The sequence below is a fragment of the Quercus robur genome, chromosome 10, assembly GCF_932294415.1.
Source record: "Quercus robur chromosome 10, dhQueRobu3.1, whole genome shotgun sequence".
NCBI classification, from domain to species: Eukaryota; Viridiplantae; Streptophyta; class Magnoliopsida; order Fagales; family Fagaceae; genus Quercus; species Quercus robur.
The window spans coordinates 53,997,815-54,132,495 of NC_065543.1; the positions used below are offsets into that span (position 1 = coordinate 53,997,815).

Genomic DNA, 134,681 nt, shown 5'->3' on the forward strand with positions numbered 1-134,681 from the left:
AATCCACGGACTACTTCTTTCTTTGATTTGCAACAACCACAAGTTCTTCTACTTGTGACTTTGAGACTCCACTCAAAGGTATCAGATATTTTTTAAAGTTCTTTATGTAGCAAATGAAGAGATCATCAAGTTCTTGACATGAATCTTGATCTTGATAACTCTATGTGTATGTATGAAGGTAAACACCTCTTAGATCTCACAAAAAATTCAACACACAACTCAATAAAGACTTCTAAACCATAGTTAGGGTTTTTCTTTTTATACTTGGAGTGAAACACAAAACCCTACACATCATATGGGCTTGGACTGAATTGAAAATTTTATAGAAAATTACATCTGCATGACTTTTGATCGATTGAGTCTTGTAGATTTTGAATATTAATTCTTGCAATCACTCGATTCCAAGTTTACATTAAACCACACTTTGAGTAAGCTTAAACCTAAACTCTATATTTTGATCATGATTTGCCAACATAATACACATTGAAGTTCTAATACATTAGTTCCTAAAGTCTTAGAACCTAACACATTTAATAATCATTTAAAAGTTACTAAAATCTAAAAAAACTTATTTATTAAATAAGTTGACACAATACAATCATGTAGCACACTTAATAAATAAGTTGTGTGTGGGTTCTTATTTTGGATAGTACCTAGGCTCAAGTGGAAATAAGGATCTTGAGCCCCCAAGGAGTTTTATACTTGTTGTTTGGTGGGTTGGGCTTGGTTCACTGCAGATATATTGGGCTGATTACGAACCAAGTTGCGCACAAAACATGGGTTCTACAACACATACACATTCATACATGCAAATACATACATATTGTAAAATAAATGGCTGAGGAACAGTAATGAAATAAAGAAAAAACAAGTAAGGATGTCAAGGATCCTCAGAAAGTAAAGTGGTATGTCATTATATCAAGTTTTTAATACACTGGTCCCTATTTTTTACTGGGATATGCCACAAAGTTCAAATAAGTTCAAAATTCATAGACTTGGATAGCTTCTTGTAGGCTTCCAAGACTTGTGAGGTTTGAAACCCTTTGAATCCAAGTGTATCCTCCAATACTTATCATAGGATCCCTCACAATGTCTCTCTCCTTTCTCTATTTTTTTGAGGTTCAATCATTTTTTCTAATGCTTCTTTTGCTTTTATTAATTGATGTTGAATGAATTTTCCTGAGGGCTTGATCCCCCTTTTATATTACATTCCTAGGGTTTTTTGGTTTGCCATTAATTCCCTCAATTTGTTGCCCTGTATTCTAGAACTAATGTTGTGCCAACAACATTGGTGGCTGGTCCTTTCCTCATTTTCTCACTACATTCTTCTTTTGAGGTCTCCCTCCCAAAAGTCCCCAATTGACCTTCCTCTTTTGGGGGGTCCTAGGGGTTGACTTTTAATATCTTTTTTCAAAACTTCTTGAGAAACTTTTTCAGAACCCCTTTTGGCTACCTTAGCCTTTGTCTTTTTTCTCTAAATAGGCAGATTCCCCTCTGTCAGGCTGAAAGATCCTCAACCACCTTCCTTCACGATTCACCTTGTTGCTCTTCTCGAGATACCAGGCTTCCCTTCATCAAGTGCTGGTTCCTAAGTCATCATCTATTTCCAAAGCCTTTTCTTCTGAGTTGCAGGCGGCTGATGGGACATGTCTTTCTTTGTTCCTTATGTCCATGAGCATACTTCCTTGAGCTATCCATTTCCCAACTGATTCTTTCTAGCACTTCTCGGGGATCCCCTCGCTGGTTCTGGCAGCTCCTAAGTATCCTAGTCCAGTCTCTTTTTGGGCTCCTTGGGGATTCTTCTCATAGAGGTTGGGCCAAGCTTCCTCTCCCTTTTCTTCCTTCTTTAAGGCCCAAGGTTTACCCATTTATGAGCTTCAGCTTCCTTTTACTCAATTTAAATAGGCCTTGGTTCACAGATTGAGTCTTTCCTATCCTTGAGAGCCAATTATTTTTGGATTTCAACACTCATAATATTTTGCACCTCAACATTGTGTTAGGTTGATATAGGCACAACCAATTTCAACCCATTTAAAATAAATGACCCAAAATGATTAACATATTTTTATATATATTATAAACACATAAATTATAATAATTATAAACAAATAAATTTTATACAGAAATTTATCACATAATAAAATCAAATAAAATAGTAATAGCATACAATCTAAAAATTCATATTTTTCAACCCAATGAAATACCTTCCATATTAAAAAAAAAAGGCAATTTTAGAAAAATAATAATGAAATGAGAGTATTTTATTTTATTTTTATTATTTTGAAAAAATGATTAAGGACTTTAGAGCTTCAATATAGATTTTTTCAATATAACCATAAAATTATTTTAATTACTCAATTCTATATTTAAAATTCAAAATGTTAAATAAAATGACTTATATTATATGGATTAATCAAACTTATGTCAAGGCGGATTGCCCCATTTATGACTATGTCAGGGAAAAATGCTCATACACCTCCTAAACTTTCAACCACTGGCCAAAAGACCCTCTCAACTTTTATAATGGCCAATTTACTCCTTAAACTATTCATACTTGCTAAATTAATACATTTGTTACTTTGGTGTTAAAAAACAAACATTCAAATCACGTGAGAAGCACACAAAAATTACAAAGGTGAATCAACTCAGTTGAGAGGGAAAGAAAAAGCTAGGTTCAGAGAGAGAAAGATGACAGACTGTGGAACCAGAATCTTGAACTGTCGTGATAGCCTTCTATCCAATGCCGAAGTTTTTGCCCTGCAATCGCCTTGCCACTGGTGCTCTCTCTTTTTTTTTTCCCCTACTCTCTGTTTTTCTAATCACAATCTACACGTGCGAATTTTTGCAATTTTTTTTTGTTTGGTTTAATTTTCGGGTTGACCCTTTACACTTATCCAAGTGTTTCAAGACTTGTGGTGGATTGCGTAGAGTTGGTTGTGGTGAAATTTTCATTTGATTAAAACTGGTTTTGAGTATGCTATACAACTGTTTGGTAGGATTTTAGATGGGTTTGCAATTACTTGAAAATAATGTTCATGGCCTGGTTTATGTGTGCTTGATTGTTTCACATAAACCAATTGAAATTACAAATTGCATAAGAAAATTTTGAAAAGCTGTGATTATATTACTTTTAGTTTTCAAGCTTGGGGTTTGATTGCCCTGTTGGGCTTGTATTTGTGAAGTGTGGTTGCAAATGTAGCTGTCTGTACTTCGGTGACATAGAGAGGGGGGGGGGGTTGTTTTAAGTGTTGTTGCTGGGCTATTGGTTGTGTGTCCAACTTTGTTTGAAGTTTTTCCTACGAGTTTTTTACTTTATTTTATTTTTTATCTATATTGTTTTATTTGAATAAGTAGACCAGTAAAACTATCTAGCTTTGAGGGAACAATTCCAAGGTGTTCTTTATATTGTTCTTTTTTTTTTTCTTTTTTTCTTTTTCATTAAGCTCTTTCTATTGTTCTTCTTGTTAATTTTATGTTGTAGTCATGAATGAATGTCCACTGTCACTCCCTCAAAATAATGCATTGATATTGTGGTTGTATTCTTATTTAGGGTACTTGGCAATCATGTATGGATACTAAGGGTCATCAAATAGCCCATGACCCATGGGCTGGCCCAGTAGCCCGCTAGCCCACCAGGCTAATGGGTAGCCCAGCCTGGTAATATTGAAGCCCGTGGGCAGCCCAATTGCCCAATGGGACAGGCTATGGGTTGGTTTCTTTACCCATGGGCGCCCGGTGGGCCGGCCCGTTAGCCCAACCCAGTAGCCCGACCTGTTAGCCTGACTCATTGCCCAAAATTTATAACAAAATAATTTGGGGGTTGGGTGGTTGAGGGATTGAACTTTAGACATTATAAAAACTTTAAGACCACACACCTAACCACTAAATACTTGGAATGATTGTGATACAATATGCATAATAAATATATATTTTGGTATTAGTCTAGTAGCTTTGATTTTTAAAACAAAGTTACTAAGATGACTGTTGCCCTACCTCTGTGCCTCTGGAAAGAAAGTCATTCTTTCCTTTGATAAATTCCAATTCTTTCCTTACAAGTTACAATTATAGAAGAAATTCCTTAAAAAAAAGAAAAAAAAAAAGCTTACCATTGGTTGGAAGAAATTCTTTCCTTAATGAGTTGATATTTGATTCTTCATATATTTCCTTTAAGAATTGATATTTTATTTTTCAAATATTTCCTTTAAGAGTTGATATTTAATTCAATGTACTTATTTATTCTTATTAATAAAAGTTAATTAATCTTATTTTAGTACCTTTTTAAGAGGTATGTCTTAGTATTTTTTTTTTAATAGAATATTTTTAGTAGATTTAATTGTTCAATTTGATAGTTTGTAATAATATATAATTATAATTTTTTTGGTTAAATTTTTATAACCCCATTGAAGACCTGTTAAAAATGCCCATGTGTAGCCCATTAAACCCACCTCACTAGCCCAGCCCGCTAAAGCCTAAATGGGCATTGCCCATGGGTAGGGCCATGGGCTAGGGTTTTTCCATCCAGCCCGGCCCGACCCAGCCCATTGACTAGTCAACAGCCCGTTAAGCTCAGCCCATTAAACCCATGGGCCAAGTAAAAATGAGTCGGGTCGGCCCGGCCCGGCCCGGCCCATTGACGAGGCCTAATGGATACTCAACAATCAAGTCAAATTCATGTAGAGAAGAACAGTGCTAGTGGAAGCAAGAAGGACAAGGGAAAGGCCAAAGCCTAGAGGTAGCAAAAAGAACAAAATTGCAAAGCATAAGAGGATTTTGTTTAAGTCCGAGTGTTAATGTTGGATGCCACTTGAAGTGACTATTTATGTAGAGTACTGAAAAAATGGTTTGTGACATAATAAGAATGGAACTAGTATTCTGCTTCCACACCTTTGTACCCAATTTGATTAATTTTTTTGATAGGATTTAGTGATTAACAAGATATTGTTGTAACTATGACAAAGTAGTTCTCAATTTGGCTTAATTTTTGACTTAAATGAGATTATTCTTAGATGCACCTTTTGTTTTTGCATTGGAATGAGGGATAACGAAGTCTTTGTTTGAATTGAACTTTATACAATAACTTTAAGCCTCTTCAATTTCTTTATTAAAAATAAATAAATAAATAAATATTGTCATCAGAGTAATTCAAATTTGTAATGTACTAATACCATACCCTAAACACCAAAAAATGAGTGTCTTAATTTGCCATGAATTGAAATATCAATGAGTGCTTACAAATGGTACATTGTTTGCCAAAAAATAGTACTCAATGAATCAATAATTACACTTTTCCAGCAATATTGAAAAACAAAAGTATATTGGCTCCATTAGTATTCTTAAAAGGATCTTAATCTGCCATGAATTTAAATATCAAATGAGTGACTCCTTGAAGACTACATGTGATGCAAATTTGAGATCCTTTATTAGCTATACATTTTTCATGCCAGTAACTCAAGGAACCTAGGCCTCGAATTCCCTTCATCATCAAATGACCCTTCTACACTCCTCGACTCATCATTGTCCCTATGGTCTGAGCCTTCTTTACCATTCCAAACTCCCTCAAGCTACTTGCCCCCAATTGCTCTATTTATTCCATCATCCTTCATACCAAAATCTTCATTTATATCATCATCAGATTCAAAAAAATCCCTTAAATTGTAATCTTCATCATCCTCGTCATCCTCCAATTCAATTGGAACATGAACAATTTCAAATTGGCCATCAGCCTCAATAGAATCGTATTGGGATTGAGGAGCTTGAGCATTTGGCATAGAATGTGAATTTCCAGGGAGTGACAGTGGACATTCATCCATGACTACAACACAAAATTAACAAGAACATTAATATAAGAGCCGGAGAGAAAGGAAAAAAAATAAAAGCAATATAGAGAATAGTGGGAGAAAAAAAAAAAAAAAATACTTGAATGCAATAAAAGGACAAGTCAATTAAGCTCACCAAAGCACACATGAATACGGCAGTGAGATATATAAATGTCACATGAAAGCGGACAAAGAACATCAACAAATAGGAATGTTAGTATGACAAAAATTGTCACTAGTCACTACCTGATTAGGTGAACATTGAATATGCATTCAGTAGCTATAAGATAAGGTGTAAGCCACAATCAGTAAAAAAAAAAAAAGGTTCATAGCTAACGTGCAAAAAAGGTGGGCAGCAGTTGATATCAAAAGCCTCAAAGAAACAGAGCAAAGCATATTGAACTAATTCTCAAGTACGAGCAGCAACTGGTGCTCTAGTTGGGTGTGGTAATTCTAAGCATTTATCATCCACCTAATAGAGCTTTAATCAAAATATATTCCACTCAGTGCCCCACAACAAGCCTCTAAAAATAAATTTCAATTAAAATTAGCTCATTGTAAAAGTATTTCATCTAACACAGTAAGTCATATCTCTCTCAAGCATTTAATCAAATAGCTCTATGGCATACTCAAAAGCAATAGCTCTATGGCATACTCAGAAAATCGAACAAACAAGAATTAAACCAAACCAAAAAATTACAGAGAATAATGATGTTAAGAAACAACAGAAAAGCCGGGCTAAATCCTACTCCTGGGCAATGCCTACACAAGTGAATCCAATGAGAATAGTAATGCCACGTTCAAATTTGTAATTTCAATTAGTTTATATGAAACAATTTTCTTATGCAATTTGTAATTTCAATTAGTTTATATGAAACAATCAAGCACACATAAACCCGGCCATGAACATTATTTTCAAGTAATTGCAAACCCATCTAAAATCCTACCAAACAATGAAAACCCATTAGAACACCAGTCATATCTCTCTTAGGCATTTTATCAAACAGTTGTATCACATACTCAAAACCAATTTTAAACAAATGAAAATTTCACCACAGCCAACTCTACGCAATCCACCACAGATCTTGAAACACTTGGATAAGTGTATAGTGTAAAGAGTAAGACCGAAAATTAAACCAAACAAAAAAATTGCAAAAATTCACACATGGAGATTGAGATTAGAAAAACAGAGAGTAGGAAAAAAAAAAAAGCGTACCAGTGGCAAGGCAATTGCAGGACAAAAACTCCGGCACCGGAGAGAAGGCTGTCACGGTGGTTCAAGATTCTGGTTCCACAGTCTATCATCTTCCTCTCTCTGAACCTGGCTTTTTCTTTCCCTCCCAACTATGCTGATTCACCTTTGTAATTTTTGCGTGCTTCTCACGTGATTTAAACGTTAGTTTTTTAACACCAAACTAACAGATGTATTAATTTGGCAAGTGTGAATAGTTTAAGGAGTAAATTGGCCATTATAAAAGTTGAGGGAGGTCTTTTGGCCAGTGGTTGAAAGTTTAGGGGGTGTATGAGCATTTTTCCCACTATGTCATTTTCAAGTTGTTATGAGTTAAGCAGACCAATACATAATTGACCCATTCATTTAACTTGCTTTGATTCACGTTGATAGCCTGGGTTAAGTATATGATGTTAGAATATCCAAGATAATGTTTTCAAGCAAATACATTTAAATGTTCTAACATATACATACAATTACAGTTTGTGACTACGTACCTAGAAGCCCAAAAGCTAAAGTCAAAGTTTGGTGAGGGGCCATTTTTCAAACACAATCTAAAAATCCTCCTTAACTACAAGCCTAAAGACCTTTGAGACTCTCTCTATCTCTCAATAGCCGAAGAATTCAAGAGAATGCTTAGCTGCTATCTAATAACTCTATATTGACAATGGTACGAGTTTACAAGGTGTGGGCGAGAGTCCATTTATAGTGTGTAGGGAATGGCCAAGTTGCAACTTGAGTGGATCAGTCAAGTTGCATGTGTGAAGCATCATGTAACTTTCGGCTTTTTGTCTATTTGTTAAGTCCAAATTGTAGCCCATTGAACCTCACTTAGTTTCCTTCTATCTAACAAAACTATACAGTAGCTAAATTAAGTCATAATCTCTCCAATTCTTAGTACGCAAACATATGCCATTGGTCCCACCTAAGTCCTTTACGATGTGTCAATTAAGTGGTTTTGGAGGTTTCCAGTGGAGTTCTAACTAGGAGCTTATTAAGCTCTTGAAGCTTCCATGAAATGTATCATGGGGCAGCTTACTTCATCTAAGAATAGTTATATGGTGACGAGGTAAAAAAGACTCCATTTAACAACCCAAATGACAGTAATAATTTTGCAATGACCAATAGGATTCACGCATGTTTCTATCAATCCTACGATGGAATGTAAAAGGCACCAAACAAGAAAACCCATTTAGGAAACCAAGGATAAATGCGCCATATGAATGAATGACTTTTGCTCATATGTTATCTAATGTTTCAATAAAATTCTCATATTAATTCTATGACAATGACTAGAAGAGAGATTAGATTATAGTATTATACTCTAAATGGGTAAGCACTACGAACTTATTACATACATCTATAGCTTGTAGTTATTAACAATTTTTTTTGGAGTTGGTTATATCTGTGTGAAATGATGTTAGGCTTACAGCTACTACAAACTTATTATCTGTCTTACAATTTGATTTGAGGGAATTCCTTAAAGATGAAAAACCAAATACATTTGAGCTACTTTTTATGGACAATTGCACCATTTTCAATTAAAAGTTCACATTTTAATTAACTTTTGTCCTTTATGCTAACTCTTTCTTAACTAATGTCTAATGGCCCCATTAACAAAAATTTAATACTAAAGATATAAAAAATTTCACAACAGTTGAGTTGACAAGTTTTTACTGGTTTTTATCTGAACTTACCATTGACATTATTTTTTTACTTACCACTAATAATCTGTCATATCGATCAACCGGGTGTAGAATTTTTTATGTCCATATATTTTCTCTTAACAAAAGCCCTAGTATTTTCTTTTCGATAGGTTTAGAGGCACAACAAATTTCTAATTGTTAAAGTAGCAAGTTATTATTGGTAGATAAAAATATAATATCAATTTTTTTTGACAAGTAATGTAAGAAATTTTATTAAAAAAAAACCAACCAAGTACACTGGAAATGTATTACAGAGGCACAAATTAAAAACCCAGATTACAACGATCTATAAGATCAGGGAGAGAAAGACAAGAATAGGAAGGCAAAACTAAACTCCACTCAAGGAGAGTACGGAAAAAGAAATACTTAATGTCAAGAATAGACCGTTCACAATTCTCAAAGCATCTAGCATTCGGCTCCCGCCATAAGCACCAAAACAAACAATGCGGCACAAACCTCCATAAACCTATATTTTAATGTCTACCAAACTTCCCCTGCCAAGAAGCTAATACCTCACTAACTTTATACAGCATAACCCAATGTATACCAAACAAACAAAAAACCATAGACCACAACTCATATTCTATAGGACAATGAAGAAGAAGATGATCCACCGATTCTCCACACCTTTTACACATAAAGCACCACTCTAACACTGCAATATGCCTCTTCCAAAAATTATTTGTAGTTAAGATCTTACCTAAGGCAGCAGTCCAAGAAAAGAACCTTACTCTAGGAGGAACCTTGGATTGCCACACCATTTTCCAAGGAAAATCAATGACAGAAGGAGATAAAGAGTGATAGAAGCCTCGAACCTCAAAACCTTTCCTCATTGCTGGCTTCTAGCAAAGTTTGTCATCACCAACACCCTGCACATTCATGGAATAAAGCACAACCCAAAAACAATCAAATGATTCTGACTCCCAATCTTGTGGTGGACGACGGAAACGAATGTCCCAATGAAGCCACCCATTGGAGAAACACATCACTTTTGACAGAAAAAACTCCCTTGCCCGACTAATACTATACAATTCTGGAAATGCTTCCTTAAGGGAACAATCCCTACACTATACATCCTCCCAAAACTTTATCCGACATCAAACTGAAGAAATTTAGAAAAGTCCAGCCAGCCACTAACACCATAGGTCCCTAACACCGGTTTGGTACACCAACCACCCCCTTCATCCCCATATTTAGTCTCAATGACCTTCCTCCAAAGGGCATCTCTCTCCATTCCATGTCTCCACAACCATTTGCCTAACAAAGCAGAATTAAATCTTCTCAGCCGTCGAATCCCTAAACCACCCTTCTGCACCGGCATACAAACCTTAGTCCATTCCACTAAAGGAACCTTAGGAGCATTAATACCACTCTAAAGAAAGAAAAAATAATAATATCAATGATAAGACTATATGAGAATTAGTATAAAAAACTTGTTAAGTTTAACTGTTGTAGAAAATGTTATGAAAGTATTGTATCCGTGGCATTACCCTTTTCCTTTTCATGTGTGGTATGTTAGTAACTGCAATTGTAATGTTTCTTAAGAGTTAAGATGATGAATAAGCATTTTGGGTTCAATTTTTTTTTAATACAATGGTTAAATGAGGTCATGCCAATAAAAAAAGGAAAAAGGAAACTCTATAAAGGTTCCCTTACACTGAAATTATTACATTTGAAACAGGAAATCATTTTTTTTAATGGTAGAGTTGCATTTTAGAATCAATATGTTCCTATACCATTCAAAATACAAAACTTGATCAGAATAATTAATAGATAAAGGTTACTGTAAAAGGGAGAATCATTCTCTAGCTAAAGTACTGTCTTAGTGCACTAAGGAATAATTTATGATTATTCTATTTTTTTTATATTACTTTGTTTCCTTAAAACAAATAAGGAATAATTAACATTGCGTCAAGTTTTGTCCCTTGGTTTGAAGGGAGAATCAGATGGAGGAGTGCTTTATGGTGTAATTTTTGGTTAATATTACACTAACCAATTCTTTTTTAGTAACCCTAGTAGTTCCTCAATTCCACTATTTGATCATATACGTTACTTAATTTTTACCGGTTAAATATCAAGAGATCATAGTAAAATGCAATTACTAAATTTAATATCGTTTTATTGGATATATATTTCCTTTAATTAATCCTCTGTGTTGGATATATGTTTTCTTCATATATACTTGTCAAATATCAAAGATAATCAAAAGACTGTCTTATATGTGCAATAATAATTAGTTGATATTAGGATACGTTTTATAATTGTTTAGGATAAATTACAATTTTCATCTTAGTGATTTGGTCTTATCCACAATTTAGTTCATAAATTTTTAATTGTTACGTTTAACATACCAAAAACTAAAAACTTATGTTATTAGAAAATGATTAATTTTATCATTTAGCCATAATTTAACACTGTTCCTCATGTGTTGAGCTAAATTCCTCTTAATAAGTGAAACTATACTCTGTTACTATGATAACTAGCTTTTTTTTTTTTTTTTTTTTGGGATAAGTTGTTACTATGATAACTAGCTTTTTTTTTTTTTTTTTTTGGATAAGTTGTTACTATGGTAACTAGCTTATAACCCGCACAATGTGCGGGATACTTTTATTTATGACAAAAGACAAATTGTAAGTGAAAATTTAAAAATTTCATAATTAGATAATACAATTGTTTTTTTTTTTTTAAATTGAAAGAAAGAAACCTAAATTCAAGGCGTCTTACATAGAGACTATGAAATCTAATCTTGAAATTTCTTGCTCATTCAACAAAATTTGAAATAGACCCAAAAAAAATTGTTTTCCTTCATCACATATGCACCCAAGCAAATGAAAGAAAGTGATTTTTTCTTTCTTTCTTTTGACTCCAAGAGTTAATTATTTTGTTTCACAAAAAAAAAAAAAAGAGTTAATTATTTAAAGCATGTTCCAAAGTTCCAAAAGATAAACAAAATAAATTCAGGGTGGTCCAAGAGAGATAATAGTTGTCTTTGTTTTTGCTAGAAGCAAGTACCAATGTCTTCAACTAACAATAATTGATACTTAAAATATCATGAAATTCAAATCCTATAGTAGTAACCTATGAATTACATCAACTACAGTAGTAAATAGTCTCACAGAATTCACTTAGCCAAAAAAAAAAAAAAAAAAAAATCACATTCTCACTATAAGAGTGATTCCAAAAATGTAGTGCCACTAATTTATACCAAATTATCAATTTCACTATTTTTTTTTTTTTATGACAATACCTACTACACCAAAGGAAAATGCAGACAATGTTTATAATGTAAAAATATGAAAATGTTACAAACCATGGGTGAAGCCTACCGATTGTATTAAAGCAATAAACTATTGAATAGAACCCAAATGAAGGCCAATTTAACTATGAGAAATCTCAACCATGTATAAAAATCAAACTGAATATTACAATTTTTTGTATATAATTGTGAGAAATCTCAACCTTGTATAAAACTGAAAATGTTATTCATTTAACTATTGATATAGATTGTCTATTTAAGGTAGCAAGATCATAAGCTCTACCAGCAACCTCCTCATCATAATATTCACTTGTATACAAAACGTAAATAGATGAATACACAATTTATATGAGATAACACATCTATTACCGAGTTTATCCCCCATAAATCTATGGAGATCCATTTGGGTTCTAAAGTCATCTTACTTTCTGAACATTCACAAATTTCATCAATAGTATCCAAAAAATATTAGATATCAAGGTCTCATTTTGGCCACAAACAATATAATATTCATATAGTGTTACCAAGTAAAAAGAGTAAGTATTTGCTTTGTAGACACCCGTAGTTCAATACAACTAATATGAGAGGCCAGCTTGTATTTTCTAGGGTTTTTGCTTTATGTTTTGTTTTTTGAATTTCTGCCGTGTGATGCAATCAAAGCATAAATGCAATAGTTGTATTTTGCTTTCAGTTGTAGTGTATATTAATAGTTTAAAAAAAATAAATCAATTTTAGTAGGAAGAATAGAAGCCTTTTAGAGGCAGAGCTATAGATTTGAGTAAAAAACTATACCAATAAGGGCATAAGTTGAGAATGATTTCTGCAGTATTTTAGAATGTCACTTTCTCCCTGCATCTCTAATTGGTGAAATTCACTTGCTGCATCATTGCAGTATGTTTACTTTCTTCCTTTAATTGCAAATATATCAAATTATCACCTTTTTAAAAAACATGAGAACAGAATTTGTATCACTTCTAAAATATGATTTTAGAGAATCAACATGGGGACATGAATATACATGTTTGTATGATCTAGAGGACAAATGATAGGAGACTCATTACAAAATCATTCCCTATTGCCATATATGCAAGAAGAGGCACTCATAAAAATAAAATAAAATAAAAGCCCAATGGAGCTCAAAATCAAGGAACAAAAAATTCTCATATCATTTTGTAATTGGATACATATGCTTTAAAGTAAAAAAGTGGGAATTGTCAAAACCCACTACATCTCCAACTCCATCAATCTATGAATTCAATTTCTAATTCACCCATCATCCAAGCTTATGCATAATGAATTAAAATAAACAATGGCCAATACAGCAGAATTAGAAGAAGACAAAAATTATTAAATGATCACCCAACAACGTTGTCAAGACATTAAAACATGCAAATCAGAGCCAATTGAAAGACAAATACGCAAATGGACAAAATCTAATACGAAGCATGAGATAAGTAGAAGGGAAATCAGACTATCCTAACCTATCAATTTGTTCCAGCAACGTTTCTTGCAAAAATGTCTGCTGTAAGGAAGTTGATAACGTCTAAAAATCTGTTGCAAAGTGTATAACATACGTTAGTTAACAATCTGTTTATTTGTTATTTTAAAATGCAGTAATTAACCCAAAAAATCCCATAATCCCACTTACAAAAAAATTAAAATTACTATACATTCTAAAGCATCCATGTTGAAATCTAGTTATTAAAATCAAGGGTGAAAATCCCTAATGTTACCAAAACTTAAGGCCAGGAAAATAATAATTTCAAACCAAAGTAAAAGATTTTTCTCATTTAAAAGGTAATTCAACAATTCAACAATTACTCTCTTTTTTTAGCACAATTCAACAACATTTAGATCCATGGAAACTAAACAATTGTATCTATTATTGCAAAAAATATCTAGATGAAGAAAAAAATCTAGAAGACCAGATGATATTCATATTATACATGAGCACAACAAAGTTACAATATATGAGTCGAAGGAGGAAAAATATCAAGAGAATACATTTTTCCCAAAAAAATATAAAGGAAGAAACACATATTAAACTTTAGGGATAATAATTTAACGATTTAATTAGTTTTTGAGATAATTTTATTACTAAATTCATACAAAATAAGTTATAAACACTACCTCCCTTGCAAACTTTAAAAACTAGTATTCAAGTAAAAGTAAATAAAGATACGATGACAACCAAAATAGCTTTGATGAAAATATTTAGAAATTCCCAAGGTCTTTATACACAAAGGCAAAACAGATCTCCAATGTACAACTCCTAATTTCCATTTGAAAATATTATATGCAAAATAAGAGAATTCATTCCTAAAAAATAATTCATTTAGAAAGAAATTAAAAGAATCAATATATATTTTCTCCTGTTAATGGAGACTTACAATTAGTATGCACATTGTTCCCTATACTACCCATCTGAAACAATGAGAAGAAAGATTTGACTTTTATATATATATATATATATATATTAGTAAGTGTACTTTGCATAAATCCATGAACTGCTTATACTGAGGAGATAAAACAATTATGAAAGGTACTATTTATTTCAACATGAAATAATAAAAATAAAAAGAACAATCATAATCATAATGAATTGAAAAGCAATCAATATGGACAGGTTGAGGATGATGATCCAATATGTTTTTCATAATATTGAACATCAATGCAAGAACCTTTAAGTAATTTTCATTAAACATTACATTTATCAAGAATTCTACCCAACACATGCTAGAATCTTTCAATTCAAACACTTTTCACAAATAAAGAAAATCAAATATGACTACAAATGATGTAAAAAAAATTTAAAACTTTGTTAGCAAATTATATTAAAAAACAAACATAGACCAAGTACAATATAAATTGATAATTAGCACAACTTTCCAATTAAAGCACAGAAGCGTACCAAAAAAAAAATGCTAATTGTACTACTAACTTCACAACAAAACACTCAGACAACATACTTCAATGTAAAAATTAAAGGGGTGACATTTCAGAAAATTTCCACAAATGAGTCATTCTATCCACTACAAAGACAACTTCAAATTCTAAAGTATAATCTAAGATGTCGGATTTGTGAACGTAGTATTATACAAAATATGAATGATTCCAATTCATGGGCAACTAAACAGGCCTAATAGATGCGCCTAATGAGGGAGAAATGAAAAGAAAAAACCATTGTCAATTCGAATTTTATTTGCCCTAGCCAAATGAGTTCGATGTTAATAAATCATAATTTCTCTACAACTAAAAGTAATGGCTAATAGGGATTTATCATGACCAACTCTAGAACGTGACAGAGAGACTTTCAAAGGATGTTATAGACCCTAAGAAATTGTATGTTGGAGATGGTGAATTTAACCTGTACTTACGCACGAGAATGGTCAATTGTAGTGATGTTCTTAATGTTAAGCTTGGGTTATTAAACAATTTTTATGATATTGTTCTAGACTACACTTAAAAGATAATTTGGGTTTAATTTGAATTCTGATTGTACTTCTACTTGATAAAATATATATGATTATATTTTTGTCCACTTTTAACAAATTAACAAAATGCTAAATTGAACAAACTGAAAACTATTGAAAATGAGATTTAAAGAAATATTAGGTTTATTTTTCTTATTTTGTTGAATATTTGAAAGAGTTGTTTTACATCAAATTAAGTTATCATTCAAACTATAGAAATAGCTAGAGATGACAACAAATCTAGACGCCAAAGAAAATATAAAATAAAATTGTACAAAAGAAACACAACTTGACATTTCGAGATACACTTTCAAAACTACAACTATACATAAAAATAGTCCCTTAGAGGATCTAAACGACATGACACTAAACACGAAAAACAAAATACACCCCACTTATTCTCTTGAAAATTGAATTTGTTCCACTCTTAAAACAGCATTAGAGATTCCCAGTAGACTGCAAACTATCTAGATCAATAGTGTTTTTCTTTTTTGCTAAGATAGTTTAATAGAATTAGAATTTATCATTAAATTAAATTTTATTCTAGATTTCCCACCTAATCAATTTCATAATGTCTTCCTTTATTTTAACCTTGCTTTGATCATTGGTAACATTTCTTTGCTTCTAAATATGGTAGAAAATAAACTTCAATAAGAAACTTTGAAAGTGTACTATCCAAAATATATTGTAATTATGGTAGAGAGTACTTTAAAAGAGCACAATGTTTAACAAATTTGTTTTTTTAACAAGTATATGAATGTTTCATTATATATATTCATTTTACAAAACCATTATTGCAAGTGCATTATTCTTCTTCATTTGCTTCTTCTTCAACGAATAATTCCTTTTATTCCTTTTATTCTCATACAATCATTTGAAGCAAAGCTCACATGTTAAAAACATATCATGACTATGCCAATGCGACTGAAACAAATCAGTTCAGAATCTCAGATTGGTAGATTGGTAAGACTAAAACAACTTATATTGAAAAGATTGCAACATGAGCTATCTAATGATCTATATTGTTAATTTTGTGCCTACTTGCTGGGAAAATGATAGCACCTAATGCTAACCCAAAATAACATCAATTATGCCAAATTCGACATTAACATTAACAATATTAGAGATATTCTATTCTTTTACCTTCTTGAACTTCCAGCCAACCAAGGAGAAAGAAAAAAAGGTACCTGAAATTTGCGGAGGACGGACTAAATCTAGCCAAATGAAGTGTAAATGCATAAATGATTGACTCACGAATAACCTTAAAAAACCCAAAAGCCCAATCTTCTCCTTTTCTTTTTTCACAATTTCCCATTTACCAAACAGAGAAAATAGTAGAGTAACATACTATCTAAAAAAGCACCTGAAATTTGGGGAATATATGAGACTCCAATCTAACAAACCATGTAATCCTCAATTAAACAAAACAAAAGAACATGTCAGATCATTTTATTAAATAGCCATAAAATCATCAAATGATTGTAGAAATATTACTTGGTAAGCCCCCAAAAAAAAAAAAAAACAGCTAGCTAGATAGGTTAGTTTTGAACTTAACTTTCATCCAATGAAATCAAGACATTTCCCAATTTTCATACACTATTACATTGACAACCCTGCTTTTACGCTTGAACTCAACATGGTTTCATTTGATTTAAGTGCTGCATAGGATTAAATGCGTTTTTTTTTTTTTTCCTAGTGTTGAGGCTTCTATATAACTGTGTTTTTTTCATATTGTTAATACAAAATAGTATACAATCCGTGAGGAAGACATATGATTAATTGGAGAAAAAAAAAAAAAAGGACTATAATCAAATTATTTCAGCAAAATAAAATTATTGACTCACCTAAAACCAATTCGAAAACCTTTTCATGTTTTGCTGGTTTACTCTGCAACAACAAACAATTTTTATAATTTTTTTTGACTACTTAAATATTGAGAATTTGATTTTAGAGAGAGAGAGACAGAGAGAGATATTATAAATAAAACTCCACATAGGCAACATGCATAGTAAGTCAATGACCATCCATCATTTTAGAAGCAAGCAATACAACATATTAAATCAAAGGCTTCTTCATCCTCTGCAATTGAGAGAATACAATTCATGATGCACAAATTATTCAGGATAGAATATTATTTTGTCCAAATGGTTGTGTTATGCAAGCCTAGATTGATAGTTAAACCAATCTTATGCAGCAGTGGCAGCCACTGTTGTTGTCTGGTATAAATCCTTTTTGTTTGGACAGAACCTGAGACCAAACTCTAATATTCAAACCCATAGCTTAGTTTCCCCCTAAAATTTCAAATACACAATCTCAATGTCCATTGTGATTCCATCTTGGCTCAAATTAAAACCTATAATCCCAAATGGAATCAAATAAGAATTGGGATTTAAAATTCCTAATGAATTTCGAAATTATATCCAAAATTTAAAGGCACACAAATCAATGCCTACAGAGAAACTATACTAAAATCAAGTTTCTAAGTGGTAGCCACATGAACCCAGATAAGAATTCACAAAATCATATCCAAAAAAAAAAAAAACATAACATTTGATTTAAACCATATATGTGCTTAAGATAGAGATCGGTTATTAAATTACCCCTTAAATGAATAGGAGCAGCACATAACTACCTGCAAAAGAGACCAGAAGATTGATTATAAAGCAATAACATTTGCTCTCTGCTTTCTATAAATCTAACAAAAATCTACCAAACAGAGAGAAAAAAATTCTAACCAAAAAACAATAATCAACAAAACAAAACCCAAGAAATTAAAATTAAGAACAGAAATTCCAATGATTTTTACTAATTACTACACAGATAGGAATTAAAATCAATCAATGACAAATGAAATCTACAGCTGAATCCAAGAGAGAGTTAAAAACAAAAACGTAAATTTGTGCTTGATAAACGCGGAGTGTAAAGAAATCGAAGAGACCAAAAATACTCTCTGCTTTCTATACCTTGATTGAAAAATTAATGAAAACCAAACGAACAACACAAATACCCCAACCATAAACCAAATCTAATTTAATAGCCTTATTAATCAAAATCGAATGTAAAATCGTGCCTTCTCTGTTTACCGTTCTGCCTAGGTTTAGGGTCTGCAAAATCGTGTTTTGAAACTCTTTGATTTCTTATTATGCCCAATCGATTCTGCCTCTTTCTCTGTTTCTTTCTCCTTGTCCCACGCCTCATCCTCTCTCTCTCTCTCTCTCTCTCTCTCTCTCTCTCTCTCTCTGTTTCTTTCTCCGTTTACGTTTACATGTGTTTAATATTTGACACTTTTTTATCCTTATACGTATTTTTAATAAAGAGAAATGATATATTACTGGAACAATATTACCTAACAACCTATAATTTATCGCTTTTTAACTTATTCGTGGTTGAAAATTAGATAAGTCTTTTTTCTTATGTGGCAACACAGTCTTAATTGTAAGGAAATGCTATTGCTTTTATATATAGTAAGTTAGTTATTATTTTTTTTTTCTGTCAAAAGTACTCCTAAATTAATTAACCAACAACTTAAAAATGAAGTTAAAATAGTAAATTGGCAAAAAGAAAATTAGTTATTATTTTTTTTACTGTCAAAAATACCTATACCTAAAACTTAAAAATAAGGTTAAAATAGTAAATTGACAAAAATAATAAATTCCTACTTCTACGTTGAAATGTCTTCCTGCTTCTAATAAACTCCTACTTTTACGTTAATTTAAATTTCTACTTCTATTCTCTAACTCCCTACAAAATAAGATTACTCTTTTGTTAGTTTTAAAACTCCTCAAATCTACAAAACTCACTCCACGTATTCATATATATATATATATATATATATATATTGGTGATTGGAAAAAGTAGAAATCCTAAATTATAATAAATACAAATTATTAATCTTTATCGAAAAAATAGAAAAGTCTCTGAGCACGCACGTGAGCGCGTGCTCAGAGGCTAGTATATAGTATTAGATTAGATTAGATTATAATTTATCTCCAAAGTTTGAATTGTTAGGAAGATAAATTTAATCATTTAACCATTATATTCAAATTTATTGTGTATTTCAATTTACAGAATGTAATTAAATAATGCGTTAGTCTTTGATGGAAAATACCATAGGATAATGTTAATTTGTTACAAAGCTAAAATGTATGGGTTAATTGTTCAAATTAAAATTTCAAGAATGAAATTGTTACTTACATTAATGGCTGACCTATGTAAAAACCCTCAATTATTTTTTACAAACAATTAATATTTTTTAGTACTTTTAATAAAGACATTCAGAGTTTAAATCCTTTAACCTCTATCGTATTATCAAAAAAATAGAAAAAAATTGTTATCGTTGTTTGATCATCTTGACTCATTACCATTCTTAATTAAGATTAAATCTTGGCCCTAAAACTACGAAGTTCTAAGGACTATTCTTTCTACTGCATGCACTCAAGTGGTTCTCCAACTATTTTGTTTTTGGTCTATAAATAAACAACACAATTCATGGAGGCCATGATATGGGTCATTATATGCGAATATCATGGAATTTAATAGTACATTCGAAATTTTCTATTATTATTTTGTCGTAAGATTGGTTTCATTCCAGTTTCCTACAGTAGTCATGTACTGAGATTATTGTCTGCTAGTATAGAAACTTTGTGCAAGACTGATGGAATTTAAAATTTATATCCATAACATGATATATATTTAAATTTATTAGGTTTATTATGATCTATTCAAGGAAAATTAATAACAATGAAAGAAGCACATAGTTGGAGATGATAAACAATATGGTCGAATTGAGAACACGTGCATAATTAGGATGAATATGCCTTTTCTTCTTTAAAAAAAGGATGAATATGGTTTTCAGGCTTTTTATTTTTTATGAGAGCTTTTCAGGCTTTTATCATTAGTATTTGCCCTTGATGGAGTCATTATGTTGGTTCTATATGGCTCTAGCTAACTAGCTACTTAATTTGTAAACTTAATTGATTCTCAAAAAAATAAAAAATAAAAAATAAAAAATAAAAAATAAAAAATTGTAAACTTAATTGTGTTCTTTTACTTCACTTAACTAACTTGACTAATACGGTTTATTGGTTCTCAAAAAAAGAAAAGAAAAAAAAATACTAATAAATTTTTTTTGAGCAACTAATAAAGTTTTCTATTATCAAATAAGCAAGTTGAAATCAAATATTGTCTATATAAAAAATAAATCTATTAATGTCTTGATTTGATTATAAAGAATAATAATTATGGAGATTATAAGTTCTTATTGTACTTATGATTTTTTTAATATAATGAAGTGATGTCCTAACATTTGGCTAGATTATTCTACTCTATGTCCATAAGATATCTCAAAAATCCTATAGATTGATTTTATGGTGGATTAAATATAAAATTTTCAAATCTACATCATGTCTTAAACTAATGAATCCACCTTTCGAGTTCCAGTGGAAGTATCATACTTATAAAGGTTAAGCACAAGTATTGATGTATAATCATTAATCCACCCTTCTATAATATATACTACCTTCATCCCAATTTGTTGATCTATTTAGAAAATTCAACTTTTTAAAGAGCATCATTTAATATGTTATTTTTTAGTTAAAAATATTCATGTTACCAAAACTACTCATATTAATTTAAACTTTAGTGAAATAATAGTATTGACTTTTTAAATGAAGTAAAGTGCAAATTAGAAATTCTACTTGATGGTGTAAAAAATCGTTAGTGAGTCGAACGATCCTCACGTGCTCTTTATGGAACCTGCAAAACAGAGAAGACCTTACAGAGAGTACCAGTGTGGTACCGACCAAATACCCTCCGAAAGTTAAGTTAGAGAGAGAATTTCTACAATTCTAGAGTACCAAATCTGGGGAATCATGCGTACCTTAATTTATGAGGGCTTTGGGGGTTTTTATAGTAGTGTAGAGCTGACTTCTTGGCAGAGAAAGTATTTCCTTGTATAAAAGATTCTTATTAATATTTGTATTTTATGAGATCATTTCCTTGTAGGGATTCCTCTGATTATGGTTAGACGTATAATGCAAGATATTTCCATACTAGGATTTTTGGAGACCACTCATGCCACGTAGGCACCACATGGCTTTAACAAACCGTCTCCTTTGGATCCGTCTACTTTAAGGAGTCCATCCATCGCCTTGCCTCTCCATCTAGGTCATGAGCCCGTCTACTAGTTCTTTGGTTGGTAGAGTATCTAGGCCGTCTCTTTTGATAACTCCGTCGCTTATGATTGCCTCCATTAATTGGATCCATCTGTTTTGGGATTTATCCCTATCACTATTTATTGATTTTTCAAAGATAATTACATTTTAGAATATTCTAAAATAAAATAGAAGACTCACAATTTAGGACGATAGAAGTAGTATTATAAGCTGTCACCTTTTTTGAACATTACATGGTCCAATGGATTACACAAACATAGAGAAACACCTGAAGATTAAATAACACCAACCATTATTATGTACACCGTCTTCTCTAGTACACATTCTTTTACAATACTTGAGAGAGAGAGAGAGAGAGAGGTACTAGCAAATCAAACACAGCATGGAGATGGGTTTGGTACAAGTCGAGTAATTAAACTTCACACTTTAACAGATAACTGGCCTTGGTTGGAGGCTTCCATGGTTCTCACATCTTGATCTTTTTGTTCAAGCTCATTTTGAGTGTCACTGATCCCTTTTTCATCTGAATTGGGCTGAGAGCACACATTTGTCTCAGACATGCTCAGGTTTACAATATCAGCTTTGCTTCCAGATAGCTTTTCATCGTCTATAACTGTCTTGTAATTCTTGTAGATCATATAAAGTACCATCTGAAGCACCCCAAAGACGAAACCCAATATGTTTGGAAGCTGTAAAGAAAAGAGACAGAATATTATTAAGGACTTGCCTTGGTGTATTGGATTTTACTTAAAATATTATAGTTTATTTTCAAGATCTCTATCTTATGTGCGTTTTCTCCTTCAAATTATAAAACATTCCTCTAGTCTCTTCTACTTTGGATTTTCTCTCTCTCTCTCCGTTCCCTCTGTAACTCTCTCTTCTAGTTTCTTTTTTTTTTTTTTTCATACCATCAAATCCATTGCTTTCCTTCTCTTGTGGTACTTATCTTCCCTGCTGATCTATGCATCAACACAGTGGGCATTAAATCTGAAAGTTTCAGAGACAGAAACAATGCTTCAAGTTGAAGGAAAAGAAAAGTAACACCAAAATGCAAGCTTCGGCCTAATCCAACAATATTCAACTTGGGTCTTTTGCAAGTCTTTCACAATATTCCTTAAACTAATCCAACAATGACAGAAACCCATATCTCAAATTTGCAACTTTGTACATAAACATGTCACATTTGACATCATAATCAAAAGAAAATTTACATCTAAAAGAGAAATCACAAATTCTACAAAGACTATCTTTTCCAAACTAAAATTTCACAATAAAAAAAAAAATGGGAAAAGGGGTTTTGTAACACATTACAGGGCTGTGACGATGCACTGAACCACCGGCCTCCTTTTGAACCCAATTGGCTTCGGTGCTCTCAGCTCTGTCATGGCCAGGTCCATGACGCATGTTTGGTTTTGGTGGGGTTGAGAAGCAGGGGATAAATGTGGCGGGAAAGATGCGATTATTTGCTTCAATTGAGCACAGAATGGAGGTGGGTGAATCAATGAAAGGGAAAGTTTGAGACTTTTTGAGTGTTTGATGATCTTTGATTATGATTATTATGAACACAAACTCTGTTTTGGTTTGGCTGACATTTTGTATGTGAAAGAGAGAGTCAGTCACAGACTCACAGATACTCAAATAGTAAAAGTTTTGTCTTTGAAAATTTAAAGAGTAAAGTAGAGAGAGTTACAAAGGGAACGGAGAGAGAACGAATATCCAAAGATAAAAAGAGTAAAGTAGAGGAATGTTATATATGTCTTGAAGGATAATTAGGTGGATGATTTCATTGGCTGGCGTAAAAGCCGTGTAAAAGCCGTGTTTTACGCCCGTTTCGGATCAAATTTAATCTCTTTTTTCTTTAACCAAAACAGGCCAATAAAAATAATTTTATTGTCCCCCCGCACTTTAAGAAAAGTATCTTTTGGAATAGTCATTGCTATAAGATTCTTAGGTTTCCAAATTAATTTCATTTTAGAAAAACATTTACAGTATGAGAATTTGATCACAACTCAAATAAGAAGTTGATGAGACATCACTTTCTATTACCTTTTCGATGTGGTAAAATTTTTTGATAAAACAAAGGAATTGTCACAGTTGTTTTGAATCATTGATTGCTTTTATTAACATAGAAAGCAAAACAATTTGTATGTATGTTTTATATACAAATTAAAATACAGAAATATATATATATATAAACACATATACACCACACACGCACAAATATAAAACACTATATCAGCAGCCAACTAGTATTAGTGGATTCGCTCTAAAGTTAGGAGCAAAAGAGGTATAGAGTTTTCTTTTTGCTTAAACTACTTTTGTTAACGGCGGAAAATTTCATTAATATTTTATAGTATTTAGCAGGAATTCAGGAATCCCAGAAAGATGTTTCTCCTGTTAACCCTGTGTGTGTGTGTGTGTGTGTGGGGCTGTGAGGCTGAGATCGAGAACTTACCGCAACATACAAATCCTTCTGTAGTACACCATATAAAAGCCACATGATTGCGCTGAGTGTGAGAAAAAGTGATAAATAAAATGGCATGAACTCTACGCTTTTCGTGCGTATGACCAGCCTCTACAAAAGTAGTAAAATCATGCATGGATAGTTAGTTAAACATAAATAAAAAATATAAGCAATAAATTAAACAATACAACATTTTTTTTTATAACTGTTAATATGACCTAGTGTGATCAGTGTATAATAGAAGTATTGTCGGTGATAAAAAAATATGTTACACCAATTATAACGGGTCATAAAGTTGTATCATTTGTATTGTTCAAATATAAATTAAAGAAGAAAAAGTAGGATTAGGTCTGTACCATGATGCTTAGAGGTGCTGCAAAGACGGACACGGAAAAAGCTACACAAACCCAACCAAGAACTCGGACACGGGTTTCTCCTTGAGCTAAGAAGTGTGAGAGAAGAAGAATCGAGCCAAATCCCCCAAAGTTCATCAGAATAAGAATCCTCAATGTGAAAGTCTATAATCCCAAGTCCAAAATTTTTTGTTAGTGCATTATTTGAGAAATAGGTCACTTCAGCATGAAACGGAAATATATGGTTCTAATTGTAACAAATGTACGTACCAAAAAACAATAACAATAAATACAAAGAGAGAGAGAGAGAGAGAGAGAGAGAGAGTTTTATTAAGTACCCTGGCTTGCTTTGGTGCAAAAACGATGTAAATGGCAATGTAAATGGTTTCCACAACACAACCGACTGTGTTTGCAGTAATAAGAAGGATTTCATCAGATTTAAGTGATGCATAGTATAACCAAAGCATGGCGCTGAATAGTGCAACCACATATGGAACTGACTGAAACCCTTCTGTTGATTTCTTCTTATAAACCCTAATAAAGGTTGGTCTGCAATGGATTTGGAAGATTTTATTATAATTAAGCAAGACTTAGGTACAGTACTTAGGTGCTGTTCTTTCGGTTCTTCTTTTAAAATTCTGTCATGTGGATTTTTTCTCATTGGATGAAAGTGTATTTTTTAATTAAGTAACCACATGGCTGAATCTTAAGAAGGAAACCTAAGTAACAGCACCTAAGATACAGTACCTAAGTTTTGTCCTATTGTAATTAGTACTTCATTACAGTAAAGCTAAAAACTTGTTAAAATAGAAAAAAGAAAAAAAAAAGAAGAGAGCAAGAAACTTACACTGGGGCTAGAAAAACCACGAAGGATATAATGTTACCTGTAAAATTTACATTAAAGAGAGAAATTTAGCTCTTCTAGCTTCTTGCATCAAGAAAATGTAGGCTTTTAAAATATACATGCAATTGTAAGGAATAATTTTAATTATTTAACCATTATTCTAATATAGAATTATGTTATATAATAGAAGTTAGAACTCTCTAAGTTTACGTATATGTTTTCATACTTGAAATATTTTTGCTTTTGTTACTTGAGACCAGGGACGGAACTAGGATTTGTACTTTGGGATGGGGGGGGGGGGGGGGGCAAAGCTTAAAACCAAAATAAAAAAAATGAAAATAAAAACTAACATCTATTTCATATTCAACAAAATATTACATACAAAATAAGTATTTCTTAAACATTTCATATTATAAAACACATCAACAAAGTATAACATACAAAATAAGTGTTTCTTATTTTGTGCATGATTTTTGTTTAGTCTATATTTATTTTTTTATTTTGTTTTTGTAGTTAAAGGGGCATGAATTTTATTTATTTTCTTTTAGGTCAATATCTAAATATTTTAGAGAATGAGAGACGATATATATATATATATATTTAGAGCATTCTCATCAAGAATTCTAAATTTTTTAGCATTTAACACTTCAAAAATCTACTTTATTTATTATACCATCCCACTTTAAGATACATCAAACATCAAAACTTCTATATTTTTTATCATTTCATTTAAATAATATAAACTACTCATTAAAATAATAATAAAACAACTCCACACAAACCACCTGCCAACCCCCTCAGCCAACTTGAGAATGAAAAACTATTTCTTTTTTACAATTCAGGCTACAGTGAGCTTGTATTAATACAAGCTCACTGTAGTAGTATGCCAAAACTTTTACAATTTGAAAGCTTTGATGGAGTTGATTTTTTGGTATTTTGATACTAAAATTTAGCATATATCCCTTTTAGCATCCTTAATGGGAATGCTCTAAAGGGCAAATCTTAAAATTTTTTTTTTTATACCAATTTGTATGCATATATTGGCTTATATGCATATATTAGTTTTTTTTTTTTTTTTTGGGGGGGGGGGGGAAGGGGGGCGCGTGGCCCCCCTCTGCCCTGGTGCAGGTCGGCCCCTGCGTGAGACAGCTTGAAAACGAAAAAGCAGAGGAAGAAGAGAGAGAATATTGATAAAATTTAAGCATAGCTATATACCAAGAATGCCAAACGCAAATACCAAGGGACTGTGAGTGGAAACCATCTCTATCTCTTTGGTTAATTCTTTCTCTTTCTTTGTGTCAAACACAAAATTGAAAACGAGCACGGTTTGAAGGTGAAGCCCTAGCCTTAGCTCTCTTTGACTCCAACTTTGCTATATACCTATAGACAGTTGTTCATATTTATAGAGGTAGTAATCCATGACGTTGCATGAAGAGTAGTGATCAATGAATCATCACTTAGGTGGCCATAGTAGCAAAAAGCCATGCACTCAACAATCAACATGTGCCAACTCAACATGATAAATTAGTTTGCCCCAAGAGGGGTAGCCTAGTTGGTGTGGGATCCTGCAGGCAAGCTTATGGTCCCTTGTTCGAGTTGTGGTGGGTACCATGTGGGGGGGGGTTTTCCTGGCTTGTATTGCGTCTCATCCACTGGCTCTCTTGGGGTGCTAGGGTGAGGTCTGTGGCATCTCGGTCACAGTAGCTATGGCTCAATCCAACATTCTTTAGTGGGGGGTGCCCTTATTAGGTTACGCCTTGGGGGGTAAGTCACATATGGTCGCCCCTGTCCCCCCCCCCCCTCTTTTTATTCAGCAAAAAAAAAAAAAAAGTTTGTACGTACATACCTAAAAACGTTTTTCCTACCCTTAATTAATGCCCTTCTTTTATGTCACTTACATATTCATAATATTTTATAGGGTAGCGATTCATGTTCGCGGGTCGAATTTGTGTCGTGTCGAGTCATGAGTATTCGGTTATATAGGTTGACCCGAGCCCGACCTGTTTAGTAAACGTGTCAGAAATTTTCAACCCAAACATGACTTGTTTATTAAACAGGTTAACCCGACCTGACACATTTAACTCGTTTAATTAACAAGTCATGTAAAGGTCAATATAAATGACCCAATTAATAATCTATTTGATGAATAGGTCATACCAAACCTATATAATTTTTCTCAATTCTCATATATCTAAAATTAAAATACAATTGCAACTATAAATATAGTAATAAACATATAAAAAATCCATTAATTAAGCAATAATATCAAAATAATTAATAATTTTATAAGCTAAACGGATCAGACAGGTTCATATGTTGAACACGAACACGACCCGTTTATTAAATGGATTAGCCATGTCAACCTGAATATGACCCGAATCTGTTTAGCCTCAACCCATGACCTGTTTATAAATAGGTTAGTTATATTGGGTTTGCGGGTTGTGTCAGATTTTGCCACCCCCTAATATTTTATCATTTTTTTCACAATTATTGAAATGGTAAGTTATAATTACATCACGTTTTTATAGACCAAATAATTGATAATTAAATCTAATATCATTTTTCATTAGTTCTATTCCATAGTGAGAAAGATTGTGAAAACTTGTTGTCCCTATACTAATTATTCTCCTCACAAACCATTTAGCAATACTTTCATCATGTACAACTACCAAAAACAAACCCAACATCGCCGCTTAATGACCTATAATTGCACAAATATTTGATACATTGGCAATGTTCAGCTTATGACATGTCACATGTGTACGTAACATGAGGTAGTCATGCACTATTGCAAAAATAACCTTATTTTTTTTTTCTAGTTAAGCTTGTTTATTTGGCTGATATATTATCAATGTTATTGCGCTCTGTCTCATATAGCTTTTGACTCGCGTGAACAGGGGATTCAAAGTCTTGTTCTTGTTGTTCCAAGTGGATCCAGTCGATGCAGTGACAATTATGTGTATATATCTACCTGTTTCGTTAAGAATATTGGCAAACCCTATCCCACTCAATTGTTTTTTTAATTCTTTTTTTGATGGAATGTAGAAAAATTGTAATAGAAAAAGTGAGAAATATTCTATTGAGTTTGCGAATGCATTTCGTTAATTATTAATTAGTAAGTACAGATGAAGGTGTGAACTTTGAATTGGTAGGTGGAAGGGTTAAAATTTAAATAAATTCTAAATAAATACACTTATGATTCGAAATAATTAAGATTAGCCAAGCCGATCCTAAATCATTAGTATAATTATAATGCATTAAATTTAACAATAGATAATGTGAGATATGTTCATCACAATATCTTAGAAGATTGACAATGATCTCTGCACCTGTCTTATATGCATAAGTTTGGAGATTCACGATGGTATTAGCACTTAAAAGGCATTTTGATTAACTTTTAGTGAGTCCAATTAATTGGCCAAGTTTAACTAATTTGCCACTTAACCCATATTTATGTTTTGATTTAAATGCATTATGATTAATTATTAATGAGTCCGATTGACCAAATTTAACTTTGCTACGTATTTAACCTATGTTTAGGTTGTGGTAACCATAAAATAACGAAACTTTTCATTATGATTAATTATTAATGAGCCTAATATAGACCAAACTTAACTTTGCTACTTAACTTATGTTTAGGTTGTGGTAAGTGGTAACTACAGTAACGAAACTATTCATATAGTATAATAATTTTAGGTTGTGGCAACTACAAAAAGGAAACTTTTCATTTATAATTGATCAACTAGTTCAGATTTGTGGAGGCTAGAGGCTCAACGTTTTGTACCTCACCTTTCTAAGTTCTTCGCCAAATTGAATTTGAAAACTCTGTATCAACAACTAAATGTACGTGGCCTAGTTTGCAAATCAATGCAGCTTCATAATGCTAATTCGATTGCATATGGTAGGTGTGAATGATTAACGAGAACAGTCGTATGAGGATCCTATCTTTTTCTTGGTGGTGTATGACCTGATGATTTAAAGTTATTGTCCCTAATTAATAATCTTTTGAGATTGATACGCAACTATCTCTACATTTTGATGTTCACAATGCTGCCTCACCTAGATACGCCAAGGGGGATCAGTACTTTATTGGGAAGAAAAATCGTAGAAAATCATGTGATAGTTAAACAATAAGCATTTGTGGCATGGAATAAAAAAATACCATTGTTATTAGGACATGCAGCTAGCTAGGATTGGTCGATGTAAAAGTGATATTCTCCGGATCATAACTTATATATTCTACACAACTTGTAAAAATATTTTGTGTCTCTAACTAAGACCAAAGAAAGTGTTAAAGGTATATTAGCCCATTAGTATAGGTTCAAGCCTAATTCTATTTTGTGTGCAAGCCAAGTAACACAGGATTTGTATTAGACTAAACCCTAGACTAATAGACTTCTAGTACAAGTAGGAGACTTGACTTGTACACAAAGTAGAATTAGGCTTGGGCCTATACTAATGGGCTAATATATCTTTAACAGAAAGAAAGAATAATGCACCAAAATGCAGATGCTACACCAAAACATTGGTGGTTGTTTCTTTTTACTTTTTTTAATCAAGAAATTTATTGATGAGAACAAGCTGAAACCCAACAACAAACAAATAAGGCTCCTAGAAAGGCATGTGATGCCCCAATATGATTGATTGTGTGATATGTGTGGGTGTGTGATGAGTCCCATATAAGGTATTTACTAGGTTGAACTGGGTTTTATTAATAACTGCAAGGAGTTTCAATTGCGACTATTTCTTTTGAGGTATAGCGCAGATGTGGCTAGCATTTTTCCTTAGGTCGTTACAAAGTTGATCACAACCAACATTGGTGATTGTTTCTTGTAGAAAGTGAATACAAAAGATCCAGAAATATCGAATAATAAAACAATTCATATATATATATATATATATAACGAATGCCCTAAAGGCATCTATTAATAAATTATTTTAAAAAAGATTTACGTGAAAATGAAAAAAAAAAACCAATCTTTTGATAACCTTTTCATTTTTTCATAATTTTTTTTTTCAATGGATGATAATAGATACACTAAGAGAGCGTATGGATTGTGTCTGCGTTTTCATTTATTTTTTTACTATTTTTAGTTTTCAATTTTCAGTAAAATAAGCGGTATTTAAATTCATACTAAGAGCACCCATTAACAGAACTCATATTTATATATACATCGACATTTTGTTCTCATAATAAAATTAGAAGTTTCCAGCATGTATGAATTATGAGCCTTGTCATTCCAGAAAGATGGCTTGCATGCGTGATGAATTATTGCGAAACTTGTACCTACTGGGGTTCCAAGTTATCTTAAAAGGAGTGGGTTGCAAAATTTATTATGTGATTAAGGACAAAAAAACTAGTAAGGCCAGGTAGAGATTCTAGAGAAATTGCACCGAAATTAATAGAGGATTTTTGACAATTGGAAGACTGTACATACACAACTTTTTCCAGAAATTGACCCCTTAGCTTATAGCTATACACCACTCTCAGTTGTGATAAGCGATGACCCTTGTGTCAAATTATCAATTGCGAATTTCGGACAAGATAGGATGAGCGAAAAAAAGAAAAAAAGAAGGTTGGACAAGAGTAAAAGATGAATTATCCCGAAATATTGGTCTTTTATGTTCACTTTGTAATCTAGATTACCGATTAAAGTTTGACAAGACAGATTTTGGAATTAAATTTTCTCTTTTTCTTTTTTTTGATAGGGAAATTTGCTCTTTTTCAAACAATTAAGAATGAATGATGTCACATGAAACTAATCATGATCATTAGCTTTTTTATTTTTGTAGTCTTTCACGTTCATTTCGTAATCTGTATCAAAATATCAATTGCGAATTTCAGACAAGATAGGATCAGCCAAAAAAAAAAGGTTGGACATGTGTAAAAGATTTGTAAATAATTTTCTCTTTTCAAAACAATTAATGATGTACAAGTGACATGAAGCTGATCATGATCATTAGCTTTTCCATTTTTGCTGTCTTTCACGTTTAAAGTTGGATAAGGCAGATTATCACATATGTTTATTAATTTTCTCTTTCCCGAGCAATAAATGATGTAAAACTTCCCATCAAAAAAATTTTAAAAAAATATAAAAAAATAAAAATGATGTAAGACTTCACATAATGAAGCTAATCATGACCATTAGCTTTTCTATTTATGTTGTCTTTTATGTTCACTTTGTAATCTAGATTACCAATTAAAGTTTGACAAGACAGATATTATCCCAAGCGTTTTGAAATTAAATTTTCTCTTTTTCAAACAATTAATAATGTAAGATGACTGGTCAAAAAAATGATGTAAGATGTCACATGAAGCTAATCATGATCGTTAGCTTTTCTATTTTGGTAGTCTTTCACGTTCACACTGTAATCTGTATTACGAAAGCTGGACAAGATAGATTATTCCAAACATTTGGAATTAATTTTCTCCTCAAAATTGCCAAATGCATTGTATCTAAATTGGCATCTCTCTATATACAAAGTGTTTGAGGGTTTAGGAAAGAAATGATTCGAACTGCGGAGTTAATAGCATGTTATAATTATCTTTAAAAAAAAATTTTCTCCTAAAAAAATTAAAGATTATGACTTGACATGAAGCTAATCATGATCGTTATCTATTCTTTTTTTTTTTCTTTTTTCTTTTTGTATCTATTCTATTTTTGTTATTATTTTTATAAACAGATAGTACGAAGTATGAGATTTAATAAATTTGTTAAAAATATATACTAAGATGTGCTAGTTGAATTACAAAACTTTTAGCTTATTCTTGTTATTTTTATGGTAAATTACGTCTTCTTTGTTAATTTTGTCATATTAGGTTAGTCTGATTAGTTTAGAGATGTGGTAGGACTTAGGTTTTGAATTTTTTAAAGATAATTTTTTTTTTTTTTTGCATATTGATTTTCTCTAATTTTTTATAGATTAGGAGTTTTTTTTTTTTAAATATTTATAATTTTCTGGATGAAATGTAAAAACATTTTAAAACTAAATTTCCTAATGAGAGAGAGAGAGAGAGAGAGAGAGAGAGAGAGAGAGAGAGAGAGAGAGAGGTTATGGGTTTCGCCAGTATTATTGTTTTCACCGGTGACTGAGCTTATGGGTTTTGCTAGTGACTAGGATTTGGTGAGAGAGAAGGGAATAAATAACAGCATTTAGCCATTTAGGGACCAAGTTAGTTAGTTTTGAAATGTCTTGAACTTGATTAACATTAACTTAAACCTCAGCGATAGTTAATATATTTTAAGAATTTGATGATTTGCATTTAGTTTAGCTATATAGGTCTTTTGTTTTGTATTAATTAACAATTTATATGTTGAATTAATTTAGATTTGTCAAACAACAATGGTGAATGGACTCTAGTCTAATATTGTATGAGAAATGCTTAAGCTGGTTAACGAAAGTTATGAGCAATAATTAAGGAGCTCACATCAACTTAGAGGACGGGTAATACTAATTTACAGTCGTTTCATTATAAGAATCAACATCCTGATCATTTTGAATAAACTAAATAAAAAAAAATATCAAACTAAAGGTAGTCCACTAAGGAAGGAGGCCTGCAATTTCGTGGTCTGAATTAAGTTCTTGTTCATAGGTTGGCTCCGAGCTAGAAAGCTTTTTTCCACTGTTTAGGTCTGATCGAAATTTTGGCAAGGGTGTTATCTTTTAGCTACTTTGTTTTTTTTTTTAATCTATATATAGTCGCATTCGCAATAGTGAAATTTGAACTTTTTGATTCTTTTTATAAAGAGAGCAAATAATGACTAAGTCGGCAGTCTTTGCTTTCTCAAAAAAAAAAAAAAAAAAAGTCGGCAGTCTTTGACGTGTTATATATCTTTTAAATTCTTATTTTCAATAGGAAAACTTGGCATTCTTTGTCTTACAACCTTTACTCTTTTTTTTTTTAATGATACGCTTTTGAGTTTAAAAACAATATATTGTATTTACATTTTGTGGTTCTTGCAATTTTTTTAAGAAACTGAAGCAAAGTGCAATATGTTAACACACTTTCACACTTATATATTGAATATTCTGCTGTATGTACAACTAATAGTAGAAATTTTTTTTGATGTTTTCAATAAATACATTTAGAATTCAAATTCACTATAAGTACTGAAGATGGTAAGATATAGATCCTGACGGGCCTGACGGGAATACCTGACGGGCCTACCTGACAGGCCTACCTGACGGGCATACCTTAACGGCCTGACGGACCTACCTTAATGGGCCCGACGGATCGGGACTGGTGGGCCTGTGCAAAAATTATCCCACTCGCTTTGAAGGCCCATCGCTGACAGACACAGTAAGGGCCCATGATCCAAAATCTCTATCGCCTAGAAAAGCCCTATGATCCGAAAATGGAAATCCTTGCTCACCACGCTCAGAGGAATTTGTATGAGAGTCCCACATGGAAAAGATTTGGAAACCAAGGAGAAAAGTCAACCATTTATCACTATAAAAGACCTAATACCCTGGGAGATCAAGGTACGCTTTAATTGACCCCCTCTAAAGCTCTAAGTAAAACAGAAGAATTCTAACTTGACCGTCGGAGAGTGTTTGGCCGGCACCACACCGGTGCTCTCTGAAAGACTTCTTTCGATTGCTTCTGTTGTGCAGGTTCGCGTCGAGTCGCGAGTATGGTGTGACCCATTGGTGACAATTTTCGACGTCATCAGTTGGCGCCGTCTGTGGGAAAGGCGTAGCACATTATCGCTTCCTAGACAAAAGAGTTACATGGTACTCACACGCTCGATGGCAACCACTAACGACGCTCAGGAAGAGGAAGCCCCTACGACTGCCCTTGAGAGACAGGCCAGGACGCTCGCCGCAGCCGTGGAGCGCCTTACCAAACGAAATCACGACCTAGAAGAACAGCTGAACCAAAAGAGTGCGGCGGTCAATAACCAAGGAGCAGATCAAGAAGGGACCAGTGCTGAAAGGAGAAATCATGACGGACCACAGGAGAGTAACGCCCCGAGCAGGCCAGTGCGACGGGACACTAGCGTCCCTTCAGTGACGAATACGGCTCCACAACCCATCATCGCGGAGATGCAGGCGATGAAGGAACAGATGGAAGTGCTGATGAACGCTTTCAAGGGGCGAGTGTCCAGTGATCTTGACGACCTTGTCAACCGGACTGACTCGCCATTTACGGCAACCGTCAATTCATTCCCCCTGCCGAGTAAGTTCCGCATGCCAAGTATGGATAGTTATGACGGAATCAAGGACCCTCTCGATCACCTAGAGACCTTCAAGACCCTGATGCACCTTCAGGGAGTGGCAGATGCAATTATGTGCAGGGCATTCCCTACAACCCTAAAGGGCGCAGCAAGGATTTGGTTCAGCCGGCTAGCACCAAACTCCATCGGCACCTTCAAGGAGCTGAGCGCTCAATTCACTACGCACTTCATCGGAGGACATCGGTATAAGAAATCCACGGCTTGTTTAATGAATATCAAGCAGAGAGAGGAGGAGACGTTACGGGCCTACATATCACGCTTCAATAAAGAAGCGCTCTCGATCGACGAAGCCGACGACAAGATATTGGTGGCAGCGTTCACGAACGGGCTGAAGGGGGGTAAGTTTTTGTTCTCCCTATACAAAAACGACCCAAAGACTATGTCAGAGGTGCTTTACAGGGCCACCAAGTATATGAACGCTGAAGACGCACTATTAGCCCGAGAAGATAGACCCAAGAAAAGAGACAGACAAGAGGATCCCCGATAGGACCAGGGGCGGAAGAAAGGAAGGATGGGAGATCGGAGGGAGGAGAGACGTCCAAAACCCATGGGCGCAAGGTTCACAAGTTTCACCTCGTTGACCGCTCCGATAGACCAAGTCCTAATGCAGATTAAGGACGAAGGATCCCTGATGTTTCCGGGAAAGCTGAAGAGTGATCCCAACAAAAGGTCCAGAGACAAATATTGCCGCTTCCACCGTGACCATGGTCACGACATGGCCGATTGCTACGACTTGAAGCAACAAATCGAAGCCCTTATCTGATAAGGGAAGCTGAAGAAGTTCGTCAGCAAGGAGAGGACGGATCAACCCCCACAAGAACAACACCCCCGTCGAGAAAACGAGCGACCAAGGCCCCCATTAGGGGACATAAGGATGATAATCGGAGGAACGGCTGCGGCCGGATCGTCAAAAAAGGCTCGCAAAACATACCTTCGGATGGTACAGAATGTCCAGTTGGCGGGTACGGTGCCAAAGATGGCAAGAAGGGAAGGCCCCATTATCGGGTTCTCGGAAGAGGATGCAAGGCGCCTACACCATCCACACGACGATGCCCTCGTCGTCAGCTTGCGGGCAGGCGACTACAATATGCACCGAGTGCTGGTCGACAACGGTAGTTCGGCCGATATCTTGTACTATCCGGCGTTCCAGCAAATGAGGATTGACAGGGAGCAGCTAATACCGACAAACGCCCCGCTCGTTGGTTTCGGAGGGAGCAGGATATTCCCTTTGGACGCGGTCACGTTATCGGTGACGGTAGGAGATTACCCCCAACAAATCACCAAGGACGTAACATTCTTGGTGGTCGATTGCTCGTCCGCCTACAATGCTATTATTGGACGACCCACGCTCAACTTGTGGAAGGCGGCAACATCAACTTACCACCTAATGATCAAGTTCCCAACGGAGTATGGGGTAGGAGAGCTACGCTAAAGTCAAATTGCCGCACGAGAATGCTACGTAGCTATGATGGAGGTGGAAGACCAAATCCAGGCCTTGAACATAGAAGAACACCGAACGACGGCAGAACCTACAGAAAAGCTAGAGGAGATAACTCTCGACAGTTCCAATCCAGACCGAACAACCAAGATCGGAACGCTTGCCAAACCCGCAATCCATCAAGAGCTCGTAGCTTTCTTGAGGAGCAATAAGGATGTGTTCGCCTGGAGCCGTGACGATATGCCGGGAATCGATCCCTCGGTCATGGTACATAAGTTGAATGTGTTGCCCTCGTTTCCACCCGTCCGACAAAAGAAGAGAGTATTCGCCCCGGAACGAGACCAAGCAATAGCGGAAGAGGTCCGCAAACTCCAAGAGGCAAGCTTCATCAGGGAAGTCTACTATCCCGATTGGCTGGCGAATGTGGTAATGGTGAAGAAAGCGAGCGGCAAATGGCGGATGTGCGTGGACTTCACCGATCTTAACAAAGCATGCCCCAAAGATAGCTATCCCCTTCCAAGGGTCGACGTCCTCGTAGACTCGACGGCTCAACACCAATTGCTAAGCTTCATGGACGCTTTCTCGGGTTATAACCAGATCCGCATGCACGAGGCCGATCAGGAGAAGACTTCGTTTGTAACCAGTCAAGGACTCTTCTGTTACAAAGTAATGCCATTCGGCCTGAAGAATGCGGGAGCAACATACCAAAGACTAATGAACAAGATGTTCGCACAGCAAATCGGGAGGAATGTATAAGTCTATGTCGACGACATGCTGGTGAAGAGCCGGAAGGAGGAAGACCACTTGGAAGATCTCAAGGAAACATTCGGCACGCTTCGATCCTACAACATGAAACTCAATCCGGGAAAGTGCGCATTCGGCGTAACGGCAGGTAAATTCCTAGGATTCATGGTATCTCAAAGGGGGATTGAGGCTAACCCAGACAAAATCCGAGCAATAATGGAGATGGCCCCCCCGCGAAATGTGAAGGAGATACAAAGCCTTAACGGCAAGATAGCGGCATTAAATAGATTCGTGTCGAGAGCCACGGACAAGTGTTTGCCGTTCTTTCGCACATTAAAGAAGTCTTTCGAGTGGACGGACGAGTGTCAGCGGGCATTCGAGGAATTAAAAGCATACTTATCGTCACCACCCCTATTGAGTCCTTCGCAACCTGGTGAAGAACTTTTTCTCTACTTGGCTGTCTCCTCTGTTGCAGTAAGCGCGGCCTTAATTAGAGAAGAGGATAATGCACAAAAGCCCGTATACTACGCCAGCCGAGCGCTCCGCGGTGCCGAAGAAAGATACCAGCCTATGGAGAAACTCGCTTTTGCATTGGTCACGGCGGCTCGCAAGCTCAAGCCCTACTTTCAAGCCCATACCGTAAACGTAATGACCGACAAGCCCTTGCGAAGGGCACTGAGTAACCTTGAAGCCGCAGGACGACTGACGCTGTGGGCAATAAAATTGAGTGAGTTTGATATCAAGTACCGTCCACGTGTGGCCATTAAAGGACAAGCTGTAGCCGACTTCATAGCGGAGTTTACGCGTGACGAGGACAAGGGGGCAGAAGAATCCCCCCAGTGGAGCATATATACCGACGGATCATCCAATCGGCGAGCAGGAGGGGCCGGCATAGTATTGCTGTCACCTGAAGGAGACAAAATTGAATGTATGGTCCGTCTCGACTTCCCCACTACCAACAATGAAGCGGAATACGAAGCAGTGGCGGCAGGACTTGACCTAGCCAAAGCCGCTGGAGCTGAAAGTGTGGTCGTTTACTGCGATTCTCAAGTCGTGACCAATCAAGTAAACGGAGATTATGAATGCAAGGGGGAAAGGTTGAGGAGATATCTTGATCAAGTAAGGGCGAGAGTCGACGGATTAAAAACAATGATCGTCCAAATCCCCAGGGGAGAAAATGAGCTCGCCGATCGGCTAGCCAAAACCGCTTCAGCAGAACATGTGGTGACACCGGGTAATGTACTTTCTTTTGTTCAACTTTTTCCACTAATAGACCCCGACAACATGCAGGAGATACGCTCCGAAAGAAACTGGACTACATAGATAACTTCATACTTGAAGGACGGGTTACTGCCAGAAGAAAAGGAGGCAGCAAGAAAGCTAAATGTCCAAGCGGCGAGGTTCGTCTTAATAAAAGACGTTCTTTACAAGAGAGGTTTCTCCCGTCCTTATCTAAGATGCCTGGGGGCTGAAGAAGCAGACTACGTCATGAGGGAAGTACACGAAGGGATATGCAGGAACCATTCTAGATCGCGGTCGTTAGTGCACAAACTGGTACGAGCTGGGTATTACTGGCCAACCATGCAGAAGGATGCCGAGTCCTACGTTAAAAGCTGCGACAAATGCCAGAGGTTCAGCAATTTTATCGGACAGCCAGCTGAAGAGCTAACCCCTATAACGGCTCCATGGCCGTTCGCTCAGTGGGGACTAGACATCATGGGACCTTTCCCAATGGCGATAAGGCAGCTAAAGTTCTTGGTAGTGGGTATTGACTACTTCACAAAATGGGTAGAAGCGGAAGCCTTGGCCACCATTACAGAAAAGAACATTAGAAGTTTTGTCTGGCGGAGCATCGTATGTAGGTTTGGTATTCCTAGAGTTCTTGTCTCAGATAACGGGAGGCAGTTCGACAACGGCCACTTCCGGGATTTCTGCACACAGCTAGGAATAAAAAACCACTACTCATCACCCGCCCATCCTCAGGCTAACGGCCAGGTTGAAGTCACGAACCGATCCCTGTTAAAGATTATCAAGACTCGGCTCGAGGGGGCAAAGGGCATATGGCCCGAAGAATTGCCAAGCATACTGTGGGCATACAGGACAACGGCGAGGACTCCGACAGGAGAGACACCATTTCGACTGACATACGGGAGCGAGGCGGTCATCCCAGCAGAAGTTGGGCTCACAAGTTACAGGGTTCACAACCATGACGAGAGCAGGAATGACGAATCCATGAGACTACAGTTGGACCTGATAGACGAGGTTAGGTCGGCGGCGGAGCAAAGGATCGCTAGATACCAGGATCGTATGTCCAGACATTACAACTCCCGGGTCCGACACAGAAACTTCCAAGTAGGAGACCTCGTACTCCGGAAGGTCATGGGTGCAACTAGAGACTCTACACAGGGAAAACTCGGCCCCAACTGGGAAGGACCTTATAGAGTTACGTCATGGAAAAGGAAAGGAACATACCACCTGGAGACGACAGATGGAGAGAAGCTACCGCATCCATGGAATGCTGAGCATTTGAGGAAATACTACCAGTAATAGAAACACGGTGAACAACAACCAATTTTCTTTTGGTTTAAGCTTTTTATAAGTTTTTCTTTTAACTGTTTTTCTTTTGCTACAATCTTGTCGTGCCTTTTTTAAGCCCAAGGGGGCAGGCACTTTTCCTTTACGCATTTCTATAATCAGATGCAATTTTGATCTTCTACTTGGATGTATGTCATTACAATTGCCCACAAAGTTAACGGAAACAAAATAAAGTCCACAAGATGGACGGATACAATATGAAGTCCACAAGATGGACGGATACAATATGAAGTCCACAAGATGGACGGATCATCCTACAGGGATGATAACCTTAAGTCCACAAGATGGACAGACACAAAATAAAGTCCACAAGATGGACGGATACAATATGAAGTCCACAAGATGGACGGATCATCCTACATGGATGATAACCTTAAGTCCACAAGATGGACGGACACAAAATAAAGTCCACAAGATGGACGGATACAATACAAAGTCCACAAGATGAACGGATCATCCTACAAGGACGATCACTTTAAGTCAACAAGATGGACGGATCATCCTACAGGGATGATAACCTTAAGTCCACAAGATGGACGGATACAAAATAAAGTCCACAAGATGGACGGATACAATATAAAGTCCACAAGATGGACGGATACAATATGAAGTCCACAAGATGGACGGATCATCCTACATGGACGATCACTTTAAGTCCACAAGATGGACGGATCATCCTACAGGGATGATAACCTTAAGTCCACAAGATGGACGGATCATCCTGCATGGACGATCACTTTAAGTCCACAAGGTGGACGGACTATCCTAAAGGGTGATAACTTAGTCCATAAGATGGACGGATACAAAATAAAGTCCACAAGATGGACGGATCATCCTAAAGGGATGATAACATCCTACATGGATGATAACTTAAAGTTCACAAGATGGACGGATCATCCTAAAGGGATGATAACATCCTACATGGATGATAACTTAGAGTCCACAGGATGGACGGATGCGAAATGAAATCCGCAAGGTGGACGGATCATCCCAGGAAGATGACCACTTAAGGTTCTCAAGTTGGACGGATCATCCACGACGGATATAAAATAAAGCAAACAAGACGGACTGATCATTTTACACAATAAAATAGTATCCACAAGGTGGACGGAACATTCCACAGGTTTCCAAAGAATAAATTTTTAAGATCAAAAACATACCTATACATGAACGGATATAAATAGGTCAAGCAATGGCAAAATTCAAAACATATAAAATGAAGTGCACGGATTCATTTAACAAAATAGGCCATTAAAAGGCAATGTTTACATATCATCAACAACGGATGAGAATTGTTCCAAAAAGTAAAAAAAAAAAAAAAAAATATATATATATATATATAAATAAATATCCCTCTACTGAGCCTTGTCCGCATTATCGACGGGCTGAGGAACCGTCTCCGTGTCGGGCTCAGCTTGATCAACTTTCACTGGAGCAGACGACCCGTCACCAACGGCATCGTCAACATCAAAGAGGTCGTCCGTATCCTCTGAGGCAACAGGCACGACGGATGACTGAACCGGGTCTTCAACTTTGAACTTGGAAGCGTCCACGTCTGGATAAGCTTGCTTGACTTGACGGAGGGCATCCATGAAGCCCTGATGGAAAGAATCGCCCAGCTCAGTGATTAGGGCGTCGGAGTCACGGTATTCACGAACCGCCACGTCCTTAGCCTGACGGACTTCATTTTTCAGCTCTGCTATCTCTTTGTCCTTGCTTTCTAGAGCCTTCTTTGCCTCCTCCGTCACCTGTTCAAGGCTCTTCCTTGCCTTCTCCGAAAGCTCAAGTTTCTTCTCTATCTTGGGTTTCCAGTTTCGCAACTGGAGGAGTTCTTCCTCCGTCTGCTCCGCCTTGACCCGTACACGATCCAACGCCGTCTCATGGCTGAGGCACCGTCCCATCAGCCCCTTCATCATGACCATTGCCTAAAAAATAACAACATAGTTATAAAACGAACTTTGGCAGATGATTTAAGTTGTATTTGAATAGTAGACGGACTATCTTACCTGTGTAATTGCAAACAGGCCCGTCTCACCCATGGCCTCCGTCGAGTGATTGCCTAAATCTTCATAATCTTCCGCCGAAATGATGGAGGAAATCTGTTCTAAGGCATGCTTAGAATCCTCTCGAAGAAGGACGGGCGGCTTCTCGTCATCCTTCGACGGGCCCTTCATCAGGCCCTTGCCAACCCCGTGCTTGGTTGGAGTGACCGTCTTCGGAGGCTCCGCCATGAGTCCCACGACGGGATCTAAAGACACTTTCGCCTTCTTGGCCTGACGATCCGCTTTGGGCTGAGTTTTCCGCTTCACAGACGGATTGCTTGGGCCCGTCGCAGGGGGAGCGTCGTCAGCAGTCTTCTTTGCAGCCTTTGCCCGGATCATGGCTCTTCTCTTAGCGTCGTCCATCTCTGAAACATTGACGGGGGAGTTAATTAACAAAAAATAAGATACATAATTTTTTCAAGTAAAGGGTGACGAACTTACGCCTCCTTATCTGTGCTTCGTACTTGACGGCTGCCGCTGTAGGTTCCGGTCCGTCGCAATACCAGTGAATGGTATTTAGTGTTACCAGCTTCGCCCAAGTCCTTTCCTCCGGCTTGGTCTTTGAGAGAATTTTATCAAGGAAAGCAAATTCCTTAAGGTCAATTTGGGGTCGTCGTCTAACTACAAAAGAAGAAAGAGGACGGTTAGATTATATTCAAAAAACTTAGTAATGTTAAAGTTTGAAGGATAGTCCATACTAGACGGGTCCAATATGCCCCAAGTAGTGTCGACGGGCATGAAATCGGTTTCCCCCGGACGATCCATCCACCCGTCGCCTTCTAGGAAGAAGAACCGACTCTTCCAATCCCTATTTGAGTCCGGCGTGTCATAGATGACTTTCAGCAACGGACTCCTGGGGACGAAGCTATATATTCCCCTGGATTTGTCAATTTCGTCCGGACGGTAGTAGTGGAAAAACTCCCTAACCGTTAGCCTTTTTTCTCCGTTGGACATGGCACCGTACAAGACCTCCATCGCTATAAAAACCCTCCAAGCATTAGGGGAAATCTGGTTCACGGATAACCCCAGTTGACGGAGGAGCAAATGGTGAAGCGAACTCAATGGGAATCTAAGTCCGGCCTTCAACATTTGCTCATATACCCCGACTCCCTCTACCCCGTCATAGTAACACTTCTCCGATTTGTAGGGTAGACGGATCGTAACATTTTCTGGAATCTGATAATGATCCCTAAATGTCTTAAAGTGCTTTTCTTTGATAACAGACGTGAAGAAATTCACCGTCCACTCCGGTAGCATGACGAACTTCCTGAGCCCATCAGCACCAATGACGGATCTGACAATTTGATCCTCACCAACACCAGGTCCCTCGTCTGGATCAACCACCTCCAGATCCTCATATGTTGAGGACGAGGAGGAGGTGGACGGACTACTATCATCTGGACTACCTTGTTCTCGATGACCGGACGGATATACTTCCTCGTAATCCAACCCGTCACGAATAACCGACTGATTACTCGACGCACTAGACATTTCCTACATGAAACGACAAGAGCCTAAGACTCTGACGGTCTATGTGTCTATAACGGGTGTGGATTGTAAGGGAAATTAAAACAAGTATTAGCTTTAAGAAGAGCACTTACCAGTTTTACCAACGAAGTGATGAAGGATGGCGTTGACGATTAAGGTAAATGAACGGATCAGCAGATTATGACGGGTGCGCTTTGACAAGAGTGACGGGTACGCTCTGACAGCCTGATTTCTACTGAAACTGAAGAAATGAGAGGAATCACTCCCTTATTTATAAGAGAGATGCACGGAAGTCAAAGCGTCGCTTCGATCCGAGACAAGATCCAATCAACTTGTAACACGTGTCATCAGCATTAATTACTTTCGTACAGCCTGTCTGTAGTTGGTGTGATCGACGGACTCCTCATTTGCACCGTCATCCTATCTTGCATAGATCCGTCAACCCGTTATGACAACTTAAAACTCTCCTTCTGTCTCATGGGCCTCCTTCCGTCATAAAAATACCCGTCATACCCTCACGTTTGAATCGTCACCCCATCGATCCTTTATCCTAAAAGCTGACGGACCATTGGGGTGAAGGGGGCAACTGAAGATGGTAAGATATAGATCCTGACGGGCCTGACGGGCATACCTGACGGGCCTGACGGGAATACCTGACAGGCCTACCTGACGGGCATACCTTAACGGCCTGACGGACCTACCTTAATGGGCCCGACGGATCGGGACTGGTGGGCCTGTGCAAAAATTATCCCACTCGCTTTGAAGGCCCATCGCTGACAGACACAGTAAGGGCCCATGATCCAAAATCTCTATCGCCTAGAAAAGCCCTATGATCCGAAAATGGAAATCCTTACTCACCACGCTCAGAGGAATTTGTATGAGAGTCCCACATGGAAAAGATTTGGAAACCAAGGAGAAAAGTCAACCATTTATCACTATAAAAGACCTAATACCCTGGGAGATCAAGGTACGCTTTAATTGACCCCCTCTAACGCTCTAAGTAAAACAGAAGAATTCTAACTTGACCGTTGGAGAGTGTTTGGCCGGCACCACACCGGTGCTCTCTGAAGGACTTCTTTCGATTGCTTCTGTTGTGCAGGTTCGCGTCGAGTCGCGAGTATGGTGTGACCCATTGGTGACAATTTTCGACGTCATCAAGTACACAAATAAATGACGTACTATATATATATATATATATATTTGATGAACTGAGTCATTTATCTTTGTTGCTAATTGAAAATGGAGGGGATTTAAGTTGCCTCATTCAACCCCTAAATTTCAACTTACAGATGAGAGAGACGTGCCACAAGACTATATGGTCATTAACAATATTATTGAATTATATCTATTTCATTACTCATTAGTCCCATGTTATGATTCAAGAGACATTACAAAATTGATATTTTTAGGAAAAATAAGATATAGGAACACTATTTGACCCAAAAACTTAAATCTATAGATTTGAGTCTAATATTATGTTATATTAATTATTCACTTTCGTAATTATTATTTTATGCGAGACTTTTTTTATATATAGAATTCCAATTTGTAACTTTAACACTTAAGTAACTACGTCATTTATATATAAAAAAAAAAGAAAAAAAAAAAAAAAAGCAACATATTTCTCTGTGTCTGAACCTTACAGCTGCTTAGACATTATAAATATTAGGAGTAGTTGTTGTGAACTTTTAAATTATTATTTAAAAGACAAAGAAAAAAGCTACAGAAGAAAAAGAGAGCAACTTATTAATTTATATTGAATTGTTTGGACCTCGTTAATCAATAGGCTTCCATGCATTTTTGTTGGTTATTTTGGTCAAGCATATTTTGATTTCTAAATACGTCATTATCATCACTTTCAGGTGGGAGTCAGGACCAATTTGCATGTTCCTAATGGCCTGTTCGGAAGTTTATAGCCTGTTTGGAAGTTTAGAGAGGGAGGAGAGTAGAGGGGAATAGTTATCCTCCACCTTGTTTGGATATTTTTAAAATTAGTAAGGGGGAAGGGAGTAATTAGTCCTTCCTCTTGTTTGGATGTTTTAAAAATTAGGATGAAAAGGAGAGGAAATGATTTAAATAGACAAATTTACCCCTATTTGAATTATTTATTTTCTCATGAAACAAACAAAGATTATATGTTTGTAATTTTGTTAATTAAGAAAGGGTAAATTAGGGAATTCATTTGGTTAATAATTTATCTACTTTACTCTCCCTCCAAATCTCTCCAATTTTGGGAAATTAAAAATAAGGGGTTAGAGGTGGTTGAAACCCCTCCCCCTCTTTCCTTAAAAAACTTCCAAACAAAGTAATTGAACTACTCTCCCTCCCTTTACTCTACTCCCCTCCTTTTTTTAACTTCCAAACAGGCCATAAACATTCTAAACCGAATGAAGCTTAACCACATATATAGGCAGGCAGCTTCAATATTCTCTAAAACTTTCTTACTATCATTCTACACCTTTCATCTTACATTATATCATTATTGAACTGGTCGTTAGAGCATTACAGGCTCTTATTGGTACATCTTTCACTTTCTTATATACATGACAATTATTTTCTACATAAATTCAGTGGTCATCACAACCATTACAGCTCCCTCAAGTCCTATTATATATTGAGAAAAATGTTTTGCTTCAACCATCCTAGAAAGATGACATGTATTCTATCATGTGCAATACAAATAACTTATTTGGCTGATTGGGTTAAGTGAGTTATGTGCAATATATATGACAAAAACAAATGTCGTCTCCCTATTATTAGTGGTTGGAGTCTAAAGTTTCAAATATGTTTAGCGCCAAACTTTGTCCATATATCAATAATTTTAAGAACACAAACTTCTTTTACAATTTTTGACATTATTTTGCGGTATAGATCATGGTTAATTAGTATATAAAAGATTTGGTGTCAGTGGTGGACTCAGGTAAAGGTGATGTTGCTTTAATCATAACAAGTTATATTAATATTTACAAAAAAAAAAAATAGAAAAAAGAAAATCTTTAACATTAATATATTTATCTTCTTTTGAAGTGCTTCTACAAGAACATCTGCTATTTTGTCATTTTGTCATTTTCATGTTGGAAGTAATATATAGTGGTAGGTGGGATAATATATGGAAATGCAAGATTCGAACCAGGAAGGTTTTATATATGCTTATGGTTATGGTTAGTTTAAGTTTAGACGATTAGGGTCCAAGAGATGAGATTGAGCAATCTAGGTAGTTCTTTTGGTTTAGAACAGTTTTTGTCCATGACTGACTCACCTAGTAATCAAATTCTTAATTGTGCATTATGATGTGTTGTCAACTAAAAATTTTAGGGTCCATGCCATAAATTTCATAGGCTTAAGAAATAAGAATAGTCCAGGGCAGATTTAGTTTGAGGACTATAGTACCACCAAATCAAATGATTGAAAGAGTTCTAGATCGAGACGCTGCATCCATGAACCTTTTTTTTTTTTTTTTTTTTGGAGAGATAAGCATCCATGAACTTTTATTTGGTGTTTATGGCAGACAGGCCAGACCTGTACGATGAAATTAGTTTTTTCTTTATTATTATTATTATTTTTTGGGATAAAAGATTAGAATACGATGAAATTAGTTACGCACCATTAATTTGCTTTTATTTGGTCCATACCTTGTTTGATAGTAGCTCGGATTTGGAACCATCTTTTAGGATAACACTTGATGAAAATTTTTGAAAATTCTTGCTTTAATATTCTGGCCTGTCCGTACCTTTTTTTTTTTTTTTTTTTTTTTTTGGAGAGATAAGCATCCATGAACTTTTATTGGGTGTTTATGGCAGACAGGCCAGACCTGTAAGATGAAATTAGTTTTTTCTTTATTATTATTATTATTTTTTGGGATAAAAGATTAGAATACGATGAAATTAATTACGCACCATTAATTTGCTTTTATTTGGTCCGTACCTTGTTTGATAGTAGCTCGGATTTGGAACCATCTTTTAGGATAACACTTGATGAAAATTTTTGAAAATTCTTGCTTTAATATTCTAATTATGGATTGGATATGATCCTCATCTATTAGAGGTGACAATTCATATTGCTATTACTTTTGCTTTATTATCCTACCTATGGATATGATCCTCATCTACTCAGAGGTGACAATTTTGTCTTGCTAGATTGTATTTGTGTATATAAAGATATTTAGCCATACATTGATCAACCTAAATACGATTCATTTAATAATTATTTAAAGTTTCTAAAATCTAAAACAACTTGTTTATTTTGGATACAAGATAGAAAGTTTACACTTAATAAATAGATTGTGTTGGGTTGATATAGGCATGACCAATTTCAACCCATCTAAAATAAATGACCCAAAATGTTTAACATATTTTTAAATATTGTAAACACATAAATTATAATAATTATAAACAAATAAATTTTATACAAAAATTTATCGCATAATAAAATCAAATAAAATAGTAATAGCATATGTAAGGACGCAATTTGAGTCCCAATTCAAAGGATAAATGAACTTAGGCCCAAAAAGTCCAATACAATGAATTTGTAGAGAGTGGGTTGGAAAACTGAGTTTTAATGAATCGGACAACAAGTAAAGTGGATTCAAATGACAAGAAAATGAAGATAGATTGATTTATTCTAAATAAAATTGTTCTCGGCACAATTCGAAGAGATCAGTTCTTATATATTTCTCTCAAGTTAGATTACAAGTTTAATTCTTGATTGTTACAGTGTTTTTCTCTTAATTTCTCGACCCCTTTCTTTCAGGGTCTCTCTTCCATTTTATACTATCTTCCCCTTTCATCTCCACCTTCGACGTCCAGATCAGATTGTTGGTGTTGATTCTTGTCCCATTAGCACATTCCTAAAATCTTTGGGTAGCAGCTGTAAGGCTGAAAGTTACTGTTCAAGTATCACTTTCTTATCAATGCGGCCAGAGAGTTAGCTATAGAACATTTAATGCGGTGGTAGCAACTTCCCCTTTAGATATTTCGTAACTTTTTTCTGTACTGTTCCTTTTTGATACTTATCCTCATCCATGGAATGATTCGGAACGTTACTCTTAATGGCAATTCACACCCTCTGACCTCGGCTTTGCTCAGCCGAGGAGGCACTCCTTCTCGGACCACCCTCCTACACGGTTTTGATCGGACTTCACTTCTTCACCTACTAACATGGATCCTTATGAAAGTGTTTTACTCGTCCTCTGATTACCTAACATCCTCGAATTGGGCCCTTGACCCAATATATACATAGATATGGGCTCTTGGGCCTATCACCCCTACAACATACAATCTAAAAATTCATATTTTTCAACCCGATGAAATTCCATCTAAATTAAAAAAATATTCAATTTAAGAAAAGAAAATAATGAAATGAGAGTATTTTATTTATTTATTTATTTTTTGAAAATAGGATTAAGCACTTCAAAGCTTCAATATAGATTTTTTCAATATAACCACAATATTAATTTAATTACTCAATTCTATATTTAAAATTCAAAATGTTAAATAAAATGACTTATATTATATGGATTAATCAAATTCTATATTTAAAATTCAAAATGTTAAATAAAACTAGCCTCTGAGCACGCGCTCACGCATATGCTCAGAGGCTCTTCTATTTTTTGGGTAAGAGTTAATTTTGAGCATTTATTATAATTTGAGATTACTTTATTTTCCAATCACAAAAAAAATCTAAGGGTATGATGAAAAAATTATTTCACCTGCTAGATTTTGTGATGAGTATTATGCGTTAGCAAGTGAAATAATTTTTTCATCACACTCCTAGATTTTTTTGTGATTGGAAAATAAAGTAATTTCAAATTATAATAAATGCTCAAAATTAACTCTTACCCAAAAAATAGAAGAGCCTCTGAGCGCGTGCTTAGAGGCTAGTATTATTAAAATACCTAAAACATCATAATTTTTTTTTTCTTGAAGTTGTAAAAAAAATAGGAAACCAACGTTGAAGGACTCACCACCCTCAAAAAAGTAAAAAGAAAAAAAGAACCGTTGATGCAAATTTATTAACTGAGAACACGTAACACTTGATGCAAATTCAAAAGGTTTGGTTTGTTTGGAGTCTTTTTGTCTTTTGGTAAGTTATTTTGGATCAGATTAAATTTTACCAATTTTTAAAATTTTAAAATTTAAAATGAAGTAACATTTTAAACTATCAAATATAAGATATATTTAAAGGTGTAGGTTTTTATCCCTAAAAGTTTGTCTATTATTCAGAAGCAATTTTCACCACAATTTTAAAATTTTATCTTTAAAGATAAGTTCTCCATTATCATTCTTGCTTTAGCAAATTTGCGTATATAACAATTGCTTACAAAATCATCAAATGTGCAATGGAAGGCACAAAAAAGGACAATATTAAATTTCATAACGTAGGATATTTACAAAAAATGTTTTTTAACAACTATTTGATAGGTTGACTACCACTTTGCTCACCCGAATTCATCCAATGTGTCTACTATGCAATCTAACCAAATTGTTGATATGTCAACCTAAAAAAATTACAAAAAATAGAAAGTAAGGCTTAAATGTAAGAAAAACAACAAACAAAAATAATAAGAGGAAGAGATGGCACCACTTAGAACACATACAATAAAATAATGGGTCAAACTTGATAACCTCAAAAAAAAGAAAGAAGGAAAAATCAATATATATCATTCCTATTCTTTTTTCTTTAAAAAATAGTCATTAATTAGAGAAAATACTTAAATACCCATGAAACTGACCAAATAAAAGAAAAGAAAAATAAAAAAAGATAATGATAAGATAATGATATGGAAAGGATAATGATAAGAAAGTTTAGTCCTTTTAGAATGTAAATCATGATAAAATAATAAGTTTTTGTTGGAGATAAAACATCCCTTTTTAAAAAAAATTAAGCAATAATTATCCTAGCATTTGAGATTGAGAACCTCATATGACTTTATTCCCGAAACAAAACCCAGAAACAAAAGCTCAAAACTATCAAGAAAAACTCAAGCTTTCACAGCTGTCATGCCCAAAATCAGACTTGCAAACCACAACAATTAAAGCTAAGGTGAAAAATGCTAGCTCTAGAGTTAAAAATGAACCAAAACTATCAAAAAAAAAAAAAAAAAAACTCAAGCTTTCACAGCTGTCGCCCAAAATCAGACTTGCAAACCATAACAATTTAAGATAAGGTGAAAAATGCTAGCTTTAGAGTTAAAAATGAACTTGTTTCGATGTGGCCTTGAGGGAAATAGAAGACACGTTCGTTTTGATCTTTAAAAAAAAAAAAAATATGGTAGCATTATCGTGATCTTTCTTCCCTCTGCACCAAACATATATATGACGATCACTATGAAGGTTAGGTTATGCATCAACAATTTGGCAGCCAAACTCAAACAACAACAAAAAGGAGGAAAAAAGAAGTGCACAAAACTAAGTCAAAAATGCATAATAAGGGAAATAAAATATAAAAAAACCACCGTCCCAACACAATCGCAAGAATTATAGTCTCAATTAATTTGGCAACATAGAAACCCGTGGTTGAAAGCCTTATGAACACACAACCTACAATTTTCCAACTTTAAATTGCGGCCCCTCCTAAACCAAAAGGCCTGTAAAAAAATAGATCGGAAAATATCCAGTAAGTTTCGAAATAACAATAAGCAAAACATGGCCAAATAGAGATTAGAGAGAGAGAGCGAGGGCTGAAATTTGATCTAAGAAAGAGGTTACCTCAAATTTATCTGCTGCGGTTGTTGTTGTTTGTAATGAAATCTGAAGCAAAGAGGTGGGTGAAAGGAGTTTGAAAACACAGAATTGAGAGAATTGGAGAACTGAAGAAGAAGCAATTTGAGTTTGAAAACCAACGTGAGTGTACTGGGAGTGTGTTCCTATTTTGTAGATAGTGTTTTACGTGAAAGTTAAAGAAGCATTTTTACCAAGTTTTGTCCTTACTTAAATGTAGGCTATAGGGGTATTTTGGAACAAAAAAAAAAAAAAATCGGATCAAACAAGGACAGCCCCTTAAATAGTAGTATAGATAACTTATATTATATGGATTAACCAAACTTATGTTAAAGCGGAATGCCCCGTTTAGGACTGTCATTTTCAAGTTATTATGAGTTAAGCAGACCAATACATAATTGACCCATTCATTAAACTTGCTTTGATTTACATTGATATCCTGGGTTTAGTTCAAGTTGTTGCAAAAGAATTTGTCAAAGTGTGGAACAAGCTAACCTTTTAGAGAAAGGGGAAAATGAATTATTATTATTGTTTGGAGTGGGGGGGGGGGGGGGAGGAAAAAACCAATATTGAGTCAGGCGTTGAGCCGTACGGGCTTAACAGGCGAAGTATCAGGTTGATCGAGGGAGATCCCCTTGCACTCCAAGAAAGGTGAGACAAGCTACCACCGTACCAAGGGACATAGGCCGAAGCTGACAGCCATGAGTAGGCCTAAAAGGAGAAAAGGGGGGAGGCGTGTTGGGGAAGCACCCATCACCTCCACATTAAATGTCCTGCATGAACCAGGACAGTCACATTAATGGAGGAAGTGATGCCTAAACAGTACTTGGATAGCTTGTAACTCACCTGGCACTTCCCCCAAATGGGGGATGTGACCAGTATCTAATGAACAATTACCACCCTATAGCTGAAGGGTCAGGATTAAGGATAGATTACTATAAAAAGAAGGGAAAATCCCATTAATGGGGAGGAGATGAGAGAGAGAGAGAGAGAGAGAGAGAGCTACTAGGACTCGTGTTGTTGTTAAACTTGGAATACCTTCCTTAGTCAAGTCAAGGGACAAGACTATTTTCTCTTCGACTAATCCTGTTGCTTTTTTTTTTTTGGCTTCCCTTTTTCTTCTTCTTTATTTTTTATTTTTTTAATCTTTACATTGGGTCCGTTTTTCCTGACTTAGACTCTAGGTCCAGGAATCCATGAGTTGGTTTGCCATTCCCATCTCTAAATCCACTTAAAAATAATAATTGTTGTGGGCCCGTACCCAAGGTCCAAGTTCCTAGCCTTTGGGTCCTTGGGTAGGCAAACACTCCCCCACATAATTATTATTTTTAATCTAAGTGGATCCATTAATCCAATTTGAGAAAGAAATGAAGTCTTTCATCTTTTTAGGGTAGTCAATCTTTCATCCTAGTTTTGAAATATGCTATGTCAATATAACAATTACTGCTTTCGGGTTCTTTCCCCATCCATTCCCATCTTAAATCAAGCTCAATTACAAATGAAAAGGCTCCAAGATTACGAGTCATGATATAAAAAGTGATTGCCCCAACCATTGACTCTTCAATTTTGTATAAGCCAAGAAGCAACTTTCCCTCATTCAATTGAACTAGCAGCTTCCCCATCACCTCCTCTAGGTTAGGATGGCATAATCAAAGTAGGGGACCTGTCTCTACCACTTTTGTCTATTTCTTGTAAAGTATGCCTCTAGGATTGGATTCCTTAGTTAAGAAAAGAGAAGACAAACCTAAGTGGACATGGATAGGGAACGAGACATGAAACCATTTATACTAAACTTTTACCCATAACAAATTGTGTCATGTCAAACAAGGCCATCTTTTTTTTTTTTTTTTTTTGAGTTAAGGTGTCAAACTAAAATCAATTGTATCACTAATTTACCTCTTTAGTAGGGTTGTAAATGAACTAAGTTGTGTATTAAAAGTTTAAAATTATGTTTTTTTTTTTTGAACATGAGCCATGTACACTCATTAACAAACTAAATTATATATTCAGCTTTGGTTCATTTTATGGTTGAACAAGCTCAAATTTTTGTTACAAATTATTTAATTAACTTATTCTTTTCTCATATATAACAAAGGCGGTGTTAATGAAGTATATATAAGTATTTAAATCTAGCCTTATGTTAATGAACACATTATTATATTTCGGTTTAACTTATTAATGGTTAAGTTGAAACTTAAAGTTGAATTTGGCGTTAAATAAATGAGTATTAAAGGCAAATTATCGAACTGGATTATTTGCTGAATGAATTTATGTTTGCCTTCTTATTGTAGACTTTAAAATTCGGTATCGGGCAGACCAGGAAAAAAAAATTAAAAATCCATATTGAGAATATCATTGCTAGCTGTTAAATAATAACATTCCTTATCTCATTTCAACAAGGGTTCTATGGTGTAGTGGTTAGCACTCTGGACTTTGAATCCAGCGACCTGGGTTCGACTCCCGGTAGGACCTCCTTTTTTTCCTTTCACTTTTTGTGTCTTCTTCAAAATTTTTTTTTTTTTTTTCATTTTGCTTTTTGGGCCATCAAATAGATTTTGGTCTAAAAAATGGGCTTCTTTTTAACACACTGGTTCAGTCTCAAACAAATAACAAAGCAAGGCCCATGTTCTGTTCCTGTCTGTGTTCTTCTTCACCCCAAAACCGACTTCTTTTTTCAAAATTTTTTTTTTGTTCCTTTGTTCTAAAGCTTGTGAGGTTGTTTCATATTTGATAGAATTTACTGGGTCTTATATATGAAATTATTAATATGGGTAAGTGTTTTTATTTTTTATTTTTTATTTTTTTAATGCTTTGGATGATTCCCTGTAATCTTATACAAGTTAGTTCCTTTTGTATGTGAAAGAGTTTTATTTAACATGCATTTACATGGGTAAGCATCCATTTATTCAGAAATGCCATAATGCCAATGTTAAAATTTACTATGTGTTTGAAACTACAAGGGTTTGAGGCTTTTGTGAATAAAGTCGGCATTTTTATATGTTTAGAGCAAGTGGGTCTTCGAGATCCAGCTCAATGATTGAATTAAATGCTTGTATTAAAACATTTTAGTTTTTTTCTTAGTGGGTTGAGACTGAAATTTTCCTTTGCTGCTTCTATTTTCTGCAAGTCTAAATCACCCATGAGAAAATATCTTATTAGATAGAGTTGGAATGGGTTCTTTTTTGGTAGACAAAGTTTTGAATTTTTCTGGTTTTCATGGGTGTTTTACAGAAATGAAAGCTTTGTTGGAGGTATTTTAATGAGGGTCATTAGTAGTGCTTAATGCTTTTTGGCTCGGGAAAAAGCTTCTTTATGTTTGTTTATTTATCAAATGAGGCAAACTCAAGCTTGGTTTTAGGCTTGGCCATTAAAAAATTCAAGCTCGGGACTTGAAGCTTTCTCTCTTCCTGATTTTGTTTGAGTGGAAAAATGCTTTGTAAGTTTTTATTTTTCCTTTTTTGCCTGAGTTGCTAGATAGTTGTACTTTCCATGCTTTATAGTTTGTCTTTTTGATGGGTCCTTAGGACCTTAGCACACTGCCTATGTGCTCTGGTTTTTTGTATTCTTTCAAGTTTTTTTGAATGGAACATTATTTACTTATAAAAAAACAAAAAAAATCCAAGCCCAAATATTATAATATGTTCATGAAACAACTCATGAGTATGAGACTTGATTTGAGTATATGGAAAGTTATATTTTATATGTATAAATGTGTAGAAATATACTTATATATATACTTGAGATTGGATTGTGCAAATTTGTAAATAAGTTAATAAGATATAAAATTAACATGTTGTAAAAATTCCGTACTTGTTTTTTACTATACAATGTTGGTGAATCTTATTTCATAAGTTCTTAAGTGAAAGTTAGTTTATCTTATCTCAAATGATAAATTTTCAGCTATAATTTAGTTATTAATTATTAGCACATATTTTCATATCCCATGAGGCCATGACTGTATTCATAGGATGCGGATCTTGTCTCATGAAGTGGAAGTCACTAGTACGAATCTCACATTCCCTCTCCCACTGGGGCCAAAATTCACCGATACAAACATCACTATTGTTATAAGAACAAGCAAATCACTGGCATCATCCACATGGCAGTGCCTCACTGGAACAAAATTACAAAGCCACACTTTATTTATGACCATAGATGTTATTTCTTATCAATTCTGCTGTACCACTTGTTTACTGCTCCACCTCATTCACATCACCACCACCACCATGTTGCCCTGTTTAAGCTGTTGTATGCTTCTGTCTATACAAAGCTGAAAAACTCAAATAATTGATAACATGCTAGATGATTTTTTTTTAATTGGTTTAAAACATGTTATATGATACATGTTGGCAAGTCCTGTATTTTTAATTAGTTTTACTGATCTTTCTCACGGTTGTGGAAACAGCTGCTTGGTAAATGTTGCAGCTTTTCTGTTCTCTGTAAAATCCACTGTTTTTACTTCAATGGATAAAAATAAATATTTTAAAAAAAAATTGTTATATGACACATGAGGTCCTCAAATATTTGCAGAATTTTGTTTTTACTATTGTTTGTTTGCTTATGATCTTTTGGTGATTTCCCATATAATCTTGTGAATTTTTAATACAATGGTTTCTTTCAGCTATTGCATATTTATATGGTCCATCCTTGCAACTGTTTATTTTCTTTTGATGACTGCCTTCTCAGAGATTGGGACACTTTGCAAAATTTAAATCGAGTTTGCGCACTCATGGTTATTGTATTATTCTTTTGGTTTATGAAAGTTGTAAGAAAAAAAAAAGGTTCTCAAAGTAGAGTTGCCCTAAAATGTGATAATCCTTACTGAAAATCTGGATGCAAAAGGATTGCTGCTTTGGCGGTCAATTACTGTACCCCTGATGGAAAACCTTGTACAAGGAAGGCCACTAAGGAGCTTGGATATTTTCTTGCTGTCACTGCTCTGGAGAGCATAGGAGAGGGTAGAGACAGCACACTAGAGATGTACTGTTTCCGGTTGTTTTTTAGCTGCATCACCTTCAAGCTTTTCCAAGGAGATATTTTAGAGGGCGTTGTACACAAGGTGCTGAAGCATGGGGTCTTCTTGAGTTGTGGACCTGTGAAAAACATCTCTCTTAAATCTGAAAATGCCAGATTACTGGTATGTGGCTGGGGAGTACCCTGTCTTCTTGAATGACAAGCTGTCAAAGATTGAAAAAGATGTTGTGATCCGTTTCATTGTGATTGGAACGAAGTAGCTCTGAGGTAGAGAGAGAATTTCAAGCATTGGTTAGTTTGGAAGGAGATTATCTTGGACCAATTTCTTAGTGTTAGTGATACTCCCTTTGCATAAGTTTGGTTATAACCTGTAACTATGTTTGTGAGCCTTGTTGATGTTTGCTTGGCTACTACTTAAGTACTACAATTAACCTTTTTGAGTTTTTGTAGCCAAGTATCTGGCATGTTAATATATGGTTAGCAACTTGTAGTTTTCATCCATTAGCAGGTATGCAAATGTGTTGTTATTTAGTTATCTGGGACCTTTTTTGTTAGTGATGGTCTTTTGTTGCAACTATTTTGGCCACACAAGTGCCAGTTTTCACATTGTTTCCTTGATGCAAACCAAGGCCAACTTGCTGCTGTGTTTTCTTCGAACCAATAACACCATTTTCCTTTCAAGGACCTATCTCTTTTTTTCAACTCCCTCTTGTTAGCAACTCTTCTGTCATATGTCCAACTGTGGGAGCTAGCTACTGTTTATGTCTTCAAGTGGAAGGTTACAAGGCTTACGCGCCAAGTGATAATAATAAGCCTTTGGCTTTAGCCCCAAAAATACCAGTATAAAATTACTACGTGATCAAACTCCCAACCTCTTTGAAAGAAATAAAAGTACTGCATAACCATTTTCTCTTTTAAATAGTTACGATTTCATTTGATAGAAAGAAAGCAAACATCCCTCCAAAACAACAGGAGGAAAAGAGTGCTTATTACAACAAACAAAAAGCCTATTAGCAGCAGAAAATTAAAACAGTACCACATGACCATATACATTAGTATAAAAAATTAATGCATGAAAATATTGGGGACATAAAAACCTAATATTTACACGAGATCATGTCATATCTGGAGTATAATGTTGGTCTTTGTTTTCAAACGGAAAAATGTGATTCAAACATGTAAGTTACTAGACAAGATGGAATATCATTTCGCAGCTTAATTATACAAGAAAGCTGAAGAATCTAATTAGTAAAGTTTTCTTCTTTGGAGCCACTGGAAGGGTCACTGCAATTAATCAAGGGGGCATCTTTAGCGGACAGTTCCAAAAGTCCACTTGTATTCAAGATTTTATAATTGTTTCCTGATTGTAAATGCTGAGCAACAGGAATATTGGACAAGGTCGTTGAGGTTTTTTGCTGAAAATACAATAGATTTGTACCACAAACAATAAGGCACTCCTAATTAATCATGAAGATAGTCGCTGTGATAAATTTTGAGGGATCTCCATTTATGTCACTGCCTTTTAACTCAGACATACTAATGTTCATTCACAACTGTCTTTTATATTTTTATAGCTCCTTAGGAAGACCACCAAACCATCAAGCTGCAGAAAGGCTTAAACAGAAAACTCATGCAACTGTTCACAACCATAAAAATTAACAGATTTATTCATCATAAAATGTTTGGGAATTGATTCTAGAGTGCAATAAAGTTAATAGAACATTTTAATAAAATAGTTTCAATAACATGGAAAGAGATCTACTTCCAAAAAAAGAAGAAAAAATAAGAGGAAAATAAAACATCTTCAACAAAATTTAACTGAGGACATAGGCAAAAACAACATCTTGTGATTGAGATAGCACATCAATGCTCCTAGACCTTCACTGCATGTTCTGGACGCGTTTCACAATAAGGAGGCTCATATCCATATAACATTTTAATAAAATAGTTTCAATAACATGGAAAGAGATCTACTTCCAAAAAAAGAAGAAAAAATAAGAGGAAAATAAAACATCTTCAACAAAATTTAACTGAGGACATAGGCAAAAACAACATCTTGTGATTGAGATAGCACATCAATGCTCCTAGACCTTCACTGCATGTTCTGGACGCGTTTCACAATAAGGAGGCTCATATCCATATAACGCCGAGCACAGTTTGAAAGGCAACTAGATTCACTGGAACTGAACTTGCTCCCTGGTGTACCAGTGATGCATTTGTCCCAGCAGACATTTGTGATCTTTATCACCATCTCACCAACCTTGGCTCTTTGCTCTTCTTGCTGCACAGGCATTACAAACTGATTCAGTCAAATCACATAAATTGAACATAAATCTTGCTACTAACACGACTTACTATTACCAACAAAATAATGACTACCACCCCTACCACCATGAATTGTTAAAAAAGTCAATTCTATGACAGGCTGAATCCGTGTCCAAAAGTTGTGCAAGTTAAAGTTGAAGTCCTAAAACAATACCGACATATCTTATGATGCAGGAGCATGGGGTAAGTTGGGTGACAAATGGCAAAAGAGTTCTTCGAATAAATTGAAGATTTTTATTGATAATAAGTCATTAGTTCCTTTTCATATGGGCAATGCTATTAAATTTATTACTTGAAAATTATATTGAACTGTCAAGTGAGTTGCAGAGTGTGCAAAAATTGTACTTAACCACCTGCAAGTCTCAGCATCTAGCATCTTAAATAAGAACAGCTATAGACAAAGAGGCAGCATCAATGACTTTTTGATAAGTAAATAACTTCATTAAAAAAGAAAAATGAAAAAAAAAAAAGATAACTGCCCAAGAACAGGCTGTATACAAGAGGCAATGTGAAAACAAAAGGAACATGAACAACAAAAGATAATTAGTGAAATCCAGAAAATCTTGAAACCCTTCTGCAGTAAACAAAGAAGTTGGTGAAGTCCACTCATATAGTCTTCAGAAAGAGATATTTGAAATTAACCATACTGATTTCAGCTCCCTCAAAAGCACCAAGCATTCCTCTCTCGCCAAAGGCACCAGATTAGACACAATGGAACAACTCGCCATATTGTCCCACTACCTCCCCTGCCAACCCACCCCTCCTTCCATGCCTCCAACACATCCCGCACCATTGAGAGCATCACCCAAGAGACCAAATAAGAAAAATATCATTGCCCCATAGGTCTGAAGCCAGTAGGTAACATTAATGTTTAAACCATCCAAAACTGAATATTGTAACACTCCAAGTCCTTCAACCCCAAAAAAGGCTAGCCCAATGGGGGAAGGGACGTCCAACATTTTAATAACCTCTCCGTCACTAGTTCATGTAGCACTCCACCATGCTCCCACACACATTTTCCCTTTCATACATACAACTCATGACATACATGGCGGCTCTACTAACAAGTAACAAGTAGAACATTTTTCTGATACCATTTCTTCAAACCTATGGAAGCACTAGCCACATTCGCGCCTAATAGAACTAGTCAAGTTCATTTGGGACTTCTCGTAATCACTTATATAACCCAGTTTATTATAATCTATTTCGACCTAGTAAAACCCCGACCCCGACTCAAATGACACTCACTCCTCCAACAAGAATTAATGGGAAAAAAAAGAGAGGGTAAAGATCATGGGCTCAAAACCTCCTTAAGTGCATGTTTGTAGTAGTAGTGTAATGGGCAACTGAAAACAGTTAATCTTAAACACTAAAATTATTAAATCAATAATTGCAAACAAGACATCCTAGTTTAGAACAGCGAAACAGAACACTAAAAAAATCACATGACTATACATTCCAGTTACCAAACAACATAAGAGACTTTTGTCTATTCTAACAAAATCCTTAAAAAAATAATATATATATATTTTCAATCCTCAGATTTTCTGTTTTATTTTCCTCAGCTTTCTGAGAGACCAAACACACACAAAAAACAAAAAAACAAAAACAAAAAAACAAAAAAAAAAAACTTACAGCGAGAAATTGAGCAAATTCAGCAGATTGGACTTGTGAAGGATCCATTGAGAGAGAAAAAAAGAGAAAGATTGGATTGGATTTTGTTCAGTTGCTAAAACCCTCAAATCTGAGAAAACCTAAAAGCTTTTGATTCTAAAACCCTAAATACAAAGAACGCGATGGCTGAGGAAGATGGGATAATGGGCCGAATGAAATGGGGTCGTTTTCCCTCAAATTTGTGACTGTTTATATGGGCCCAGGGGCAAGGCCCATTGGATTTACATTGACACAGCCTAGTAAGTGTACATCTAGGCCCATTGGGCTTTACATTGACACAGCCTAGTAAGGGTGTACATATAGGCCCATTGGACTTTACTACATTGGCATTTGGCACACACTAAAAATGGTAAGTTACCATTTAAAACTTCTTGATATTAATCATTATTGTTTATACCCACAAGTAAATAATGAATTCTTGTTGCATCAAATGTTAAGTCAATCTGTTGCCAAGAGTTTTGAAACTTAACTAATATATATATATTGTGTTTACAACGAAAATGTCTAAGGTTTAAATTCTTCAATTGTTTATGCATAATTGATGACATGGTAAGTATATGATGAGTCTCGTTAATCGGTGCTCTTAGGATAATTTTTAATAAATAATTTTAAAAAAATTTTGACATCACTTTTATGAGATAAATAAAAAGCCATAAAAAATTAATTATTTTTTATTTTTCCATAAAATATTTTTAAAAATATTTCATAAACCAATACTTTTTTCCTTATATGATTGAAACAACAATTTGCTTCAATGATTTATAAACAACAATCATTAATGTATGTTTGGAACTGAGAGAGATGGAGGGAAGGGGGAGAAGGGGACAAGAGAAGGAAACTTAGAGCATTATGTTAGGGTTAGAGTCTCCTCTCTCTCTCTCTCTCTCTCGTCCTCCTATCTTTCTCCATTCAAACATAGATTAAGAATAGTTAAAACAAAAAATAGAGCGTTTCAAAATGTCAAATATATATAACGATTTTGATATTAAATTCTAAAAGATGCACGAAGATTTATGGTTAGATCCTTAAAATGATGTGGGATGATACAAATCATACAATATTTCTTGAAATGTGTTGAAAATAAAAACATTTGTGATTTTTTTTTTGGGATATGTATTGTACGTCTTTTTTCCCCCTCATGATTGGTTATAGCAAAGACGATTAATTAAGAGAACCAAGTCTTAGTGTCTGACACTTTATTCATAAAGATGCTCAAAGCATAAGTTCACCTTGAAGAACAATCTAGACAATTTCAGTATAGGTCACAACTCTCGAGTCCCAAAACCATTCACAAACTTACTTATGCATTAAGCATAAAACTTGCTTTTTCTTAGACCATGATATATAGTAAATTATGAGCACATGAACCGTGATACGCCTAAAGGAAACACAAGTTTATTTTATAATATTGTGAATAATTGTCAGGAAAGGCTCCATTTCTTGTCTACTATCAACCTTTAACTTGAGTAGTTTGTCTTTTCAGGATGGAGGAGGAAAGAAAATAAAAAGATGAATCTTGAGAGTAATATCCAATGGCTACTTTCATTGTAGAGAGTGGGGAAGATTCGAGAGCGACCATTTGTAAAATAATTGAATAGTGATATAGACACAACAATTTCACAATAAAATGTAAATGATGAATTGTTATTGGTTCTCGTTTGAATTCACTACTAATATCACTTTTTTTATAGACTATTAATAGCTTGACAACTAGATTTTGTTGTGCCCATAATTTTATCCAAAAGCATTACACATATAAGTGAAAAAGGACATTCATGAGTGCTGAGATGTGTTTTCTCCACAAAAAAAAAAAAAAAAAAAAGAAAAAAAAAGAAAAGAAAAAAGAAAAGTAGTGTTGAGATGTGACATGAGACATAAGTGAAAAGAATTGTGCCCAAAAGGTCATAAAGACATTACCTTTGTTGCTGTGGTCTTAAACAATACTTGCGAACCATGTAAACGAAGTGGCTATCTCACATGGAGAGAAAAAAAAAAAGGCAACATCTTCGCAACTAAGAAAAGTAGTTGACTCTTCTTTGCTTTGCAATTGTAAGGGTTCCCCTTACTTTCATGGCTTTTCCTTCTAGACAAATCATTTAAAAACAAATAATCAAGGTTCAGCAAAAACAAAAAATCAAGGTAATATTGATTATAAGAAATATTAAAAAATAAAAAACGTTGCTCTTTAAATCGCTTACCGTGGGGCTAAAGTGCTGGTTACAAACCTTTATGAGTCACCCATCCATTCATGGCTACAGCTTTTTTTTTTTTTTTTTTTGGTGGGAGTAAAGTTATTATTATTATTATTTATTTAAAAAGGAAAATTTGAAGGAAGAAAACATGAAAGTAAAGAAAGCTATGAGTCACTGTATGACTTTGGACTCAAATGTGATAAAAAAAATTCCCTTCCCTATGTTTGGACGGGAAAGGAGAGAAGGTTCCCTCCTTGGTCCTCTCCCTCTTCAAACATCAATTGCCTTTTCAAATTTAAAACATTACCGAAGCTTTATATAATACACCAAAAAATTTAATGCCATAAATTTAGTCACAACTCTTTTGTATCGCTGATTATGAGTAGTAGAAAAAAAGTGACGAGCTCATGTGAAAATGATAGATAGTCAATCATAATCTGTCAAGCAGGAAAATTGTAAGAAAAGTTGTAACTAAATTTGTGGTACTAGAATTACTCATAACACAATTATAAGTGCAAGTATGACATGCATCTAAAAAGAGATCTATTTGGCTTTTAACATTGTAATATAATTGCTGATAAAATAATTAAATATATATATATATATATATTTAATAGCTTAAGTTTATATATGACTCAGCACAGTTTCTCAAGCATAGAATCCGTCGGTACAATCCAGATTCAGGTTTCGTGTGTTAGTCAAGTTAGGCCAAAAATAACAGAGTGATTAAGGTTTTTATAATGTGTAATTACTAATTAGTCAAATCATACATTCTTCTTACATATAAGGAAGTTTTCAAATATGTGTTCCGACCCATATTTATGAGGGGGAAGGCTTAATGCACCCAATAATTTCTTATGCTGGAGGTACTCAGAACTCAAAGTTTAATTTGCAGACGAACCCCATTTGCAACTGCATATATAACCTCTCTTTAGATAGACACATCTCATTCTAGTCACACAATTTTACTTGAGGTTAATTTAATGTATTTTTTTACTGCAAAGAGAGCAGGTAAGCATGACAACAGCTGACCTCAACTTAGTGGTACTATTCTTCCAGTCTACTTCTATCCAACATGGCAACAACCCCTTTTTGAAATATCAGTTGAATTTTGGATATATGAACTTTGAAAAACAATCCTTCATCAAAGTCTTTTCCAAGGTCCTCCAGCCAATCAAATATATAGTACAGAAATGCTACTGCCAGTTATCTTTGACTGATTGTTTACACATCAGAGAGGTTTTAGTAAGATGTGCTTTGAACTACCATGAAGACAATTAATAAATTCTACCAATGACAGTTTACTTTATAACTTGTTTTATCATATAATATTAGGCATTGAAAAACAATATATTGTCTTTCAATGCCTAATATGAGCTTAGAGATATATATACCATTTTTACAATTGTTAATATAGTTTGTACGTTTTGGTTGATGCATAAGGAAAGTAAACGAAAGTAAAAGTAATATTATTCTAATTATAATAAATAAATATCAATGGCTAGATGTGAATAAAAATTTATTAAATTTAAGTGGAAGTAATTTTATTTTAATAAAAATAAATAAATACCAGCTGTTGTGAAAGAAATTGGCCTTAGCATTGCTTATTGAAAGATGAAAAGGATGAGATATGAGCTTTCTTTCTTTTTTTGATGAAAGATATGAGCTTTCTTTAATTGTCAAACATAATGTACAAATGATATCTAGTTACTATTGTGATACACCCCAATCTTTTTCCCTCTGCCCTACCAATTTACAAAGACCATAAAGAAGCATCTCTTTTCTTCAACAACCCCAGCCACCCATCTCTCTCACTCTCACCCTCTCATGGCTATAAAAGCTCAACATAGCTAGCTAGATCTCAACTCATTTGTGTTGACTGAGGCTAAGTAGTAAAGACTAAAGAGAGGTCTTGATCATATGGACAAGTTGAGTTTTACTCAGGAAGGTGTAACCAGAATATTGCCTCCTGGTTTTCGCTTCCAGCCCACTGATGAAGAGCTTGTCTTCCAGTACTTGAAATGCAAGGTTTTCTCATGCCCATTGCCTGCTTCAGTCATTCCTGAGATCAACGTTTGCAAGTTTGATCCATGGGAATTATTGCCGGGTTAGTGAAAAACATTATCATTCTAATAATAGTTTTGAATTTTTATTTTTATTTTTGATAATATAATAGTTTTTTACTTTTATAACTATTTTCTCAGCTTTATAGGTGTAAGCTCACTGCTCATAAACTCACTAACCAGCTAGGGACACAAAATTTTGCACAATTATTTTCCCAACTGCCGAATAGCATATTGTAATTAATACATAATAATACAAGTGATTAAATAATTATCCCATGGGAATGACCAGTGATTTGTCAAATAATTTGTAAGTTGTTTGTTATTATCTATATATATATATATATATATATATATTTATAACTAGTATTGCTAGCTTGTACTAAAAAAGCATGTTAAAAGTTATTGAACTTCACACCATTTGCAAGGTTGCATGCATGCATGGGTTTACATATATATCTTGACCTTGTAAGTAATAATATATGGTTGTTTATTTACTCCTGCATGGTACGTATGAAAATGTGCTGCCTTGAGACACATAATATAGAATTAATCATAGAGTTTATATGTATGTGTAGGTGAACTCGAGCAAGAGAGGTACTTTTTCAGCCAAAAGGAAGCAAAATATCCTAATGGAAACCGAACCAAAAGGACAACTAATTCTGGTTATTGGAAGACAACTGGGACAGACAAAAAAATTGTATCTCCAAGAAGAAATCATATTGTGGGAATGAAAAAGACTTTGGTTTTTTACAAAGGGAAACCTCCCCATGGGTCTAGAACTGATTGGATCATGCATGAGTATCGTCTTGTCTATGCAGAAACTACAGGGTGCACTTTCCCACAGATACATAACTCAATCCAGGTGAGTTCCATCCACACAATCTTCTTTATATATACATATATACCTAGCAAAATTGTACTTAGTGCCCAAAAATCCCACTCCTAAACTACAAGGTTTGTGAGAGATGATTGGTAGGCAGATGAACTCTTGAAAAGTTTGCAGAGAGTTTATATATATATACATACTCAATAATATATATACATATATATATATATATATATATATATAGAGTTACTCATATTTTAGTCAATCCACTATATAGAAACATCCCTTACACATTTTTATCACTTGTGTGTTTATTAAAACTTTGGTTTAACTTCTGGCAGAACTCTTTGGTCCAAATGGAAAATTGGGTTCTTTGTCGCATTTATTTGAAGAAAGGAAGTGTCATGAAAAACAATGACATGCTGATTAATCAAACTAGCTCAAACAACAAAATCGAGAATGTTGGGGTGGCACAACCTAGATTCTTTAATTTTATGTTGGGATACAAGTCAAGTTTGCCTCTTGCTTCTTCAACTTCTTCGTCATCATCTTCAAGTTCCAGTACTACGACTGAGGTCTCTTCTAGTGGTGCAGATCATGAAGAAAGCACTAGTGCCCGCTCCACTTATTGATCTTTTAACTAGAAAAGAGCAAGTAACTCTATTAATTTGTTTGTGCTAAATGAATCTTGTTGAAGAAAAACATATCCAAAGAAGCTAGTACTTTGATGGAGGAGAGATTAGTCAGGAGAGTAAGAAATGGCTGACTTGCCATTCAACTTAAATGAAGCTAATTAATTAATTGCTTCCACTATATATGTATCTAAACAATAGTATGCTTGTGCCTGTTATAATATGATATATGTTCCTTTGTTTTATGAAGCTGTTTTTGACCAACCTCCTAGAACAATTGAGAGGGAGGAGTTGGGAAGAGAGAAAAAAAAAAATCATCATCATCCTTTTTGTTCAACAGAAACTTTACAAATATAGCCAATTGGCTCTTCTACCCAATGGGATTGGTTGTTGAGAGAGACACATCCAACACCCTCACCAACTCCTAAACCTAATGCAATGACATCCTTACTCCTAAACTGAAGGAGCTTAACTTATATCACATTCTTATGAAAAAAGCTTGATCTCCTTCAACCTATTCTCTTGATCATTACCATTCATGCACTCATGCAACGTAATGGGCTTCTGGATTCACTACAAATATTAATGTTTAAATAATTAAATTTATTATCTACTATAGAGAACTTTTGGATATATAATACTTATTTTTTTATAACTCAATAGTTAGGTGGAGGCATTTGAATTCGTAATGTGTCCGTTGGAAACACAAGAAAGTACTATCTAATTAAGCTAAAGACTCTCAGTAGATATATAATAATTTGTCATGAGTATTAGTGTATGATATTCCATATAATAGGCTACGCACATTCACTTGAGAGAGTCTAATTCCATATGTGAAGAAGACTGCCAGACTATTAATTAAGTTAATTTGCATTTTTTTTTTTTTTTACAAGATAGAATTTTTATTTTAGCATAATCTAAGTATATATGTGTGTGAAACTCCCTTTCGAAGACTTGAACCCCGGTTTTTGCCCCTCACACCCCACAAGCATTTATACTTGTGGAGTGATTACCGCGCCAAGGGTGCGCGGTGATAATTTGCATCTTTTATATGAGAGTTAGGCCTTGTTGCAATTCTAGGAATCTAACTTTTCATATTAAAAGGTAATTAATTTTCTAAAGATAGTCATATAAAATAAAAAGGAGGGAAAAAGAATGTAACGCGTATATCAACTTTGTTTAAAGAAATTCTTTTGTAAGGACCATGCCTAGGATAAGAACTAGAAGATTTGCACGTGGGTTTCACTTCAACTTCTCGCCTTATATATCCCGTCTCTAACAAAAGATACCTTAGAAAATTAAATACCCATTAGGTATTTTGTTCGGTGTCTTTTGCTTTATACATTTTAAAGTCAAAGTTAGATATCACAACAAGGTGGAGTGAGATTATTGGATCATAGGTGCTTCATTCCTTCTCTAAGGATGGGAAAATTTGTATGGGAAAGGAATGGCCATAGGTCAGGGTGGGATGGAAGCATATTGTATCCATTATGAGGTGGCATTGGTGCTAATGAGAGTAGTAGAAAGGTTGAGAGAGAGAGAGAGAGAGAGCAATTTAACAAATTAACCAATTATAAATTTAGATTCATTACCCATTAATTTCCCCTAAAACAATATGGTAAAGATGTGGAAAACTAAGGACAACAATCCAAGAAAAAAAAAAACCACTATAGGGGTTAACCACCACCCTTAAAGAAAATCCACTATTAAGAATTGAATTTCTTACAACAAAATCAATCATAACTTTATTGTTACCTTTAGTAGTAACTTATGTGATCAAATGTTGCTCTATCTTGGTTGGATTCTTCTACCATGGATTTCCTTCATCAATCATGTTCATGACTCCAAGAATCTCTTAAGGATTTGATAACCATAAAAAAAAAATAAAAAAAAATCCTTGGATGACTTTGTGGCTTTAGCCTTGGTTTGCATTATGGCAACAATGACACTATAAAAGATGGTTCTCTATTTGCTTTTGGACTCATAGGTTAAATAGGTGGAGGCTAGGGTTTTCTCTATTAATAGCACAAGCTTTTTTTTTTGCCTCTCCAAACTTCTAAAAATCATGCTTAAAGGATCTTTATATAGGCACTCTAATTAGGATTACAATAACTCAGCTTAATAGCTGACTTAATGTAAAACAAATACGATCAAAACAAAATTCGTGATTCAAGATCAATCAGGACTCTGTTGAGGTTGCTATCGCCAAAGATAGAAACATCATTTCTCTTGAGAAGTTCTTGTTTCTTCAACTTGATCTTGGAACGCACATCTTTAATACACAAGACTTATATTTTGAGTTACAATTTGACACGATTGGCAACACATTAACATATGGACCTAACAAAGTGTTTTACTTTGATGCTAATTTCTGGACTTAAACCTGTGATCTATTGCTTTTGGTGGAAGACACTTATCATTGCACTAAGTTCGACCTCTTATGATATTATGATATGCATAAATAAATTAAATTATATTCACCCTTGGGGTGGGTCAAACAAAATCCATTCTTATCCCATCCCTTTTTTGGGTAGGTAAAATCCATACTGGGTAATTTAGAGCGGGACAAGGAATTTTGCCACCCTACCCAAAGTTCAAGCAATGCTTTAGGGGGTATTACAATCTATTGAGGATTAGTCTTTAATTTCTTGTTTAAATCTCTTCTAAATGTGTGGGTTCAAGTTAGCTTAATGGATAAAGTCTCTGATGGTTGAATAAGAAATCTAGAGTTCAATCCTTGCCTACACAAAAAACCGATTGGTGTCTTGTTATGTTCTTGGATATACTAGAACTAAGTGGTAAGAGAAGAAATGAGGAAGTAGAAGATAGTTACAATGGTTTTCAGACCCGGACCATTCAATGAACCGTTAAAGGAAAATGTTCAAGGTTTTGAAGATCGGACCGAGGTCGAACCGTGATGATGTCATAATTAATTTAAAATTTTTAAAAAGATAAATAAATATATTAAATTAGTAAAAGGAGAAAAAAATGACTAAAATAGCTAAAATAAATATTGAAATTTATCTTTCAAATATATTTTTTATATCATAACTTTTATAAGACAAATACGAAATATTAAATTATAAGAAAAATAAATTAGATATCAAATTTCTTAATCAAGGGAGTTGATAACATAATAAAAATTGTTTTAATTTAGTGAAGAGAGGGAATATATATATATATATATATATATATATAAATTAATCTTAAGTTTTCCCCAACGGCCCAAGTCCATTTAAATGGTCAACTACTTATGATATTTAAAATTTTAAAAATAGAATTGTAAAATCTAGAAGATTGGCAGACTTTCCCATTAAAAATTAGTTAAATACTAATACAAAGCCTAAGTAAATGGTTGATAGCCAAGCATTTGGTACAAGTAAAAGAAGTAAGTGTTGACACTTTATACTGTGACAGCCAAGCATTTACTGTCTAGTAGGAGACCATGATAGAAAAAACTAAAGCTCATCCTCATTATCTCATTTGTAAAGAATAGTAGATTTCAAAAGAGCAAAAATGCAGAAACAGGAAAAACACAGAGAGAGAGAGAGAGAGAGAGAGAGAGAGAGAGAGAGAGAGAGAGAGAGAGAGAGAGAGAGAGAGAGAGAGAGAGAGAGAGAGAGAAGAAGAAGAAGAAGAAGAAGAAGAAGAAGAAGAAGAAGAAGAGATGGAGATGCAAGCTCAAGATCTAATAGCATCTCACCGTAAAATGAGAAGCTTCAACAATGGCTGTAAGTATCAAAAAAAGAAAAATCTGACTTGGTTGAACCTTTAAGAATCGTTCACTGTTTTCAAAACCGGGAGATTCAACCGCAGTTGATAAGGTTCTCTACTTTTTCTACATATATCGATTTTGGGAGCTAAAAGAACCGCTTTGATGAATGGTTTCCGGTTAACCCGGTCGAATCGTACGGTCTGGTCCATGTTCAAAACCATGGAGTCACATTCGAGGGTAACAAGCCTCTAGAATATGGGGTGGGATTAGAATAGTGTTTAGCTAATTTCTTTCATAACATCTCATTGATTCTTTCATAACTACTAAGTTATTGCATATCAGTCTCAACAGTAATTAGCTTAATAGTGTAACTAACTGAAATAGTAACAACTAACTGAATCTCATAGCAGCACTAATCTATAATACTCACGTGAAATTTTAGTACGTACATACACATATAGGCACTAGCTAATATAACTAGTTTCTTAATATGTCTTAGTTTGATAATAAAGAGCTGCATATTAGTCTCAATGGCTTAAGGTCCGTTTAGGATCCATTTATTTTACTAAAATTAAAAACTTTTTGCTAAAGTATTGTAGATAAAGGTAAAAGTTAGTTGAATAGTACAGTGAGACCTATGAATAGTACAAAAAATAAACTGAATAGTAAAATAAATTGGTAAAAATAATCTTTACCAAACGGACACTTAACAGTGTAACTAATTGAAACAGTAACAACTAATTGAATCTCATAGCAACACTAATCTATAATACTCGCATGATATTTTAGTACATACACATATAGGCACTAGCTAGTATAGCTAGTTTCTTAATATGTATTGGTTTGATAATAAAGAGCATACACATATAGGCATTAGCTAATATAACTATTTTTTGAAGATTTGAACCCCAGCCTTTGCTCCTTACACATCACAACCACTTGTGGAGTGACCACCGCACCAAGGATGCGCGGTGGTAACTAATTTTTTAATATGTAATAAATAACTATTATTAAGAGTAGATGTCATAGGTTAAAAACTCTCTCAAAAAAATAAATAGTAATCATCATGAGTGGACAACATAAATGATATTTCCTTAAAAGTCAAACCACCCAATTTTATTTATTTATTTAAAAAAAATACCTGTGTACAAAGGTTTTTTTTTTTTTTTTTTTTTTTTTTTTTTTTTTTTTTTTTTTTTCCTGCAACTAAGATTCAATTTAGGAATTAGAGATGTCCTTCAGTTACTTCTTTACGGATTTAAAGCCAACAATGTTCCATAAGGCTGGTAATCAGCAGAGGCAGTGATAGAGGACTGGTAGTCTCAGAAGCCCAATTCATGGGCCTCAACCTCAAGTGAGTTACGGTTTGAGAAAATGTTCTCAAACTGTTAGAAATGCCCCTGCCACAGCATCTGATTAAAGCGTGTTACAGCCACGACAAGCATCTATTTCATATGGCCCCTTCAACGACGGCTTCACAGAATACTCCTTACAACTCACAAGCAGTATTAATGGTTCCTTTACTTTTATTTCATGTGCATTTGACATTAGCTTAAAAAACCATTTATTTTTACTATTTAGATTATTTTTATTACTATTCATGGGTTTCACTGTACTATTTTAATTACCTTTTAGTTTTATCTACAGTATTTTTTACAAAAAATTTTCAGTTTTAATTAAATAAGTTATTCCAATCAGACATTTCAAATGTGAAATTAATCTCTCACTTTGTAAAAATAAGTTAATTTAGTCATTCCATCCAAATTTATTAGCAAACGTTGCTTAATAATTATTTTTTAGTTAAAAATTTAACTGAAAGCATGCGTTATTTAAAATAAAAAATGTTTAAATGGCTAGATTTGCTAACAGATTTAAATGAAATGACCAAGTTGATTCATTCTGACAAAGGGGATAAGTTGACAAAAATTAAATTGCAAATCAAAATAGAAGTCAAGGGAGTTTTTATTTTTATTTTTAGGGTAAATAGCAAAGTACACTCCTGAAGTTTGAGGTTGCTTGGATTTTACACCTTGAAGTTTGGTTCCGTTAGCGAAACTCCACCCTTGGTTAGTTTTGACTGTTAAGTGACACATCATCGTATTGACGTGTTTTGTTTTTTGCCAACTCATCATCATGTTGAGTCTGTTGATGTTTAGAGATGACAACTCTTCCATTTTTTTCAGTGAACTGATGTCATTTGGGGCTGAGTTGGCAAAAAAAAAAAAAAAATGTTAACACAATGATCTGTCACTTAATAGCTAAAACTAACCGAGGGTGGAGTTTCGCTAACCAAACTTGAAGGTGTAAAATCAAATTTCTCAAACTTTAGGGTGTAAAATCAAAGTTTTCAAACTTCAAGGAATAAAATCCAAGCAACCCTAAACTTCAGGAATACACTTTGCAATTTACCTTTATCTATTTATTTTATATCTATATCTATATCTATAATATTTATAAGATAATTTTCCCCTTGGACTGGATTTTTGTGTGGTTCAGAAATACCCTTAAACCTTACATTTAACAAGTAAAAAACTTGACGACAACTTGGTAAAAATATATCTCCAACTCTATTTAAAATGCATACAAAATAGGACACTCTTCTACTAATCCATATTTTCAAAATAAATTTATCCAAAATTAAAAAAAGGGGGGGGGGGGGGAATTATGACACTAGGCCAAAAAAAAAAAAAAAGTCTCATTGCACACGCAAAACGTGTGTGATGAGACTAGTTATCTATAACATGATTTGCTTCTTTTGACTAAACTTTTATGTGGTTCAAAAATACTCCCTACACTTTAAGATTAAGTTGTGACAAACTTGGGGACAAATACATAAAATAAAAACTCACTAACCCCATTGCCCCACTTTCAATTTTCAAATACACATTCAAATCCATAAAAAACATGTTAAGAAAACTTCATTTACCTCACAATTCATTCCAATTCAATATCTCTGTGTTCTATTTAAATTCATATACTAGGCCTTAGCCTACTGATCCTTTAAATAAAAGTTCTTATCTCAATCTTTTCTCTATATCACTATTTAGAAATAGATTTCTACAATCCAACACACCACGTTGATCACCTTTTAATTGAATTCAAATTTCTTAATCCCTCATCTAAACAAAAAGAGGAATTTTATTTTTCAAAAAAAAAAAAAAAAAAAAAAAAAAAAAAAACTAAAACAGAAACACACGATTAAAAAAAACAAAAAAACAGCACCCTAAAAAAACCTGCTCTTAATCTCCTAATTTTTATACTTACCCAAAATTTTATCAACTCTACAAAACTGTGTACCGATGTTATTTTTGGGGAAAAAAAATACCACCGAAAATCCATCCACCTTTTTACCCATGTTCAACTTTAAACTCCTCATTATCTAACGCGCACACTCATGTTTGACCACTATTTTTATTTAAATTCAAATTTCTTACTCTCCCATCTAATCCCAATAATAAATAAATAAATAAACAAATAGCTATCAGCCATTAGGAGCTTTAAAATCCTTGCTCTATTTGTATATATTTTACTTTCTAGTTTTTACTTTCTTTGGACAAAGACTTTGATTTACTCAATTTCTTTTTTCAATTCATCACCATCTCTTCATTGAGAAAGATACATTTCCTTTGATATTGTTTTAATTTACTACTTTGTATTTTTTATTGTATTTTCATTTTCCTTGAACTAATCTCATATTTGATTTAATTTCCTATCATCTATTTTTTTTTTCATAACTTTTATCTTTCTTTTCTAGGTTCTTCTTACAACTCCACTGATTTCCTCTAATTGTATCTTGTTAAGTTATGGTTTTTTACATAACATTTATATTGGCTTTATTCCATGACAAAAAGTGTTGTAATTTCATTAATTCATTTCCTTATATTTTGTGGGATTTAATTGTAATGAGTTTAGTCTTAAGTGGTAAAGATTTGATCAAGACAGTTGAATGTCACATAAGGAGCATATGCTGGAAGCTGAAGAGTCAGTAAGTTTCGCGATTCATCTCGTGACTTAGCCAACTTGCAAGATGACCTGCGAAAACACACTGGTAGCTAGGATTTTAAGTGTGACTCTTATACCATTCACGTATACTTTATATACCCTCATTATCTACAAAATTGAAAAAGGAGCTATTTAGAAGAAAACCCTAGAAAGGTTTCTACAACACACCCACTTCCCCTCTCCTATTGTTATACCTTGAGAGGAGATTTGTACCCAAACACAACTTATACCTATTCAAAGTGTAGAGAGTGTTTTGGAGTCTGGGAAGTATTAGGTATTAGCCAAAAGACATTAGTAAGGCTTGGTAGTGCAATCGGACGGTATTATAGGATCTAGAAAGCTAGTGAAGACAAAACTTCGAGAAGTCCGTTGGTAACTTGAGCTTGGATGGCTAAAGTACTTTGGGTAGATTGGGCTTGAGGTTCTTTTTGGTATCCTTGTACTCCAACTTATTCACTAGTGGATCATTTCGACTTGGAGGGTCGCGAAAAGATTTTTCATTGAGTTCTTCTTTGATAACACATCTCAGTGTTATCTTGTGTTTGCTATTCTTTTACCCACTGCCCTTTCCATTTTAACACTACACTTATTTGTTCATCCATGCAATTGTTGAGTGCTTAGATTGATTAATTTGCTAATCACGTATATTCCGCATTAAGTACGCGTTTGGATTGCGTTTCTGGCCATGTTGCGTTTGTGTTTTCCTTTTCTTTTTTCTTTTTATTTTTTTGTTTAAATTTATTTTTATTGAGAAGTGCATTTCACGTGGGAATGTGTCTGTCAGTGGGCCCCATGCACTGTGCATGGGATCCACTACCTCTTTGACCAGCAAAATTTTCACTGAAATTTGTCTATCAGTGGGTCTTGTGCACTGTTTGCAAGACCCACAAACTTCTTTTTTCAACAAAACTTTCATTAAAAATAGGTCCCACGGTACTATTCACACATTTAAAAATTATTTTGCTACAGTGTTTTCAGTTTTCAGCAAAATAAGCGGTATTCAAATGGACCCTAAGTGTGTTAAGCATAAAATTAATCAAACCACAATTAAGAATTGGGAATCTAAACAAGTAATAGTGTTTTCACACTATTTGAGCTTTCATATCTCACTATACACCATCTCCTCTTTGGAAAAGGTATTTTCCTATCACTTTTTAAACATTCATCATTCCCCTAGAATTTTGGTGAAAAGTTTTGAACTATTAAAAAAAAAAAAAAAAATAGAAGAGCTTCTATATAAAGGCTAGTTTTTAATATCCTCTTCTAATTCGATTTATTGAAGCAAGGTGAACTGATGTCTCTAATTTGATAAAAAAAAAAAAAAATTATCAACCAAACATCTTTCTGCCTCACATTCTCAAAATATTAGATTTGTTTGAGTTTCTGCTACACTTTGGTGTTCCACATTAAAAAAAGAAAAAGAAGAAGAATTATTACTCAAATATATCAAAATAATATAAGGAAGAAAAGCCCAATCCACCTCCCTCTTTTAAGAACGAATACATTAGAGGACAAAAAACGAGAGAGATATGGACCCCTCCACATTACAAGCATCAACCCAGTGGGCCAGCTTATAGGATCTCACACTCCATTCTCTTTAACTCAAGGTACAAAAAATGAATCCCAAAACTCAAAATCTTCTGGTAACATATTTATATGCGCATAAGTCCTTTTCATTGTCTTTATTTATAGTTATAGCCTAATGTACCTTTGCAACATCTACTTTTCATTATCTTTATAACATTATTATTACTAGAATCTCCTTCAAACAAAACATGTTTGATACCAAGATCCTTAATGGAGTGCATAACATCCTTTTCATGAAACTTGAGTGCTCCACATTATAAGATGTTCATCATTTTCCTCACAAATCCACCTAGTTGCATGGGACCAATATGAAAATATGCCTCTCATATATATATATATTTTTTTTTTTTTTTTTTGGTGCGTAAGTATTTGTAAGTATGTATGTATATATATATATTATAATTTATATATATATAAATATATAAGTCGAAACGTAGTGTTTATTGTTACTACACTTTTATTGAGCCACTTCAAAAGTCATATCATCCATTTATTTCTTATCTCTTATTTTCTCTTTCTAAAATTTTATTTTCTCTATTATAAAAAAAAAAAAAAAAAACTCTTATTCTTCCTCTTAGTCTACATTTATTATTACACTTTTTTCAACTTTTCCCTTCCCTTTTTACTTCTTTATCTCCTCACTACTCTTTACTCTGCCTCTTTATCTTCTTACTACTTTCTACTTTAATATTATACTTCATTCATCATTTAAAAAAAAAAATATTTTGACTCTTTTTTCCCCATTTTGTTTTGTATAAATTCAATATCATTTTTCACATTTAATTCATATTTCCCCACAAAAAATTGTGAGTACTCTCTCTCTCTCTCTCTTGTCTTGTGGGTTTTTATTCTTTCTTGTAATTTTGATTAAGTTTGATGGTTTTTTTTAAAAAAAAAAAAATATGTGCTTTGGTATTGTGTTTTTTAATTTCCCATTACAAAATCTTCTCTCCCCCTTTTATAGATTTGGTTGAATTTTGATTTGGGTTAATACTTAGTTTATTTGGAAATAGGAATTTGAGTTTATGTCAAAACACAATCTACATGGATATGAATTTGAATATGCCTACCAATTTTTTGGGTAATAAATTATTATAAAGTCTATCTTTCATTCTTTTTGTTTCTTTTTTTAATTTTGGTTAAGATAACATTGTAATTTTGTGATGAATTATTATCATTATCATCATCATCTCATTATTTATATAAATTTTCTTACGTGGCTTTGTTTTAAAAAAAAATTAAAATGTTGACGGGGTATTTAAAAATGCCAAATAATTATTTTTAATAATATTTTAATGGCCACGTTAGCGCCATTTCAGTAAGAAGGGCACTCCGTCTACCACTTAAGGAGGTTATCGTTAGTGGGTTGACGGCATGGACCATTTTAAAAATGATTTTTTTTTTTTTTTTAGGGATGAAATTTGCAAAGAAATCAATTTTGGGACCAAAATGGGAATTGACCCAAAATATAGGGATTAAAAGTGCATTTTCGCCAAAAAAATATTAATCAAACATACAAAATATTCCTTCTCAAAAAAAAAAAAAAAATACAAAATATAATAGTATGATATATTTGTACTTTGTAGAGATAAAAAGATAAAAGAATATTTGTAGAAATCCTTTAAAAAGAAATGACTTGAAAGAATTGTTACTTTTTATATATTATACCTCATTACGTAATATTTATATATTCCCACACATCACGTAGATTTGTAGCTAGTTCTAGACCTCAAGCACTTTGCTATGCACATAATCTTAAAACGTTCAAATTTTTATGGTTTATGGATTGTGATCAAGCAGTCTATGCTCTGTTATCCTCCATTTGCTATGGATATCCAGTCATGACGTAAAGCTATGTTGTCAAGGTCTAATAACAAGTTTATCGAGGTCTGCTGTATTCCTCTCTCATTGGCCATGGCCGTTTACTTCATTTTTCAGGTTATGGGCCAAGTGGTAATTTTGTTTTTCCTTCTAAAAAAAAAAAGAAGTTGAACCTTCTTAAATTAGTAAATTCCAGGAAGGATAGCCTGTGATACAAAATGAGCCATAAGAGTCTGATGGCACAAAAAAGGGTACATCCTGTCACATTACTTAAAAATTTTAAATGATTGCAATATTAAATACATCTTTAAATTTGTAATATTTATTCCGAACCACGAAATAATTTTGTTTGTAATGAAGAGGGTTTCAGTTAAGTTCAACGTAACTAAGATCCGTCGCTTACAAATGGTTGGAATTTAGATGTCTAAGGACCAATGGCTATAGAAGCTCCTCCAGAGAATAAATTTGTAATATCTAATCCAAACCAAGAAATAATTACGTTTGTAATAAAGAGGGTTTTGGTTCAGTTCAAAGTAAATAAGACCCGTCACTTTGCAAATGGTTGGAATATAGATGTCTAAGTACCAATGACAATTGTAGCTCCTCCAGATTTTCAGCATCCAGATGTATAATAGCACTCATTAATTTCCCCATGGGAATAAAATGAGGTTCCTAACCAATTTTTAAAGATAAAGATATCCTAATACAGGAGTTGGCAGTTTCTATCTTACAATGGTTATGAATGAGCATGTATTGACTCTTTCCACCAGTAAAGCAAGATCATTTTCTCCACAGGTAAAGCCATGAAAGCAAAGAATTCTAAATTTGGAAGTCAAGGAGATAGTCCTTGTCCTTCAAAGCTGAGTTGCAAATACTCATCCTTTCCTATATTAGTCCCCTCAACACCTGTAAAAAAAAAAAAACAGAAAGAACAGCGAACCAATAATTTCAATGTTGCTATTTATAGCAAACCCCATCTTTGAACCATGCTTTCAAATTCTCAAACTCTTAACATCATCATTTTTCTATCAAAACTTCTTCATACCCAACCCTTAGTTTTTTTTCAAACCCCCTCTTCTTTTTCTACATTTTGTTCTGATAAGCAATGGGGATAGGGAGTTCAAAGCTCAATCCACAAAGGGAGGCGGTACCAACCAAACTCCGTCCTATCATTCGCCGTTTTTTTGAGCAGATGAGACGACGTAGACATGCTGACATGTCCAAGAAAGAACTACTTAAAAAAGAGGTGGTAGACGATGAAAATTCTCAGGCTCAATCTCTACAAGACAAGGAGAGAAAGAGCACAAACTCTTCATTGGATGGGACTGTGCCAATAACAAAGGAAACACCCAAGACTCCTCTTCTACCTGAAGAGGATAGCAAGAGCAACACCTCTTCATTGAATGAGACTGTACCAATTTCAAAGGAAACGCCAGTGGAGGAAAAGAAATTGGAAGTGTCACCCGTGCCGGAGTCTGAGTTTGAACGTGACACAAGTAAAAAGCCTAAGGAGCATAAAGACGAGAAATATGCAAAAAAGAGTGGAAAGGATTGTAAAGACGGAAAAGAAGAAAAAGAAGAGGACAAGGTGGTTGAGAAGACTGTGGTTATAGAGGATAAGGTTGTGGTGGTGGAACAAACAATGGCGGGTGAGGAAGAGGAAGAAGATGAGGAGGATGAGAATGATAAGGTTAGATATGTATCCCCTGGATCACCAAGTTTTAGGGTATATTGTGTCCCATATGAAGATAATAACGAGGAGGAGGGTAAGTATTCTTGAATCTTTGAGTCGACACTCATGTTTTGTCTATGAAATTTGGGAAGGCAATACAAACGGGTGTTATAATGTGTGCAGGTAAGGAGGACAGCTTGTACACAAAATGTCTCAGTGGTGAGAGTGCTGAGAGTGCAGAGAGTGTTGTATCAGTGACTTCTGATGACGTATGTATTATGAGCTCTCTCTCTCTCTCTCTCTCACACACACACACACACACACACACACACACTGATTATAAAAATAGTAATGATAAGGATTTTTGTAACCACATTTTCTTGCAATGGTGTACTTTAGGCCCAGGAGACAAAGACAAAGAAGAAAACAAATAGAGGAAGGCGATTCACAAAAGCCATACGAAGGACTGGACCTGTAAAGAATTTGTTGAATGTGAAATCATGCTACTACCCGAGTTGCTCTGGAAATGAAAGAGCTCGTCTTCTTGCAGAAAAAGCTTGATTAAACTCTAGGAAGAACGAAGACAGCTTTTTAATTTGTTTCTGCTTTTTTCTAACTTCATAGGATTTTCAGGATTTCCTCTGTAGTTCTTGGTCATGAATCAAGTTCTTTAGAGAAGATAGGATTGTATATGTAATCAAAGATTGAGTCACTCTATCAACAGTCAGTGATAGGATGTAACCTGATTATATTTATTCTCCATGCATTTAAGTGCTACATTAATTTTTAGTACTAGCACATTTGCCAGCAATTCCCCTACATCTTCCATACGTAAGATTTCTCCATCCAACAAGTTTCATGAAGAAAATTGAATATAACAATTACTGGAGTTCAGATTTAACATGAAAAGAAATCTTAAATGCAAAATCAAGATGGTGTATTGTTGATTGGGCTGAGGACAAGGTTTGAAGTAGACGAAATTGAGCCAAAAAGAAAAAAGAATGACACAAAATTATCTAAACATATCTTTTACATTTTTCAATCTTATATGAACAGTTGTTAGTTCCTCTAAATAGCAACAAACACCACATGCAGGATTCAGATGACTAACATTAGAGCAGAATCTTCAAACATATTATTAAAAAAATATAACAATTGCACATAAGAAACGAAAAGAGATGTAGAACAACATTATTTCTAGACTATCAGAACCAGCAATGTAGCAAGTAGCAACTAATCCATCGAAAAATATATATAAATGCCAATACCAAACATATTACAAGAGTTTCACCCCAAAATAGAAATACAAACAAAGGAAAACCTAGGACAAGACAATATAAGGTTAACACCTTATGACTGACCAATATAATCAGAATAGCAGTAGCTGATTCATTCTTTTTGACATTTATGCCAAAAACACAGAAACACACAAGAAATATAAGAAAGAAACACTTACAAATATTAATAGTTCATGGTATATATCTAACTAGTCAGAAGGGAAGACAGATGCAAGGAACTCCTCGTCCTCCAAGAAAATTTGCAAATTCTTGAACTTCATTAAAAACCTTACTGCTTCCTCATTAAATTCCACCATGAAGGCCAGCTTGATCAGTTCAGAGAGTGCACCAATATGATCACTGTTTTCCCATAACAAACCCTCAGATATTGCTTCAGAAAAATATGTAGCATATTCCATTTGATTCTTATATCCAGTAGACCTGTCCAACTTCTGTGTGAAAAACTTTGAAGACTCTCTATCCCAGCATATCATCCGGCTTGCTCTTGCATTCATGATCTCCCCTGAAGAAAGTGATAAACTGTAGTTTACAGTTATCGGTTCAACTATCTCATGGAAAGTAATATTCAGAAACTTTCGGATAATTTCATGCCTCCTTTCTGCATCCATTTTCATCACAGGATTTGCTAGAAAACCAAGGATGAGAATAATCAGATCTTTTGTAATTAAATTCTCCTTTGGATTCACCTGATTGAGTTGAGCATCATCCACTGTGTATGATTCTTCCTTCTCTACAGACTCGGATATAGTGCGAACACCTATCTTCCTGTAAATGTCAAACAACTTCATCTGAGGTAAAGAAGGCTTGCTTGGTCGAGGGTACCAGACAAATAGAGATTGGGCAGAAAACTGTTCGAAAAGATCTTGCAGCTGAAGATCATCAGCAATAAAAACATCATGCTTGTTGAACAGCAAAACTTCATCTGAGCCAGAAGCAACCGGCAATTTCACCAGCTTCTCAGTGAGAGTTTTCTCAGTCTTTTCACCCCAGTGCTTCAAAATATACCCCCAGAACTTAAGACAGTCATCATGTGACAATCGACGTCCTGAACTTTCCCAAACCTCCCAAAGCTTACAGTAATCAGCAACTGAAGGATTGCATTTAACACGGAAAGCACGTGAGAAGAAGTTAAGTAACTTTTGCTCATAATATTTGTCAAGAACTTTCAGCAGCGAATTGAAGAGACCATCCTTATCATGCAGAACACATTCACAAGGGCTGACCCACTCTCCATTCTGACTTCCATATGGGATCCATATCCCTTTTGCAACTTCACTGTCTGGATCCCAATTAAATAGACTCAAGTAATTATATATTCGAACTATAGTAGGCAACTGAACATGGAACTCAAGGTGGCTGGCAATCAATGAGCATCCTTCTTCAACATCAAGGATGACTCCTATTGCCTTGAGCTCTTCTTTGTATAGTGTAATATTAGAACCATAAAAATCTTCATCAATAAAAGGTCCATCTGTCCGCTCCAAATAAGAGCCCCACCTAGGATTGAATAATAAGCACTTTTCTGGAGGCCTATAACCTTTAGTGGTCTTCAACCATTTTCGAGAAATTTGTTTTAGGAAAGGATCTGGAAAGGAGTAATTCACTCCATTTAAAATCCGTATGCATTGCAGCAATGAAAACACATTTTCATTAGTTATGCGGGCAGGATCCATGGGAAAGTGAAGACCAGCTGCTACAAACTTCGCACCATCTTTGAATTCAACAATAACCCCCATGTTCTTCAGCTCTTCCTTGTATTTATGAATGTCCTTGCCATAATAGTTGTCACTATCATCTAAGAAAGGGAGGTCAACAGTAATTGGTAAAATTGACTGCCAATCTGGCCCAAACAGAATGCAATCTCTAGGAGATCTCTTATCACCACGCCTAGTCTGCAACCACTTAAGGTCACGTATGTTTTTCCTAAGATCTAGAGGAAACACATGTTCATTATCTTTTAGCTGACTACGACATGAAAGAAAAGAGAGAACAAGTTCTTTAGTCATGGAAGATGCCTCCCGCTTGAATTTGTCAGCAAATTCTTTTACCGCCACCTCAAAATCCACCTTCACCCCAGTTTGCTTCAACTCGTTTCTGTAAGAGAAAATATTGCTTCCATAGAAATCATGATCAATCAATGCAAAACCTTTAAAAACCTGTAGAATGCAAACCCATTGAGGGTCGAACAAGAAACATTCTCCAGCAAACTTGTAACCGAGATTCGTCTTGAAGCATTTCACACCACTCAATGCCAGAACAAGTTTGTTAGATGAACCCAGATGACGCATACATTCAAGTATCAAAAGAACAGCCTCAGGTTTCAGAGATGACATTGAAGGTAATTTGAAGTTGTCTACAATGAGCTTATAACGTTCATTGAAGCCAACTACCACACCAAGCGACTTGAGTTCCTCTTTAAAAGAAAGGATTTCCTCTCCAAAGTAATTTTGATCGATGAAGGGAATGCTGCTGATTTGTGACGCAGTTTTCCATTCCTCATCAAACAAAACAGATTCAACTGGAGACCTGACACCGCACGATGTCTTTAGCCATCTCTTATCCTTGATACTGTTGATGAACTTATCCTGAGGAAGAAACTTTTCCCTCAAAAATCTGATGAAATTTAGTACAGACAGCACTTGGTCCCTACTTAAAGTGGAGTATTCTGTGAAAGACATAAGACGCTTTCCAATAAATTCACATGCTTCTCCATAGCCAGACATGACTCCAATTTTCTTCAGCTCCTCCTTATACTCATTTATTCCATCACCATAAAAATTTAGATCAAGCAACGGAATATCAACAAGCACTGATCCGTTCTGCAAAATGTTTCCCAGTGAATAGGAAAGCATGAATGACTCTGAAGGTGGCCGGTAACCATGACAGCCACTAGTAGTAATTTTCAGCCAGCTACCTTCCTTTATGCATTTCAAGAACTTCTTGGGAAGGCCAATTTCTTTATGTTTCATCTTTCTAATCCAACAAAACAGCAAGAATGCATTTTTCTTGGTGAGTGGCGATGATACTGTAGGAATTGCAGCATTAGGAGGAGATATATTAGGGATATCAGAAGCCACAACATAAGTTTTGAGGAACTCCAAGAGTGTTTCTCCAGAAGCAAATTCATCAGCAAAATAGCCTGGTTGCAAGTAGTCTTCTGCTAACTCAACGTAGCCTTCATTTTTCCATGGATTTGAACCAATCAATCCCACCCATTTGCTTCCCTTGGCAGGGACAAGAACCCCTTTCCTGTGACTCTTTAGATTTCCATAGTTATCCACAAGTGGCATAGAATCACATAAAACACCAACCTCCTGTTGGGAAAGAAAAGACTTTCGAAGCGAGTGGTACAAGAAGTGAACAAAGGCAATGGCACGCTTCTGGCAGCTATTGAGATATTTATTTAGGTGAAGTGCATATTCATAGACGCTCATAGCACCAACATTCACATGATCTCGTAGCCACCATGACACTGTATCCCTCTTAGAGAAGACCCGAATAGCTTCTTGTGTGCTTTTCGGCAAAAAAAAGTAATTGGCAGGACATTTGAATTCCTTGTTCCAATCAATCAGCCATGAGATATGATCAGAATGAAGGGATAAGGACACCACTCTGTCACGACTCAACTGCTTGGATTCATTTATGCTGCACAAAGATACATCGCCATAAAGATCCACATATTTTATTAGTGGAATGTCCTTGATTTTGGTTAATTCAAATTTGAACCTCCAGTTATCAGAAAGAAACAGTAAAAGCTCCAAGTACACGTCCTCTGACACTCCTTTAACAAGTTTAGAACTTTGGATGCACTCTGCGTACCATTCGTTGTTGACTAGTTCCACACCCAGGAAATTCAGAATGCTATCATATTCTGTTCTATCAAATGAGGAGCTCAAAATGTGCTTTCCATGTGATGAAAGATGAACCAAGCTCACCTTTTGCTCCCTTGCCTTTTCCAGAATGGTCCAGAAAGCAGGCATAAGCCTACCAACTTCACGAGGTTGATGAAAGGACTTCTGCTCCGTGTATGACTCACTTGGAAGAATACTTTTTTCAAGAAGCTTTGATTTGATGGACTCCCTGACAACATTCAACTCTTGATAAGAAGAGCTGTTGATGGGAATGAACCTGAACATCGGAGCCAAACTAGACACTGGCGCATTCACGGAATTTATAACTAGTGAATCAAAAGCATTGATAAAAGCAGAGGGCACACAGTCAAGAATCCCTTGGTTCCACTTGTTGTCCAAGAGAATTGTTTCCCTTGATGAGGCAAGAAGAAAATCGGCCTGAATTATGAAGGGAAAGTTAGTAATCATCTCTGTAGGAAGAAATGCATAGATCCCAGGTGAGCTCATTCCCCTGTGGAGGCGCTCATCAAAAGGAAAAGCCAATATGATCACCAACTCTTCAACTTCCATTCTCCTTTCCACTTTGTTTTCTTGCCTGACAGGAAACTTTTGCCTCCACATAAAGTAGCTGCATTCTCCCTCATAGTCCTTATCCTTTTCATCAGCAGAGAGATGGAGTGTGTAGGACACAGCATCAATGTTCTTCCTCACCACCAATTCAGTCACACTTGTAATTGCTATTGCACTTACTGTATTTAGCCTAGGATCCTTGTTATGTTCCCTGACTGAAAGCTGCCTAATCTTTGATAGGAACAATAGAACTTCAGGATGAACATTTGAGAGCTGCAGCTTCACAGGTTTGACCTTATCGAACTTCAGAGGTAAGACTATTGTTGTCGTTGGAAGAGTAGTCCCAGAACCATATATTTTTTTGATGTCAGAAAGAGTTGGACTCTCCTCGACCCATTCAGGAACTATGTACCCGAGATTGCAATGTGGACAAGGCTCTTCATTAAACCGTATCTGATATCCATTGCTGAATATGCATGGCTGAGAACTAACCAGAAAGACGCTCTTAAATCCAATTCCTGCATATTAATAGTAGAATAAGCTACTTAGAGCACTAAGAGAACAGCTAAATTATCCTGTCCAGTAATTATCCTTTTCTTTCAAAATAATTGAGTATATAAAACATAACACTCTGCACTGACATCTTAAGATTAGAATAGAAGTCAATTCACAAGCATTAAGATTGAAGAGAGAGAGAGCTTAGGGGCTGTCAATCCCATTGGTTATTGTAATTTATTTATTAAAAAAGGTTCCAACTTTTAACGACATTTTTTCATTGTAGTTTCTAAAAGAACATCACAGGTTTTATGAGTACAGCAAACTTTTGGAACGCATATCTTATATTCAAGCCATTAAGTGAGGATTTCTGAAACAAAAGAGTAAAAACATATACTAAAACATGTTTGGAATATATTTTCAAACCTGTTTTTACCTATTTTGAAAAAATATTTTAAAAATGGTGGACCAAACAGCTCTGGAGTTTCGTTTAAATTTGAAGAACCATTTATGTTTTTAAGGATTTGCATTTAATCATAACAAACTTTGGCCCTAATCATTTGACTTTGTCTTTATGTCCTTGACTAACAACTTGTTTGTTCCAATGTAAAACATTTCTCAAAAAATGTTTTCCTTGTTTTTGAGGGTTTAGGACAACTGAAAAACTGGGTCAAACTGAAATCATTTTCTGTTAATCAGGAAAAACACATTCTTAGGGTCTAAAAATGTTTTATGCTTTTCAGGCTCAAAAGAACAAAAACCTCCAAAATGACAAAAGTGTCCCGTAATCTATAAAATGACAACATTACCCTCAGAACCTACAAAATGATATTGAAACATTCAAAATGACCATAACACCCTTTAAACATTTAAAATAATACAAATATCCCCTAGAAACCTCTAATATGACCTAGATATCCTAGAATCATCTAGAACGATAGAAATACCCATAAACTCCAAAATTGGCTAGAGTAACCTCAAAAATTTTAAAATGCCCTTGAAACTACAAAATTACAAAAATAACCTAGAAACCTATACAATGATAAAAATACCCTCTTGAAAACCTCTAAAATGATAGAAGAAACCTTAAAATTTCCAAAAGACCAAATTACCCTCAAAACTAACATAATAACCAAAAAACCCCTAAACTTACAAAATACCTTTAAAACACACTATGACTAAAAAAGCCTCTCTCTTCTTTACTGTTTTTCTTTTCTATAATTAGATGGTTACCATGGGGGAGAGAGGATTTGAACCATCTCCATTGAAAACACTAGGAGGTGCCAATTGAGCTACAATATTCTTGGCTACTAAAATGCCCCCTAAATCCACCAAAATGATACCAAAAAAAAAAAAAAAAAAAAAAAAATCTAAAACATTGAAATAACAAAAATATCTCATGAATCCTCAAAATTTTGGGAATCGCCCCAAAATTTTAAAAGTCGTACAAAAACAAATTTAAAGTACTAGTTTGGAGGTTTCAAATGTTTTTAATTATGATTTGAATGTGTAAGTTTAGATAATAGTTGGGCTATTAGTGTAATTTTCAATAATTTTATTTTGTTCATGCTTATTTTTAAGTTTGATTTGATTTTAGTTGTTCTGATTAATATTTTAAAAGTTGTGATTTAAAGTTGTTATTTAATATCTATATATAAATATAGAAAAGAGTTTTCAAAAACACAACCAAACACCGAAAAACAAACAATTGTCTTTGAAAATATTTGGCTAAATTTCAAATTACACCCTTTAACTTTGCCTAAAATTCAATTCAATACTCTAACTTCATTTTATTTAATACCCTAACTTTCAATATTGTTCAATTCAGTCCTCTAGTTAATCTCTGTCAACTTTGTTTGTTTTAAATGGAAAGACTAAATTGAACAAAGCTATTTTTACAAGAGGAAGTATCATTTGAACTAAAGCTTATTGGTGACTAAGAATATACATTGGCTTAAATACCAAAGACTAATACACATTATCTCTATCAAAATAAATTGTTAAATATTAACATTCCTTCATACCTTGACTTGTTTGTTCATGTTTTCTATAACCTATATTTTGACTCTGCAAAATTTCATCATGCGAGAAGATTTATTTATAGATTTTATGCTTTGAACAATCTTTCCAAGGCAACAATATTTCATTCCTAATTCAAGCAACTATTGTAACCCATATTTCATATGACTCTTAAGTTAGCATTTATCACTAGAGAATAATGGGCGGAAGTTGCTCTTTTGTGGAGAAATTATTAGGTCCACCAAGAGGATTGCCACCATGACCTCCCAACCGATAAAATACTGTTATTTATGCAAATGTGACATCACCTGGTAATTTTTTATTTTTTATTCATTATGCTGATTAGGAAGCTCACTCACACATTTGCATAGGTGGCATCGTCTCATTGGTTAGGAGGACCACTTCAGCAGTCCTCCTGGTTGACCTAATAATTTCTTCCAATTGTGGATCAACGAATTTTGATGTTTGACTTAAACAAATAAATCAAAACTGTCATGCTTGTTCTGACTTCTTTCCAAGTCAACCCAATTAATATTATTAATAGTCTTCTTGACAAAATAGCATTTTGAGTAAACCATAAATAACAACTTTTGGTGTTACTAGTTCTCATAACAATACTTAGACTAGAGTGGCTAATATAAGCTGTAATTCTAGGAAACTAGGTAAAGTACCTTTCTCTCCGATATAACCACATTTCCTGTTGCCTTTCTTGGTGGACCGACCAACACTGCAAATAGAGTCAATATTTTTTGATGAGAAACCTTTCTCATTGTTGAAAATCAACAATGTTGCTGGAGCCCCTGTGTTTGTAATGTCCTCAGAAGTTATGACAAACTCAAGAGATGGATCCACTCCCTTCACGTAATTATTATCTTCAGCATTCTGACCAAAAATAATTCAACATTATACATAAGTCAATAGAAGTCAACCCTATTCTTTTGCTCCATAAATACATCTAACACTAAGTCTATATGAAACCTTTTTTCACAGGAACTATGTTTAGAAGTTTGGAGGGAGAGAGAATAGAGCGGAAAGAGAGAAAAGGCCAAGAGAATGATTGCATTTCCCCCCATTTAATTAACAATTAAGTAAAAGAGTACTCCACTTTGTTTGGATGTTAATTTGGAAGGAGAGAAAACTATAATATCATATAAATTAACAATTATAACTATCTTTTGCTAATTTTAAGAGTTCTTCTATGGCCCCAACAAAATTTCACAAGTGGAAGTGTTTGTCTACTATAATTCAGAATAAAATAAAATAAGATTACATCCAAACCCACCACAACTCAAATCAAGGTTATTGTGAAAATGTTGTGAGCATAGACTTTCTCTAATTTTGAAATAAAGATTAATTAAACCTTCTCCCTTTATTTCCCTCTCCTGCTGGAGAAAATTTATCATATATCCGATACATGTATCCACCATCTCACATGGGATATATAGGGACGGAGGCATAGTTTGACTTGGGGGCAATTCTATAAAATTATACTTTACTCCCCTCTTTAACAATATTATTAATTCTTTCAAGAGTAAAGCTATAATTACAAATTTTTTTACAATTTATTGATGTAGCAAATTCTTATTAGTTTACATTTGGACCCACCGCTTACACTAATTTTTTACTTACCAATAATTACTTATCATAGCAGCAATTTGTAAAAAAAATTTATAACTAACATTTTCCTCCTTATAAAAACTACAAAAAAAAGGAAAAAAAAAAAAAAACTATAGATCTAAAATCTTAAACAAAATATAAAAGCCCAAAACAATTAGACCAACTACAAAATTACCAATATAAAAAAAATAAAAAATAAAAAATAAAAACCCTTAGAAGCTGCTCGGATGCCGGAGCCATAGCGCACACCCCATCAAATACATGTAAACATCCCATATCCCTTCCATCCAAACACAGTTCTAAGATAGAATATGTGAATAAAATACAGAAAAATGGTGTCCCCTGGTGGGCCCATGTAAAATTAACAATTTGTCATTTGAGTGAGTTTGGCATCCCACATTTTCTAGTAATTTATCTTTTAAAAGATGAGACATAAGCGTGTTTGGATTGATAAAAACTGAACTCAAATTCAGCAAAAAAGAAGAAGAAAAAACTCAAGAAAACATGAGCCCCACTGAAAATGAAGTTATTTGAATTGATTTTTTAGTTGAGTTTTTATAATTTAAAACTCAAAATTTTGAGTTGTTAAAAGAAATTGAAAACAAAATTTAGATATTTCCAAATTTTGAGTAAAGTGTTTCAATGGGTCCCACTACTTTATGCACAAATTTGAGTTTTAGATTTGAGATATGCATCTAAGATATGAAACGAGTGAGTGAAAAAACAGAATTAGAGATATAAGTTATGAAAATTGAATTTGAGTTATGAGATTTCAGTTATGAAAACTGAGTTATGAGTGAAACCAAACAGCCTAAGGTTTTGTCCAAAATATAAAAGTTGATTAAAAAAAAAACTAATTTTGTTACTTCTTCAGTAAAAAATAAGAAAAAAAAGCACAATCAGAAGCTAAAATCTTCTAGCCACAGATGTCTGTGAAAAAATTGTAAAAAATAAATCTTGTTACACACTTAATGATGAATGCACACACTCCTTAAAAAATTGTGTTTTTGACAACAGTGAGTGTGTGATAATTATTACTCAACCGTTTAAACATTTAATTTGAAGAACAATGACATGGGCAATCTGATATTCACAAACATATACATCATTGAGAGCCAATAACAAAAATAAAAACGCAAACACACAAGCATATACTATAAGAAAGAATGAATGAAGTTGAGAAAGTAACCTGAATGAGTTCCATGAGAAAATGTGCATCCTTGGCATAAAGCTCAGCAGAGAGGTTCTTGACAGCCTGGTGAAGATCCTCTATTAATGGGTTCTGTTCCCCTCCAATGGAGAACTTTGTTCTACGTATCTTTTCAATGTGTTCTCTCGCTGCAGCCTCCATATCTGTACGTAAAAACTACACAAACACAAAAAGCTGAAAAACCAGAGATTTCTGCTTTTGCTTACAGAGAGAGAGAGAGAGAGTATGAAATGTACACACACATATATATATATATATATATGTAAAACTCTATATAGAAGGTGGTGACGAAGCTAGCTTAGCTTACTTCTCGATGTAGTAGAACTAGGTTGATGAGAGAGAAAAGTAAAGACTCGTAGGATTGTACGGAAAGTGGAGCTTTTCGCACTGATTCGACCGCTTGGGTCAAGTTGTTTTAAAGACCTTTGGTTTCTTTTTCATTTTTCCAAAGGAACTCTGACTAGAGAGTGTGGAATCATAGTGGACGACGAGGACTTTTGGACTTCAATCGGTCTTCTTTTCACTTTTTTCCTATTATATTGTCATTTATGATTAGAAAAAAATATACAACCTTAACTATTTTACCATTTCTTTATCACAATAGTGATGAGCGTGGTCCTCAAAAAAAAAAAAAAAAAATTATGATGAGCGTAAGTGGCAGAGAAAAAAATAAAGTTTAACGTGTAAATAATAGGAAATTATTCACGGCCTATCACATCAAAATTGTGATAAAAAAAATGGTGAAACTGTTCGGAATCCTAAAACCATGATTGATTATCAGTCTTTTGGTTCTTTTAAGCTTCCTAACGTACACAGGATGCAATTACTCCCCATAATGAGCCTTTGTCGTGACTCTTTTTTATCCCAAAGAGTTTCTCAAAAAATTTCTTCAGTTGTGGGTTTGACTCGATTTAAGTCTCACATTAGTTTTTATTTATTTTTATTTTTATTTTTATGTTAATGTATATAATATAATTTATTTTCCTTCTTTTTTTACTTTATTTCGTACTAATTTTTATTTTCCTTCTCTTTTTCCACTGTCCATTTCTCTTCTCCAACCTCACAGCCCTCCTCACTAGCTACCAGAGTTTAGGGGGAGAGAAAGTTGATAAGATCTTCACTGTTAAGGATATCTATGCAGAATCATATTCCAAGACCAACTCTGCTACAGATTTAGATAACAAGTCTTCTATTCAAACTTCTTCTTCAATTCAAAGATAGAACACCTAATAAGGATAAGTTATACATCCTAAAGAATTCTTGATGTATTCTAATTCCTTGATGTCATCCTTCTCTTATACAGATTATTACAAAAGCTTCAAACAATTGCCAAGAGAATAATGCTTTATTCAAACAAATCTGTTTTCACATTCACAAGTTGAAATAGAGATATAGGTGACAATGTGTTGGCTCAAGAATTGGTGAGTTATTGACTTATTGTCATAGAAATGTTAACCAACGTAAACAATTGAAGTGGACTGAGGCCCAGTTTCCTATAGTTTAGTGTTGTCCAGGGATGTCAAATTGTCAATAGTCTTGGGCTTTGGCTGAGTATAACCCATCAACAACTAATCAGTTTGTATAAATTTACTCATATGTTATTGATAAAAAATATGTCTAATTAAATAAAAAAAAAGTGGGCAAACAACAATAAAAATAAATATAAAAACTAAAGGCAATCGCCTAAATTTATTAAAAAATAAAAATCATGCCCAAAAAAAGTAAAAAAGAAAAGAAGAAAGAAAAAAGAAAGAAAGAAGAAAACCAAAACAAAAGAAGGCCACAGCCCAGGAAAAAAAAAAAAAAAAAAGAGGCAACCAACAGGTATAAAAATAAATAAATAAAAAAGAAAAAAGGAAAACCAAAACAAAAGAAAGCGACGATCCAGGAAAGAGAAAAAAAAAGGCAACCAATAAGTCAAAAAAAGAAAAAGAAAAAGGTAACCAACATGTCGTAAAAGGAGGAAGCAGTGCTGCAGTAGTTTAGTTATTAATGGCAACTGTTCATCTCTGCTCTATTTTCTCCTTATTATCCGTAATTATTCATTTCTCCTCTATGGTCTCCCTAAATTGGGGAGATAATTTTGGTGGGCTAGGCCAGGGGAGAAAACATCTAGGCCCTAACAATTCTTTATCCTCCTCTTCTTTCCAACCAAACATCATAAAATCAATTTTTTCTTTTCTATTTTCTATCCTCTTTATTTCACTTCCAACAAAGCAAACGCTTTTATCAAAAAGAAAAAAGAAAAAAGAAAAAAGAAAAAAAAGACACTAGTCTATATGTGTGTGTGTGTCTATATATATATATATATATATAGAGAGAGAGAGAGAGAGAGAGAGAGAGAGAGAGAGAGAGAGAGAGAGAGAGAGAGAGAGAGAGAGAGAGAGAGAGGGGGTTGGGTTGTGCCCAACTTACTAAATTATTTATCTAATCCACCCAACTTGACCCGCCTCACTTAATGGACCTGCATGGGTTGGGTCTGGTTGATGCGAACTAGGTCAGTTGGCGGGTCAGGCGGTTTTTTATTTTTTATTTTATTTTTAGAATACTAAATATTTTTGACACACATACGGAGAGAGGGAAAAAAGCTTTTAAAAAAAATTTACAGTGGTGTATATCTAAAAGGACTTAATTCTTGGAAAATGAGTGAGTTAAAGAGGTTTAAAATTTGTGCTGTGTATCCAAGAGTTAGGCCATTTTGGATATATACCATTGTAAGTTTCTTTAAAAAACCTTCTGTCCTAGCTAGTTGTATAGCAGTTTTATAAAATTTTCCTTTAACTAAATAGTTATTCTACCTGCTCACACAATACTCCTGATGCGCTTCTCCACTTCATCCACCTTGTTTTTATCCTATAATTCACATCATTTTCAATCTTTACGGCTTGAAGAATTATTGATCCAAGTATAACCCGTAAAAAAAAAAAGAAAAAGAAAGAAAAAATATAAATTACCAACGTAAAAAGAGAAACAGCCAGACCCTCTTCCAAAAAAATCCTAGATAAGCATATCCAACAAGCTTGCGCAGATAGTTCTAGCTACACTATAAGTCTATAACATAACTAGTTATATGTCAGTAAACAATGAAAACAATTTGAGAAGTACATTTTTTCAGGGAAAAAAAATTCATGAAAAGTACCTTTCAATGCCATCGAAACATTGAACATCATAAAGAATTTATAAACAATGATCTTCCTGTTGACTCCTTACACTCTTAAACTCAATTGCTGGTCCACACTTTCTATTTTGCCAAAGATTTAGGCTCTCAAGTATCCATATCTGAAGTGATAAAGCCTTCATAGGCACCTCCACCATAGTACACAAGGTGTGACTACTGGTTATGAAATTTATTTATACTTATTGCACCCTACATACAATACAAGCAAAAAATAAAAAATAAAAAACTCTCCATACATTTTTGGAAAGAAGCCTAATATGGGTTGTCAATGGTATCACCAAGATAAACTAAAGTTATATTCAATAAAATTTCTTTGATTCTAAGAGTTAAATTCCATCACAGAAACGGAAATCAACACCAAGTGATAGGGCTGCTTTCTCTAAGCGCAATTTTTTTTTTCAATTTTCTTAGAGCTTCTAATTGCAGTGAGGCTGAAATGATTTTGAATTTAATACACCTATCCTCAGAATTTCAGCCTTGGGAGATTTAGCATAAACAATGTAATAATTTTGGTTCAATTCAAGTACAAACTTTTAATTTCCTACTGAATTTCCAACTACATTACCAATCACTCTAAATGCTCAAGCTAAGAGACAAGCAAGCAAGTTACCTATTCACAAGTTTCAGTCTCATTGTCTAATTATACACCAAGTTTTATTCTTACTTATAAAAAAATGCACTTAATTTTATTAATTTAAAAGTTTTTAATCTCTCTATTTGTTTTCTTTAAAATAAATATATATAAAAAGAAGAAGAAGGAAAGATAGCAAAATTTTGAGCATTTATCATGTTTTTTTCTCCTGGGATTCTCATGATTCAACTCTCACCTTAGCTTGCTATCATAGATGTGATATATAGAGGGCAGTGTTCTAAAAATTAGAAAAAAAAAAAAAAAAGACATTTGGCCAAAGGAAACAAAAGCAACCTTATAATCAATATGTGGCGTGCCATTAAATAAAAAATTGTCCATTCCTTTGGCTTCCTAATTACTATTTACAATTCTTGTGACTTGAAAAGCAAGAAAAGACAAAAGATGGATAAAAGTTCTGGATGTGACAATCATCAGTTTGCTCATTCTAGAAACTTCCATTTCCAAGAACATTAGGTCATCTCATCAATTATATTTGTACATGAATGGTTAAAAATATGTCAATATTTTCTAGAATTAAATTTAACTTTTTAATTCCTCACTAGTGGTTGAGAAAAATGTATCGCATGTATAATATGTTGGAATGATAAAGGGGTATCACCTTGGCATGCATAGAGTTAATTTATTCATTCTCTAGTTAGGCACAGCCTAAATCCATATTGTACATTGGACAGGAGTTCATTTTCTCATCTGTTAACTTCTTATATATAACTAATAAGCCTCCTGAGAACTGTTTTCAAATTTATAAATAACAAGAATTAGATATTGTAATTGCAATGTACATGATACTAAAAGGAAATACAGCATTTGATGCAGCTAGCCCATATGCCTTGGCCAACATTTCGTTAAATTGAGAAAGCTAGATTCCAAAATCACAGATTACACATGTTATGCCTAGAAGCAGTATATTAATTAATTACACAAAACAAAAAGAAATCAAAGGCTTAACATTTTTTCCCAAGAAAGAAAAGAGCATACCTTTGTGAGGATGATATCCAAAAGATCAGCCTCGATCTGCTTTTGAATTGCACAGCTCAGCTTGGTAGCTGCAAATCAAATATACCTTACTAGAAACCCACACATGCACAACACTATACGAGTAGGTAAAAGTACTCTCTGCTCCCATAATTCTCATCCTCTCCCTCTTCCCCTCTCAGTCTCCCCCTGCTGTCCCATCTGTCTCTTTGTTTCTCACTCAATGCCTCTGTACAAGCAAAATTTTTTTTTTCTTTCTCTGTTTTCCTCTTGGACATTTTTCTCACCCAAATCAGTGAGTTTTGAAAGTTCTGAAAAAGAATCGTTTTGGCTCAACAAAAGACCATTCATTTGGCTCCTCACAGGCTAGACACAGAGCATCATAGGCCTTTGGACTAGTCATCATAATAACAATTAAGCTAGACATTGAAGGTTCTAGAAAGACTATTTGAAGTATTTGCAAAATGAGGTCAATTGATCCAGCATGAACAAACAATGAACTTGGTAACGCTCAGACTAACACAGGAACTTGTTCAATGAAGTTATATGAACCTAGCAAACCTAACAACTTATGTGCAGCAAATATTAAACATTAATAAATAAACGGAAACTTAAATATATATAGGTCCAGCAAAAAACATTAAAAAAATAAAACAGGAAATAAACCAAAACTAATGTCATGACTCATGACTGGAAAAAGAATGCAGTCAAATTAAGGCTTATTGTGATTGCTTACATAGTTCAGATCTACCTTATACGCGTCTTTTGTAGGATTCAATACATCCTTGTACAAAATAATCATACAATCCAATCTAATCCAATCAATCTCAAGTATCACAATTTTCTCCACTAATATCATTTATGTCCATGAGAAGGATCGTGTTGCATTACAGTACCCCTAAGCCACACAATATTACTGACCTAGCCCAAATATTATTTTTATGACTTGAGGAAAATGATAGCCATATCAACACCATATTCCAAACAGACTAATAACATTACAATTAATAACACCTCTTAATCATGTATATAACACAATATACACACAGGTAATCCATACAATCTGAGAAGCCACAAAAAGTCATTTAATTGCTTAAAAGTCAAATAAAGAACATAATTAACTTAGAAATATTAAAATTATGATAATAAACTTAAAATTATTAAAAGGCCATATATGTCAAAGACCATGTTTTGGTCCATAGCTCAACAAAATCCAAAAAGCCAAAACTTGAGGCTCAAAAATATATATACATGCCAATACCAAACATTACCATTTAGTTCAGAATTACAAGAGTATCACCCCTAAATAGAAATACAAAGAAAGGAAAATCTAGGACAAAACAATATAAGGTTAACACCTTATAATGACCATTAGAATCAGAATAGCAGCAACCGATTCATTCTTTTGACATTTACGCCAAAAACACTGTTAGAAGCACACAAGGAATACATGAAAGAAACACTTAAAAATATTAACAGTTCATGGTATATATCTAACTAGTCAGAAGGAAATACAGATGCAAGGAACTGCTCATCCTCTAAGTATATTTGCAAATTCTTGGACTCCATTAAAAACCTAACAGCTTCCTCATCAAATTCCAGCACGAAGGCCAGCTTGATCAGTTCAGAGAGTGCACCAATATGATCACAGTTCCCCCATAACACACCCTCAGATATTGCTTCAGAAAAATATGTAGCATATTCAATTTGATTCTTATATGCACTAGACCTGTCCAACTTCTGTGTGAAAAACTTTGAAGACTCTCTATCCCAGCATATCATTCGGCTTGCTCTTGCATTCACGATCTCCCCTGAAGAAAGTGATAAACTGTACTTTACGCTTATCGGTTCAACTATCTCAAGGAAAGTAATATTCAGAAGCCCTCGGATAATTTCATGCCTTCTTTCAGCTTCCATTTTCATCACTGGATTTGCTAGAAAACCAAGGATGAGTGTAACCAGATCTTTTGTAATCAAATTCTCCTTTGGATTCACCTGATTGAGTTGAGCAACATCCACCATTCCACTGTGCATGATTCTTCCTTCTCTACAGACTCGGATATAGTGCGAACACCAATCTTCCTGTAAATATCAAACAACTTCATCTGAGGTAAAGAAGGCTTGCTTGGCTGAGGGTACCAGACAAATAGGGATTGAGCAGAAAAACGATTGAAGAGATCTTTCAGCTGAAGATCATCAGCAATAAAAACATCATGCTTGTTGAACAGCAAAACTTCATCTGAGCCAGAAGCAACTGGCAATTTCACCAGCTTCTCAGTGATAGTTTTCTCAGTCTTTTCATCCCAGTGCTTCAAAACATACCCCCAGAACTTAAGACAGTCATCATTTGACAATCGGTGTCCTGAAATTTCCCAAGCCTCCCAAAGCTTACAGTAATCGGAAACTGAAGGATTGCATTTAACATGGAAAGCACGTGAGAAGAAGTTAAGTAAATTTTGCTCATAATATTTGTCAAGCACTTTCAGCTGCAAACTGAAGAGACCATCCTTGTCATGCAGAACACATTCACAGGGGCTGACCCACTCTCCTTTCTTATTTCCATATGGGATCCATATCCCTTTTGTAAGTTCACTGTCATTCTCCCAATTACATACACTCAAGTAATTATATATTCGAACTATAGTAGGGAAATGGAAATGGACATGGAGTTCGAGGTGCCTGGCAATCAATGAACATCCGTCTTCAACATCAAGGGTGACTCCTATTGCCTTGAGCTCTTCTTTGTACAGTGTGATATTAGAACCATAAAAATCTTCATCAATAAAAGGTCCATCTGTCCGCTCCAAATAAGAGCCCCACCTAGGATCGAACAATAAGCACTTTTCTGGAGGCCTATAACCTTTAGTGGTCTTCAACCATTTCCAAGAATTTTGTTTTAGGAAAGGATCTGGAAAGGAGTAATTCTCTCCTTGGATTAAAATCCGTATGCATTCCAGCAATGAGAACACATTTTCAGCAGTTATCAGAGCAGGATTATAGGGAAAGTGAAGACCAGCTGCAACAAACTTCGCACCATCTTTAAATTCAACAACAACTCCCATGCTCTTCAGCTCTTCCGTGTATTTATGAATGTCCTTGCCATAACAGTTGTCACTATCATCTAAGAAAGGGAGGTCAATAGTAATTGGTAAAATTGACTGCCAATCTGGCCCAAACAGAATGCAATCTCTCGGAGGTCTCTTATCACCACGCCTAGTCTGCAACCACTTAAGGTCACGGATGTTCTTCTCAAGATCTGGAGGAAACACAAAAGGACTATCTTTTAGCTGTCTGTGACATGAAAGAAAAGAGAGAACAATTTCTTTAGTCATGAAGGATGCCTCCAGCTTGAATTTGTCAGAAAATTCTTTTACCGCCTGCTCAAAATCCACCTTCACCCCAGTTTGCTTCAACTCGTTTCTGTAAGAGAAGATACTGCTTCCATAGAAATCATGATCAATCAATGCAAAACCTTCAAAAACCTGTAGAATGCAAACCCATTGATGGTCAAACAAGAAACATTCTCCCGGAGGTTTGTACCCAAGATTCGTCTTAAAGCATTTCACACCTCTCAACGCCTGAACAAGTTTGTTATCTGATCCTAGACGTCGCATACATTCCAGTATCAAAAGAACTGCCTCGGCTGTCAGAGACGAGCTTGGAGGAGATTTTAAGTTGTCTACAACAAGATTATAACGATCACTGAAGCCAATTACCACACCAAGTGACTTGAGTTCCTCTCTATAAGAAAGAATTTCCTCTCCAAAGTAATCTCGATCGACGAAGGGGATGCTACTGATTTGTGATGCAGTTTTCCATTCCGCATCAAACAAAACAGCTTCAACTGGAGACCTGTCACCACAGCATGTCCTTAGCCATCTCTTATTCTTGATACTGTTGATGAACTCATCCTGGGGAAGAAACTTTTCCCTCAAAAATCTGATGAAATTTAGTATAGACAGCACTTGGTCTCTACTTAAAGTGGAGTATTCTGTGAAAGACATAAGACGCTTTCCAATATATTCACATGCTTCTCCATACTCAGACATGACACCAATTTTCTTCAGCTCCTCCTTATACTCACTTATTTCATCACCATAAAAACTTAGATCAATCAACGGAATATCAACAAGCACGGATCCGTTCTGCAAAATGTTTCCCACTGAAGAGGAAAGCATGAATGACTCTGAAGGTGGCCGGTAACCAGGACAGCCACTGGTAGTAATTTTCAGCCAGCTACCTTCCTTTATGCATTTCAAGAAATTCTCGGGAATGTAAATTTCTCTAAGTTTCAGATTCCGAATCCAATCCAACAGCAAGAGTGCATTTTTCTTGGTGAGTGGTGATGATACTGTAGGAATTGCAGCATTAGGAGGAGATATATCAGGGATATCAGAAGCTACAACATGAGTTTTGAGGAACTCCAAGAGTGTTTCTCCAGAAGCAAATTCATCAGCAAAATAGCCTGGTTGCAAGTAGTCTTCTGCTAACTCAACGTAGCCTTCATTTTTCCATGGATTTGAACCAATCAATCCCACCCATTTGCTTCCCTTGGCAGGGACAAGAACCCCTTTCCTGTGACTCTTTAGATTTCCATAGTTATCCACAAGTGGCATAGAATCACATAAAACACCAACCTCCTGTTGGGAAAGAAAAGACTTTCGAAGCGAGTGGTACAAGAAGTGAACAAAGGCAATGGCACGCTTCTGGCAGCTATTGAGATATTTATTTAGGTGAAGTGCATATTCATAGACGCTCATAGCACTAATATTCACATGATCTCGTAGCCACCATGACACTGTATCCCTCTTAGAGAAGACCCGAATAGCTTCTTGTGTGCTTTTCGGCAAAAAAAAGTAATTGGCTGGACATTTGAATTCCTTGTTCCAATCAATCAGCCATGAGATATGATCAGAATGAAGGGATAAGGACACCACTCTGTCACGACTCAACTGCTTGGATTCATTTATGCTGCACAAAGATACATCGCCATAAAGATCCACATATTTTATCAGTGGAATGTCCTTGATTTTGGTTAATTCAAATTTGAACCTCCAGTTATCAGAAAGAAACAGTAAAAGCTCCAAGTACACGTCCTCTGACACTCCTTTAACAAGTTTAGAACTTTGGATGCACTCTGCGTACCATTCGTTGTTGACTAGTTCCACACCCAGGAAATTCAGAATGCTATCACATTCTGTTCTATCAAATGAGGAGCTCAAAATGTGCTTTCCATGTGATGAAAGATGAGCCAAGCTCACCTTTTGCTCCCTTGCCTTTTCCAGAATGGTACAGAAAGCAGGCATAAGCCTACCAACTTCACGAGGTTGATGAAAGGACTGCTGCTCCATGTATGACTCACTTGGAAGAATACTTTTTTCAAGAAGCTTTGATTTGATGGACTCCAGGACAACATTTAACTCTTGATAAGAAGAGCTGTTGATGGGAATGAACCTGAACATGGGAGCCAAACTAGACACTGGCGCATTCCCGGAATTTATAACTAGTGAATCAAAAGCATTGATAAAAGCAGAGGGCACGCAGTCAAGAATCCCTTGGTTCCACTTATTGTCCAAGAGAATTGTTTCCCTTGATGAGGCAAGAAGAAAATCTGCCTGAATTATGAAGGGAAAGTTAGTAACCATCTCTGTGGGAAGAAATGCATAGATCCCAGGTGAGCTCATTCCCCTGTGGAGGCGCTCATCAAAAGGAAAAGCCAACGTGATCACCAACTCTTCAACTTCCATTCTCCTTTCCACTTTGTTTTCCTGCCTGACAGGAAACTTTTGCCTCCACATAAAGTACCTGCATTCTCCCTCAGACCCCTTACCATTTTCATCAGCAGAGAGATGGATTGTGTAGGACACAGCATCAATGTTCTTCCTCTCCACCAATTCAGTCTCACTTGTGATTGCTATTGCACTTACTGTATTCAGCCTTGGATCCTTGTTATGTTCCCTGACTGAAAGTTGCCTAATCTTTGATAGGAACAATAGAACTTCAGGATGAACATTTGAGAGCTGCTGCTTCACAGGTTCGACCTTATCGAACTTTAGTGGTAAGACTATTGTTGTTGTTGGAAGAGTGGTCCCAGAACCATATATTTTTTTGATGTCCGAAAGAGTTGGACTCTCCTCGACCCATTCAGGAACTATGTACCCAAGATTGCAATGTGGGCAAGGCTCTTCATTGAACCGTATCTGATATCCATTGCTGAATATGCATGGCTGAGAACTAACCAGAAAGACGCTCTTAAATCCAATTCCTGTATATTAACAATAGAATATGCTAATTAGAGCAATAAGAGAACAACTAAATTATCCTGTCCAGTAATTATCCTTTTCTTTCACTATAATTGAGTATATAACACATAATACTCTACATTGACATCTTAAGATTAGAATAGAAGTCAATTCACAAGCATTGAGAGAGAGAGAGAGAGAGAGAAAGAGCTTGGGGGCTGTCAATTCCATTGGTAATTGTAATTTATTTTTAAAAAAAGGTTCCAATTTTAACGACATTTTTTCAATGTAGTTTCACAAGAACATCACAGGTTTTATAAGTACAGCAAACTTTTAGAATGCATATCTTATATTTAAGCCATTAAGTGAGGATTTCTCAAACAAAAGAATAAAAACATATACAAAAACATGCTTGGAAAATATGTTCAAACCTGTTTTTACCTATTTTAAAAACATATTTTAAAAATGGTGGACCAAATAGCTCTGGAGTTTCGTTTTAGATTCAAAGAACCATTTATGGTTTTAAGGATTTGCATTTAATTATAACAAATTTTGGCTCTAATCATTTGACTTTGTCTTTATGTTCTTGACTAACAACTTGTTTGTTCCAATGTTAAACATTTCTCAAAAAATGTTTTCCTCGTTTTTGAGGGTTTGGGACAATTGAAAAATTGGGTCAAACTGAAATTATTTTCTGTTAATCAGGAAAAATACATTCTTAGGGTCTAAAAATGTTTTACACTTTTTAGGCTCAAAAGAACGAAAACCTCCAAAATGACAAAAGTATCCCAAAATCTATAATATGACAAAATTTCCCTCAAAACCTCCAAAATGCTATTGAAACATTCAAAATGACCATTATAGCCTTTAAACCTTTAAAATAATAAAAATATCTCTCAAAAACCTCTAATATGACCTAAATATCCTAGAATCATCTAGAACGACAAAAATACCCATAAACTCCAAAAATGGCCAGAGTAACCTCAAAAATTTTAAAATGCCCTTGAAACTACAAAATGACAAAAATAACTTGGAAACCTATAAAATGATAAAAATACACTCTTGAAAACCTCTAAAATGATAGAAGAAACCTTAATTTTCTAAAAGACAAAATTACCCTCTCAAAACAAACATAATACCCAAAAACCCCTAAACTTACGAAATACCTTTAAAACACACTATGGGTGTATTTGGATAGAACTTATTTTGCTGAAACTGAAAACTGAAAACTGAAAATACTGTAGCAAAATAATTTTTAAATGTGTGAATAGTATCGTGGGACCCATTTTTAATGAAAAAGTTACTGAAAAGTGTAATTTGTGGGTCCATGAACAGTGCACAAATGCACTGTTCACGGACAAAAAGTCAACAAGTGCGGCTAAAAAAAAAAAAAAAAAAAAAAAAAAAACAGCTGAAACGCAGGAAACGCTAAACGTGGACGCAGAAGTTGAATACAAACACACACTATGACTAGAAAACCCTCTCTATTTTTTTTCTTTTTCTATAATAGATGGTTACAATGGGGGAGAGGGGATTTGAATTGTCTCCGTTGGAAACACTAGGAGGTGTCAATTGAGCTACAATACTCTTGGCAACCAAAATACCCCCTAGAACCTCCAAAATGAAACAAAAGAAAAAATCCCTAAAACATTGAAATGACAAAAATATCTCATGAATCCGCAAAATAACCACGATAGGCCTCAAATTTTTGGGAATCGCCCCAAAATTTTAAAAGTCATACAAAAAAAAATTTAAAGTGCCAGTTTGGAGGTTTCAAATATTTTTAATTATGATTTCAACGTGTAAGTTTAGATAATAGTTGGGCTTATTAGTGTAATTTTCAATAATTTTATTTTGTTCATCCTTATTTTTAAGTTTGATTTTAGATTGATTTTAGTTGTTCTGATTAATATTTTAAAAGTTATGATTTAAATTTTTTATTTAATATCTGTATAAAAATATAGAAAATGGTTTTCAAAAACACAACCATACACCCTAGAAAAAAAAAAACAATTGTCTTTGAAAATATTTGGCTAAAATTCAATACTCTAACTTCACCTTATTCAATACCCTAACTTTCAATTTTGTTCAATTCAGTCATCTAGTTAATCTCTATCAACTTAAAAAAATAAAAAAAAATAAAAAAAATAAAAAAATAAAAAAATCCTTTAATACAAAACTAAATTCTTTTTTTTTTTTTTTTTGGGTGGGGGGAGGGGAGGTCCTTAACAGCTAAAATCTAACAAAGACAAATGGAAAGACTAAATTGAACAAAGTTATTTTTACAAGAGGAAGTGTCATTTGAACTAAAGCTTATTGGTGACTAAGAATATATGTTGGCTTAAATACCAAAGACTAATACACATTATCTCTATCAAAATCAATTGTTAAATATTTACATTCCTTCATACCTTGACTTGTTTGTTCACGTTTTCTATAAGCTGTATTTTGACTTTGCAAAATTTCATCATGCAAGAAGATTTATTTATAGATTTTATGCTTTGAACTCTTTTTCCATGGCAACAACATTTCATTCCTGATTCAAGCAATTATTGTAACTCATATTTCATATGACTCTTAAGTTAGCATTTATCACTGGAGAATAATATGTGAAAGTTGCTCCTTTTGTGGAGAAATTATTAGGTCCACCGGGAGGACTGCCTCCCTAACCTCCTAACCAATAAAATGTTGTTATTTATACAAATGAGACATAGAGGTTGACCTAATAATTTCTTCCTATTGTGGATCAAGGAATTTTGATGTTTGAATTAAACAAACAAATCAAAACTGTCATGCTTGTTCTGTCTTCTTTCCAAGTCAACCCCATTAATATTATTAATAGTTTTCTTGACAAAATAGCATTTTGAATAAACCATATATAACAACTTTTGGTGTTACTAGTTCTCATAACAATACTTAGACTAGATTGGCTAGTATAAGTTGTAATTTTAGGAAACTAGATAGAGTACCTTTCTCCCCAATATAACCACATTTCCTATTGCCTTTCTTGGTGGACCGACCAACACTGCAAATAGAGTCAATGTTTTTTGATGAGAAACCTTTCTCATTGTTGAAAATCAGCAATGTTGCTAGAGCCCTTGTGTTTGTAATGTCCTCAGAAGTTATGACAAACTCAAGGGATGGATCCACTCCATCCAAGTAATTATTATCTTCAGCATTCTGACAAAAAATAATTCAACATTATACATAAGTCAACAAAAGTCAACCCTATTCTTTTGCTCCATAAATACATCTAACACTAAGTCTATATAGTAAACATTTTTTCATAGAAACTGTGTTTAATTTAGAAGTTTGGAGTGAGAGAGAATAGAGTGGAAGGAGAGAAAAGGCCAAGAGAATGATTGCATTTTCCCCCATTTAATTTAAAATTAAGTAAAAGAGTACTCCACTTTGTTTGGATGTTAATTTGGAAGGAGAGAAAACGATATTATCATATAAATTAACAATTATAACTATCTTTTGCTAATTTTAAGAGTTCTTCTATGGCCCCAACAAAATTTCACAAGCTAAAGTGTCTATCAGCCTTAAAGTTGGAATAAAATAAGATTGCATCCAAACCCACCACAACTCAAATCAAGGTTATTGTGAAAATGTTGACTTTCTCTAAGCATAGACTTTCTCTAATTTTGAAGTAAAGATTAATTTAACCTTCTCCCTTTATTTCCCTCTCCTCCCCGAGAAAATCTATCATGTATTTGATATATATATATATATATATATATTTACCATCTCACATGGGGTACACAGGGACGGAGGCATAGTTTGACTTGGGGGCAATTCTATAAAATTACACTTTACCCTCTCTTTAACAATATCATTAATTCTTTCAAGAGTAATGCTATAACCACAAACTTTTTTACAATTTATTGATGTAACAAATTCTTATTAGTTCACATTTAGACCTACTACTTACACTAATTTTTACTTACCAATAACCACTCACCACATCAGTAATTTGTAAAAAAATTTATAATTCTAACATTTTCCTCCTTTTAAAGACTATTAAAAAAAAAAAAAAAAAAACTATAGACCTAAAATCTTAAACAAAGTATAAAAATCCAAAAAAATTAAACCAACTACAAAAATTACAAATACCCAAAATAAAACCAGTTTTATTGAAAATAATTTAAAGGAAATATTTTTGTCTTTATCTAACCCATAAATTAAAAAAAAAAAAAAAAAAAAAAAAAAAAAAAAAAAAACAACCTCAGAAGCTAAGCAGCAATTAGAACGGATGCCGGAGCCATAGCACACCCCATCAGATACATGTAATACATCGTATACCCCTTCCATCTAAAATCAGTTCTAAGATAGAATATGTGAATAACATACAACAAAGTTGTGTCCCCTGGTTGGCCCATGTAAAATTAATAATTTGTCTTTTGAGTGAGTTTGGCATCCCACATTTTCTAGTAATTTATCTTTTAAAAGATCAGACGTAAGGGTGTTTGGATTGATAAAAACTGAAGAAAAAAAAAAAAAAAAAAAAAAAAAAAAGAAAAAAAGAAAACAAACAAACATGAGCCCCACTAAAATTTTAAATTTGAGTTACAAAAACTGAAAACAAAATTTGGATATTTCCAAATTTTGAGGAAAGTGTTTTAATGGTCCCATTACTTTATGCACAAATTTAAGTTTTAGATATGAGATAAGTATCCACGATATGAAACCAAATAAATATTCTCTGAAGTGAGTGAAAAAGTAGAGTTAAAGATATGAGTTATGGGAACTAAATTATAAGTGAAACCAAACACTCTAAGGTTGTGTGCCTATGTTTTATCCAAAATATAAAAGTTAATTAAAAATAATAATTTTGTTACCTCTTGAAAAAAAAGTAAGAAAAAAAAAAAAGCACAATCAGAAGCTAAAATCTTCTAGCCACAGACGTCTGTGAAAAAATCGTAAAAAAAAAAAAAAAAGGTGGTGGAAAGTATTAACGGACATTTATGTTAACTCTTGTTACATTCTTAATGTTGCTTGCACACACTCCTTATAAAATTGTGTTTTTGAAAACACGATTGTGTACAACAGTGAGGATCTGATAATCATTACTCAATCGTTTAAAAATTTAATTTGAAGAACAATGACATGGGCATTCTGATATTCACAAACATATACATCATTGAGAGCCAATAACAAAAATAAAAACACAAACACACAAACATATACTATTAAGAAAGAATGAATGAAGTTGAGAAAGTAACCTGAATGAGTTCCATGAGAAAATGTGCATCCTTGGCATAAAGCTCAGCAGAGAGGTTCTTGACAGCCTGGTGAAGATCCTCTATTAATGGGTTCTGTTCCCCTCCAATGGAGAACTTTGTTCTACGTATCTCCTCAATGTGTTCTCTTGCTGCAGCCTCCATATCTGTACGTAAAAACTACACAAACACAAAAAGCTGAAAAACCAGAGATTTCTGCTTTTGCTTACAGAGAGAGAGAGCAGAGTGAGAGGGTATGAAATGTACACACACACATATATATATATATATATATATACACTATGTATAGAAGGAGTGTTTGGATCCACGGCATGTTTTCAGGTTTTTTTTTTATATGAACAGTAATTACAAGAATTTACTGTATAAAGACAAAATATATTTTTTACGGTCTCATACTACTATTCACATATTATACTATTTTTCGTTACAATAAAAATAAATTATATCTAAATAGACCCACGGTGGTGAAGTTAGCTTAGCTTACTTTTCGACGAAGAACAAGGTTGATGAGAGAGAATAGTAGAGCGTCGCAGGATTGTACGAAAAGTGGAGCTTTTCGCACTGATTCGACCGCTTGGGTCAAATTGTTTTAAAGACCTTTGGTCTCTTCTTCATTTTTCCAATGGGAACTCTGACAGTCTGACTAGAGAGTGTGGAATCATAGTGGACGACCAAGACTTTTGGACTTCGATGGGTCTCCTTTTCACTTTTTTCCCATAATAATGTCATTTATGATTAGGAAAAAAATATATAGAACCTGAATTATTTTCCAATTTCTTGTTACAATTGTAACAAGCCTAGGTGATGGAGATAAAATTGAGAAATGTCTATCACGTCAAAATTATAACAAAAAAAATTGTGAAACTATTCGTGATCCTAAAACCACAATTGATTATCAGTTTTTTTATTCTTTTGAGCTTTCTAAGAGCACTAACATTGAGGTGTAAACATTCTCCAATTACTATTTTACAACCCAAGAGAGCAAAAACTCACTCCATTTGAGTATATCTAAAAAAAATTGCAATCTATGAGTAGTAAGGACTATTCATGGGTTGTAAAGAAAAAAAATAATATTTAATTTTGTAATTGTGTGTGAAGAAAAAAAAGATAGTGGGAGGAAAGGGAGATAAAAATACTTTTTATTAGGTAGTTTATATTATTTTATTGGATTGTATGTAAAAATAAAAAATGGAATATAAAGTGAGTTATAAAATGAGTTGATAAAATAGATAAAGTAGTGTTTGAGGATGTAAAATAAGTTTTTTTTTTTTTTTTCATCCTCAAATGCTAGTGCTCCGTACTAGTGGTGGAGTCAGGAATTTTGTATTAGGAGGCCGAACTATATATTTTGTCAAGATAAACTCAAATAAAAAATAGGCACTCCCCTAAAAAATCCACATAATATATATATGAGAGAGAGAGAGAGAGAGAGAGAGAGAGAGAGAGAGAGAGAGAGAGAGAGAGAGAGAGAAAATATAAAATATATAATTTGTTTGCAAAACTTCATTCATGTTTGATAAATCAATATCGTAATGTTATAATTGAAGTGTCATATGAGCTTTTTTAGTTCTTGATAAAATCTTGAGAATAGGAAATTTCAACCAAATTGCATATATTATTAATGTTGAATGATTTGAACGTGTTAATTGGAATTGGAATTGAAATTGAGCTAAAAATTAGAGATTCCACATTTTCATTATTTACTCACAAAACTTACTACCTAAATATTTCATTATATTACAATTATATATCAACTCTAGACTCTCTTTTTTTAGAAAAAAATTACTAAATTATTTGATCAATGCTTTCTTTTGGAGGAAAACTCCTATTTTTTTCATATAACTTTTAAATATTGATAAAATATACTTAAATTGTAAAAGAAATTAAAAATTTTGGAGAGGCCAAGGATACATGCGGCTCCACCACTGCTCCGTACCTAGAATGCAATTACTCCCCATAATGAACCTTTGTCTTGACTCTTTTCAATCGGTTTCTCGGAAATTTCATTAGTTGTGGGTTTGACTCGATCTAAGTCACATTAGTTTTTTTTTTTTTTTTTTTTTAAATGTATATAATATAATTTATTTTCCTTCTTTTTTTACTTTATTTCGTATTAATGTTTTTATTTTCCTTCCCTTTTTCCACTGTCTATTTCTCTCTTCCAACCTCACAGCCCTCCCCACTAGCTAGTAGCTACCAGAGTTTAGGGGGGAGAGAAAGTTGATAAGTTCTTCACTGTTAAGGATATCAATGCAGAATCATATTCCAAGACCAACTCTGCTACAGATTTGGATAACAAGTCTTCTATTCAAACTGCTTCTTTGTAGGATTGTACGAAAAATGGATCTTTAACCGCTTGGGCCAAATTGTTATAAAGACCTTTGGTCTCTTTTTCATTTTTCCAATGTGAACTCTGACCAGAGAGTGTGGAATCATAGTGGACGACCAAGACTTCTGGACTTCGATCGGGTCTTCTTTTCACTTTTTTCCCATAATATTGTCATCTATGATTAGAAAAAATAAATAAATAAATAAATATAGAACTTGAACTATTTTACAATTTCTTTATCATAATTGTGATGAGCGTGGTGGAAAAAAAATTGAGAGTTAATATGTAAGTGGTTCGCAATTACTCAGAATCTATTATATCAAAATTGGGATAAAAAAAAAATTGTAAAACTGTTCGTAATCCTAAAATCACGATTGATTATCAGTCTTTTGGTTTTTTTGAGCTTCCTAACGCACGTAAAATGCAATTACTCCCTATAATGAACCTTTGACGTGACTTTTTTTTTATTTTTTTTTATTTTTTATCCCAAAGAGTTTCTCGGAAATTTCTTTAGTTGTGAGTTTGACTCGATTTAAGTCACATTAGTGTTTTTTTTTTTTTTTTTTTTTTTTTTTTTTTAATCTTAATGCATATATAAAATATAATTTATTTTCCTTTTTTTTTTTTTACTTTATTTCGTATTAATTTTTTATTTTCATTCTCTTTTTCCACTGTCCCTTTCTCTCCTCCAACCTTACAACACTCCTCACTAGCTACCAGAGTTTAGGGGAAGAGAGTTGATTAGTTCTTCACTGTAGTGTTAAGGATATCAATGCAAAATCATATTCCAAGACCAACTCTACTACAAACATGGTTGTCAAATCTCAATTTGAATCCTACGATTCTATGATTTTACGATCCCACCTGCCCAAAACGATTCAGATCTTTCAAGGACCTTTGCAATCGTTCAAGGTCGATAGGATTGTACGATTCTGATAATCCCAAATGACCTTGGTTTCTTGTTGATAGACCAAAAATGTATTAACCCATTTGGTAAATTAATCAATTAATTAGCCAAGTGAAATTAATTAGATACAATTTCATGCAATAAGCATGGTAGTACAAACAAATCACCAACTAAGTTAAATGCAGTGGAAAATAAATTTGACATAGGTGATTTGTTTACGAATGTGGTGTTAGAAATACTGAATCAATGTATTGTATTTCTTAAGTAATAGAATATATATGAGTGCCTTTATATAGGAGACAGAGTGTGCAGTACAAGTAAGTGTGCTATACAAGTAAACAAGGTGGGCCTAAAGCCCACATAACCTAATACACCTTAACAGCCCCCCTCAAACTCAAGCTGGATGTGAGACCAACTTGAGGTTGTCAACCAAAGTACGAAGGCATCCCTTAGGATGTGACTTGATGAAGATATCTGAAATTGATCTTTAGAGGAGACTGAGATCAGCTTGAGAGCACCATGGACAAGATGATAACAGATAAAATGGCAATTGATCTCAATGTGTTTAGTCTGTTCATGGAAGACATCATTGTGAGCAACATGAATGGCACTCTGGTTGTCACAATAAAGAGGAGTATTAAAGGATGTGGGCACACCTAAGTCCTTAAGAAGCCATCGTAGCCAAAAGAGCTCAGATGTGGCATCAGCAAGAGCACGATATTCTATTTCAGTACTGGAACGGGCCACATGAGTTTGTTTCTTGCTTTGTCAAGAAATCAGAGAAAAATTCTAGTGGTGGACCTGAGATTAGTGGGATCTCCTGCCTAATCAGCATTAGAAAATGCATGGAGAACAGGAGGAGACTGAATAGAGTAGAAAAGACCATGGAAGAAAGTGCCCTTTAGGTATCGAAGAATCCGCAGAACAACAACATAGTGAGTCGATTGTGGAGCAGACAGATACTAGCTTACCTGGTAAATAACATAGGAAATGTTTGGACGAGTGACAGTAAAATAAACTAGGCTACCAACCAAGCGTCTGTATGGAGAGGGATTAGACAATGGTTTCCCTCCTGAGGGAGTCAAATGTGCATTAAGATCAATTGGAGTGTTAACAGTCTTGCTATCAGTGAATCCAACTTGAGACAAGAGTTCAGAGGTATACTTGGCTTGAGTAATATAAAGTCCATCTGTAGAATGAGTGATTTCAAGACCCAAGAAGTAGCTGAGATGTCTAAGATCTTTCATCTTAAACTGCTAACTGAGAAAATCCTTGAGTTCTTAAATGCCATTGAGGTCATCACCAGTTATGATCATATCATCCACATATAGGAGAAGTAAAATAATGCATTTGTCAGTGCGACGAAGAAATAACGCAGAATCATAATGACAGGCCATGTAACCCAAACGAGAGATGATAGAGCTGGATTTGGCAAACTAAACTTGTTGAGCTTGTTTAAGGCCATAAAGTGCACATTGAGGGTGACAAACCTTGTTTGATTCAACAGAGAGACCAGGAAGAAGTTGCATATAAAATTATTCACTTAAATCCCCATTAAGGAATGCATTTTTGACATCCATCTGAAAAATGTCACATTTACTAGCAGCAGTAACAGCTAAGAGGGCATGAATAGATGAGATACGAGCAACCGGAGCAAAGGTCTCTTTATAATAAATCTCATACTCCTGTGTAAAACCTTTTGCAATAAGACGAGTTTTGTAGCGCTCAATGGACCTATTAGAGCGAGTCTTAATTTTGAAGATCTACTTATAACCAAACACATATTCCCTAGGGGGGAGAGTCCCCAAATCTTAAGTATAGTTTTTAGATAATGCATCAAGTTCCTCTTTCATTGCAATCTGCCATAAAGGGTTAGTGGAGGCCTCACGATAGGGGTAAGGCTCGTGAAGTGGAGCAAGGGCAGTGTAATAATGATAGTCAAGTAAATGTGCATGAATGGATCTTACCCAAGTTGAGTGACGAGGTGAAATGTCTTGTGCAAGATCTTCGGGTGGAGTAAGAGCAGGGGACCCAAGCTTAGGGTTGGGTAGTTCATCTTTAACCTGTTCATCTTCCACCTATTCATTAAAGGGTGAACTAGGAAAGAGATCAAAGATATCTAGTGGTTGGACATAAAAGTTTATAGGAGAATCAAGAGCAACTACAGGAGGATCAAGAGCAGCTATAGAAGGAATATGCACCTTATTTGGAAAAAGATTTAAGACAAAGGAGGAAGATAGGGAGGTACGGAAGTGAGGGAGCTCGACAAAGGAGTGATGTTCTTGAAAGACAATATTGCGGGAGATACGAATATGATGAGAGATAGGATCATAACACCGATATCCCTTTTGAGTTTCGCCATAGCCAAGAAAACAATAAAGTCTAGATCGAGGCTCAAGTTTGTTATGCTCATGTGGCTGAAGCGAAGGTGATGATAGTCTAGAGGTGACCCAAAAAGACGCTCATATGGAGTTTGATTTTGGATGATAGGACTAGGAATGCGATTAATAGTATGAGCAGCATGAAGAGTAGCTTTGCCCCAAAAAGGAGCAGGAACTTTGGCAGAAAGAAGGAGAGCACGAATAGTGTCAAGAGTATGATGAAATTTTCGTTCGGCTCTACCATTTTGCTGAGAGGTACCTGGACAAGTCAGTTGTTGAACAATGCCATAGGAATGCAAAACAGCTTGGATAGCATATTAAGTGTATTCAAGAGCATTATCAGATCAAAATTTTTTGATATGTTTGGAAAAATGAGTTTCAACCATTTTTGCAAAATTATAATATACTTGCAATAATTCAAAACGATGTTTCATACAAAAAACCAGCTATAGCGGGAATAATCATCAACAAAGACAACAAAATATCGAGATCCACCAATATTAGAGACAGAGGAAGGCCCTTAGACATTAGAATTAATAAGGTCAAAGATATCAATGAACATTGATTCGCTAGTATTGAAAGGCAAAGTTGGTTGTTTACCTAACTGACATGAAACATAGTCAAAATTTTTTGTGGATACTGAACCTAACAAAACTCTAGAAGCCAAGTATTGTACCCGAGAGGAAGATGTGTGACCAAGTCGAGCATGCCAAAGTGCAAGAGAATGAATAGAAGAAATTGCAACAGCTGCAGGAGCAACAAAAGCAAGAGCAATAGGTGAAAGACGAAGGTTGTCTATGGGAAACATACACCCAACTCTAAAACTGGTCCCAAGCTCCTGTCCTATCCTCAGATCCTGCATAATACACCCTAAATAATCAAAGGTAATGCGATAACTCAACTCAACTAATTGTACCAAAGAAAATAAATTGTAAGAAAGGTTAGGAACATTAAAGACCCCAAGAACCGAAAGGTTGGAGGTTGAGATAAAACCTATATTATGACCGAACATTTTGGAACCGTTAGCTGTGTGAATATTAAGAGGGTGTGGTGCAGGATCAAGTTGAGAAAATAAGGATGAGTGAGGTGTCATCTGGTTGCAACAAGAAAAATCCATAAGCTAAGAGGAATGAGACATACCAGATAAAGCTGAGAGAGAAGAGGAATAAGATGCATTACCAACCATACAAATGGTATTAGCAATGATGTTTTTAAGGTCATTTATGGAAATGGTGAAAGTGGATCCAAAAGACTTAGACTGTGTAGAGACGAGAGCCATTGGTTGGATACTCTCAGCATTAACAAAAGTAGTAGCAGAAATGGAAACAGTTGATTTATTACATTGATAGCAAGTCTCAATATTATGGTCAAGACATTTGCAAAAATTGCAAAAACATTTATTTGATTGTTGGTGACGATTGTTGCAATAAAAAGAAGACCTATCCTTATTCATCATTTAGAAGCAAAATATACAAAAATGGAATGCAAAAATGAAATCTACGTGAAAAATTAGGTAAGGAGCACCTGGACTACAAAAGGTCAACTCTGAAGAAAAGTCAATGGTGAAAGTCATAGTCAATGGTCAACTTAATCAACGATCAGAGGCGATGACTTCAGCAAGATGACGTGGCGCTGACGTCAGTAGATGACTGATGCTGATGTAAACTAGGGCTGATGTGGCACTGCTAACGTCACGGGTGACGTTAGCTTGGAGCTATTGACGGGGTGTGTGGCGCGCGAACTTCAACGCAGAACCTTTGAGTGGCGCGTGGGGGCGTGTGCTGTCTCCAATGGCTTCGAGGCTTCCACGGATGTGTAGATCGGTGCAAGTCGATCTCAGTGGTACCTGCAGAAAATTAATCAGAGCAATATTCGTTGCAGTGATGAAAAGAGCAGTGGTCTTTGCGGTGTGGAACTCCTCAACGACAGTGGTTGTAGGTCTGGAACCCAAGGTTGATGGCTGGAAGACGTCAGAGGTTCAACGGTGAGAGGCTGCAACAGTTGCTGTAACGGCGAAAGCAATGTTGTGAACGGAGTAACACCAATAAAGACAAGGAATGAGTCATGTGTGTCCATTGGAGGAGTTCATGGAGTCCAGGTAGATGAGAGAGAGAGAGAGAGGGAGAGAGAGAGAGAGAGAGAGAGAGAGAGAGAGAGAGAGGGAGAGAGAGAGAGAAAAGACAATGGTGGAGGGTGAAAGAATTTAATGACTTTTTGTTTATTTTTAGAAGAGAATTTAATGACTTAATGACACGACACTAGTCTTTCTTTAACCATTAGACCTAATGGAAATCAATGGTTTAAAAAAGGTTAATTCTTATGGAGTTACACTAGGTGTAACTTGAACCTATCTCATATATATATATAAAAAGAGAGAGAGAGAGAGAGAGAGAGAGAGAGAGGGGGGGGGGGGGAGAGGTGGGGTTGTGGCGGGTTAGGAAAAGTATAGTAAATTTAAGAAATTAAAAAAAGCCAACTCGATGTCTTTTTTTTTCTTTTTTTATTTAGGTTATGGGAGGAGCTTCTATATGGGATTGAGTCATGTGTATCCATTGGAGGAGTTCATGGGGTCCATGCAAATGTGTGAGAGAGAGAGAGAGAGAGAGAGAGGGAGGGTGAAAGAATTTAATGACTTTTTGTTTATTTTTAGAAGAGAATTTAATGAATTAATGACCTGACACTAGTCTTTCTTTAACCATTAGAGCTAATGGAAATCAATGGTTTAAAAAAGGTTAACTCTTATAGAGTTATACTAGGTGTAACTTGAACCCATTTCATATATATATATATATATATGGAGAGAGAGAGAGAGGGTTGTGGTGGGTTAGAAATATCTCAACACACTATTTAGCCCAACCTACTAACTTATCTATCTAATCCACCTAACTTGACCAGCCTCACTTAATGGACTCGCATGGGTTGGGTCGGGTCGGTGCAAATTGGGCGGGTTGGCAAGTCAGGCTTTTTTCTGCATTGCCTTAGCTAGTTGTATAGTAGTTTTACAAAATTTTCCTTTTAACTAAATAGATATTCTTCACACAATACTCCTGTGCGCTTCTCCACTTCATCTACCTTGCTTTTATCCTATAATTCACATCATTTTCAATCTCTACCTCTTTAAGAATTATTGATCCAAGTATAACCCACAATTAAAAAAAATAAAAAAACCTAAATTACAAATGTTAAAAGAGAAACTACCAGACCCTCTTCCAACAAAACCTAGATAAGCATATCCAACAAGCTTGCATAGGTAGTTCTAACTACATCGTAAGTCTATAACATAACTAGTTATATGTCAGTAAACAATGAAAATAATTTGAGAAGTAAATTTTTTCAGGGAAAAAAAAATTCATGAAAAGTACCTTTCAATGCCATTGAAACATTGAACATCATAAAAATCAAAACATCATAAAGAATTTATAAATAATGATCTTACTGTTGACTCCTTTTACTCTTAAACTCAATTGCTGGTCCACCCTTTTTATTTTGCCAAAGGTTTAGGCTCTCAAGTATCCATATCTGAAGTGATAAAGCCTTCATAGGTACCTCCACCATAATACGCAAGGTGTGACAACTGGTTATGAAATTTATTTATACTTATTGCACCCTACATAGAATACAAGCAAAAAATAAAAAATAAGAAACTCTTCATACATATTTGGAAAGAAGCCTAATATGGGTTGTCAATGGTATCACCAAGGGGAAATTATTGTGTACTCCCGGAGTACCATAAATGCATACTCTCTCCTCTCACATAAATGATAGGTCCCACCATAAATTTAATTAATGGGACCCATTATTCATATGAGAGGAGGGAGTATGCATTTATGGTACTCCGGGAGTACCTAATAGTTTTCCATCACCAAGATAAACTAAAGTTATATTCAATCAACTTTCTTTGATTCTCAGAGTTAAATTCCATCATAGAAACAGAAATCAACACCAAGTGATAGGGTTGCTTTCTCTAAGCGCAATTTTTTCAATTTTCTTAGAGCTTCTAATTGCAATGAGGCTGAAATGATTTTGAATTTAATACACCTATCCTCAGAATTTTGGCCTTGGGAGATTTAGCATAAACAATGTAATAATTTTGATTCAATTCAATTACAAACTTTTAATTTCCTACTGAATTTCCAACTACATTACCAATCACTCTAAATGCTCAAGCTAAGAGACAAGCAAGCAAGTTACCTATTCACAAGTGTTAGGTTCTAAATGTTTAGAACAATTGGCAAATCATGAACACAAACTTGTCTAGATATAGATCTTAGAGTCTATGGGTATTATTAGACAATGCTCAAGGTGATTCAAGTCAAGATTCAAGAACATACAAGCTGCAGGAAGAAGATTTCATAATCTGTCTGGTTCGATCGATCGAAAGACAAGCTCGATCGATCAAAAGTCGTATCTGCAGAATTTTAATTAAGCCCAAACAGCAGTTCAAGCCCATTTAGGATTAGGGTTTCTAATCTACTTCTCCCAGTATATAAAGAAAATCCTAAGCACGTTTTTATGTGGCTTTTCAAAGAGAAAAGAGTGTGCCTCTTTTGTATTTAGGGTTTTGTTCCTAAAAAGCTCTCTTATGTCTTCTTCCGGTGCTATTCCTTGAAGAATCTCAAGATTCGGTATTGTAGAAGTTGCTGCCTTCTCTTGTCATCAAAGGTGTTGATGATCTAAACCTTCAAGGGTGGTCTTGAAGTCACAAACAGGAGAGTTTGTGTTGCTAAACCTTTGAGTGGGATCTCAGAGTCACAAACGGGGGTGTTTGTGTTTTGCAAAAGCCAAAGAAAGAAGGAGTCCGTGGATTCGAAGCTTGCACGTGGTCGTGTCAGTAAGTTCTACTGGTTGGTAGCAATAAGAAGTCGAGCGTGGGGGCTTGTAAGTCTTATTGTATGAACTTCGATTCTTTCTAGTGGATTTGCTTTTTACCTTGAGGATAGCTAGGTTAAATCCTTCCCAGGTTTTTTATCGATTTGGTTTTCCTGGGTGATCATATCATTGTCTTATTTATTTTCCGCTGTTATGCATGATATGATTGTTTGATTGTGATAACCTAGACTTGGAATTTGGACTAAGTAACAACTTGGCTAATTAACTAGATTAATCCAATTGTGTTTTAAGGGGTCTAAAAACCATCAACAAGTTCAATCTCATTGTCTAATTATACTCCGAGTTTTATTCTTACTTATAAAAAAAAATGCACTGAAATTTATTAATTTAAAAGTTTTTAATCTCTCTGTTTGTTTTCTTTAAAATAAATAAATAAAAAAGAAGGAAAGATAGCAAAATTTTGAGCATTTCATAAAGCAAGAGTAATGATGATTAAATACCTTAGTTTCTCTTGTTAGGCACAGCCAAAGTCCATATTGCACATTTGGACAGGAGTTCATTCTCTCATCTGTTAACTTCTTATATATAACCAATAAGCCTCCTGTGAACTGTTTTCAAATTTACAAATAACAAGAATTAGATATTGTAATTGCAATGTACATGATACTAAAAGGAAATACAGCATTTGATGCAGCCAATATTGTAGGGAATTTAACCAAAATTCCAACCTATGAGAAACAAAAAATAAAGAAAACACACGCCAAAGAAAACAGTTACATGCACAAGACAATATTTACGTGGTTCAGCAATTTGCCTACATCCACGAAGTTACAGGGATTTCATTATTATTAGGGAAAAAATACAAAAGTGCGGCTACAATTTTTCTTCACACTCAGAAACACAGCAACCCCACAATAAAACCCTAATCATAAAAGTCCGCTCCATGGACTAAGCCTCAAAAAATCTCCCATTAAAAATCTCTTAACATTATTCGGGTCTGGTCGGGTTGTCAAACCGGATCAAACAAAACTAGGCTCCACAAAGCCCAACTAATCTCCCACTTGGAGACTAGTTCAATCACCAACATCAACCGCAATCCTCCAAAACATAATCCCTCATCCCTGCAACTCATCCTCTTGTCCTTAAGCTAGAAGGCCAACTAAAGCTGCATACAGCTTCAGCTTCTCAATAGTGACACCTTTAGTCAACATGTCTGCCGGGTTCTTAGATCCACAAATCTTCTCAAGTATTACCAGCTTATCTTCAACAAGGTGACGGATAAAGTGGTATTTTGTCTGTATATGCTTCGACTTTGAATGAAAAGCCAAATTTTTGGTAAGAAAGATTGCACTCTGACTGTCACTGTGTAGAATGCCCATCTCCTGCTTCTTACCTAATTCATCTAAGAAACCATGTAACCAAATCATCTCCTTTCTAGCTTCAGTTGCTGCAACATACTCAGTTTTTGTAGTAGACAAAGTAACAATCTTTTGTAAATTTGAAGCTTATGATATAGCTGTATCACCCAAAGTAAAAACAAACCCAGTAGTACTCTTTCTATAATCAATATCATCAGCAAAATCAGCATTTACATAACCCTGTAGTTTCAAACTTGCACTTGTGAAGCAAAGACATGTATCTGATGAACCCTTCAGATATCTCAGAATCCACTTGATTGCCTCCCAGTGCTACTTTCTAGGCCTACTCATGAATTTGCTCACAACTCTCACTGCATGTGCAATGTCTGGCCTTGTACACACCATAGCATACATCAAGCTGCCAATAGCTGAGGCATAGGACACCTTGCTCATATGGTTCATTTCTTCTTCTGTCTTCGGTGACTATTTTTTGCTTAGTTTGAAGTGACTACCCAAGGGTGTGCTCACTAGTTTAGCTTCATTCATGTTGAATCTGCTGAGAACTTTCTTTACATACTCTGACTGTGAAAGTTTCAATATACCATTAGCCTTGTCTCTAATGATTCTCATACCAAGGATTTGCTTTGCAGCTCCCAAATCCTTCGTTGCAAACTGTTTGGACAACTGCTTTTTCAGATTATTAATCTTCTCAATGCTAGATCTTGCAATAAGCATATCATCCACATACAACAGTAATATGATGTAAGAATTGTCAAAAAACTTAACATAGCAACAGTGATCAGCTTCACATCTCTTGAACCCAATTCTATGCATAAAACTGTCAAATTTCTTGTACCACTATCTAAGAGCTTGTTTTAGGCCATACGAGTTCTTGTCCCTAAACAATGAACCCTTCTGGCTAAATCATGTAAATGTATTCCTCCAAGTCACCATGAATGCCGTCTTCACATCTAACTGCTCAAGATGTAAGTTTTCTGCAGCCACCATTCCCAGTACCAGTCTGATTGTTGACATCTTCACAACAGGAGAAAATATCTCTGTATAGTCAATGTCCTCCTTCTGCTGAAACCTTTTAACAACTAATCTAGCCTTGTAACGTTTGCTACCATCATGCTCATTCTTTATTCTGTATACCCATTTATTCTGCAAAGCTTTCTTTCCTGCTGGCAATTCAGTTAGTTCCCATGTCTGATTCCCAAACAAGGAATCCATCTCATCCTTCATGGCTAACTCCCATTTGCTTGAATTCTCATCTTGCAAAGCTTCGTCATAACACTCTGGCACACCACCATCAGTCAACGAGAGATAATTTAGAGTGGGTGAATAACGCTGTGAAGGTCTAATATTCTTGGAAGATCTGCGGACTTCAACTACAAGTGTAATCTGATCTACCTATGAATTTACATTCTCCTTATCTTCTTCACCCCTTTTCTGGACAGTACTTTCAGTCAATTCATCTAAGTTAACAAGTTTAGATTTCTTTTGATCTATCTCTATAACATCTGACACTACAGTTGACCTGTCCTTGTACATAACCTGTTCATTAAATATCACATTTCTACTTCTGATGATTTTCCTATTTTGTTCATCCTAAAACCTATAGCCAAATTTCTCATCACTATAGCCAATGAAAAAAAATATTTTAGACTTTGTATCAAGTGTACTACGAGCATCAGAATCTGTAAGGTTGAATTTATTCAACCATCTAATTGGCTTTATTCCGTGCCAAATTTGCTTGTAATTCAGCATTTAGTAACCCTGTATTTAGGTGGGTTTGATGTAAGGGTAGTGAGTGAGATAGAGTGAAGATTGCTCAAGAGTGTGCAAGAAAACAGAGACTCGCGGCTGGGACTCGCGGGTGACTCGCGGCTGCAAGCCGCCAGAAGCAGCACACGTGCCAAGCATGCTGGAAGATGAACAGTCATGCTAGCTGGAGCACTACAGGACAAAACAGGACAATTGGCCATACGGTTAACTCACGACTGGATCTCGCGACTTAGTCAAGCCACGAGGTCAAGCCGCGAGCCACCCTTGTTTTGTAAAACCTGACGTTTCACATTCCTCTCCCACTCCAGTATAAATACCCCTTTTACCCACGATTGAAAGAGGGCTTCCAGAGAGAATTTTGAGAGAGAAACTCTAAAGAAAAACAAGATTGTTTCACCCACAATCTATACCTTAGAGTCTCTTCAAATTCCTCTACTCTCTTCCTCTCCATTGTCAAATCCTTGAGAGGCATTATACCAAACCTGGTTCTCACCATCATCATCACTGTGAGACAGTTGTTTGGATTTCTGGGAAGCAGTTAGGAAGGAACCAATCTTCATTGGTTGATGCTACGGTCTAGTAGCGGAATCCGGGAAGCTAGAAAAGAAAAAGGTTCGGCGCAACCTCGTTGGAGCAAGAAGCTTGGAGGGCTTAGGTGCACTGGGTAGATTAGGCTTGGAGGGTCTATTGCTGTCCTTGTATCCCAACTGTATTTTCTAGTGGATTGTTTACCGCTTGGAGGGCGGCGGAGAGGTTTTTCGCCGAGGACTTCGGTTTCCTCTTCGATAACACATCGCGTGTTGTCTTTTTGTTTGCATCTTCCTTCCTCTCTATCTTTGCCTTTTTATTATCTGCTGTGGTTTTATTTTGTTATGGCTTAGATAGTCTTTAACCAATTTCGTATTATAGCATGTGTTAAGTTTCCGCACACTAGTTGTTTGACATATTGCTTGTATTGGTTAAGTTGTAATTTGGGGGTCTAAACGTTCAAAGGTGTTTTGTACACGTTTTTGAACTTTCAATTGGTATCAGAGCGGGTACACTGCTATTGGTTTCATTACCATTGTGTGATCCTTGACTCCCTTTTGAGATGGATAGGTCTCAATCCCTAAATGCACCTCCATATTTTGATGGTAGTAATTATGCTTTTTGGAAGGTTTGCATGAGAGCTTTTCTGTGTTCTATTGATGAATCCGTTTGGGATGCTGTTGAGATTGGTTGGACCAAACCTGAGGCAGCCAAATCCACATGGGATAAGACAGCACTTGCTGCATCTAATGCTAACAGTAAAGCACTCAATGCTATTTTCTGTGGTGTGTCTCCAGATGAATTTCACAGGATTTCTCATATTACCGTTGCCAAAGAAGCATGGGAGATTTTGGAAACCACCTATGAAGGCACGAAGAAAGTGAAAGACACCAAGTTGCAAATGCTGACCACTCGGTTTGAGGAGCTCAAAATGAGTGAGGATGAGTCTTTTGACTCTTTCTATGGGAAGCTAAATGAGGTGGTCGTCAGTAAGTTCAACTTGGGGGAGAAAACGGAGGACTCAAAGATTGTAAGGAAGATCCTTCGATCATTGCCGGAAAGTTTTCGTGCTAAAGTGACAGCAATTGAAGAGAGCAAGGACCTTGATGACATCAAAGTACAGGAGCTGGTTGGTTCTCTGCAGACTTATGAGATGTCGCTGCCCAATCAACGGAAGAGTAAATCTCTTGTTCTAAAGACCATTAATGAGAAGGTGGAAGATCAAGACTCATCGGGAGAAGATGTGGTTGACAAAGATGTTGCATACCTTGTCAAAAATTTCAGAAAGTTCTTGAAATTCAAAAATAATGGCAAATTTGATGATAAAAGAAAATTCCAAAGTTCTGGAAGGGAGAAGAGGGAATTCAAAAAGAAAGATGGAAAAGAATCCCAACCCACACAAGGTGTTACTTGTTTCGAATGTAACGGGCATCGACACTTTAAGAAGGAATGTCCGAATTATCTGAAATCGAAAGGTAAAGTGTATGCCACGACCTTGAGTGACTCGGATTCGTTTGACTCAGAATCTGAAGAGAGCTGTGATGGAGAGGGGAACTATTCGGCTTTTATGACTATTGCTCATGTTGAGTCTTCAGATGAGTTGAATCTGCTTGTACGAGACCTTGGAGAACATAGTGATGATGAATCACTAGGAATTGTTGAAGAATCAGATGTTGAAGAAGATGAAAGCACAGCAAATCTTCAAGAGAATTATAACTCACTCTTGGAGAAGTCGGGTGAGTACACAAGGGTGGCCAAGGCTGCTGTGAGAAAAATGAAGAAGGCTGAGGAGGACTACAAAAGTCTCCTAATTCGATATAGGGAGGCCAAATGTGAGATAGAAACACTGAATGGTGAGTTGTCCGAAACTTACACAAAAGTGAGATTTCTTGAGAATGAGGTTGTGCAAGCGAATGCTAAAATAGAGAGGGTCACCACCAAGAAGCTAGATGATGTTATATCATCTCAAAAGAGCTTTTCAGACAAATCCGGATTGGGATATACCGGAGGAAGTAGTTCATCTGGAAATGTCACTAAAGAAGTGAAGTTTGTAAAGGCCAAAGATCCAGTTGTAGCTGACCTTACTGGTGAGAAGCTCGAGGTGGAGGAGAAGAAGAATGTGGTGAACCAATGGATGCTGAATCCCCGTAATCAGTCTGTGGGCAGGTCTGAATCTCGTGCCAAGTCACGTCCACGACCACAAAGAAGTCCTAGAGGAACTTATGTGTGCCATTATTGCGGACTTCAAGGGCATACTCGACCAAATTGCCAAAAGCTGAGAGCAAAGAACAGTGCAACTCCTCAAAGGTCAGGAGGACCCAGAAATGATAGGAGAATTTGGGCAGGTGATCAATCTAGAGATCAAAATGGAGATCCCGGAATGATGAACGTGATGAAGATGATTGGTGCATTCACCAACTGCTTGGAAAGCTTCTCACGAAGGTTTGAAAGCCCTAACTCCTGTACCCAATCCTATAAGGAAATCACCCCAAACGCAAGTGACGTGTGGGTGAAAAAGGGTACTCATGCATAAGCATTACAACATGTCCATGCATTAATACTTCCTATGCTTTGTGACAATGTTTGTTTGGTTTGCTTGCTGTTTTTGATGTTGGTTGTTTGCTTGTCTACTTGTGAATATTTTTAATTTTGTTTTATCAATAAAATCAAAAAGCTTGATTGACTTTGTTGAGTTTTGTCTCAAAACTTGTTTTGTCTTGTACCTTTGTGCTAATGGCTTTGTGCATTTTCGAGCATTGCTTGTTTTCATGCACTTATATCACTGTGGGAAAAATCTTGAAAAATCTATGTGATTATTGTAAATAGATCTTCAAACTTGTCATGAATGATTAGTGAATGGTTATGTTGATCTTGAGACATGCATAGACTTGTGTCTATATATCTTCCCACTCTTTATTTTTGTTTTGCTAAAAAGAGCTCACCAAATGTAAATCTCCAAATGAAAAGAGATATTGAGCTGCAAAAGCCTGTCGCACATTCTAGTATTCGACTAGGAAAAAGGGTAAGCGACCTTATATTAAAGTGAATGTTTATTCAAAAAGCCAAAGGCTTGTTCATTAAAGTGAAATGTCAAATATCACTCTCACAATGAGAGGTGATTGCCTCAAAAGATCAAAAAGATCAAATGTTATGATTAAAAGTGGAGTAAAATGTAAAGCTCCAAGTCATGTTATCAAGTTTTGTGGGAGGTCATATATACATATTTCTATAATTGAGATAGGTCACATGATCTAGTGCTAATTGTGTATGCCTTGGTTGAATCGATCATTGAAGCTTCACATTAGACGAAGGACTATCTCATTGTTGATATCCACACACAACACACAAGTTTATGTTCAATAAATGCCATATTCATTTATGTGATTGTACTTGATGAAATGTGTTTTCACATGCTCAATCTTTGTTAATTCAAGCACAAAAAGATTTTTGAGTGTTTTAGGTGTTTTTGGAAAGTATTTTGTTTGAAAAATCTGAAAATTTCAAAAATCCAGTTTTGCCCTGTTTTGGCGGCTCAGTCGCGGGTATGTCAAGTCGCGTGCCTTAGTCGCGTCTTCGCTGGTTATTTTTGGCGACTTGTTCGCGAGTGGAAGGTCCAGTCGCGAGATTCACTCAGAGATTTTCGCGGCTCAGCTCGCGACTCACTCGCGGGTAGACTTTCCAGTCGCGAAAAACACTTAGAAAAATTTTCAAATTTTTGTTCTTGAGTGCTTTGGCGGCTTGAGCTGGCGACTGTGTGGCGACTTAATCAAGTCGCTAAAATCGCGTGTTTGGCAGAAACAGGAGCAGTTTTTAAACCTTTTTTCAGTTTTCCCTCGAACTTTTGTGACTGTTCATCTTCTCTCTAAACTATCTTCCTTCCAAACACTTCGTGAATCCATTTTCAAACCTCATTGGTGCTTCATTTCTTATCCAAATCATCAAGAAAAGGTATGGGTTTTGCTTTCTCAATCTCATTTTCCTTTTTCCTGCATATTTTTGTTACCGTTTGGACTGATATTGTGTTCGAAATACTTCTCTCTTTGTGTAATGGGTATGGCGTGTCTTGTTTGATATTGTTCTCACCTGTTTTCATGCTGAGCGGTCACAATGTGTTTTTCATTGTTCTGATATTTGCCTATTATTGAGTCTGAAAATCTTTTCTTAAATGGGTTTGGTGTCTATTTGACTTACTCATTTCACTTGCTTAAGTATTGATGTTGGTGTTCGGTATTGGTTACTGAGTTTTTATGATAACATAATGTATGTCTCTCAACCATGTGCTCTAGTGTGGATGATTGGTTTCTTCATGTTGAAATATTTTCCCCTTGTTCATATCTCTGGTGGAGTGATTTATGTTATCTGCTCTAAATGTTCGAATGCTGTGTCTGTTTGCATATCATGATCATGATAACCTGTCTCATTAATAGTTTTGTCAGTTGTGTTGTCTATCTATGTCTTGGTGCACTATCACCATTTTGTTGCACCTGTTATTTTGTGCTTCTTTGTATTGTTGGAAGTTTGGTTGGGTCTGCACTATCTTTAGTTTGTGTTTATATATTGAAATTTTGTTTACACTGAATCTTGTTGACAATTATCTTGTGTGGTATTGTTGTTTGGTTCTTTGCTGTGGGCCTGTTCTCTTGCAGATGTCTCGTCGATCTTCCAGGGGTAAAGACATTGTTGCTGACGAACCAGCAACACCAGTTGCTAAAAGGACTCGACTATCATCTCAGGCATCTCAAGATCCCAATGAGGATAGGTTCAGACTTCCGCTTAACTCACACGTCTACTCAAACGTGTTTGACAAGTCAACCACTATAGTGGAATGGGTGGTAGAGTTCAACACCTTAGGGACCACTTTCATCCCTCGAATCTTTGAGAAACGAGATTAGGCAAACTTGTTCGGGAACTTTGATGATCCAATGGATGAGCTGGTCAAAGAATGCTTCTCCAATGCAACTGATCTTGGACCTGAACTCATTTTCTGGGTCAGAGGAACAGAGTTTAGTGTTACCCCAGACTCCATCGCAGATCTTCTCGGCATCACCAGACCTCAGAATGTGAATATAACTCCTTACGATGAACGAAATCTAGAAGTTGGAGAAATTTTACAAATCCTAAGATACGATCATGAAGTATCCAGTGCAGGAACCTCCATCAGCACCGCAAAATTTGCACTTGAGCTGACCACACTGAAGTTGATCATGTTCACCAATCTCTACCCACTGTCCAACATTACATTCATCAATCTTGGGAGAGCTCTATTTCTTTGTGACCTTATTACAGGAGCCCCCATTGATATATGTGCTCACATCTACTACACCTTGAGGAAGACCGCGTGTCTATCTGCAGCTCGAGGAGTTATTCCATTTTGCAGTCTCATCATGAAGCTCATTCTTCGTGAAGGCATTATTCCTCCTGCAGATGGAAAAATGTTGACTCGTCAACGTCCCATTTCCTTGTTCACTCTTCAAGCTAGCAGAAGTCACTCCTCTAAATCACCAAGGAGTGCTCACATCTCTCCGGTTACTCCATCTGCCCCTGACTCAGAGACACCTGCACATACCACATCTACAGCACGTGCTGTTCCTGAAGCTTCATCGGCTAGTATTCCGCAAGCACAGACTGCTCCTCATACTGATAGAGTCGGCAGTGTACTTGAGCATATTCAGAAACGCGTTGATGAGCTTGTGGCACTTCTCTACTCCACAAACAACCATGTCCAAATGCGTCTCGAGACTATGGAGAATCAGCTAGATGATATTCAACGAAAGTTGGACGAGAGCCTTTAGCTATTCGTGACAAAAAGGGGGAGAGCATTCAGTAAGGGGGAGAAAAGTTCAAAGGGAAGTGTGCATAGTGATAGGGGGAGTACACACATTCTTTTGTCATACTTTTGTTTTTAGTCTTATCCTCTAAACTTATGGTTTTAGGTTTATGTTTGTTGGGTACTTTTAGTGTTTTTATGGTTTTGATACACTGTGTTTTGGTGTATAGTTGTTTCTAACTCATTACTTATACTCTTGGTTTAAACTTTAACATATTTTGATGATGTTATTCAGGATGTTTTTGTGTTTGTACCCATGTGCTTTTGTAAGCTTTTAGGGTTAATGTTTTTTGCATAGTTTGTAGGCTTTATGGTATGTACCTTGCTTAATGCAGCCTTTATGCTATGTTGAAATCAGTACTTTAATCTAAATGTTCTGCATTTTGGTTTATGTACTGTCACTCTTGTGCCCTTGTAGGATTGTTCCTAGATGCATATGCCTTGTGTGTTATGCATTGGTTGAGTGTTGAGCATACAAGTGTCTTGCCTTGTGCTTGTTAACTTGTATGTCCTTGTGTTCATTCCAAGTGTGAATGAGCACTGTGATCACTACTTTATGGTGTTCACTTGGTTGATCAAGCCATGGTTTGTTTCTTAACTCCATCTTTGCTTGATCACATATTGCCTGTTTCATATGCATTTATAATTTACTACTTACAATGATCATGGTGTATTGTTGTGTTTCAGGAGTATTATGTTCATATGATTCAAGTGCTTCACAGCTTCTAGAGTTAGGTGTGAGTGAGTTTTGTTCAACTGTTCCCAACTCACATGTTAAGTCTAGAGTCTGTTTTAGGGTTTTTTCATGGAATAGCCAAAGGGGGAGATTGTAAGGTTGAATTTATTCAACCATCTAATTGGCTTTATTCCGTGCCAAATTTGCTTGTAATTCAGCATTTAGTAACCCTGTATTTAGGTGGGTTTGATGTAAGGGTAGTGAGTGAGATAGAGTGAAGATTGCTCAAGAGTGTGCAAGAAAACAGAGACTCGCGGCTGGGACTTGCGGGTGACTCGCGGCTGCAAGCCGCCAGAAGCAGCACACGTGCCAAGCATGCTGGAAGATGAACAGTCATGCTAGCTGGAGCACTACAGGACAAAACAGGACAACTGGCCATACGGTTAACTCGCGACTGGATCTCGCGACTTAGTCAAGCCGCGAGGTCAAGCCGCGAGCCACCCCTGTTTTGTAAAACATGTCGTTTCACATTCCTCTCCCATTCCAGTATAAATACCCCTTTTACCCACGATTGAAAGAGGGCTTCCAGAGAGAATTTTGAGAGAGAAACCCTAAAGAAAAACAAGATTGTTTCACCCACAATCTATACCTTAGAGTCTCTTCAAATTCCTCTACTCTCTTCCTCTCCATTGTCAAATCCTTGAGAGGCATTATACCAAACCTGGTTCTCACCATCATTATCACTGTGAGACAGTTGTTTGGATTTCTGGGAAGCAGTTAGGAAGGAACCAATCTTCATTGGTTGATGCTACGGTCTAGTAGCGGAATCCGGGAAGCTAGAAAAGAAAAAGATTCGGCGCAACCTCGTTGGAGCAAGAAGCTTGGAAGGCTTAGGTGCACTGGGTAGATTAGGCTTGGAGGGTCTATTGCTGTCCTTGTATCCCAACTGTATTTTCTAGTGGATTGTTTACCGCTTGGAGGGCGGCGGAGAGGTTTTTCGCCGAGGACTTCGGTTTCCTCTTCGATAACACATCGCATGTTGTCTTTGTGTTTGCATCTTCCTTCCTCTCTATCTTTGCCTTTTTATTATCTGCTGTGGTTTTATTTTGTTATGGCTTAGATAGTCTTTAACCAATTTCGTATTATAGCATGTGTTAAGTTTCCACACACTAGTTGTTTGACATATTGCTTGTATTGGTTAAGTTGTAATTTGGGGGTCTAAACGTTCAAAGGTGTTTTGTACACGTTTTTGAACTTTCAGAATCAATATGAATATAAGAAACACAACAAAAAACTTTTAAGTGTGAAAACTTTACTTCTTTATCGCTCCAAACCTCCTTAGGAAGTCTAAACTCCATGGGAACTGATGGTCCTCGGTTTATTAGGTAAGCTGCACTGCTAACAGCATCAGCTCAGTAAGTTTTTGGTAGTTCAACATGCAACCTCATACTTCTAGCATGCTCATTGAGAATTCTGTTCATGCGCTCAGCCATACCATTGTGCTGTGGTATCCTAAGAATGGTCTTTTCCATCCTAATTTCCTGTGCAGCACAATACTCATTGAACCCTCCATCTATGTACTCTCCTCCATTATCTGACCTCAAATATTTTACTTTCAAACCTGTTTCTGTCTCAACCATGACCTTCCACTTCTTAAAAATTTTAAATACATCAAATTTATTTTTCAGAAAATAAACTCATACCTTTCTGCTTGAGTCATCAATAAAAGTGATGTAGTACCTTGAACCTCCAAGGGATGTAACCGGAGAAAGCCCCCACAAATCAGTGTGTACTAATTCCAATTTTTTAGCCTTCGGTGTCTTGACAGTTTTCAAGAAGCTCACTATTTTCTGCTTTCCTAAGATGCAACTTTCACACATGTCAAAATCAATGGACTTCAATTCTGGTAGTTTTTCTTTTGACAGCAACATCTTCATCCCTTTCTCACTTATGTGACCAAGTCTGCGGTGCCATAGGTTTGTATTAGTATTTTCATCAGCAACTGCAATTGTGTCTCTTGGACTTGAGGTCATATATAGAGCACCGGTCTTCTTTCCACGAGCCAATACCCTAGCTCCTTTTGTAACCTTCTAAGTACCACCAACAAATAGTACTACATGTCCTTCATCATCAAGTTGTCCAACAGAAATCAGAATCCTCTTCAGATCAGAAATATGTCGAACCTTCTCCAATAACCAAACAGATCCATTAGGCAACAATATCCGGATGTTTCCCATACCTACAACATTCAAGGTTGAACTATCAGCCAAATACACCTTACCAAAATCACCTGCAACATAATTCTGTATGATTTCTTAGAGTGGAGTAATATAAAACGAAGCTCCTGAGTCCAAAACTCAATCATCAAGTGGACTGTCTATTGTAAGAAGTAATGCACCCTGTGTCTCTTCTGTTACAGCATTTGCAAAATCATCTTCATTCTTCTTAGGACTTTTGCATTGCCTCCTAAAGTGACCTGTTTTCCCATAGTTTCAGCATTGTACTTGTTGGCCTGATCTAGATTTACTTCTGTTCCGATTAGAATTTCTGGATTTAGATCTGCCCCGATTTGAATTTCTGTCATTACCTCTGCCTTTTGTCTCAAGGTTTAGGGCAGAACCAGATCCTGAGGTTTCGTCTGCATCTCTTCTGCGAATCTTCTCAGCCAGAATTAAATCTCATATATCATTGTACTTGAGCTTTTTCTTTCTTGTAGAATTGCTTACTGCCATCCTCATTGCCTCCCAACTGTTTAGCAAAAAAGCCAAAACAATTAGTGCACGAATCTCATCATCAAAATCAATTTCTACAAATGACAATTGATTTGTGATAGTGTTAAGTTTGTTCAGATGCTATGCTACTGATGCATTCTCTGCCATCTTCAAATTGAACAGTTTCTTCATCATATGCACCTTGTTGTTTGCTGACGGCTTTTCATACATACCAGACAAAGCCTTCATCAAATCTGCTATAGTCTTCTCCTTTACAACATTGTGTGCAACAGACCTAGACAGAGTTAACCGGATAACTCCCAGTACCTGTCTGTCAAGAAGAGCCCATTCCTCAGCTTTCATAGTCTCAAGTTTTGTCCCCAAAAGAGGCAGATGCAATTTCCTCCCATAAAGATAATCTTCAATTTGCATTCTCCAATACACGAAGTCTGTGCCATCAAACTTTTATATTCCAGACGCCTTTCCTGTTTCCTCTGCCATTGCTCCCACTCAAACCTAACCTTAGGCTCTGATACCAGTTGTAAGGAATTTAACCAAAATTCCAACCTGTGAGAAACAAAAAATAGAGAAAACACACGTCAAAGAAAACAATCACATGCACAAGACAATATTTACGTGGTTTAGCAATTTGCCTACGTCCACAGAGTTGCAGGGATTTCACTATTATCAGGGAAAAAATACAAAAGTGCGGCTACAATTTTTCTTCACACTCAGAAACATGGCAACCCCACAATAAAACCCTAATCACAAAAGTCCACTCCATGGATTAAGCCTCAGAAAATCTCCCATTAAAAACCACGCAACATTATTTGGGTCGGGTTGGGTCGTCAAACCGGATCAAACAAAACTAGGCTCCACAAAACCCAACAAATATGCCTTGGCCAACATCTATATATATATATATATATATATATCTAAAAGCTGAAATGTAGCATTTATTGTTGCTACGCTCCTGTTGAGTCACATCAGCGTCCACGTTATTATTCTATTTCTTTTAATTTTTCTATAATTTTTTTTAATGTTACCCATTTTTTTGAATATTTACACTTTCTCCATCTCTTACCTTTTCATCTCCCCACTACCTTCTACTTTAATATCACTCTTCATTTTTCCCTTCATCTTTTCTTATTTTGTGTCTTCTTATTCACACCATTTCACTATAAATTCATCATTTTCTCTTCCATTCTTTATATAGTTTTCCTTCACAAAAAAAAAAAAAAAAAAAAAAAGGTTATATCTCTCTCTCTCTCTCTCTCAATTTTTTGGTTATTTTTTTAATTTTTCTTGCATCTTTTCTTTAGGTTGATAATTTTTTATATTCTTAGAACTCTACTTTTTTTTTATGCGATTTATTTTTTATTTTTTTTTTGTTTTTTTTTTTGTTCTCTTTGATTGTTTATCTACTCTAATCAATTATTTTTAAAAATTGCAAATTACCCTTTAAATCTAGGTTGAACAATATTTAAGATTGTAAGAGTTTTGTCTTTGTCTCTCTTTGGTAGGACTACCATTCTTTTACCAGAGTAGACGAGGATTACAATATATGATGTTGTCTTAAACATTATTGTAAGTACTCTTTTATCAAATTTAATTGTTTTCCTTTCTCTTTTTAAGTTATACTATTAAAATATGAATATTGATAGTTTTAGTGACATGTAATGCATATTATGATATTGATATGAGTGTTTTTTTATGAGCCTCCAATAAATGGCCCTATGCTATGGGAATAAATAAATGGCCAACAAATATAAAGGCTAATACAAAAGGTTAGTGTCACTTTATTTTTGTTAGCAATGTACTTTCTAAATTTATCATTTGAATTTTCAATCTTTATAGTTTACACATTAAGGTCATATGGTGATTTGCTCATCATGTGTTTGATGTTTATGTTCATAGACAAATACCATAACTCGGGCTTTATAATACTTTTGTGAAAGATTGACACCACCAATTGGTGGGCATAATTTTTCATTCATTAGATTGTATGCTTTTTCCAATATGGATGTGACTCTATTTTCATAAGTATTTGTCTCTCTAATTAAAAATTCCTATGTTTGGTCTTTGGTACGTCTAATTCAAATAATCGGAAAGAAATTTTAAAATTAGAATTTTAGGTCATCAAAATTTTACTTTTATTTTTGGGTTGTGATCATTTATCAAATGTAATACCCATATTTTTGGGTTGTACTTCTAAAATTTTTTAGACCATAATTTAAAATATCTGATTTTAATAGAGCAAAAATTATTGCCCCAAATTTTCTATAATAATCTTTCAAGTATCATATCGATGATATTATTAAATAAGGATATTTTCATTAAAATTGTGCACAATGTTTTTCTATTAATTTCTATATATTAATTATTTAATGGTTGAAAGCAGATTTGCATTCCTTTGTTTTTGTTTGCCATTTACAAGCTATTTTTTCTACTTTATGTTTATTAAATAACAAGAATTCGTATGAGTTTCATAAGCAACATTGATGATGATAATAATAATAATAATAATAATAATAATAATAGTAAGCTTTTTTTTTTTTTTTTTTTTTGAGAAAGAAAAAAAAAAAGAGTGCTATATTTATTTTGTTTGATAAGGAAGCTAAAAAATTACTTCAAACAATAGCAAGAGAACTATCAAACAAATGTGCAATTGTAAGACCATACAATTAGCATAATGATCTTTCATCTACTTTGACAAGAATATGTGCTAAATTATATTCAATATTTTATCAGATGAATGCAAATTTCAACTTACTAAATGAAAATAGAAAAGCTCATTGGAAAAACATTTGTGTTTCAACTAAAACTTAATGACTATAATTGGAAGGTGGGATGAGAATTCAGATATAGGAATTCATATTGTGTCAAAACAATCAAGCAAAAGTCTTTGATCAATTAATAATAAAATATTTTTGGAAAATTGAAACTTATACAAGTTTTTTTTTTTTTTTTTTTTTTTTTGAGGGGAAACTTATACAAGTTATTCTACCTACCGTCTTAACTTCTACCTACTTTGATTATCATTAAAATTACAAAAAAATAAATAAAGCTACAAAATTTTTGACCCCACAAGGTACGTGAATCAAGGGTATCCAATTAAACACTAGCACTAATAAAAATAAATTCCAAAATATAGAAAAATAATGAATCGCATCAATACCTGCTAGCAACTGTAGCTACAACTATTCCATGAAATTTACTCATTTAAGTTGAAATAAAAATTTCATTATTCAACAATCAAAATGTAATCTTGGCTCATTTTATTCAACATTTAAATTCAACTACATCCTCCAAATCTATTAAAGTATATATATTCTCTATGAGAGAGAGAGAGAGAGAGAGAGAGAGAGAGAGAGAGAGAGAGAGAGAGATATTTATGGTAATAGTATATGTTTTTAATCATCTAAGGAAGTATAATATACAGAGTTCCTAAATAACTTATAAGTTAAAACCCAAATCCATCATAGAATTAAACAATCAAAGCATGAACATAAAACATCAATTATTTTTTGAATTACTGCTTCAAATTTACACAATTGTTGGAAGCACTTAAATTCAAATATAAATTTTAAAAAATCTACATAAAGTGTTCTCATGAAACGCTACAGTGCATTAGAGAAAAATAAAAACAGCATAGCTACCAAGGATATTTCCTCCAATAAATTACATAAAAAATAAAGTTACCCAATTTAAATACCTCATTTTCTAATATTTCATTTCACCTAATTTTACTATGTGAAGGTAAAATAAATGATGTGGATATTAATAAATTTTCAGCTACTTCAAAATTATTAATAATTAATTTGTGAAGGAGTATTGATAGTTCAGATATATTGTCTTTTGATTTTTTTAAGGAAAGTGGAATTGAATAGGTTTGAAGAGGTAATTCAATTAAATAAAGAGAGGAAGAGTAGAAGAACTAGATATTAATGATTGCTTCAGCTGTTTCAATATTATTAATAATTTAATTATAAAAGACTTTTGATATTATAAAGACAATAATTTAATATTATTGACTTTTGATTTTCTTAAGGAAAGTGGCAATTGAGCAGGTATTGTATCGTGAAAGACTATTTGGCTTGGGCTTCTTAATCCCTCCATTTGACACATCATCATTTTCCGTTAGGGGACGGTAAGGAACATTTTGAGAAGCGCAAATTAGATTAGGGACTAAATGTGAAAAAATGAAAATGTAGGGACCAAAATAGAAAAAAGGCAAAATTTAGGGACTAAATTTGCATTTATGCTTAAATACTATAAGGCTTATGGAGGGTATATGAAAAGCTTTTATTCATTTAATCGACAATAAAAAATTATTGCTAATAACTAGAGCAATCACTAATCCATAAAACACACACAACACTATAAATTACAATCCTAAACAACTTAAAAATTACAAACTAAAAACATCATACAACTACACAATCATAAAATGATCATACAACGTGATCACAAATATTTTGTACATGATCAAATTGCAAGGGGAAAAGCAATCCTTCTTCAAGCCAACATAGAAGGGGACAAAAATGTGAAATATGGACTAGTAATTGCACTGTAATGTGGATCAAATGACGAGGGAATATAACTACCATTTTCGATTCTAAATCAAATGGATACACACACAAAAAAAAAAAAAAAATCTCCAATATTATCAATAAATCCTTCAACATACAACTTTCGGAACAAACACATTTCGTATCCCAAAAAACCAAGCATGCAAAAATATTGGAGTGGATAATTGGGATTGTGAACCTTACCCTTATGGAAACAAGGAATTACGTGTAACATGCAAAATGTGTTCAATTGACTTGAAAATGTATAAATTAGTCAACTAATTATGGTAGAATTAATATTTCAAAAAAAAAAAAAATCAATTCTACTATAAAGTATCCTCATTTTGTTCCAAATAGTAATCTCTAATAAAAAAAATATATAGTTTCGTGAGCTAAAGCTCTTGTCAACATGAATCCTACTATATATTGGTGATACGTATATAACACAGCTCGAGACATAATAACATGACAAATATTAATAACAAAAAGATCATCCTAAAAAAATTTATCACGTGCAACGTGTGGATTCGCGACTAATTTTGTTAAATTGAGAAAGCTAGATTCCAAAATCACAAATTACACATGTTATGCCTAGAAGCAATATATTAATTAATTACACAAAACAAAAACAAATCAAAGACTAAACATTTTTTCCCAAGAAAGAAAAAGGCATACCTTTGTGAGGATGATATCCAAAAGATCAGTCTCGATCTGCTTTTGAATTGCACAGCTCAGCTTGGTAGCTGCAAATCAAATATACCTTAGTAGAAACCCACACATGCACAGCACTATACCGAGTAGGTAAAAGTCCTCTCTGCTCCCATTATTGTCATCCTCTCCCTCTTCCCCTCTCAGTCTCCCCCTGCTGTCCCATCTGTCTCCTTGTTTCTCACTCAATGCCTCTTTACAAGCAAATATTTTTTTCTTTCTCTGTTTTCCTCTTGGACATTTTTCTCACCCAAATCAGTGAGTTTTGAAAGTTCTGAAAAAGAACCGTTTTGGCTCAACAAGAGACTATTCATTTGGCTCTTCACACGCCAGACACAAGAACATCATAGGCCTTTGGACTAGCCATCATAATAACAATTAAGCTAGACATTTAAGGTTCTAGAAAGACTATTTGAAGTATTTGCAAAATGAGGTCAATTGATCCAGCATGAACAAACAATGAACTTGGTAACGCTCAGACTAACACAGGAACTTGTTCAATGAAGTTATATGAACCTAGCAAGCCTAACAACTTATGTGCAGCAAATATTAAACATAAATAAATAAACGGAAACTTAAATACATAAGTCCAGCAAAAAACATTAGAAAAATAAAACAGGAAATAAACCAAAACTAATGTCATGACTCATGACC

At 34.8% G+C, this 134,681-nt stretch overlaps 6 protein-coding genes, 1 long non-coding RNA gene, 1 other non-coding gene and 2 pseudogenes across 13 annotated transcripts; 4 read left to right on the plus strand and 6 right to left on the minus strand.

Annotated features, from left to right (window-relative positions):
• Positions 1 to 5,186: 5,186 nt before the first annotated feature.
• On the minus strand, positions 5,187 to 18,738 carry LOC126702996 (uncharacterized). 4 transcript variants are annotated; one of them, XR_007647909.1, is made up of 7 exons: positions 18,566 to 18,738; positions 18,083 to 18,114; positions 17,327 to 17,369; positions 16,626 to 17,140; positions 13,491 to 13,560; positions 7,033 to 10,125; positions 5,187 to 5,812 (listed from the first exon to the last, which is right to left on the minus strand). It is a non-coding gene; the product is annotated as an uncharacterized LOC126702996 (long non-coding RNA). The 4 variants fall into 4 exon arrangements; XR_007647906.1 differs by lacking the exon at positions 16,626 to 17,140; XR_007647907.1 differs by lacking the exon at positions 16,626 to 17,140 and having other exon boundaries at positions 7,033 to 7,441; positions 18,566 to 18,735.
• A 3,099-nt stretch (positions 18,739 to 21,837) lies between these two features.
• On the minus strand, positions 21,838 to 26,677 carry LOC126702995 (bidirectional sugar transporter SWEET14-like). 3 transcript variants are annotated; one of them, XR_007647905.1, is made up of 7 exons: positions 26,532 to 26,672; positions 25,320 to 25,356; positions 24,811 to 25,021; positions 24,476 to 24,637; positions 24,111 to 24,230; positions 22,564 to 22,642; positions 22,217 to 22,344 (listed from the first exon to the last, which is right to left on the minus strand). XR_007647905.1 is itself a non-coding variant. In XM_050401879.1 (6 exons), the coding sequence occupies exons 1-6, from the start codon at positions 26,575 to 26,577 to the stop codon at positions 22,075 to 22,077; spliced, it is 846 nt and encodes a 281-aa protein (XP_050257836.1). In that variant the 5' UTR covers positions 26,578 to 26,677; the 3' UTR covers positions 21,838 to 22,074. The 3 variants fall into 3 exon arrangements, 2 of the variants coding, with proteins under 2 accessions (XP_050257836.1, XP_050257835.1); XM_050401879.1 differs by lacking the exon at positions 22,564 to 22,642 and having other exon boundaries at positions 21,838 to 22,344; positions 26,532 to 26,677; XM_050401878.1 differs by lacking the exon at positions 22,217 to 22,344 and having other exon boundaries at positions 22,559 to 22,642.
• A 14,010-nt stretch (positions 26,678 to 40,687) lies between these two features.
• On the minus strand, positions 40,688 to 41,942 carry LOC126703489 (uncharacterized). Its single transcript, XM_050402449.1, has 3 exons — positions 41,816 to 41,942; positions 41,339 to 41,739; positions 40,688 to 41,257 (listed from the first exon to the last, which is right to left on the minus strand). Exons 2-3 carry the CDS (start codon positions 41,735 to 41,737, stop codon positions 40,688 to 40,690), a joined length of 969 nt encoding a protein of 322 aa, XP_050258406.1. The 5' UTR covers positions 41,738 to 41,739; positions 41,816 to 41,942.
• A 1,059-nt stretch (positions 41,943 to 43,001) lies between these two features.
• LOC126704357 (DNA-directed RNA polymerase V subunit 7-like) lies at positions 43,002 to 56,049 on the plus strand (annotated as a pseudogene).
• Positions 52,981 to 53,052, plus strand: TRNAQ-UUG (transfer RNA glutamine (anticodon UUG)). Its single transcript has one exon. It is a non-coding gene; the product is annotated as a tRNA-Gln (tRNA).
• Positions 56,050 to 57,191: 1,142 nt separating the features above from the next.
• LOC126702878 (mitochondrial import inner membrane translocase subunit TIM8) lies at positions 57,192 to 59,686 on the minus strand. The gene is made up of 2 exons (XM_050401743.1): positions 59,515 to 59,686; positions 57,192 to 57,835 (listed from the first exon to the last, which is right to left on the minus strand). Exons 1-2 carry the CDS (start codon positions 59,560 to 59,562, stop codon positions 57,647 to 57,649), a joined length of 237 nt encoding a protein of 78 aa, XP_050257700.1. The 5' UTR covers positions 59,563 to 59,686; the 3' UTR covers positions 57,192 to 57,646.
• A 3,774-nt stretch (positions 59,687 to 63,460) lies between these two features.
• On the plus strand, positions 63,461 to 65,514 carry LOC126703127 (NAC domain-containing protein 83-like). The gene is made up of 3 exons (XM_050402045.1): positions 63,461 to 63,852; positions 64,387 to 64,673; positions 64,979 to 65,514. The coding sequence occupies exons 1-3, from the start codon at positions 63,666 to 63,668 to the stop codon at positions 65,267 to 65,269; spliced, it is 765 nt and encodes a 254-aa protein (XP_050258002.1). The 5' UTR covers positions 63,461 to 63,665; the 3' UTR covers positions 65,270 to 65,514.
• An 11,985-nt stretch (positions 65,515 to 77,499) lies between these two features.
• Positions 77,500 to 78,627, plus strand: LOC126704360 (uncharacterized). Its single transcript, XM_050403344.1, has 3 exons — positions 77,500 to 78,160; positions 78,250 to 78,335; positions 78,466 to 78,627. The coding sequence occupies exons 1-3, from the start codon at positions 77,500 to 77,502 to the stop codon at positions 78,625 to 78,627; spliced, it is 909 nt and encodes a 302-aa protein (XP_050259301.1).
• A 657-nt stretch (positions 78,628 to 79,284) lies between these two features.
• On the minus strand, positions 79,285 to 89,370 carry LOC126703565 (uncharacterized). The gene is made up of 3 exons (XM_050402525.1): positions 89,106 to 89,370; positions 86,971 to 87,181; positions 79,285 to 84,303 (listed from the first exon to the last, which is right to left on the minus strand). Exons 1-3 carry the CDS (start codon positions 89,265 to 89,267, stop codon positions 79,553 to 79,555), a joined length of 5,124 nt encoding a protein of 1,707 aa, XP_050258482.1. The 5' UTR covers positions 89,268 to 89,370; the 3' UTR covers positions 79,285 to 79,552.
• A 5,732-nt stretch (positions 89,371 to 95,102) lies between these two features.
• On the minus strand, positions 95,103 to 105,639 carry LOC126703563 (uncharacterized; annotated as a pseudogene).
• Positions 105,640 to 134,681: the final 29,042 nt, after the last annotated feature.

Coding starts and splice junctions, on each gene's coding strand:
- LOC126704360 (XM_050403344.1), top strand. CDS start 77,500: ATGGGGATAGGGAGTTCAAAGCTCAATCCACAAAGGGAGGCGGTACCA. Junction 78,161..78,249: donor AGATAATAACGAGGAGGAGG/GTAAGTATTCTT, acceptor TAATGTGTGCAG/GTAAGGAGGACAGCTTGTAC. Junction 78,336..78,465: donor TATCAGTGACTTCTGATGAC/GTATGTATTATG, acceptor GGTGTACTTTAG/GCCCAGGAGACAAAGACAAA.
- LOC126702995 (XM_050401879.1), bottom strand. CDS start 26,577: ATGGTTTCCACTCACAGTCCCTTGGTATTTGCGTTTGGCATTCTTG. Junction 25,357..26,531: donor ATTTGCGTTTGGCATTCTTG/GTATATAGCTAT, acceptor TAAATTTTACAG/GTAACATTATATCCTTCGTG. Junction 24,231..24,475: donor CAGCACCTCTAAGCATCATG/GTACAGACCTAA, acceptor CTACTTTTGTAG/AGGCTGGTCATACGCACGAA.
- LOC126703565 (XM_050402525.1), bottom strand. CDS start 89,267: ATGGAGGCTGCAGCGAGAGAACACATTGAAAAGATACGTAGAACAAAG. Junction 87,182..89,105: donor TTCTCATGGAACTCATTCAG/GTTACTTTCTCA, acceptor ATTTTTGGTCAG/AATGCTGAAGATAATAATTA. Junction 84,304..86,970: donor TGGTTATATCGGAGAGAAAG/GTACTTTACCTA, acceptor ATTAATATGCAG/GAATTGGATTTAAGAGCGTC.
- LOC126703127 (XM_050402045.1), top strand. CDS start 63,666: ATGGACAAGTTGAGTTTTACTCAGGAAGGTGTAACCAGAATATTGCCT. Junction 63,853..64,386: donor TCCATGGGAATTATTGCCGG/GTTAGTGAAAAA, acceptor ATGTATGTGTAG/GTGAACTCGAGCAAGAGAGG. Junction 64,674..64,978: donor AGATACATAACTCAATCCAG/GTGAGTTCCATC, acceptor AACTTCTGGCAG/AACTCTTTGGTCCAAATGGA.
- LOC126702878 (XM_050401743.1), bottom strand. CDS start 59,562: ATGGATCCTTCACAAGTCCAATCTGCTGAATTTGCTCAATTTCTCGCT. Junction 57,836..59,514: donor AATTTGCTCAATTTCTCGCT/GTAAGTTTTTTT, acceptor ATGCCTGTGCAG/CAAGAAGAGCAAAGAGCCAA.
- LOC126703489 (XM_050402449.1), bottom strand. CDS start 41,737: ATGGACGACGCTAAGAGAAGAGCCATGATCCGGGCAAAGGCTGCAAAG. Junction 41,258..41,338: donor GCCTGTTTGCAATTACACAG/GTAAGATAGTCC, acceptor GTTATTTTTTAG/GCAATGGTCATGATGAAGGG.